The sequence below is a fragment of the Borostomias antarcticus genome (genome assembly GCF_949987555.1).
Source record: "Borostomias antarcticus genome assembly, chromosome: 11".
Lineage (NCBI taxonomy): Eukaryota > Metazoa > Chordata > Actinopteri > Stomiiformes > Stomiidae > Borostomias > Borostomias antarcticus.
The window spans coordinates 8203453-8347631 of NC_140244.1; the positions used below are offsets into that span (position 1 = coordinate 8203453).

General features: G+C 46.7%; 7 protein-coding genes across 12 annotated transcripts; 3 read left to right on the forward strand and 4 right to left on the reverse strand.

The window, feature by feature from the left end:
• Positions 1–9249: 9249 nt before the first annotated feature.
• ccdc66 (coiled-coil domain containing 66) lies at positions 9250–17733 on the forward strand (the record flags this gene model as incomplete). Its single annotated transcript, XM_084445775.1, has 19 exons — positions 9250–9260; positions 9595–9653; positions 9772–9794; positions 10029–10434; positions 10695–10818; positions 10937–11031; positions 11253–11296; positions 11488–11610; positions 11909–12040; positions 12782–13011; positions 13874–13958; positions 14312–14473; positions 15091–15256; positions 15376–15468; positions 15571–16088; positions 16223–16275; positions 16426–16631; positions 16802–16923; positions 17629–17733. 19 exons carry the CDS (start codon positions 9250–9252, stop codon positions 17731–17733), a joined length of 2757 nt encoding a protein of 918 aa, XP_084301901.1.
• An 8080-nt stretch (positions 17734–25813) lies between these two features.
• Positions 25814–73577, reverse strand: tasora (transcription activation suppressor a; the record flags this gene model as incomplete). The annotated part of the gene is made up of 26 exons (XM_084445776.1): positions 73379–73577; positions 52580–52725; positions 52000–52092; positions 51769–51841; positions 49751–49842; positions 49432–49566; positions 48102–48232; positions 47841–47872; positions 47448–47553; positions 47149–47252; positions 46824–46927; positions 46597–46669; positions 46424–46498; positions 46008–46183; positions 45621–45890; positions 44383–44542; positions 38989–39251; positions 38445–38580; positions 38138–38359; positions 34275–35770; positions 34053–34175; positions 28667–28826; positions 28297–28405; positions 27378–27556; positions 27124–27273; positions 25814–26982 (listed from the first exon to the last, which is right to left on the reverse strand). Exons 1-26 carry the CDS (start codon positions 73428–73430, stop codon positions 25814–25816), a joined length of 5829 nt encoding a protein of 1942 aa, XP_084301902.1. The 5' UTR covers positions 73431–73577.
• A 994-nt stretch (positions 73578–74571) lies between these two features.
• Positions 74572–83162, reverse strand: tbc1d20 (TBC1 domain family, member 20). Its single transcript, XM_084446339.1, has 8 exons — positions 82481–83162; positions 81417–81602; positions 80900–80980; positions 79228–79414; positions 78848–78949; positions 77129–77270; positions 76799–76974; positions 74572–75869 (listed from the first exon to the last, which is right to left on the reverse strand). Exons 1-8 carry the CDS (start codon positions 82536–82538, stop codon positions 75599–75601), a joined length of 1203 nt encoding a protein of 400 aa, XP_084302465.1. The 5' UTR covers positions 82539–83162; the 3' UTR covers positions 74572–75598.
• A 116-nt stretch (positions 83163–83278) lies between these two features.
• rbck1 (RanBP-type and C3HC4-type zinc finger containing 1) lies at positions 83279–102167 on the reverse strand. Of its 6 annotated transcripts, none has more exons than XM_084446334.1 (14): positions 101965–102167; positions 99448–99486; positions 99032–99176; positions 98756–98852; positions 98548–98586; positions 95517–95715; positions 94998–95119; positions 94680–94853; positions 92046–92206; positions 91038–91149; positions 90747–90926; positions 85936–86034; positions 84222–84365; positions 83279–83994 (listed from the first exon to the last, which is right to left on the reverse strand). In XM_084446334.1, the coding sequence occupies exons 2-14, from the start codon at positions 99476–99478 to the stop codon at positions 83914–83916; spliced, it is 1584 nt and encodes a 527-aa protein (XP_084302460.1). In that variant the 5' UTR covers positions 99479–99486; positions 101965–102167; the 3' UTR covers positions 83279–83913. The 6 variants fall into 6 exon arrangements, with proteins under 6 accessions (XP_084302460.1, XP_084302457.1, XP_084302456.1 ...); XM_084446331.1 differs by lacking the exon at positions 101965–102167 and adding an exon at positions 101726–101879 and having other exon boundaries at positions 94680–94850; XM_084446330.1 differs by lacking the exon at positions 101965–102167 and adding an exon at positions 101726–101878.
• A 253-nt stretch (positions 102168–102420) lies between these two features.
• maf1a (MAF1 homolog, negative regulator of RNA polymerase III a) lies at positions 102421–107412 on the forward strand. Its single transcript, XM_084446346.1, has 7 exons — positions 102421–103207; positions 103379–103507; positions 103675–103843; positions 104341–104462; positions 104667–104786; positions 105162–105245; positions 106145–107412. The coding sequence occupies exons 1-7, from the start codon at positions 103125–103127 to the stop codon at positions 106167–106169; spliced, it is 732 nt and encodes a 243-aa protein (XP_084302472.1). The 5' UTR covers positions 102421–103124; the 3' UTR covers positions 106170–107412.
• Positions 107413–107551: 139 nt separating this feature from the next.
• On the reverse strand, positions 107552–110953 carry trib3 (tribbles pseudokinase 3). The gene is made up of 4 exons (XM_084446340.1): positions 110411–110953; positions 109388–109684; positions 108938–109230; positions 107552–108683 (listed from the first exon to the last, which is right to left on the reverse strand). Exons 2-4 carry the CDS (start codon positions 109682–109684, stop codon positions 108188–108190), a joined length of 1086 nt encoding a protein of 361 aa, XP_084302466.1. The 5' UTR covers positions 110411–110953; the 3' UTR covers positions 107552–108187.
• A 26046-nt stretch (positions 110954–136999) lies between these two features.
• Positions 137000–142306, forward strand: pnp4a (purine nucleoside phosphorylase 4a; the record flags this gene model as incomplete). The annotated part of the gene is made up of 6 exons (XM_084446344.1): positions 137000–137022; positions 138395–138558; positions 138948–139051; positions 141356–141531; positions 141667–141857; positions 142089–142306. 6 exons carry the CDS (start codon positions 137000–137002, stop codon positions 142304–142306), a joined length of 876 nt encoding a protein of 291 aa, XP_084302470.1.
• Between the last annotated feature and the right edge of the window lie 1873 nt (positions 142307–144179).

Here is a 144179-nt window from a genome sequence, read left to right on the forward strand (position 1 = left end):
CATCCATCTGTGTGTGTGTGTGTGTGTGTGTGTGTGTGTGTGTGTGTGTGCACTAAGTGAACAAACATGGCCCTCCTTTGCCAGAGGCCTCAGATGCTGCTCCCACAGTCATCAGTGTAAACACAGTCTCTGGAGGACGAGAGACTAGAGAGGAGACTAGACTGAGACAGACCACGACGCATCTGACTCCAATATCACTTCACATACAGCGGCCATGTTTCTACTACTGCAGCCTCTCTCCCAGGACAATAGTTGCTCCGTGCAACAATATAAAATCTCCTGGACTCTGGCTCATGACCTGGCTAAGGTCGTCAAAAGTATCGATACTTCGGTAGGATACTGGGTTGGCCTTCTCACCTGTCGTAGTATGTGTGTACTATGATCGCAATAAAATAAAATAAAATTGTATCAAATATTTGTGCATTTCTGGCTCAAGCTGTGCATCTGAGCGTGTGCCTCTGGCTTCATATGCAGTCCAAAGCCATGAAGACTGATGCAGGACAACCTATGCTGGCTTTCCTGTCAAAGAACCTTGCGATCGCAAAAAAGCTAAAGTTGCCCAAACACGTACACACCATATTTATACACCACACACACACACACACGCAAAAAAAACTTTGGACATTTCATTCATGCCTAAACATCCACAGCTTTGTACAGTTATTAAAGTTTCTGTTCATAATTTTCTTGTTTTATTGTATTTATACTTTATTTATACAGGGAAACCCACTGTACTGTGTTTACAGGAGAAGCAACATTACAGAAAAATACTAGCCTAGATCAATAATAACTACATAAATAATGTGTAGGCCTACAAGGTAGGGAAAAGATTTAAGAATAGTAGACTAGTAACAATGTTAATCTTGTTCCGTGTCCGTGTTCAGTGACTTCTTCTGTACCAGCACTGTGTGCAGGTTGGTAATAAAAACAAATTATGATATTTTGTGTGCCTTTTTTTATTTTTGCCATGGTATTGGAATGGGTATCGAGGATAATTAATATAATTTTTATACTAGTATTGTATCAATGTTTAAAATTGAGGGATTGTGACAACCCTAGACCTGGTCTGGTCCTTATTAGCCTAGCCTAGGCCTGCTCGGTTCTGGTCTCACTTGGCTTGTCCTGGCCTAGTCTGGCCTGGTTTGGTCTGACTTGGCTTGGCCTGAGTCTGACTTCACCAAGGCTAGGAGACGTTTGGCCTTAATAGTATTACATGCCAACACAGTCAGCCAGGCATACCACCGCTAGGCTGCGTGTGTTGACTGCTCTGTGATCAATGTCATTGCCAAGGTCATTCCCTCCACTTCTCCCCCGGCTCTGCTCACCTGGCTGCTACATAGGGGAAAGAATGCCAGACGTCCAGATCATCAGCGAGATGGTATTCTTCCGACTCGGGCGTCCAGTTACTGCCGGTCAGTCAGTCGGTCAGACAGACACACTGCGCTTGTAAAAGGCTCAGGCTAGCAGCAGAGCTCTGCAGCCTGCATGAGATGTATTGCATCAACGTAGGCTATTTTTTTTGTCATGTCCAATCATGCATTCTATTCTGCTCTAATTCTATTCTGTCACACATATATAACAACAAACACTTCAATTAACTTCACCCGTGTCTTTGATTACTGTAACTGACCACTTGTGTATACAGAAGGCCTACAGTAGCTTGCAGACCAATACAAGGAAGAAACCCTCCTGAACTCAATCTGCCACTTCAACAGTCTTTGAAGCTGCTGTCCTAGTTTTCCAAGCCTCACCTGCCATCTTCCCCTGTGGCAATTACCACCAGCAGCTCTGACAAGACAAGGTTTTTTTGGGACAACAACACCAACTACTAAAGACAGTCTTCTCTTAATGTACTGCCTGACTGTGGTAGTGGACAGTGCTCAGCGATTCAGTCTCAAAACGGCTGTCCTGTCCTGTCCTGTCCTGTCCTGTCCTGTCCTGTCCTGTCCTGTCCTGTCCTGTCCTGTCCTGTCCTGTCCTGTCCTGTCCTGTCCTGTCCTGTCCTGTCCTGTCCTGTCCTGTCCTGTCCTGTCCTGTCCTGTCCTGTCCTGTCCTGTCCTGTCCTGTCCTGTCCTGTCCTGTCCTGTCCTGTCCTGTCCTGTCCTGTCCTGTCCTGTCCTGTCCTGTCCTGTCCTGTCCTGTCCTGTCCTGTCCTGTCCTGTCCTTCTTTAAGATGTTTCCCAGTGAGCTCAAATGAGATTTGGGAAGCTTTAAGCAGCATTGACATCATCAGCGGGCGGGAGAGCGGTTATCAAGCTAGCCTCAGACCGGAGAGCACAGCAGGGCCAGACCATCAGAGTCCTGCTCCGCTAAGAACACCCAGAAAGACAGACCGCTTCTACCGCTAAGAAGACCCAGAAAGACAGAGCACTTCTAGGAAAGCACAAGCCCTGAGGAATACACACAGGTTACTTAGCTACTTTTTTTTGTACATTGTTCTTTTCTTTAGCTTCAACTTTTTTTTTTGCACTCGTTTTTTGTACTCGCCCTTTGCACTGTCCTCTCTTTGCACTGTCCTGTCTCGTTCCTGCACCCTGTCCAATGTTGTCTGAATGTTCTGCACCTCACCCGAAAGCAAACTCCCAGTACGTTGTAAAACTTCACGGCAATAAACGGATTCTGATTCTAAACTTGCTTTTTGTGCAGGGGTAAGTCTCCCAGTCAATGGGAGGAACACACTCTGTCACTCGCACCACTGCTGCTGCTGATTAGGCTGAACAAACACCTTGAGCAGGTTACAACTTTATAATCTGTGTCCAACAGTACTACAGGAGAACACACCTCACATTTCCACACTTCTCGTGATTCTACAGTTCACACCCCCCAAACACCTCACACCCCCCCAAACACCTCACACACCCCAAACACCTAACACCCCCCCCAAACACCTCACACCCCAAACACCTAACACACCCCAAACACCCCCCCCCCCCCCCCCCCCCACACACACACACACACACACACACACACACACACACACACACACACACACACACACACACACACACACACACACACACACACACCAAATACCTTACAAACCCCATACACCAATACTACTTAAGAGAAGTGACTAGTTGCTATGGGGATGTCCGCTACTGTAGGGTTAAGGTTAGGGTTAGGGTTCAAACCCAGGAGGTACGGCTATCAGCTGGAGTCATATCATTCAAATCATGGCTATCAGCTGGAGTCATATCATTCAAATCATGGCTATCAGCTGGAGTCATATCATTCAAATCATGGCTATCAGCTGGAGTCATATCATTCAAATCATGGCTGATCGGACTGGGAAGCTAGAAGCCTGTTTCTCTAGTCACATGATGGAATAATAGATTTAATAGTAGTATTTCACAGGTGTTGAGAAGGGCAGTGATGCAACCTTCCCACTAAAAATAATCCTGGCTGAATGAAGGCAGAGAAAGTAGAGCCCGGCACAGCTGTCTACCCCTCTGCCCTTTCAGAACAGCTAGCCCAAGACCCCAGACATAGCCCAAAAGCCCAGACCTCCTACTACAACCAAGCCTAAGTATGAGCTAGCCTGCACAGCTAAAGGTTTAATACAAAACAGACCTACAATGGATAGCCCTGCGCGGTGGCTAGCCTACTACCGCCTGGGCTCGCCTGCCACTGGCTAACAGCAGAACAAACCTGCTGACACTTGAAGCCTGCGCCTCCTCTCTCCGTTACCTGCTTCTACCTCCTGATCCAGGTCCTTGCTCAGGCCAGCGATGAGAGAGGAGGGCAGAGAGCTGCTCGTTCACCGTTCGTCCACGCCTCTATTCGGGCAGGCAGGGAGCCACGCTGCAGAGGACCATGTTATTCCCAGAGCAGCACAGCGACACTGACTCAGGCACGTTCCAACCCCCCCCCCCCCCCCCCCCCCACGCACGCACACCCAGGCGCGCCACGCACGCACGCGCGCACACACACACACACACTGAGTGCTGGGTTACAAAAACAGCAGCAGCAGCAGGGTCGGCCACCAGGGAGGTTCTATAGACACACACTGGCCAGACCACCCCTCAGGACTCACAGGGTGAAGCTCACAAGCTGGGAAATGGAGGGAGAGAGAGGGAAGGAGGGAGGGAAGGAGGGAGGGAGAGAGAGGGAAGGAGGGAGGGAAGGAGGGAGGGCGAGAGAGGGAAGGAGGGAGGGAGGAGAGGGAAGGAGGGAGGGAGGAGAGGGAAGGAGGGAGGGAGGAGAGGGAGAGGTGACCTCACTAAGCCTCTTTCCTGTTGAACCGTGACAGTACAGTTTGTTTATTAGTTTGCAGGATGAGGTGAGACTAAAATGGTCATAATACTGGCACGGAGGGAGGTTGATTAAGAGTTCTACACCTACGAATGCCACCCTGTGGCTGCCTGGCTGGCTGGCCAGCTGAATGACCGGCTGACTGTCTGGCTGTTAGAATGACAGGCTGGCTATGTCGGCAGCATTGTGGAGCTAATTTTAACTGACGTCCATCTAGGATTGAGATGCCTGGGATGAATCGGGAGGCAATTACACTAGCAGGGATGTGGGGTGAGTAAATAAGTCAGGACACGCCTCCAAGCCCTGGGTCTTTGTCTAAGCCTGTCACGTAGCGGTAAATATTACAGCAGGTGAGAAGGCCAACCCGGACGCCTCTGGACAAGGTGACAGCCTCACAACAAGCAAATCTTCATCACCCTAGATCTAAATGCTATGTCAACACAGTGGAAATCTTTTGGCCACTGAGACCAGGTGATTGAGATACCCAGTAGCTAGGCCATCTACTGAATATTGAGCTTAAAGATCTTCTTGTTCATATATCTCATACGGCACATGTACATGTATGACCGTGTTATAACATTATAATAACTTGTGTCCTGATCGCTCCTGTCCATTCTGTGAGGTCTATGGAGGCTGGGGTGGTTAAAGGCTGGACCTGCTTCTGTCTGTCCCCCAGGTGGGTAAGGTAATGGAGCCATGCATCACTGTGTCAGGAGCTTGCTGGTGCTATGCCCTGCACTGCTCAGCCACACACACACACACACACACACACACACACACACACACACACACACACACACACACACACACACACACACACACACACACACACACACACACACACACACACACACACACACACACACACACACACACACACACACACACACACACACACACACACACACGGCAGACAAGCACAGCTCACCAACACACACGCACATACAAAGACTATACAGGACTTGGGGCTGATAAATATGATAGATGCCACCCTTGACCTTGGACACGGCACTGTGGCATCAACAAACAGCATCTCCTTATCTCCTGGGCGATTTGAACACACAGGTCGATGATTATTGGCATAGATGCACATAACCAACACATCATATGGACCATGTTGGAAATAAGTGTTTACACTTTCACATGTCATCCCATGGATTACTGTTTTTACTCAATCCATAAATAAAATCAATCAATCATATACAAAAACAGCGATCATCAATCCTCCAAGATGATTATTCCACATTGGAGCGCCTGTATTCAAGCAGGCAAGAATAATTTTGCACAGCATCAACCGAGAGACTGGGATAGGCCAACACAGAGTGGAGGGGAAGAGAGAGATAAGTCCCAGGCTGCTTAAGACAGACATTTTGTGAGAGAACAGAGTGAGAAAGCCCAGCTGACCGTGCCAGACTGGCGAGACGGGACAGATCCCAGTCGCAGGAAGGAAGAGAGAAAGAATGAGACAGACAGGTAGCCAAACACCATGGAAAATATGACCCTGCTGGAGCGGCTGCACCTGACATTCTCCTGGCTCCGTACGCTGCCAGCTCAGGGATGAAGTCAAATATTTAGACTGGAGGATCGTCGGGCTGTTGAGTGGGTAGCCTGACGATGTGTACTTGCGGGACAGGCTCGGAGGTAATAGCCAATAATTGAGGCTCTCCTTTTTTGCCCTTTTTTGTGGAGGGACGAATGAAGGTCGCATCCCGATCTTCCATCACGCATTTTACAATGTCAGCAGCTTCGGCTTATCATTGCTGAACAAGACCTTTCATTGAATTTCTTGCATAGAAGGGAGTAAATACGGGACAGCGTCACATGGCGTTCAACTGAGGCAGCTGTGCTGACACAGACAACAGTCCCATCAAAGTTAACAACACTCTCACGCCCTACTTCCTTTACTCCTCTGATGCACCCCTATCTCAACACTGAGTATGCTGGGGAGGTCACCGACCAACACAATGTGTGTGTGTGTGTGTGTGTGTGTGTGTGTGTGTGTGTGTGTGTGTGTGTGTGTGTGTGTGTGTGTGTTATGCATGCGGCGTGCAAGTATGGCATGTAGGCTACCTGTGTGTGTGGTGCATGAGTGTGCCGTTGCGATCTTACGTTTGGATTTGTATACGTACGTGTATGCGTGTGTGTGTGTGTGTGCGCACGCGTGTGTGAAATGGGTGACCTCCAGAGGGACAGCATCAGGCCTAGAAGGGGGGGTGGGGGGGGGGCTCTGTAATGGAAAAAAAGGATCTTATCTGGGACAGAGCCACATTGAGCACACAGATGTTAACTGACGAGGGCGGCAGCAGTGCCTCTGGGGGGGGAATGACACACCTCAAGCTGGTGAAAGAGAGAGAGAGTGGTCTGGTGGCGGTGATGACACAGGCCAGGGTTAGGGACATTCTCAACATTGTTGGCCACCCTGACAAGGGTTCACCACTAACAATTAAACCCCCGAACTGGACTGGTGTGGTGGGGTGTGGTGGGGTGTGGTGTGGTGTGGTGTGGGGTGGGGTGGTGTGGTGTGGGGTGGGGTGGTGTGGGGTGGGGTGGGGTGGGGTGGGGTGGGGTGGTGTGGGGTGGGGTGGGGTGGGGTGGGGTGGGGTGGGGTGGGGTGGGGTGGGGTGGGGTGGGGTGGGGTGGGGTGGGGTGGTGTGGGGTGGTGTGGGGTGGGGTGGGGTGGGGTGGTGTGGTGTGGTGTGGTGTGGTGTGGTGTGGTGTGGTGTGGTGTGGTCTGGTCTGGCGTCGGCCCTCATCATGTCAACCGGACCAGGGTCATGGTGTTAACGTCACAGGCTGCTGTTGTTGTTGTTGACGTTTTTAACGCTGCAACCCATTTTGTGGGAAAATATTGAGGGAGGGAGATTTTAATCCATTTAGGTCTCGCCAGTCAATCCAACAACTTTGTAGCCTAGTTACAGTGCATTATCCTGGAGATACGCTGCTAGAATAGCACAGAGGGAGTATAGAGGGTAGACCACCAGTCCATCAGAGAGAGGCTTCACACAGTCTACAGCTGGACACACCACCACACTGATGTCCCCTGGCCATTTGCTGTGTGGTGTTATACAGCTGCTGCCCTGTGTCTGATCTTAATCTGAAAATCATCAAAGAGAAAACAGAATTGTCTAGCTGGACTGTCTGTGACTTGAGACACCCCTGCAGATCCCAGAGAACAACACACAGCTGCTGTGGTCCTCTGACAAAGACTTTAAAAAATAAAAATAAAATAAAAATAAACAAACATGGACATAGATCCAACCATCAAGCCTCTAGCAGAGAGGGAAGCCTACAGCTGGCTAGCTCTGAATGGCAAGGCTATACCAAAAAATTCTAACCATGCTGTCCCTGCATATGGTGGCTGATAGGAGATGGTTACACTTCTACAGGCGAAAGAACGGAGAAAAGGGCAGTAAATCAAAGCACTACGAAGAACTAGTCGGGCTAAGTCACATTTGATCTCCCGTGCGTATTACGTAATCACATTGGTCCACATCTCGGATGGCGATGGAAGACGTTTCCCCATGTAATCATCTCTTTGACATAAACACACCGTGTACATAATCCATAATCTGATAAAACGTAGTTGTAAACTTTTTTTTCTTTTTTATCGCGGTGCTATAATACAACTGACCTTAGTAGCTAAGCTTTAAATGTGGCGACACGGATGCCAGTCTACCGTAACTGACAGTTAAATGACATACATCAACAGTCATACATCATGGGAGGAGGATGCTTGACATCTTGTTTTCCATGGTAGGGCTTAGCAATGCAATACATTTCGAGTCATGATTTTTCAGCTGTTGCCATCTAGCTAGCTGCAGACAACTTGTATCCCCTTGTCAAATAAACAAGCAAGCAGTAGCGTTGACTAACGTTACTCTAACTGTAATATTATATTAGCCAGCGATAGCTACCCCCGTTTTTAAAAAAAAATCCCAAGTGATGCCCAAGTTGCCAGCTAGCTAGCACGTAGACTAGTTAGAGAGCACATCATCACAAACATTACCCACCTAGCTATGTAACATTACCTGTTATGGAGAATCTCGCAGTAACGGGTGGCAGCAAGTGGAAATCATCGACGGGAGGACGACTAGGACAAGCTCTCTGGTGTAGCTAGCTAGCTAGCTAACGTTAGCTATCCAAGTAGCTAGTTAGCTACTCTGCCCGGGCAAAACAGCCGTCCGATTCAATTTAGCTTTGGTCAAGCTTTTATGTATGCTTATTACTAGCTAGTTCGATTTCTGTAACGTGAGCTAGCTATATATTCTCCGTTAGGAATCGCTAACATTGGGCCGTGACTCAGATCATAATGGCAGCCCAGCTACCGTTTCCAAACTAGGCTAGCTGGCAAGCTAAGGTTAGTGCTAACTTCCCCGTCCTCCCCCTGGCTGCATGTGTGCGTCTCGAATCTACTGACGATGCGGGTTCATCACCGTCCCGCGAATCCAAAAGACGGTCTAGCTTTCTGTCTGACTCCAAACTTGTAACTACTTTCCAAGTATTAGGCTACCTGGTTAATTAACCACCGCTAAAGGCAACCAGATTGAAATCGGGCTCATTTTATCAAAAAAGTACGGCTTATTAACTTGACCATAACTGGCCGCTGACACTTTCGTGAGACATTGTTGCCATCTACTGGACAAAGTACGGTAGATCGGTGTGATGGGGTAATTCGTTTAGGGTGTCCGGGTCACCCATCTGCGGGACCAGCAAGCTCCTATAGGGGGAGGCTACAATGATTCAAAACGAGGTGACATTTTTAAAATGACTTGTGATTCGCTGGTGAATGCACACGGATGACCGAGTTAACCAATCAATGAAGTTGTTGTTGGTCGTTGCCAGCAACCAACGTACACAATCAACATATCAGGAAGTGCTATTACAGCAATGATTTACTCAGTGGTTTTTGGCTTTATATAATCATCAAAATATGTTTCTCATCAAATAGTAACCAAGATTTCTGTAAACCGCGCAAGTCAATGACCACTATCAGCTAATATGAATCTCGGGTGAGTCTATCTTGCTTGCACTTAGCTAGATAACGTAACGTTAACCCTAAAATCAGCAAGGTTAGATAGCTAGTTGGCTAGCTAACGTTAGCAAACACAGCAGCAGTAACATTTACCACGAGTTTGAATGTAACTTTATCTAGCTACACGCTCACAACTAAAAGACACAAGAATAAATACACCCAAATGACGCCCCCACTTAGTCCTGTTGAAGTCAACGTTTGTTTCCTTTCTCTTGTAAACACGACACTTTGACAAGCTTAGATGTGCCATAGCTACAGTAGCTAGCTGTAGTATAGCTAATGTAAATGTCTGTATGTTCTGTGATGGATAGGGATGGCCTTATGTTTGAACTTGAAAATGGAAAGCCCCGGCTGATATTAACCAGTCATGGTAAGTTAAGCTCACACATAAGCTTCAAATGATGACACGTATATTGAAGTCATTATCACTGAATCAGGATCAGCATTTTATTTTAATATGAATGTGGTTTTCTTGAATGTCATTGCAGGTGTTGAGAAGAATCCAAATAAGGTAAGGCACGTTCTAGCACCACTAGACAGCCTACTTTTCAGATCAGCTTGTTGCCATGTACTGTATATGGTTTCCACATACTAGGAATTAGTGTGGGCCAAGGTGCATACACTGATGACACTATCAATACATTGTACATTAATACTGTTCTTTTCATAATGTATGACACGTTTATTCAGTAATTAAGTACATTGACGATGAAATCGTACTTTATTCTTCTCCTGTCAACATCAGATACTCTCCAGGCACAGACCGCAGAATGTCCTCAACTCAAAGCATCACATCTCTAATGAGCCGGTGTCAGAAGAGCCAGCGAGAATGCAGGGGAAGCGTCGAGAGGCCAGGAGGAAGGCTGCTGTCCCCAGCACTGAGGATGAGATGCCGCTGGTCGCATGCAACCCCCCAAGAACCAGGGTCAGGGATACCATAGAGAACAGTACCAAAGCAGTGTCCAGAGGGCAGCCATCAGATAGACCCAGACACAACATCACAGATAGGTCCTCCAAGGCAGCCAAGGAGACGGCGAAGGAAAGCATGGTGTGTCTGACCAACTCCCAGCTCCAACAGATCCTCACCTCCATCAACAAAGGCTCCTCGGTCAGCACAGAGACACAGGACACGGACAGCCAGACCAAAATAGGTGAGATGACGGAGAATAGCCCCTCAAATGCTGCCGCTGCCTCTTAGCAAGGCTAGGCTATCTAGGCCTATATAATAATATAATTCTGAATTGTTTGGTGGTTAATGTTATGATCTCCTGTCCATCATCACTCTATAGGACATGGGTCTAACTGTGGCTGTCAGTTCTACGAATTCTAGTTCTGTACCTAGTAGCTACAGAATAGACTTACTTGCAGTACCGAGATACCTTGAACCTGGTTTTGTGTGAATGTCCCCCAGGGATTGGTGAGGACTCAAGTGAGGTCGCTCTAAACAACGGGACAGGAGCAGGGGGCCATGGAGAGACTTTGGAAAGTAAACTGGCTGCTAACAATGGAAGTTCACAGGATAAACAGGAAGAAAAGTAAGATTCTGACCTGAGCGTGTCTACTGTACTCCCAAGAATGATCATTTGATTCCACATTACACATTAATCTATACAGTGTGAAATGTAAGCTGTTGTCTCCCCTTTTGTGGCGAAGAAGGAAGTTAAACGGTCTGTTCACTTCACTGGGAGAAAGAGAGAAGGACAAAGAAGCACTGGAGGCCCAGAAGGTACAATGGAGGAGAGAGCTAGGTAAAGGACCAGCACAGCCAGTGTCTGATTTCATTCTCATTGGAGCCCGTTATGGGCAGACAGTCATTATATCTATAATAGATGAGAGGCTTTATGCTAGGTTAGAGTTGGCTATGCTTGGTTAGGATCATTAGCATCATTCTGCTATTTATTTTGCTATGCTATACAGCTTGTCTGCCATGCAATGTAAAGCTATCTTATCTTCTTCGTTTGTCAACAAGATGAACAGATGGCCATGAAGAGACAGCAGCAGATGACTCCAGAGGTGAGGACAGAGTTTTGAGATATTTTACTCTGTTGAGGTTGATTGACATTTCTTTTACAGGTAGAATTTGCATGTTTCGGACTTCCATCGGGTCCGCTATGCTTGACAAACTAATCGAAGTGCACCGTTTAAACATGTTGTAGCTCATTCCTGCGGTCAGTGTTGAGAGACGGTTGTTGGTGTGTGGACAGGTGGTGGAGGGTGTGAGGAGGACGAGGTCGGGCACGGACGACACACACACACTGCATCCGGTCCAGAGCTACAACAGTCAGAGAGACCTGCCCGCTGCCATCCGATCGGCCTTCGTACTGGGGGTACTACAAGACATGACATCAGATACATATCGATACTCATTGGATAGTCTCACAGTGCAGTGAGATCAAATGAACTGAAGTAGGGCCTGCACACTTGTTTGCTCCAACGCATAGTCACATAATATGACCTTGAAGGGAACGAAACGTCCCCCCCAAAAAATGTTGGAGCAAAGTGTTGGAGCAAATGAGTGTGCTATTTGAGTTACGTTATATAGGCCAAGCACCCTAGCTAGTGATGTGTGTATGACTGTGTGTGTGTGTGTGTGTGTGTGCGTGTGTGTGTGTGTGTGCTGGGCAGGAGGCGAGTCCGATGGAGCATGCCTTCAGTGCCCAGAAGAGGGAGCAGCAGCGCGTGTGGCTGCAGGAGCTGAACCAGCAGAGAGAGGAGGACAAGCTCCGGCGCAGGCATGAGAGAAAACTGCACAGCCAGGTACAGTAAACCTAATGGACCACTCACAGTCTGGTACAGTAAACCTAATGTACCCCTCACAGTCTGGTACAGTAAACCTAACTAACCCCTCACAGCCAGGTACAGTAAACCTAACAGACCCCTCACAGCCAGGTACAGTAAACCTGTCTAACCCCTCACAGCCAGGTACAGTAAACCTAACTGACCCCTCACAGTCTGGTACAGTAAACCTAACAGACCCCTCACAGCCAGGTACAGTAAACCTGTCTAACCCCTCACAGCCAGGTACAGTAAACCTAACTGACCCCTCACAGCCAGGTACAGTAAACCTAACTGACCTCTCACAGCCAGGTACAGTAAACCTAACTGACCTCTCACAGCCAGGTACAGTAAACTTAACTGACCCCTCACAGCCAGGTACAGTTAACCTAACTGACCCCTCACAGTCTGGTACAGTAAACCTAACTGACCTCTCACAGCCAGGTACAGTAAACCTAACTGACCTCTCACAGCCAGGTACAGTAAACCTAACTGACCCCTCACAGCCAGGTACAGTAAACCTAACTGACCCCTCACAGCCAGGTACAGTAAACCTAACTGACCTCTCACAGCCAGGTACAGTAAACCTAACTGACCCCTCACAGTCTGGTACAGTAAACCTAACTGACCTCTCACAGCCAGGTACAGTAAACCTAACTGACCCCTCACAGCCAGGTGCAGGGAACTTAACTAACCCTCTCCCTCCCTCCGTCCCTCTCCCAGGCGGAGGACCATGAGCGCTGGACCATGCATTTTGACTCCCTCCAGAAAAGGCCGCCCCCTCCTCCCCCAGCTACAGAGAGGGGGGAGTCTGAGGCGCTGAGCTCTCTGAGCAGCCAGAGGTCACCGTCGGGGGCCTTGTCCCTGGCCTGGGAGGCATCCAGCACCTGTGGAGGGGACAGCCTGGGACGGGCTAGTGTGGACACCACTGGAGGACTCACACAGAGGGCCAGGTCAGACCCGATAGCCACGGCTTTGTCATGCCAAATAGTGTACGGGCTGCTAAAATGTTTCCGGGGTAAGAAGTCCGACTATTTTTTTGTTGCTAGCTCGCTAGCTAGCTTGTCTGGTGTCAGTAAACATATAATATCAACATTTCTAATTCATTTGAATAAAAAATATGTTTATAGAATTGAAAAACCCTGTCCACAAATGTTAGCTATCAGTCTTGTCCACGAGCATTAGCCAGCTAGGTAGCTCCCAACGTTGGCTACCAGCTCCTAAGTAGCTAACATTCATGGATGAGATTTTTCAATTCTATACATGTATTTCTTATTCAAATGGCATTAGAAACGTTGATAATATGTTTACTGACACCAGACAAGCTAGCTTGCGAGCTAGCAACAACAAAAAAATAGTCACAAAATGTTATTAGACAATCAGACTTCTTACCCCAGGCACATTTTGGCAGCCCAGACACTATTTGGCATGACAGCTTCTCATCACTTCAGCTTGTCCCCAACGGGAAATGAGTGTTTTTATGCAGGTCCATAAAATAGTACACACAAACAAGACAGAAACACACAGGCCTATGTAGGAGATTGATATTCATACTGAAGGCTAAGTGTGTAGTATGTTGGTCATATAGATGAGTACATAGATGTATTAACATTCCATATGTGAGTAAAGTTGTACAAGTAAGCATGTCAGGTACGCTGGGCCCATACGCTGTGCATAATAAACAAATAACAAATAAATCTACTTCAACTTGAATGCCCTGCATACCTCTGCCTGCGTCTGTGTCGCATATGTTCACTACGCAAGCAGAGCCAGGTTGTTTTATACATGACGCTGTGCTCCTGTGTTGCTTGGTAGTTACCTGCGCACCATGACGGCCCTATTGGACCCGGCGCAGAGAGAGGAGAGGGAGAGGAAGCGCTTCAAACAGCTGGAGCACCAGGTAGGCTGACCCAGGGGGACATGCTTCAGACCCTCGTCCCATTCGCTAATCTAATGTCCCGTCCTGTTCAAAACCCTGATGAAATACACAAGGATAGTGGGTTTCTGTGGATAGTGAAATCGACCGATTTCTTGATTTATCATGTTCACCAGAAGTCTAACAAGTGTTTACCCTTCTTCTCACACTCCTTCTGTTCGTGTGTGTGTGTGTGTGTGTGTGTGTGTGTCCATCCGTCCGTCCGTCTGTATGTGTCTATGTGTGTCCGTATGTGTGTCCGTGTGTGTGTGTGTGTGTGTGTGTGTGTGTGTCCGTCCGTCCGTCCGTGTGTGTGTGTGTGTGTGTGCGTGCGCCAGCGTGCTATCGAGGCGCAGGTGGAGGAGCGGCGGCGGCAGCGGGAGCAGGAGGAGGCGGCCAGGCAGGAGCAGGAGGAGGAGGAGGAGAGGAGGGTGGAGCTGGAGAGACGGCTACTGCAGCAGCAGTACCAGCAAGACACACAGAGACAGAGACACAAAGAGGTGAGGCACGGCCCTGACTACACACACACACACACACACTCTCCAACACTATAGCCTGAGACAGAAACCCAAGGAGGATATTTAATGCAGGACGTTTGACCATAGAGAATACTGACCACGTATCGTCATGTGGCGCAATCGATTCAGGAAGCCTCACGTGTTTATAGGATAGAACGACAAACTATTTCCACAAGGGACACCTTGATAGTCCTATTACAAAGGATCACTACGAAGACCCCTGCATCCAGTTGCAATCACACTAAACTCCCATCTCATCCATCCATGCATCCACCCACCCATTCATTCATTCATTCATTCATTCATCCATCCATCCATCCATCCATCCATCCATCCATCCATTCATTCATTCATTCATTCATTCATTCATTCATTCATTCATTCATTCATCCATTCATTCATTCATTCATTCATTCATCCATTCATTCATTCATTCATTCATTCATTCATTCATCCACCCATGCATCCACCCATGCATCCACCCATCCATCCACGCATCCATCCATCCATCCACACATCCATCCACCCATCCATCCCTCCCTCCCTCCCTCCCTCCCTCCCTCCCTCCCTCCCTCCCTCCCTCCCTCCCTCCTGTGTAGGAGCTGCTGGAGCGCCAGACGGAGCAGTTGCACCAGAGCGTGCAGCGGGCCCAGATGGAGGCCCTGAGGGACAAGCAGCAGATGAGGATCAGGGATCTGACCCGCAAGGGCCACGACGTCTCCCAGCTGCGCCGCTCGCTGGAGGGGGCCCCCGTCGCATCACACGGTAGGAAAACAAATGCACCCTAAACCCGGCTCCTCACGGGCGTGGGAACAAACGCACCTCTCTCACCTCGCAGGGCAGAAAAACATCCGAGGGGTTTTTGTTTTGTTTCGCGCTTCCAGTTCCAACCCTGAGGGACCAGGAGCTGACCGCCGGCCCGGGAGAGGGGGCCTCCAAAATGGCCTCTCCTAGGAAGGACACCGCCGTGCAGACCGGTAAGAAGAACACCTCAAACTCCACAACTCGAATTCTCTTCAAACGCTTCATTCAACCAAAGCATGACTTGACATCGTGTGCGTTTGCGTGTGTACGTCCAGATGTCTCAGACCGAGGGCAGGTCGCCCCGACCCCCAACCCCCCCGCGGAGCACTGCCCCCCACCCCTCCTCAACGCCAAGAGGTCGAGGCGAGACGCCCGGCAAGCTCAGCAGCGCCACCAAGGGGCCGGGAAGGAGAACGTCTGCCTGAACCCCCGAGGGGCCGGGAGAGGGGGAGCGGCGGGGGGCGTCGACCCGTACGAGGCCTTCGCCCGGGCGGACGGCGGCGTTGGCGGCGGAGCGCGGGGGGCGGCGCCCGGGGGGGACGGGCGGAGGCCCGACTGGAACACCCAGCGCCCCAGCCGTCGGTTCGTCCCCGCGTCGGAACGCTACCCCGCGGGGCTGCAGAGGACCAGGCAGGAGAGCCGGCTCCGCAGGCAGATGGAGCTGATGACCCTGGTGGAGAGGAACGCGGCGTCGAAGACCCCCCAGCCCGACCACGGACCCCCGCACTCCGGCCACCAGGACGGCCAGCTGAACCCCGCTAAGGGCCGGACCAGGGCCGGCTCACCCAGGAGGGTAGGCAGGGGGAACGGTGTCCTTGTTGGGGAATGTAACACAAGAACACATGAATGTGAAGCGCTTTTGCTGTTTCTGTTCTTGTTTGATACTCATTTAATTGTTTTGATGACTGGAACCTTATTGTCTTCCAGGGAGAGAGCTCTCACAAGGGTGCGTCCACTTCCACAGGCATCCACATCGAGAGGTGAGCCGGCACTGGACTGGACAGCTAGCTGCTACTATCAGCGTACCTAATATTAAAAAAATGAATCCTCTAACATCTTATCATTGAGTTGCTGGATGGTGTTATTTCGAAAGTCCCAGTTGTGATGACAGCGCTGACTTGTCCCACCAGGGGGCGCTCTCCCCCAGTCCCTGCTGTGAAGCACCGCCTCCAGACCCAAACCCAGCAGCTCCCCCGCCCCCCCACCCAGGAGGCCCACGGCGTCCCGCCCCTGTCAGAGTTTGTGCCCTACATGAGGACGGATGAGGTGTACCACCTGGACCCCCTGGCCCCCCTCTCCAGACCCCCAACTCAGCCCCAACATCAGACACACTCAGGTCAGTCCACAGCAAACACTATCCTACATATCTCAATCAACTCATCTCTACTTTCCTGGACATAGATTCAGACTTAGTCCCCTGATTCAAGTAAGTGTGTGTGTGTGTGTGTGTGTGTGTGTGTGTGTGTGTGTGTGTGTGTGTACATCCCTGTGTTGTCCCCGTCTCAGACGTTCCCCAGAGTGGAGCAGGGACCCCGGTGTCCCAGCGAGACCCCCTGCTGCACCCCGAGCTGCTGAAGAACCGGGAGAGACAGCAGGCCATCCTCAAGGGCCTGTCAGAGCTACGTCAGGTGGGGGCTGCGACCCGAAGACCTTATGTCGTTAACACACACTCCCTGGATCCCAAACCAACGTCCTAAGCCCCCTTTCTAAAGCCTGATTTTCTAGTCTATGCACGATGTTGTTTTGGGCTGACACAGACTGCCTACCAGAAGGAAAGATGCAGCAGCGTTCAGTGCGGTGCTTCGGCGTCGCCCCTAACATGTCCCTGCTGATGTGTGTGTGTTTGTGTTTCCAGGTGCTGACAGTGTGTGTGTTTGTGTGTTTCCAGGGCTTGACAGTGTGTGTGTTTGTGTGTTTCCAGGTGCTGACGTGTTTGTGTGTTTGCAGGGCCTGACAGTGTGTGTGTTTGTGTGTTTCCAGGTGCTGACGTGTTTGTGTGTTTGCAGGGCCTGACAGTGTGTGTGTTTGTGTGTTTCCAGGGCTTGACAGTGTGTGTGTTTGTGTGTTTCCAGGTGCTGAGGTGTTTGTGTGTGTTGCAGGGCCTGACAGTGTGTGTGTTTGTGTGTTTCCAGGTGCTGAGGTGTTTGTGTGTTTGCAGGGCCTGACAGTGTGTGTGTTTGTGTGTTTCCAGGTGCTGACGTGTTTGTGTGTTTGCAGGGCCTGACAGTGTGTGTGTTTGTGTGTTTCCAGGTGCTGAGGTGTTTGTGTGTTTGCAGGGCCTGACAGTGTGTGTTTGTGTGTTTCCAGGTGCTGACGTGTTTGTGTGTTTGCAGGGCTTGCTGCAGAAGCAGAGGGAGCTGGAGACGGGGCTCAATCCTCTCCTGAAGATCAATGGGGGGAACCACCCACATTTCCAACATGTGACCCACAACCCATAACCACCATTCACCAACTTCACACCCCATTCCCCAGTCTCTAGTCCCATCTCCAGACCCAGTTCAGTATCCCAGTCCCCACTCCCCATCTCCAGGCTCAGACCCCAAGCCTGATTCCCAGGTCCGGTCCCCAGATCAGCTCCAGGCACATAGCGGACTGGAACAGCACTTTACTTGGTGAGGTACATTATCTGACAGCTTTGTTTAAGTATTGGAAAATTGGCTGATTGGTAGAGGTGGTGGGAAAAATGATTCATCATGCAGTTCTATTCTCTACAGTTATTGATCGATTCACAAATTCCCAAAAATCGATTCTGTTATTTGCACTAATGTTGCAGTTTTGTTTTCAAAATGTTATATGTTTGCTGTTTTTTAATCATGGTGCAATAATTTTGCACGTGGGCTGTATTTAATGGGTTACTGTAGTCAAGCTGTGGAAGTCATTGAAAATTATAATCTATAACATCGAAAATCATCAATCATCGAAAATAATTTTGAAACCGATAAAGTATCGAGTCGAGTCGGGAGATCACTACCGATTCCCACCCCTACTGATTGATTTACAGTTACCAAACTGGACTGAAAGGCCTCTTAGAAAATACTCGGAAGGCATTGCACTTTTCCTTCATAAGTATTTTTGTACATGCTTTAGAATGTAATGACCTGTGTTGGAGTGGCTATGAATGTAGTTTTGTGATGGCCTGATTATTTGTGATAACTGGATTATTTAATGTGAAGTGTATAGCAGGTTACTTGGGTGGCCATAGGATGTACGTACGTGTGTGTTTTCAAAGATTCTAATCGGCCAAGTGTTATTGTGTCTGTGTTAATGTGTGTTAATGTGAATTAAAGTATTTCTTTTAAATTTTATTCTCAATTCTTGGGAAACTGGTGGCAATGTATATTTTCGACAAACAATTTATTTCACTATCCAAGTAACCAAAATACATAGTTAAACACCATCTCAGTCAATGACAGTCACGGTGAAGGTTGTAGGGATGATAGCCGTTGACATAATATACAGGAGGTTAGGGTTTAGGCTAGGCTGGGGGGTTTTGGAGATCAGCATGTTCTAGCACATATATGTGGAGAGGAATGGGGGGGTATTTTTATTGGGTTATGACTGTTTTATAGATCTTTTATTGAATCAATTTAACTTTTGTCACCTGCTCTGAGATTACAGGGTGTCCCATGGATGTAGTGTCTCTTTGCTCTCTACAGACACCTGGTCAGAAAAGCCCAACTCCATTCTGGCCGACCCATGTTTTACAGGGTCCCTATAGACTCCTTCATTCCTAAGGCAATTGCTGCCATCAACCATTAACTAATACTAAATCTTATTGTTGCACTTTGTATAGTCTACTACTTGCACCTTCTTTTACTCATTGGACTTGTTTCTTCAGATATTTCTTATGCTGCACCAGAATAGACCTTTCCTATTCAGGCGGCAAGTTCTGCCATCCCTAGTTCCTGTTGCTATGCCCCACAAGCTAAGTTAATAAAATGTCAACTGAACAGCACATACCTGATTATTCTCTCAAGGATTTCTGACAATATAGCTTATGCTATTTGCCAAATGCCACTACTTTGTCAAAGAGAATTCTACAGAAAGGCCTGAACTATTTTACACAAGGATACATCCATGAAATTTGGATTTTGGACGGAGCAGGTGACAACATACGAGTTGATGCTAGGTGCGGAAGGCACAGACGCCTCACAAACTCCAGATAAACTTAGCAGGACAAAATTGTTGAGTCTTACTGCATATGTAAAGCAGGGTGAGTAAGTTAGTGGCATCCATTCGTAGAAAATAAGCCTGTGAGAATTACCTCTATGGTACGGTGTTGCCTCTAGATAACATACCCATACCCATTTTTGGCCTTTTACACTCACACAATACATTCTCAGTTATGATGCAATACTTCCAAAAATTATTGCATGGGCCATAAGGAAATATGGCAGTGTTCTCATTTGTCTCATGACTCTCTGGAGGCCCTTTTGAATCCCTTTTCTGCAATCTTCCTCACACGGATCAGCTCCACCATTTCACTCCACAAGGTCTGAAAATGTCTTTTTCTCACATTTTTCAATCTGGAAAAAAGCTGATTCTCAATAACAGGTGAATAAAGTTTATTTTGTAATAGTTTAATGTACTTTATTTGATAATTAAGTAATGGAAAATTGTTAAAATGCAAATGTTGCCTTGTGGCAACACCATACCATTATGGTAAAATGCAAATGTTGCCTTGTGTCAACACTGTACTATTATGGATTCCCACCATGATGTTTATGGCATTGTGTTGCCTATTTAGATAGGCTATATACACTGTTCAAAAGCATACCGTAAAGCTTATGAAATCAGGCTCCTGGTTGTGGAATCATTTCATTAATTCTTCAGATCCAACAATTGGACATTTTACAACAGTGGATAAGTTTGCTCTGTAGCTAGCTACTGTATGGACTAGCTAGTCCAGCAGCTTCTTCCAACTAACTCTACGCCTTTCCTATACTTCACAGCTGAGAGAAAAGAGGCAGCAATGAAAAGATGGCAGCAACACAACAAATTTAGCCTACAGACGAATAACCATAAGTCACATTTACATTTACAGGTGTGTTACTGTTTTGTAATCTGCGTTTTCTGACTTTTCAGAAGAGGGTTAAATGCATATCATTACATATAAGACATTGTGTACTTGCAAGTGATGTACTGTATATCATTCACACAAAATATGATTAGGATGGTCTGAACATCTGCTACTGATCAGGCTCTCCCCAAAAAATCCAAACAGTGAAACAGACATATATGGTTATTTGTCTATAGGCCTCAAATGGTGTCAAGACATGTCAGGAAAGACAAGGGACTGACAGACAAGCACAAATAGCACAAATAGGAAAACACTGAAATGTGACTCACTATCTTGTTTTGAAAAGGGTTATGATAGTTTGTTTGGTTAGATTGTTGATGTATCGTTTGCTGAAATAATGCTTACACTCTTTAACACATTCATGACAATAGGCTGTTCCACAATGGTACAATGTTGCCTGAGGGCAACGTTCAGACAAACTATGAAAACATTTTTTCAACTTTTTTCAATTTCAAATGGTATGAATTTTGAACTGTTGAGACTATTGAGTATTTTCCATGAGTTTTGAAATACATTTTGTTCAAATTTGAAAAAAGAAGTACTAAAAAGTAGGCTACCCCCCACCCCCCCAAAAAAAAAATGATTTATTGAAAATGTCTTTAAATTATACTTGGTATATTTTATGACAAAAAAATGTTTTCCCCAACTGGCATCATAATGCGTACCATAGAGGGTTAACTACTACTACTACTACTACTACTAGTACTACTACTACTACTACTGCTAAACTGGTCATTGTTCACCCAAACATCCTTTCCATGGTCCATTTGGTTCTGTAGGTACAGAGTTGTAGGGAGGGAGTTTTTAAGTAGACAGGCCATCTTTTAGATCCTCTCTCCAACCAGTTATCCATTATTATATGTTGATTTGGTAAAAATATTGCATGAATCTACCTCCCCTCTGAGTCATTTAAAATGGGACACCATGAGACGCTGACGTCATGGAGCAGCATGTATGTAGAGCACAAAAACAAGTACAAGCTGTCATGGTAACTGCTAAGTGGCGGACTGAAAGGATCACCGTCCAAGTGATAGGCGGAGAGGACTCTGCTCTGTCAGCAGCGAAGGGAAGGGGTGATCTCACATAACTGGTTCAAGTTCTGAACAGAGGATTGGAGACCAGTTGAATCTGAGCAAAAAGCCTCAAGGATAAAGTTACACAAGCACACATCTATGGCTGCGAGTGAGAAGTATTCCTCAGCGAAATAGAATTCCTTGGTAAATAGTCCACACAGAATCGAGTATTTCACCTCTCCAACGAGGGGTTTCCTATTTTCCCCCTCCAACCACGAGAAGAGGAAGTCACGTCCACTCGGAATCAGGGCGTTGGCTCACCAGTCAAAGCTGGTCATTGGTCACCCAAACATCCTTTCCATGGTCCATTTGGTTGTGGGTACGTGGTTGTAAAGGGAGTTTTTAAGTAGGCTACTCTTTGAAACCTTCTCTTCACTAGGCCTATTCAAGCCCCCACCTCCTACTCCCAACTCCTCCCTTCTCCCTGACGATTTCGCCAACTTCTTTGACAAGAAAGTTAACGATATCAGATCCTCTTTCCACCATCCCTTGGTCAACGCTCCATGCACCAACCTCACCTCCTCACCCCCACCCTCTCCACGTCCCACCTAATCCCACATTTCTCCCCTCTCCCCCAACGAGGTCCTCAACTTTGTAACATCTAACCGCCCCACCACGTGCTCCCTAGACCCTGTTCCTTCGACTCTCCTTCAGTCTGTTGCACTCAAACTCCTTCCCTTCCTAACCCACCTCATCAACACATCTTTTGTATCAGGATGCTTTCCCTCTGCTTTCAAGACTGCCAGTCACCCCTCTCCTGAAGAAACCATCTCTCGACCCCTCTGATGTCAAAAACTAAAGACCAGTTTTCCCTCTATCCTTTCTAAAACTCTTGAAAACGCTATCTTTAACCAATTATCTTCGTACCTCCACCGGAACGACCTTCTAAACCCCCACTCGACAGAGACCACCCTCCTTGCAGTGACAGAGTCACTCTCTGCCGCGAGAGCGAACTCTCTCTCTTCTGTCCTGATACTCCTAGACCTGTCAGCAGCATTTGATACAGTAGACCACCAGATCCTCTTTCCCACCCTCGAGTAGAAAGGCGTCACTGGCTCTGCAAGCTCCCTGTTTGCATCCTACCTGACGGGCTGCTCCTACCAGGTGACATGGAGAGGGTCGATGTCCGAACCGCGTAGTCTGACTACTGGGGTTCCACAAGGGTCTGTCCTGGGTCCTCTCCTGTTTTCCCTCTACACTACATCTCTGGACTCTGTCATTCGCTTGCATGGCTTTGTAGTATATTTTTATACTGTATTACATTAATCACATCTGTATTACTCTCATGTAGTAATCATTTTATTAGAATAATGAATAAACTTCACTTTAGTTGGAACTGTGTTAATTTAAGGAGTTTAACATGTGAGTTACAACAGATGGCCTTTGTCTCTGAGTCAGCATGATCCTTTGTCTATAGAAAATGGTCGCCTCCAAAGTGAGTAGTCTTGTAACATGATCCTAGGAGGACACAGGAAGCACCCTGTCCGAAGAAAGGGGGCAAAGATCAAGCTGATACATTGACCATTCAGAAGACTAGTTGACCGTTTGTGACCATATCTGTTAATGAACATTCCTTGTATGCAAATTTGCTTGTCATGTGATTCCTGGCTTGAAGCCAGTTTAAAAACTGCGGCCCTTCTAAGAGAATGCAGTATTGCCTAGAGATTCGGCCCATGTGTTAGGCATGCTCAATACATTGTTGATTCGACCGTTTTTGCCTCCTTGAAGTTCTGTTCCACACGAAGTTTATGCATTTGAAATACACTGCAGCTTCTCCTATCACTGCTATACCGATGACACCTAACTGTCATTTCCCGCTTCTGATACACAAGTGGAGACACGCATAGCTGGGTGCTTGGCTGACATCTCGGAGTGGATGACAACACATCACCTCAAGCTCAATCTGGACAAGACTGAGCTGCTGTTCCTCCCGGGGAAGGGTTGCCCGCACCGGGACCTGGCCATCACCATTGAAGACACAGTGGTGATGAAGACTCGGATACACACTCCTGCAGATTCATGCTATGCAACATCAGAAGGATTCACGCTTTCCTCACTGATGAAACGGCGCAGGTGCTCATCCAGGCCCTGGTCATCTCCCGCTTGGACTACTGCAACTCCCTTCTTGCTGGGGCCCCGGCGTCAGCCATTAAACCCCTGGAACTTGTCCAGAAAGCTGCTGCTCGCCTGGTGTTCAATCACCCCAAGTTCTCCAACACAACTTCCCTTCTCTGTTCTCTACACTGGCTCCCTGTAGCGGCTCGCATCCAGTTCAAAACTCTGGCACTAGCCTACAGAGCAATGAAAGAAACAGCCCCCTCCTACCTCCAGGCCATGGTCAAACGCTATACCCCATCCCGACCACTACGCTCTGTTACCTGGTTGCCCCGTCACTCCGAGGCCCCTGTGGTCGATCGACACAGTCACAGCTCTTCTCTGTCCTGGCCCGATAGTGGTGGAACGAACTGCCCACTGACGTCAGGACAGCAGTCGCTGCCCATCTTTCGTCGCAGGCTCAAAACTCATCTCTTCAAGAAGTACTACAACGATCCTGCCTCTTAAGCACCTATTGCATTTTAGATTGCTATTCTTGCACTTTGCCTTCAGCAGACTATGCTCTTAGTCACTTGTTTTAGAAAGGAGACGCACTTGTGAGTTCTGGCAAGTAGTAGTACATTGGCTTTTCCTACGTTAAATGCAATTATTGTTAGTCGCTTTGGATAAAAGCGTTAAATTACTGTAATGTAATGTAATGCTCTCTGGGGACAAAACCACATCTAAATGGGGTCTTTGACGCCGTTGGCCTGACAGCATTCATATTTGGCACGGGTACGTGCAGGGGTCCCAGACAAACCGTGACAGGGTCGGATTTTTAATAAATTTACGGTTTGGCTAATTTTACCATAAAATACTGCCAGCCAATAGAAATACTGTTCTGAATAGAGCCCCGCCCTCAGTGTTCAGCTGCCTACTATAGAATTATCTTGCCTGCTCATCTGCTGCAAGGAGCTGCAGCTTTACCCAAAATTAGTGCAGATGCCCTAATACAAACACTAAACTATTACCTCACCCCAGCATACTCAATAATTACTTTTACATTGCTCAGCTTTGCCCAATATTAGTGTGTTCTATTTTCCACCGAATAGTAGTAGCTAGCTAGCTTGCAAACAATAGCCAAACCAAGCTATCAATCACAGGACTTGCCAAACACAACATGCTATGTTCTGGGGGGAAGATGGGCATATAATGGACTAAATTACCAATTACTGATTGCTCCAAAATGTATAAAGGCATAAGTTAACTGGATGAGCTATGCTTGATGATACAGTATTTAGTTAGTGCCCATATAGTGCTCCAACAGGTATCAGAACTAATTGAATTGAGAACCTCTTTCTTAAGGTATCAGTCACCATTACTCTGGAAGGAATTTCAGGTGGTGCAAATTACCACTCATTCATCTCGAATTTGATCACGGCACCTAGGGGGTCGTAAAATAGACTAGTTACAAAGGAACCAAACACTGAAAAAAACTAAAACAGAAAATGTCGATCCCAGACTGTCTGAAGATTTGATGATTGGCAGGTTGGCACCCGTATAACTTTATTTATTAACTTTATTTCTCCTCACATAAGCATATGCTGACATCCCCTAAACCCCAAGCCTAGCACATCTAGAAACTTCCCTGGCCTACATTGAAGTTGTTTACATGTACCTGCCAATTTCACGGTGACCTGGGACCCCATGACTTTTGAGTTCAAGGTCATAATCATACCCACATTCTCAACACAAGTGAGAAGTAACTTGTGGCCAACTGTCCTTTAACTACTAGCAGCTTTGGCAAAAGGCTAATTGTGTATAGGCGTTATATACATATGCCTATTATTTGATATACAACGTGCAGTTTCACCAAAGGTTGCATTTTTACTGTATCAAAATAAGATTCATATCCTAGCCTACTCTGAACTGCAGACTGGGCAGTGTGGTTCTAATGGGTTCATTCCTTTATCCTCAGGCTCATCATTAATAATCAATTCATGAGGATTGGCTAACCAGCACAAGAATTTGCGTTAGTAGGTGGGATAATGTATTTTGAGTAAACTATCCCTTTAATTCAATATCTTGATATTTCCTCATAAAATGGCAGCCTCAGTTTTGACAGGTGTTTTAATAGAAACAACAATTCGAACAATTAGATGTATAAAAAATAAACGAACTTTAATTTAAAAACCAGCCCATTAACACACAAACGCAGCTTTGAGGTTACAAAAACTTAGTACAAAATGTAAAAAAAAAAGAAAAAGAAAAGAATAATTACAAACTATTGTTTAGAAGGTTATTTTGTAGTGCCAGACTTGACTTGTGCTCTCACAGACCGTTGAAGCCACCTCTCTGAGGCCGAAATCGGCTCCCTTGGGTGCTGTAGTTTCCCATCAGGCTTGGGCGGGGCGGTTGCCCCAGTCCTCTGGGCTGGAAGCCCCAGACGCAGGGGGGCACAGTCTGCCCCAGCCCAGGCCAGTTTTGGGGCAGGTTGTTGGGAAGGAGGCCCCTGATCATAGACGCAGGGTTGAGTAAGGGCAGGGTATGGCTGTTGATGAGGCTCAGGTGGGCTGCCAGGGGTGAGGGCAGTAGAGCACTGTGCTGCATGGCCAGTCTGTTCATGGCTGCAGACGGACTCGACGCGCCGCGGTACGCTGCTGGGAGGGCCGGGTGGGGCAGCGCGCTCCCCTGGCTGCTGCTGGGGTTTTCCTGCACCTCCTTGCCTGGCGTCAGCCCTCCCTGGAGCCCCGTGTCCTCCTCTGTGGGGCCGGGGTTGCCAGTGCTGCTGCACTGCTTGGGGCTCTGGGGGGTGTCTGGTATGTTGCCGTTGGCGTCGATAAACGTGTCCCGCTCCCCATGGCCCTCTGAGTCCTGCTCCCCATGGCTGACGGGGGCTCTAGGGAGGGCCCTGAGGCGGGGGGAGCTGAAGACGGAGCTGTCCTTGGAGCCACAGATCGACATGTCACTGTCAGACTCCGACCCTCCACCCATACCTAGCTTAGAGTGGAGGCAGGCCAGGGAGGTGAGGGTGGCAGCCACGGCCTGCTGCATGGGGTTGGGCTCGTTCAGCCTGACGGCGGGGGAGTGGCCGGAGAGCATGGTGGGGGTCAGTGAGCCAGACTCAGCCCTGGATGACGAGCTCTGGTGGGGCCTGCTGTTGAATCTCTCTGGGGCGTCTCTCTCCCCCGCCTGCGGGTCCAAGGCCGCCAGGGCGCGGGCCTTCCTCTCAGCCTTGAACTGGGAGATGGCCTGCCTGAGGGCCTCAAAGTCAGGCTCCGCTGGGGCCCCCTCCGAGGAGGTGGAGGGCAGGGAGGACGCAGGGGTCTCTCCGCTGGGGACCAACTGGTCCCTAAGGGGTAGGCGAAAGTCCTGTGCCTGGGAGGGAGAGGCGGTCTGATGGTTTGTATAGGGGAGGGACCTCTCAGTCACCGAGGAGTGTTCCACAGAGGGCAGGGGGACGTCATCATGACAGGCGAGCGCATGACCGACCTCCGGATCTGGAAGAGGAGGAAGACCGCAAAGGAAAGCTGTGAGTGAATGTTCTCTATGAGGGGAAAAAAATAAAGATCTATCGACTTTCAGATGGCCGTTGGGTTCAAACTCAACATTCTCTAGAGACGTGACCAATCAGCACTGACCTTGCACAGTCACAGGATTGTCGGTGGTTGTCATCTTGTCCCGCATGTCCTTGAAACCGAAGAGGTCGTGGAAACGGTGCATGAAGTCATCGATGTTAGCGATGACGATTCCACTGCTGGAGTAGTTTGGGAACATCTCGAACCGTCGCTCTGGCAGACAGAGAAAGGCGTGTTAAGAGTTAGACATTACTGACAAATTGACGAATCACAATGACGCTGAACGTGTGCGTGTGTGTGTGCGCAAGCATGTCTACCTGTAAGAAAGATGATGTGTCTGTGCTGGACGTGCTGGGCCTGGAGCTTGATGAGACAGTCCAGGTCAGGGGTTTGGCGTGAGGCCATGTCACAGTCATGGTAGGGCAAGAACTCAACAATCTGCCTCTTCTGGTAGGTGGTCAGAACGCTCAGGATGTTCCTTGCATCCTTCTTAAACCTAAAGACAGGCAACATAAGACAGAGATGGTTAGAGAACAGGCAATGTTGCACGGTTAAAGGACATTCCATGCTAACATGATTGACAATATTACAGGAAAGACTTTGTAACAATATAACCGGACCACATCTCTCCAGTTCTGGCATCTCTTCACAGGCTCACAGTCAGGTTGAGTGAAATTCAAGACTCTCATGTTTGTCTTTAAAGCCCTAAATGGCCTCGCCCCACTTTACATCACAGAACTGTTGGACTACTCCTCCAGCGTGAGATCGCTCAGATCTGACAACAAGAGACTCTTGAAGGTCCCCCGGTCAAGAGCTGGTAACAAGGGGAGATGGAGCCTTCGCAGTGGCAGCTCCACGACTGTGGAACGACTTCCCACTGACCTCCAGACTTTCAAGACTCTGCTTAAAACCCACTAGTGTCGTGAACTAGGCTAGAGATGTTTCTGTTGTGTTTTTATGTAGTATGAATGTTTGTCTTAAATGTGTGCAGTTAGGAATGTAGTTGGTTTCCCCCCATGTTTATTATGTTGTCCTTTCTCGTCGTCACCTTTATGTGTTTCTGTTCTTTAGAGTCCGCGTCCAGGGCAGCCTAAACCGGTGTAATTTGGTGCGTGTTTAAATAAAAGTGACACCAGAAGAAGAGCCATTGGAGAGGATGCACATTCATGATATGTAATTTCAGACATTATCTGAGGCCAGTGCCAGTTGAAAGCCAAGTATCTGGTAAGACCTGACCTGGCCTGCTCCTTCAGCTTCTTCTGGGTCTTACAGTGGACCTTCCACCTCCAGAGGCTCTCATTGGAGCTCTGCTGCTCCAGGAACATCAGCAACGCAAGCAGACGCTCTACACACAACAGCAACAACAACGCCGTCAAACTCCATGTCAACAACAACCAAGTTAGTCAGACTTCATTCTTCGTTCTACATTTAACATTTTCTTTTCTCTTTTCGCAGCCTTGGAATAGAGTACATTATTACATTTGACTTAGATGTGTTTTTTGACACATACAAACTGTTGTTATCATTGTTATGTTAACAGGAGTGAAATTGTTGGCTTGTTGCAGTAACATGTTCATGTCAGGAGATCTGGATGCGTCTGACCCACCCTGAGTAATGAAGTCAGGGTTGAGGATGAACTCGTCCGACACGATGAAGCCTCCGGAGACGAACAGCTCGTTGTAGGTGTGGTTACTGACGTCGTCCAGACTGTCCACGCCAGCGAACACCACCGAGGGGAGCCGCTTCAGCGAGACCAGGGATGGGATCTGAGGAGAGACTGACGGTTACGCCTCCCTGCTGGTGGCTCTCTCGGAGCACTGGAAACAAGGACTCTTATTTAGGTAGTTTGATCATGTTGGATAGATCAGAGAGTATGGCTAGGTCATATGTGATAACTAGCTGAGAATTTGCTTTTAACATTTAATTCAACAACTGTACTGTACATTATATACAGCATGCATTATGGGTAGGGGATGACAGATTTACTGTGCACTTGTTTTTTCATTGTTATTATTTCATGTCTGATGCAGGTCAAAGGACTGAATGTTGCAATAAAGTGTAAGCTAAGACGGTGTGTGGAATTTTTGTTTTGTTTTCTCCTACGCAACTGTCAAGACTGTCAAAACAACCCTGGCATACAAAAGACTTTCATTTTCACAAAATTCCATTTAGTTTCTTCTCATTGTTTTTTGTTTTTTTTCCAGGATTCTGATTTTTACACCTTTGACCCATTTTTCCCATATTTTTTCAAGCGGCTTTAAAAACTTGCTTTAGCGTTACATTTACAGTAAGCAATGCACCCTTAAAACAATGCTAGGCAAGGAGTTCAGACAACAGCGGCCAGGCCAAACAGGGATCTGCTGTTCATGTTTATGTCATATTGACATATTTGTTTGTCATTTACAAATTGTTCAAAATCCTCATATATATGGCACTTTAAAAAAATTCTCTGAGTGTCTGAACTTCATTTTGATGTTTGGATTCTGCGATTTCGTCCGTGTCATCTACAACGCGGAAATCATAGGGCCCCAGGTTCTCCCAGAATCCTGGCTCAGTAGCTTCCAGAAAACTCTGATATACACACGCCCCCCAACAACACATACGTGCACTCAGTGACAATTCTATTCATGCCATGTCCGAAATCCAGAAAGCCACAGTATTGTCTGAAAGTGCGATAGGGTCTAGCTTAGCTGCTGCTGTCTCCCATAATTATGGAGCACATTTCCTTGGCAGCTGGCAGCACGAAGGTTTCTCCAATATTATGTGGTTTACCTGCTTTGGCGATGCGTAATGCGACATCCGATATGAAGCCTCAGTTTTGAGGTTCACCTGACAACTTCAACCTTCAACTCGCTTTTGTCCTCGTAACTGTTGAAGAGTAGGCTCCTGACAGTGATCTCAAGGTAATGGCTTATTTGTGAAGTCCTTACCACAGCTTATAGAACCTCACCACCAGCTCCACTCACCACCAGGTTTTATTGTTATCCGTGGCTCATGAATCTAATGTTCTTGCTTAAACTACCATCACATGAGTCAGATGGTAATCAGTCACAACCTCTCTTAAATGCTTCTTTCAATTCTCTCTCCCAAATGGGTGTGTGCTCCCCAAGCGCTCTCTCAGAGCGGTGCCACTTGATTTAGACCTCTGCTTGTGCTCAAAGCTCAGAGGTCAACTCCTCAGTGTCAACTCACACACGCCTCCCCTTTCAACCTCCCTCTCTGGAGGAAAGGCCCAGGCCAGACCCTCTTTAGTCAGCCTGGGCTGGCGGGCCCAATTGCCCTGCTGTAAAACCTTTTAGCTAAATCTCAATCTTTAATTCAATGACCCAAGCAAGATATATCAATACTCACCAAACCAATAAAGGCGAGGAGAAAATATCTGATGCAAGAGTAAAAAATCTTTATTAAAAATTTGGTGAAGTTATACAGATAATCCAGTTACATGAAAAATACAGGTTACAAGAAAACATAAGAGAATAGCTTCTAGGTCTTCAGCCGCTGACTTCTTCCACTCCTCTGTTGATGGAAACAAGTCCCGTCTCCCTCCTCACAAGCTCTTTTTGAATCTCCTTTCAGGAGGGCAGGGTGTTGTCTCTTCGGATGAACTATCCTCCCTGGCAGATTAACAATCCCTACATTCAACAGCTTCTCTCTCTCTCACCCAAAGCAGGACATCAAAGAATAAATGTCTAATTAACAGCTTATCAAGTATCCTACTTTAAGCATTGCCTATATACTCAAGCAATTGATACATGGATACATTCTCCAATCGTTAGTCATTACTGTCTCACAAGCATACAAGGTTACATAATTGATCTTGACTAAGAACAGACATTACTTATAAATGTCTACTTCTGCTTTAAGTGATTACATTTCCAATAAATTATATTCAACTCTAAGCAGTGTTACTAATTGATTACATCTTCTACTTTTAACGCCTGTTATTCGCATCATCACCCGATTACTAAAGGTTGTTGTTGTCGCAGGCAGCCCTCCCAACATTGCTCCTTTTGTGTTAATCCACTTTTTCATTTCTGATAAGCACCAGACCTTGGCCGGGTGGGGGGGGTGGGGGACATAGAGGTCTCTTCTCACTCTCCCAGAGCTAGCCGGGCCCTTGTCAGTTCCATGTGTGTGGAGCATTCATTAATCATCAATCCATCCTTGAATTATAGGGGTCTGCCTATAATATTTATGACCACGTTCCTCTGGTATGCGGGGGGGGCTCCGCCATGGAGGATCTCTCTCTCTTCCTGCATTGCGCAGCATCTCATGAGCCGATGCTCTGGCCGTCTTGCCTCCGCCTCGTGTTCCTCCGTGCCATCTTTCTGGCCCCCCCCGATCCCATCTGGAGGGGGCATATGCTCTCTCATGTTCTCTTGATTTGTGTCCGTAAAACCCCCCTCTCCACCTTCTAGGCCTGTACCAGGTGCTTGGGCCGGGTCTGCCCCCGTAGGCCTCTCGCCTCTCACGGCTGATACTTGGTGCTCTCGAGGGGTCACTCCTCGTTATAGAAGGGGCCCTTTGTGCACTGGACAGTCCACCTCGTTCCTGACTGGTGGTCGGGATTACTACCCCTGAACTGTTGAGTGTGTTGTCCTGGGGGACTCGTCCGGGCTTGGGGGGTAGGGTATACAACTTACTTCGGCCTCCACCGACCTCTTTGTATCCAACATATAACACAGCTGGCAACTTGGCTCCTGGAGACCCTAGGAAAGCCACTGTTGAAAGGTCAACACCTTCCTCTTTGCCAACTATCGAAATAGTCGCCCACATTGCAGATTCCAGGTATTGATAAACCTGAATCAACACTTCCTCTTTGGATTCTAGTTGATTATTCAAGCATTCTGCTGCCCCCATACGGGTGAATGAAAACCCCACCCTCTCAGAAAAGTGGTTATATTTGAGCCATCTAGTTAAGTCCCAGTGTATAAAGGGGGGGGGCAGTGGAACGAACCCCATTTTCACTGTAGCAATTTTCTGCCATTCTCCGGGGTCCGCCAGCTGCTTGTCGTCCATCAACTCATTGTGGTCCGTGAAGAACTGAATTCTCCCTGGAATCCCTGGTTCAGAGGTGATCATGGTCAGGGTGTAACCCGGACACCCGGGTTCATCAAATGCACTTGGCTTCCCATCAGCATGAGGTGACACTGGTTCTGTTTTTATTGGATATTTCGTTTTACAATTAAAAGATGACACTGGTTCTGTTCCGTTTTCCCCCCCTTCATTGTACACCACGTCAGGAGAGCTGGGCACCTCCCTCACCAAGGGAGGTGGTGCAGAGCTAGCCTTCTCCTCATCATAACATCCAATGTCCGGTGGACCTAACGGTGTCCCCACAGACGCGTCAACAATGTCATTTTCCTGACAAAATTCCATGACCCCCATTGGGGCTTCCCTCAGACGTTTAGGCGAACATGAGGTTTTTCTTCCCTTTGTCTTTCTTCCCCTGCAGTGAGAACATATACAGTACATAAATCACATTATAAGAAGACATTCAATATTTACGTACCATTTTCTCCTTCACAATCACATCTTTTTCCCATCCTCTTCATAGTGTGTCACATGATTCCTCGCTCACCTTGCTGGTTTTCTCCTTCTTCGTTTTAGAAAGCGCAGGAAAGTTTGTTTCATTCGAGTCCTGACGTAGCTCCATATGCTCCTCTGTACCTCCGAATCACACCGTCTCTGGTAATCTCCTTTCCGTAATTTTTATGACCTCTGTGTCGTTTTTACGACAACTATTTATGTCGCAAATGAGCTCCCTTTAGCTCTTTAGCCTTGGTGAAGAGGCATCCCTCTTAAGGATTTTTTCCAAGTCTAGGGCTCTTTCCCTTGGACAAGGTGCCTTACGCACGTTTAAGGCACTTAATTCATAAGTGTGGATCTGGTTCTCCGTTGCAACACACTTTGTCTTCAGGCTCCTTTTTGTTTTGAGAGGAATGTCACTTCCAGACTGTCCTCCGTGTCCTCGTTTTCCACGAAGGGTCAAGCCCCTTTTTCCAGTGGTTCCTCCAGTGTACTGACGTCAAATCACTCCCGTAGTGTTTAGCGTTCCTCTTCGGGCACCAAGTTGAAGAGCAGGTTCACACACGCATCCCCTTTCAACCTCTCTCTTCGGAGGAAAAGCCCAGTCTGACTAAAGAGGGTCTGGCCTGGAATTTTCCTCCGAAGAGGGAGGTTGAAAGGGGAGGCATGTGTGAGTTGACACTGAGGAGTTGACCTCTGAGCACGAACAGAGGTCTAAATCAAGTGGCACCGCTCTAACAGAGAGAGTGCTTGGGGAGCACACACCCATTTGGGAGAGAGAATTGGGAGAAGCATTTAAGAGAGGTTGTGACTGATTGACTTGTGATGGTAGTTTAAGCAAGAACATATTAGATTCATGAGCCACGGATAAAAATGAAACCTGGTGGTGAGTGGAGCTGGTGGTGAGGTTCTATAAGCCGTGGTAGGGACTTAAATAAGTCATCACCTTGATCACTCGGTCAGTAGCCTGCTCTTCAACAGTTACGTGTCGAGTTTCCTTTCGAAAAAATCTGGTGGCTTTGATGCTAGCTTGTTGTGCTTAGTTTCTAGATGTCGGCGAAATTTTACAGGTCTAATGCCATCATTAGCCAGCACCTCTTCGCAAACGACACATTGCAGTCGTGGGCTATCGCTAGATCCTATCCATGTAAATCGCAATATGGCACACCTAACTAGAAAGGTGGGGAGGCTAGATTGATTGAATTTACAGCCTGCAATGTCCTCAAATTTAACATACACTTCTCTCAATATTTTTTTGATGTTTGTCTTCACATCACATAACATAAAACCAATATTCTGGCGCGTCATGTTAGAGTTTCTCTGTGCCTCCCCTGAAAGACTCTGGCGCCCCCCAGGGGAGGCGCGCCTCACACTTTAAAAGCCACTGAGTTAGGGTAATGGTTACCAACTCCCTGTCAGCCAACCAATTACGTTTTGGGGCCATAGATGTGTGTTTTGCATACCTTGTGTATCTGGGTGGCGATGTCCTTGTTCTGGATTATAATAAGCAGCTTGTCCATGTTGTTCTCTCTGTCCAGGAAGTTGAGTGGACTCAGCTCCACGTTCCCCAGCCTCTGGAGGTACTCCTGGACACAGAGAGGGGACAAGTACAGGGTGAAGGTGCGCAGAAGAAGAGAGGGATTGAGAGAGGGAGACTGAGTATGTCTAATGTTATAGCTAGCTACCTTGATGTCATCGTGGACCTGGTTCTCCTCCTCCACAGTGTGGATGTAGAACTGAACGGAGTTCTTCTGCACGTCCTTCATGATTTCCTCCAGATTACTGAACACCTCGGGCCTCAGCTGGCTGATCAGGCTGCTGATGGACGGCCTGATCAGCCCGGGCCCAGGAAGAGGCTCCGAGGTCGGGTCACAGTCGGGCCCAGACGGAGCCTCCAGACTTGGACATCTGCCCCCCAGCCCTGGTATAGCAGGCTCGCCCTCCACAGAGCTCACAGAGCATAGACTGTCACATGGTGGCTCACCATCCATGTTTATCTTAGAGTCAGACACAGATCCAGCCTCCAGCCCTCCTGGTACCCTGCTGGCTGAGTCCATGCCCTGGTTGGAGGCTGCTACAATGGAGCTGAACTGAGGTAGATATAGCCGTGGTGGGTCAGGGATGGGAGGGTGGGAGGGGAACTGGGACCCCACTAGAGAGGTAGGGGGGTTGGAGAAGGAGTCAAGGACTGGGTTGGAGAAATGGGAGGGGCCAGGGACAGACAGGTGGACATGGGAGGGGCCAGAGACAGAGTCTCGGTTGTGTGTAGTGGTAGAGCCATGTGTAGTGATTCCAGTATTAGTGTTAGGGTTGTCAGTGCCAGTCCAAGCCTGGTGACTGGGGGCTAGAACTAGATTCCTGTGGAATTCTAGAACGTTCTGAGAGTCTAGAATGCTGGCGAGGTCCTCCCTCAGCGAGCTGACGCATCCGTGCAGAGGCAGGGGGAAGTGGTAGAAAGTGATGTACTCGGAAAGGGGCGTGAGTGGGTAAGGGGCGAGGTGGTGCTGGGGCCGGAGGGAGAGAGAGGAGTGGTAGTCTATGTTTTCAGCCTGCAGGAGATGCTGGATCTCGGAGGTCAAGACACCCAGCTGCTCCTCCACAATGCTGTCCAGGCCTCCTGAGACAACAGCTCTGGGGGGAGGAGTCACGCTGGAGGAGGAGAGAGGAGGCGGCAGAAGAGGACTCTCCCCTCCCTCTACTTCCAACACCTCCCCCTCTTCCTCCTTCTGCTGCTGCTGCTGTACCTCCACAGGGCTCTCCTGCTCCTCCTCCTCCTCCTGCTGTTGGACATCCACAGTGCTCTCCTCCTCTTGCTGCTGTACCTCCACGTGGCTCTCCTCCTGCTGCTGCTGTACCTCCACGGGGCTCTCCTCCTCCTCCTCCTGCTGCTGCTGCTGGACCTCCATGGGGTTCTCCTCCTCCTCCTCCTCCTGCTGCTGTACCTCCACGGGGCTCTCCTCCTCCTCCTCCTCCTCCTGCTGCTGCTGCTGGACCTCCATGGGGCTCTCCTCCTCCTCCTGCTGGTCCTCCATGGGGCTGTCCTCTTCAGGCTGGAGCGTTGAGGGAGTCCTGCTCCTCTCTGGTGGGGGAGAGCTCTCGGAGGCCAAGGGGGACTGAGGGGGAGGGCTGGGCTCCTCCCGTCTCTCCTCTTTTTTCAGCCAGTCAGTCTCTACCCCGGGACCTGTAGATGGGGAACAGAGGTTAGTTTCTCAGGTGGCCACCTGGTCTTTGTACACCGCTTGGGTCGCGTCATGTTGTGAGACCCCGTAGGGGAGGGTTAGATCGTCCGCTTTTAGGTCGGTGAGACACCAGCTGGGAGGCTCGTTTATGAACTTTGGTTATCATCTCACGTGTGAGCTTTCTGTAACGTTTCCCGGCTATTTCGGCCAGATGACAATGTGTCCCTCTAAGGGGTTGGGGTGTCCGGAGTCTCGGACACCCCTCGCTCCTCGAGCGGTTTTCCCAGGTCAAGGTCCTGTCAGAATATAGAGGAACCTTACTCTGATTCTTCCAGTATCCCTTTCACCACAGGTAGTACCCTTCTCAAGGTTCATGATGTATTTTACAAATATAACACTCATCTGGATGGTTTAAAGCAAGACAGTACTACAAGCATCAGGCGAGGCAAAAATGGTTTGTATTTTTAAGAAAGCAAGTATTTCTTCTTTACTTAAAGGCTTTTGGTACAGAATCAAAAGAGCTCCTTAAGCTAAGATGCAATGGATTTTTTGAGAGAAGCTAAGGCTCTTGATCTCAAACCCATAACAGCACAGTTACCTAATTTATACAGTTTCACTCAAAGTTGCAATATCACGCAGGAGGAGTCTTGGACATGCAAAGCTTTCTTTCCACCGTAGGTGGATCTGTGGCTCGTCTCACATGGCTGCTTACGCCCACCCGCCACCCATCTGGTGCAAACTTCCTGTTTTCTCGCAGTTGCCTGGAGCTGCAAGTGGCTGTTGCTGCATGTTCTGCCCATGTTAAATTTGGGGAGGAAACTGTTGTTGAGGCAGGGAATATGTGTGCTGGATAGAGGGCCTCCCCAATGGTTACTGGGTTGCTGGGGCATCTGATGGCGTCTTCCATCAAAGCCCCCGGTCTGGTAATGGTGTCTGTAGTCCGGATCCCAAACTCCTACTGCGTACTGTCCCCCACCATAAAGGGCCCGCTCCTCTTGCCTCCCTGCACTTTCTGTTCCTGCTTCTGTTTCTTTTTTGTTTAGTACCTGAAACTGGAGCTGGCTCCAAGTTTACTGGCCTACTTGGCTCAGGGAGACATGGTTCTGCAGCGAGTCCAGTCTGTCTAACTTTGTGTAATTGAGGTGTTTCACATGATTTCAGAATAAACACACCTGTCATTGGGTGATTCTGCAGTTGGTTATTGCAAACTAAGACTACACCAAGGAACCTACACCAGACCAAGGAACATTCCAAACGGATCCGGAAGAAGGTTCTTAAAAGCACCAATCAGAGAGAGGACATTAAAAAAAATAGAATATGTCCTGAAGCAGTTAAGTCTATCATAAGGGACAAAATGGAAGAGAAATTCTGAAAGATGGAGGGCAAAGTACAGAGAAGCTCTGAAGGAAAACCTGCTGCTACCAATGCGGCCCATCCAAATATTACATCACACATCACACTACCCCAAAAAAGATTGCAAATGCGACCATTTGGTCGCAGTTTTGAACCCTGCGTAGATGAGGAGAAACATAACAGGAGTCCGCTAGAAAGAAGCAATGAGCAGTAACGTTAATGTTAGAAGAATAAATACAGCAAGTGCAGTTATTGCAGAAATAGACTAAGTTTGATCTATGTTTTGTTACGCTGGTTGGCTGAAGGAGTTTGTCTGTAAAGGCAAGTACTCCCACCCACTCAAATCGTTCTGGGTGGCTGGAAGTCCAGACTCTATCGTGAAAACTACTATTTTTTGCCGATCATTCTGGCTTCCAGGCTAGGACTTCACCCCATTCCGGTAGGGCTTACATGTTTGAGGTGCTTAATTTCAGCCGTCATCTGTGGTCTGTGTGTGTGGTGCATTTTCAAACAGATTTTACAGGAAAGTGACTGTCATATGCAGAATTGAGTGTGTTGTAGAAGCACTGGTCTTGGTTGTTACATCAGGGGTGTCAGACACCTCTTGCCAGGGATAGGAAGTGATCCAAAACCTGGACATGTTGGGTGGTTTAATTGGATGGTGCTCTGGTAGGACAAGACCACAGGATACTCTGCTTAGTTATTGTATTTAGTACGGACTCAACACAAAGCTTTTGCTATGTATCACATCATTTTGTGCGGATGCTGCAGCTATCTAGAAAGTACAGCAACATCATTACTTGTGGACAGAAAGCTAGCTGGCTAACTAAGTAGGCTAAAATGGGGGTTCTGTTTCTAGTATAATAATAATAACAATAATAATAAAAAATTACCAGTTACACATTTTAGATACAAAGCCCCTTTTTCACATGTTGACATGTTTCCTTTAACCTCTTTTAGACTTGTACAGCAGCTATACTGAGTCTTTGCTGAATTTGACTGGATTATTTAATCACCTGAGAGGTGGGTCTGGGCGTTGGTGTGCTGGGAGTCCTCTGGGACGGGGGCTAATTGCTCCTGGTGCGAGGGGCTGAGCTCTGCTGCCCAGGGGGGAGAGGCGGAGCTGGGCCGGGGGACGGTGGGGTAGCCGGTTGCCACGGCGACCTGTAGGAAGCGCAGGAAGCGCGGGTCCTGGGGGTTGTCCTTCTCCCTCTGGCAGTACTTCTCCGTCCTCAGACCTGCAGCGGGCGGCGGAGGGGGGGAGGTGAGAACAACCATACTAGGACGGCAAGGGCGTGTCTGTGTGTGTAGAGCCAGGCGCACCTGTGATGGGGATGAGGACCCAGGGGATCTCTGAGGCCTCGTCTTCTCTCCCTGAGGACGTGGCCCCCCTGGACATCTCGCCGTGAGAGCTGGGGCTGAAGCCCTCCAGGCTGCTCATACTGCCTGCCGTCTGTTCCTGCACGAGGGCCAGAGAACAAAGGCAGGAGAATTAGGAAAAAGACACTTAAAACCAGACAAGCCACTTCACAACATTTTCAGGGTGAGACTTAACAATCAATAGTGATGATTTGAGGTTGTTTCTAACCAACTAAATATGCACATAAAAGTACAAGTACAAGGCAGAAATTAGTCTTGTCACAGAGTAGGGGCGTTAATAGGTACCCTCTCAAGCGGGGGTGTTAATAGATCCCCCTAGGATTGTAAGTATTTGAGGTGTATTTGACTACTCAGAGTTTGCATGTTTGGCACAGTTCCATTGTGCTGGGTCTAAACTAACCATACTTCCAAGTATTTTACATTAGTACTTGCAAACAATATTTGACTTAGGTTTAGAGGCAGCCAACCAATCAGTTCAGTTCCCTACTTCCAGGTAGTCCTGTTTCTTCTGTGGCTCCTGCTCCACCTTAGAGAGGCGATTCCCTGAGTCTGTGTCGCAGTCAAACAGCGAGGTGTCCGTCGGCTCCTCAACGGATCCGCCGTCCGACCTCCTGGCGCTGGTGATTATCGCAGTGTTCTTGAGGCTGGTGAGCATGGCGAGCAGCTTGACTGCACCCGTGGACCCCCTCAGATCCACATCCTTCAGACCCACGCAGCCCACCGCTCTGGACGGGCTCTGGCCCCCCTCTGCTACCAGGGCGGAGGTGGTGGAGGGAGGGAAGAGGGAGGCAGGGGGAGGGAGCGGTGGACGGTGAGGAAGAGATGGAGGAAGGAGAGATGGAGGGACAGAGAGACATGAGGCTGGGTATTACCTCATGATACGATACATATCACAATACATGGGTCACTATATGATTGTATCACAATATATTGTGATACCATACAATACATATTATGCTACAATAAATATACTACTACCTCAGCACAGGGGCCTTGTGGTTAGAGTGTCGTGTCCTGAGATTGGGAGAACCCTGAGGGTTCAATCCCTGGCCGAGTCATACCAAAGACGATAAAAAATGCTACCCAATGCCTCCCTGCTTGGCACTCGGCATCAAGAGTTGGATTGGGGTCATGTCCCTGCGACATACTAGCATACTAGGTCCAGGGGGTGTACTTGTACACCAAGCTGCCTCACGCTAAGGAATCAGAAGATAGGCTCCTACCTAGTCTCAACGCCAGACCCATGAGAGTCTATGTGAGCGTAAAGCGTTTTATAAGGATTTTTACTCCACGTGTTCTTGTTGCTTTGCGGAGTTTCAAATTGTTTATGTTTTTATTTATTTATATTTTTCTCTCTTTAGTTTTGGTGTACTGCTGATTTGTTTGTAAAGCACTTTGTAACATTTGTTTAGAAAGGTGCTGTATACAGTTTTTTTTTTTTTTTGTACTGTATCGATACTATACTGTGGAAAATAGATACCGTAAAATATTGCCATGTATTGCTGCATTGATTAGGGCTGTCCTGAATACCAATTTACAGGCTTCGAGAACTCAGTGGGAATGAGCGAATAGTGAATAGTATTCGTTCTCAACTCCTAGGTTGAGAACGAATCATTGCAGTCTATATCTACCAGTGACAAGCGGAGCAATGCACCAGTCATATTCCCTTGTTATTCAACTTTTGCTTCCTGTTACTTGTAGCTAATTGTTGCTAGATTGTTTAGCTCGCTAGCTGAGTATTTGTTCATGATTTGTTTGTTTTAATCTGTTTTTATTATGTTTGAAATAAACTTTCATTCATTCATTCATTCATTTAATCATGTGTGGGTTGTTTTATGATGGCTTGTGACTGTCAGGTTGCCCAAGTTGAGGTTTCACTTTTACGTTTTGACAAGTAGGTTTCATTCTCGTCATGGCTACATCCATTAACTCTTGAAAATCAGTTCCAATTGTGTTTGATAAAAATCTATTTTGTACCACAATAAACTAGAAGCTGATAGTAGCGTACCAAAATCAATCAAAAACCATTTTGGGCTGTGGGATGGTCCACAGCCACACAACTGGTCTGGTAACCCTCTGACAGCACATTACATTTACTCACATTATATTCAGTCATTTAGTTATTGAGAAGTTTCCTTTGTTGCAGGCACACCACGTAGTCAAACAAACAAATCACATGACACAGGTTTTGTTCATACATTACACTATCTTTATTTAGCAGGTTTGACAATCAATCCAGCCAAATGTGTCTTCGCCAAGGGAAACACTGAGTACCTGGGCTTCTCCATTGGAGGTGGGGTAATCAAGCCACAGATTAATAAGGTTCATGCTATTGAGACCTGCCCCCTCCCACAGACCAGGAAGCAGCTCAGATCTTTTTTTAGGGATGGCTGGCTTCTACCACCGGTTCATATAGAACTTCTCAGCCAGGGCGGTGCTTCTGACTGATAGAACCGGCTCAAGATGCTCAAGATGCCCCAACCGGATCCTGTGGACAGCGGAGGCGGTGGCAGCCTTCCGTGACATCCAGCAGTCCCTCAGTAAGAACCCAGTCCTGCACAGTCCAGATTTTGAGAATGACTTTGTTTTGCAGACGGATGCGTCCGAGAGGGGTGTTGGAGCTGTGCTTTTGCAGGGGCCTGTGGAAGACCGGCACCCTGTTGCCTACATCAGTCGCAAGTTGTTGCCCAGGGAGGTCTGCTATTCTACAGTGGAGCAGGAAGCTCTGGCGGTCAAGTGGGCCATGGACTCTTTCAAGTACTATCTCCTGGGGCAGGAGTTTGTTATAGAGACTCACCATAGAGCACTGCAGTGGCTGGAGAGGATGAAGGACACTAATGGGCGGATAACCCGGTGGTACCTTGCCATGCAGCCATTCCGGTTCTCCGTGTACCACATTCCTGGCAAGGAGAACGTCATTGCTGACTATCTTTCCTGCTGTCATGACGACGCCTCAGAAGGGGGGGGAGTGTGTGATGGCCGCATCCACGGCCACACAACTGGTCTGGTAACCCTCTGACAGCACATTGTACTCACACTATATTCAGTCATTTAGTTATTGAGAAGTTTCCTTTGTTGCAGGCACACCACATGGTCAAACAAACAAATCACATGACAGGTTTTGGTCATACATTACACTATCTTTATTTAGCAGTTTGACAGTACATTACTTGTATTTGTAGCGCACATTTAGTTACTTTTGTACAGTTCAATAGGCTTTATTAAGATCTTAGGTATGGTGTCTAATTTGTGTTTGTTTGGAGTTACCAGTGCTGTGGAGGGACGACATGCCAGGCGGGAACAAAAGGTACACGCCCCGCCAGTCTCCGCCTTAAATAGAGGAGGCGGCCAATTTGGCCTTGTCCAAATGTCGCTGCATTGTGCGGGGAATGTTATGTTTTGTTCGAGTATTTTAGTTATTTCTTTAGATCTTTGTATTGGGATCTTTTGTTATGATTTATAGTATATTGTAATTATGTTAATCCTTTTCATAGTTGCCTTATTTTGGTTATTTGTGGGTTAGGCTGTATGTTTGTATATAAGTATATAAGTATACAAGTTCCCCTTTGTCTTCAGTTTGGGATGTCTGTTATATTCTGTTTGTGGCAACCCTTTGATTAATTTGACCTCTTTTATGGGCCCAGCACTGTCTCATTTTTGTGATGTTTTTTGGGTAAATAAAAACCCTAGTTTTCTAAACTTTGCCTATGACTCCTCTTGCCTTCCGGTTTGGTCCCTGACAGGCTGTTTGCTACCAAACGTAGGCTACGTCATCCTAGTCCAGCTTTGCTCGCTCCAACTCTCGCCCTACCAACATGCTTGTGTCGCGTTTACAAAGGATATAAATAGATATAGATATAATATATGCTTGCTAGTAGCAAGCTAGTAGCTGGGTTAGGACTGTCAATTTAAGAAGCATTTAGCCTGTCTCTTCCCCACTCCCCTGCTGCCATACACACGCGTGCATGTGTGTGTGTGGTTGTGTGGCAACTGTAGCACAGGAGCGGAGGAGAGACAGGCAAAAATGCTTCTTAAGTTGACAACCCTAACCAGAGACACGCAGAGTGTTTTGAGGGAGAAAACACGAGCATGAAATCCACTTCTGTTCAGTTGCGCTTTCGCGAATCACTCAGGTGTAACGTTATGACGACGTTGGTATTGGTTTGGAGTATTGGGACAAAAAACGTGTACACCAAATACTAAATTGAGTTCCGAATACCAACGTACCGAATGAATAGTGGAATACTCGAGTTACTCATGCCAGCCCTAGTATGGATTTTATTGCACAGCCCTACACAACGTCACAAACACGTGCTCTGTCACGTGGAACTCACGTTCCAGTAAACATAACCCTTGACACACAAGGGGCCCACCTCCACTCAGGTTCAACCCTCCTGTCAATGACCCCCCCACTTACATTCTTTAACAAGGGAGCACCGGGGGCGATACTTCCGGTCAATGACCTATTTGGTCAACTGTCAACTTCGCAAGAGGCCCAGATTTATGCTCAATGAACCCCACTTAGCCAACTCTACTGCACCGTACCACCCCCTGCCGACTGCGACCCGGGGGGGGGGTGGGGGGAGGCATCACAGAGCAGCCCAAACACGGCTGCTGTGAGGGAAATTGTGTTCAGGACATTATGTTTTATACTTAATACTTTATTCCTATTAACAGTGTTCTAACTTCATAATTCATGCTAAAGGATGTTCTGTGGAGTTTTCAGTAGCCCCCTGCGTCGAGCCTGATGAAAGAGTATTGTGTGATAGGCAGTTCCCTCTTCAAGGACATAGCTGGGTGCAGGACAGATAACATTCATTGGGTATTGGGGAGTGAGAGACACAGAGGCACAAACTTCACCACGTTTGATTTTAAGCGGAAAAGCCCATATAAGGTACCATTTTCCTGTTGTTGTGGATGGGCATTTATCATCTGAGCAAAGACACCTGCATGCTTGCTTTTCAAACGTCATGTGAAATACTGTATAGAAGGCCATCATTGACTACTGTTCTCCTCAGATATAATCTGGTGTCTGTTCTGAATTGCCTTCTGGGCCCTGAAGCACTGTTAATAAAGTTCTCTTTTTACTCCGAAGTTCACCGGTGTGTTTTTGAATTTCTTACCCTTTTTAAAAAGAATCCACTACACCGCCCAAACACAGCCACCCATTCACCTCCATTCATTTTTTGGACCTGGGAACCTGCCCCGCCATCATCTTGGCCATAGCAGAGCCAAGAATAGATAGACGAAGCCATAGCCGTCGACTGAGCCCCCAACACACAGTCCTTCTCAGAGAGAAGAACCATGATCCTATCCAGGGTCGAAGGGAGCTGTGCCTTCTTGGTAGTGGACCAAGACACAGCACCGGGAACCAGGTAGGATGCGAGAGAGGGCTCAAGAGGCGGTGCACCTGTGAAATAGCGTTGGCCTGCGTGGCCGGGATAAAGGCCTTCACGCACGGGCGCCCTCACGTTCAGCGATTCACTCTATGCTCCCTTGGTCAATGCCTCAAGATGAGGCATCGCAGGGAGTTTGTCGCTGAGTTTTCTTCGCCTGCTTGGCGAAGCAAGAATGGCTCCACGCCGGCATTCCCTATGGGGCGGGGCTCCATGAAATAGAACCATATAAACTGGGAACCTAATATATCTGCACAGGGCAGGGAGAGTGTACTGATTAACTGCTTCAGTTAAGCCAGGCCCAGCCCCTGAATCCTTCAATTACAACAGGGTAGCTCCTGAGGTCTATAAACACAGCTGATATGGTGTGGTAAAGACGCTAAGAAGGTGTAGTGTAGGTGACCCCCTTGTGCCTATTAGACTCCTAGGAGACTAGGTGCACTGGTCAGTTGCCCAGTGACCACAGGTCGACGGTGTTTACGTACCTCTCTCCATGGAGGCTTTCCTCAGGTACTTTAGAGTCCTCTCTGCAGTCTCCTGCTCCTCCGAGCTCCTCTTCAGCCCGCCGCCTCCCTCCCTCCTCCCCTGTATCTCCTTCTCTGCGTTCCTCTTGCACATCAGTGCCAGGTTGATCAGCTCCTGAACCTGGGAATCGAGTAGGAATACAGGTTTATCTAGACCGGTCATCTGAAACCGGTAGAATTCATGTCAGTGAATACTGAGTATCTGGTTTAGAAGGATCATAGAGGGGGTCGCAGGTGAAGGATGAGTAATGTTAGGGCCGTAATATGAAAACAGATTTCAGACATGAACCTGGAAAAGCACAGAATTGAAAGACTTTGGGGAAAGTGCACAAACGTTTTAGGAATTGAAGCAATTTCTAACATAATATGACAAAGACATGTTTAAAGCTACATGAGATAACTCGGCACTTTGGCAGCCCCTCTGGTCGTGATAAAATCGGCACTGCGTTTTAAGAACCACACTTCCCACAATCCCCCACTCACTCACTGTAATGATGGGGAAAAAACAATAACAAACGCGCGTGGAGCAGACTGGATTGGAAGAGTGTTGCTACTTTCTAGAAGGATGGCTTCAATGCAGGTAAATACCGGTCTTCTTTCTTTTATGTGCATGTAGATTTCGTTTCGCGGGGCGAAGTGTTTGTTGTCTTCCTGATATTGTGACACGCAAAACGTGTCACTTCCGTTTCCACCACAATATTTCCCGCCAGTGTACTAGCCAGTACATCAAAATTCTAAAATAATAAATTCACAGGGTCTCATGCAGTCTCATGTCACGAAAATGATTTTTGGGGTCTTGCTAAGGCCAATTCATAAACTAATAGCAAGTAAAGGTGAATATTGAACCATAAAAAAGTTATCTCATTGCGCTTTAAACACCATATCCCTCTGTCTTGTTGTAGCTGCAGGTGTAACCTCTTTGGTCAACATTGTTTTTGGGCAGAGTGTTGCTTAATTATGCCGGAGGGAAATGCTAAAATGACTTTTTATGATAAATTTAAGTACCATAAAATAGTTAACATCTGAATCCTGAAACGGTAAAACTTTTAAAAAACAACACAGATTTCATAGGACCCTAAATGAGCGTGGAGCAGAGGTCAGGAGTAGGTTACCAGGATCTGATCCCTCAATGTTCTGAGAGGACATCACCATTGGCACCAACACATAGTCCAAACACCCGCACCCGGTCTGATCCCTACCTTCTGCGGGTCGGTGTGTGCGGCCTCCAATGCCCCATTTGCACTCAGCTCAGCGGCTGGCCTATCAGAGCCGGCGCTGGCATTGGGCCAATTGCAGTGGGCCTCCACCATCTGGTGGGCCTTGGCCACAGCCAGCAGGTAGAGCGCAGGGCTGTAGACGTAGGAGCGCAGGTAGCCCTCCATGTTAAGCTTGTGGTGTTTGGGAGCAGGGAACAGCTTTCCCCGGTCGTCCAATTTGGAGTCATACTCTGCCATGGGATGAGGGCGCACCTGTGTGGGCGGAGGCAAAAACATTTGATGTTCGAGGGGTGATTTGGGGGGTTGATGAGGTTGCAGGAGAGCACCGTTGTTGTTGCTGTTGTTGTTTTCCAGAATGTTCTGTCTGACCTTGCCATTTTTGCATCCGCTGAGGTACTCTTTGGCCTGTAGCTCCACCCCTGCCGAGATGTCCGGCGGCGGGTTGCAGCTGACCTTGACCAGTGCATAGTGCAGCGCCGGGATGAGGCTGTCCAGACGAGGCACCACCGCAGGCACAGGACCCTGGCTAGCTGGACACTTGGAAGCTTGGAGAAGAAGAGTTGGAGAAAGTGAGTTATTGGTCCAACGTTTGGGGGAAATTAGCCAGCTGTTTCTGCTGCACAGAAGAGGCTCAGTCCATTATAATAGCATACTGTATTCCTCAATGTCAACTTGCCAATTCATGAGCATTACTTCATGGAATCAAAGAATAGGTAGGAATTGACTTGCAACGTATCTACATCCTCAAAGTCCCAGTCCTCTTTTCCATGAGTGTGAATACTCACAGTGTCTGGCCACATCCCTGGACTCCAGGTAGATGAACAGAGCTTGGATGCATTTCTTACACCCTTGTTCACTTTCTGGAATGCAATACAATGCCATTCATAGGAAGAACCTTAATGGGACAAGGGTAGTATTGAGAGCAACATTCATTTGTGCTCATTAAGACTTCCCGTACCTGCAGGCTTGGCCATCTGAACTGAGGAGAGCAGGATGAGGATGCCTTGGTCAGGCAACGTGTTGATGAATACCTGCACAGTGAAAAGAATGTAGTTAGCATAGCTTGTGGAATAGGTCTGCATAGATTGTGGACTACTTTTAGCATCATTTGTGGACAAGGTTAGCATAGCTTGTAAAATTCAGTCTAAATGCATTAAGTCTAATGTAGCTCATTAGTGTACCTACCACTTTCTTGGTTTCCAGACAGTGCCGCAGTCTGGCAAGGCTGTCACCAGACCTGCTCTTATCCACCACCTCTAACAGACTGCCATACATGTTTTTCTTCACTACTGAAACACAAATATATCATGATGATATCACAGACACGTTTGTGGGTTTGATTGTCAGCATATGTATGACAATACATCATCACATTACAGATTGCAAATGTACAAACAGGGTTGGCCGTCACCGTCAGTTTAGTTCCAACATAGTAGCTTAGTTGTGAGAGTCCTGAATTTAATAAATGGACATGGCCTTGTGTGAGGTCTGTCAGGGTTTGTGACCTCACCTTCATGGCTTCCTGCATAAAGGTTCCTGGAGAAGAGCGCTGAGGGGATCAGCTGACACACCCGCTCCAGGCTCATGGCCTTCCCAAGCTCCAGCCTCTCTGGCCTGACACGGTCACATATTATTATTATTATTATGACTATTATTATTATGACTATTATTATTATTGTTATTATTATTATTATTACTACTACTACTACTACTACTACTACATTGATCAAATTCATTGGCTATGACAACTCAAATCAAGGATAATATAAAATGACTATGAATTGTTAAATCAAGGCTAAGAACTCTCACAGTTCAAAGGGCAAGAAGGGAGGAGAGTAGGAGCGCAAGCACACGTGGGAGAGAACTCTATCTCCATTCACCAGCTGTCCACTCCACACCGTGTAGCTACTCCTCTCTGTGGCAGAAACACATGCAGGGGAGACGACCACGTTAAGTAATCAAACGCCTTTGATAGGCCAGTGCGCACACGTGTGATTTTACAGCTTTCCACTTTCGTTTAATGCATAGGTCAATGGGGACATGCTAGCACCAGAGACGCTGGAAATTGAAATTCGCCAAAAGATCACTTCCTGATTTGCCCATGTGTAACATACTAAGCAGAGCAAAGAGGAAGTGTTTGAACAGTTATTTACAGAAGTCATCGCTAGCAGTCTCGAGAAAGTCACTAGAATAGGACCTTACCTTTAGTCCCCTCTGACAATTGGCTGTTCGACCTGAAAGACATCATAAAAACACAGTTAATCGATTGGTTTGCATAGTGATGAGCTTCATGTGCTCATCCTTTCTTAATGTGTGTCTTTGACCCGGATGTAGTTGAGTAGATCTAAGAAGGCAGGATAGGTTTAAACTGTATGCTAAAACCTTATCCTCACCAAATACTGTTCACTAATCAAATACCAAATATCTCTCCTATCCACACAGTATCCAGAATTGGGACCTTACCTTAGAGGGGCCATAGGCTTGGTCTGAAGCGGAGCATCTTTTGCTTTGAACTGGAAGGAGACGACAGCGAAGGGACACACCTGCCTGGGCCTGGATTTCAGCTCGTCAAAGTTGTACTCATAGAAGTATTGCTGTGGGAGAACGCACAGGCGGAATACTAAGTGATACTCACACTCACAAAAGCACGACTGAAGAGACAGGATGGTGCTGTGACGACCCGTGACATATTGCAGGTAAGATACTTCCTGTGTCTCACTTTATTAAAACCCCTCGCTTGATCAACCACGCCCAATTGGCCTGTGGGCCTAGACACTACATCAGGCCTTTATGCACTTGGCCTATCTTGACCTACATACGTCATGATGAATGTATCCTTACGTATCTTGCCTCTATTCTGCAACCATGAGTCCGGGGACATGAACATAATGGCCCTAGGGTCGCTAAAAATTCAGATACGGGTTATGTTGATAACTCCCTGCCATGTACTCTTACTGTATACGACTGTACTCTCAGTTGTTCTGGAAGACTTGAAGAATCTGGAAGATTCTTGGTTGTGCACCGTGCAAATTCATTCATTCATTCTTTTGATTTACTTTTCCTAATCATGGGTGTGTGTCTTTATTCCAGAGGGTTGTTAATTCTGTTTAGCCCCAAGAGTACGCCGCCAAAAAGATCTCTCTTTATGGGTAATGAATCAAAAAATCTGTAGCGACATGTAAGCGTGTATAAATGTGTTTTCACTTTGTCATCATGAGAAACTATAGATGTGCTGATACTTGGGTGGCCATGTGTTACAGAGCTGTCGTTCCCACACACAGACTTGGCTGTGGCGGCCCAGCACAGTTTATGGATCTCTCTCGCCACAGTTTCATAATGAAACCTTCCTCTGTACTTAAGCGCAATCCCGATACCGCTTTGCAGCGCACCCTGTCATTTCAACCTGTCCCCTCTCACTCTAGTACTAGCAGCCTCGAGAGCCCCACTTGCTACGCACACAGAATACACACACGGGCACAACTCCCATCTCTGGTCTGGCTAGCTAGTTAGCGTAGTGCTGCAATTATTATACAGTAGCTAAACTGTCTCACATCAACAAAATCTCAACTGTCAACACTTGTACAATCTGTCTACTACACTAGGTGCTTGGACGGTAGCTAGTGAACATTAGCCTAACAGTGTGATGTAAGCAAGATGGATCATACACTTCTGGATTTATCAACCCACCTCTAGACCTCCCTCCCCCCCCCCCCCCCCCCCGACACGACTACAATCCAGTCCTGTGGGGAACCCTTCAGTGCCCATCATCCTTTCTCAGGAGTGTGTTATTCACCTGAGTGAGCTCGTAGGCTCTGTACGACGTCAGAGACGTCGCTTTGCTGGCATTCTTGGAGACATGGCTGTCAAACTTGGGCGTGGGATCAAGAAGGTTCTTGCTCATGTTCTCATAGATACCTTTGACTTTACCCTGGGGAAAAAAGACAAATGAGTTTGAATAAAAAAAGTCAATGCGAATCATTCAGCAGGCAATATAAAAGAGCTATACAAAAAGCTGAGTATCCATGCGGTCCTTGATTAAACCGTTGTGTTTTTGTAATTTAGTATTCTTTTGTGAAAGTGTTTAGAAATTACAGGTGAGATCATTTGTGTACCTTCATAACCTTGAAGATAACAATCTCTCCATTGACTCCAGGGTTGAAAGGGTTAATTTGCAACAGATCTGAGTATTTAGACAAATAAACACCTGAAAAACACAAAGCTCAAACATTACACACCACCTTGTCACTGTTGTGTAATTAAAAGTTGAAGTAGCTTTCATATTAGCATAATTACATTGATTACCTTATGATAAACTATAAACAAGACAGTAAACAAGACAGTATCTGTATGAAAACTGTTTACCACAATGTATGTGTAACAATAGTGTATTTTCACTATGGCAAGGCAAAAGCAGGCCTTTGTGTCTGTAAGAGTCATGCACTAGTAAGTACAGGGGTCAGAGAAAGGGCATAGACTAGAGCAAAAGATTAGGGCAGAGGAGAGATGCAAGAGTATAGAGTGAGGATAGGAGACGAGATAGAAGACTAACAGTGAAGTCAACAAGCAGGGCTATATAAATTAGTTGACAAGGGGCCCACAGAACTGATCAAAAGGTTAAAGGTCACCTATTGGGCTATAGGAAATGAGAAGATGTGTGTGAGATTATGTCGAGAGAATGAATTTGGGATTAAGTTTTACTGTAATTAGCAGGCAACATAAATTAATAAAACACCTAGAAATGAGGCTTAATGCGATTGTGGGAGTTACTCGGTGTTTGAGCCTCCAGTTGTGTATTCACCAAATCACACTTTCCCTCGGCCCCAACGTTGTTTCCCAACCCCACCGTCGTTTGACTGATTTAGTTAATTTTCATCAGCACCCTTTCATCACAAAAAAAACTCATACTTGTAAAATAAGATAAGCGCGTTATCAATACTTAGTCTGAGTAATCACCCTTACTATGAAACAAGTGTCTTTCTGCCCCTCTGAGTGCACACCCACCCAGAGGTCACAGGCAGCACAGGACAGTTGCTGTGAGTCAAGAGCGAGCTGCCAGCCTACTCCGTTTAGACAGTGAGGGGAGAGGGTGGTTGTTTGTTTGTTAAACTAGAAGGACTTGTATGTATAATGTCACTTTTAAAGTGACTCCAAATTACTGACTAGCATTTGTGTAAGCCTATTATGTTTATTATTATATATTATTATTAGGCTAGACGTAGCCAGCTCGGGTGTCTATGCAAGCAGTCATCCAGCTTAGTCCTAACCTAGCCACAGAGAAGTGTCTGTTACCATAAACTACCTGGCTACCTTATTCTAGCAGACTAGCAGCTTTCCGTTCCTAGAGAGATGAAATAAATGTAGGATATTGGAATTGACAGTGAAGAGAAACAGGCTTAAAAGAAGTGAGTTCATACAAGTGTAAATTAAACTAATTAGGAGGAGAGAGAAGAAACTGACAAGTATGCTTGTTGGAGATATGGAAAGAGAAAAGTAAATTGCTGGAAAGGACAAGAAGGTCCAACTACATGGACCATTATAGCGCTATGGTTACCCATATGGTAAATGGTAGACTGGACTTATATAGCACTTTTATCCCCTCGTTCACCCATTCACACACACTTCACACACCAATGCTGCTGGCATGCAGGGTGCCAGCCTAATCAGTGGGAGCAGGGCTGAAAATTAACACCTGCCACCGGCTAAATGCAGGTAAAATTTCCAATTGGCGACTAGATTTCGGAAGGCTATCTGGAAAAAAAAAACAGTAGATTTTTTCATCTACAGTCCCCTTGGCAGGTGACTCACCGTGAGCCAAAAAGTTCATTTTCACCCCTGAGTGGGAGCAATTTGGGGTTCAGTCTTTCCCATGGACACTTGGACATATGGGCAGGAGGAGCTGAGATTCAAACTGCTGACCCTACACTCATTGAATGACCCGCTCTACCTCCTGAACCACAGCCACCCCACATGTGAAGGTACTAGGCTTCAAACACAGGTCTCACACAAAAGAAACATACTCTAACCACTAAGCCAAAGCTGTGGCTTGAGAGAGCCTTAGCCAGTCTTAAGGTGTCAAGCAGAGATACCCATGACATAAGCGCCGTCACTGAACCAACCCCATTACACTTACCCTTGGCAGGGTTTCCCAGGATGGTTATCCAGCTTTGACCCACAACCAAGCCTTTCTCACCGATCCAAGGGAGCTGAAACCAGGTGACACAACACATGAGTAAGATCTATAACATGCTCGCTTACATGTCATCTGACAATAACAGATGAGCCCAGGGTTGTTGGTCCCTTATCAGTGTTATAATATACATCAAACTCCCTAGTCTCCTGTAGTGCTTTATCATACACTCACCTTGGTAGTGTCACACAGCATGAAACAGTGACTCTCCTCCAGCTCTTTGTCTGTCCTTCCATCCAGTTTCAGCTCCCTTCTTTTTTCCACAAACTGATATACAAAATATTGATGTTGATCAGAACATTAGGATAACCCAAGAAAGATATTAGGCCTAATCCTACACTAGAAATCAAGGGGAATCTCCATTGAAATTCTGGGCTTCAGAGCTCAGACCTAAACTAGGCCTTATCTGTGTCTAGGAAACTGGCCCCTGAAGGAAATATGATAGGTGGTAAATGGACTGCACTTGTATAGCGCTTTTATCCAAAGCGCTTTACAATGAAGGCCTCTCATTCACCCATTCACACATATTCACACACCAATGGTGGCAGCTGCCATGCAAGGCGCTAACCTGCTCATTGGGAGCAATTTGGGGTTCAGTGTCTTGCCCAAGGACACTTCGAAAGGTAGTCAGGAGGAGCTGGGATTCGAACCACCGACCCTACGATCATTGGACAACCCGCTCTACCTCCTGAGCTATACAGCTGCCCCATAAGATAAGGTAAGATAAGATAGGTGATAAGAGGTAAAGACTTACATCTTTCTCTAATAGCTCACTGTGGATGAGTCTTGGCTTGGAGTATATAAAAGTCCCATTGGAGGCAGCCTCCAGATAGTTGGAGGACAGGATGTTTAAAATGTCCTCAAACTCCCTGGACTCTGTGGACACATGCTGGAACAACGCTGTGAGAAGAGGGGAGAAGAGTTAGGTTAGGTCTGTTCAAGATGGTTGTGTACTGTACATGGCTCTTTGTGTGAATGAGTGGCCCTTCACTACATTCTCATTTTGACCTTATTATCTACGCCCAGGAAGATGTGTTTCTTTGTCTGTTAGTTGTCTGTTAGTCAAGTTGAGACGACACCAGATACCATATGATAGGCCTTATCTCCCCCAATGACTCATCTGAATCAGCCTTCCTCCAGGAGGTGTCAGACCTAGGTCTGTGTCAAGACAACCTGAACACTAGCAAGACAAAGGAGATGATTGTAGACTTCGGGGGAGGAGCAACCCCCCCCCTTCCCCAATCATAATCAAAGGGGACAACATGGAGAGTGAGCCACTTCAAATTCCTAGGGATGCTGATCTCTAATGACCTGACCTGGACACACAACATAGTGACTAGGGATCAGGGTGGGAATTACACGATGGCCATGACAGTAATGGCTGTCGATGCCCGCCCCTCTGGCCGTGATGCCCCCAAAGTAATTGTACCCCCTGCGGCCACCGTGGCTTTTGTGCCCCTGCTGCCCTCTCCTGTCGATATTCTGAAATGAATTCAATTGAGGCTACATTGATATCAGTAAAATGTTACAACGGTAGTATACAATTGTATCCTGCTAGTGGCTTTGATGCGATGGGAAACTGGCACGCGCAACCAGCTGCAAGGACTGCTGCGTTGTGGTTCGTTAAGAGCGCAAACAAGGTCTGAATTGACTATATCGATAGCTAATAAACTATGACACGGTTCAAAATGCCTTAGCTATCTAGCCATTGCCCAACTATTCTCCTTTTTCTACAAAATAATTTCCAGAGCAGAGAAAGTCTCTCTTTGTGCCGAGTGTGCGTTAACAGGTGAAAAACTTGTCCATGCGTTTATCTTCAGTAGACTCGACTACTGTAACGGCATGTATACAGGTCTCTCTAAAAAATCAATCAGACAGCTGCAGCCGATTCCGAACGCTGCTGCTCGAGTCCTCACTAAGACTAAGAAAGTAGAGCATATCACACCAGTTCTAAGGTCTTTACACTGGCTTCCTGTTTATCAAAGAATTGACTTTAAAATACTGCTGTTGGTTTATAAAGCACTGAATGGTCTAGGGCCAAAATATATTTCTGATCTGCTCATATGCTATGAACCATCCAGACCCCTCAGGTCGTCTGGCACAGGTCTGCCTTCTGTCCCCAGAGTTAAAACAAAACATGGAGAAGCAGCGTTCAGTTTTTATGCCCCACATATCTGGAACAAACTTCCAGAAAACTGCAGGTCTGCTGCAACTCTTGGTTCTTTTAAAACAAGCCTGAAGACTTTTCTTTTTGCCACTGCTTTCTAAGAGGAGTTATGTTTATCAGTATACTGCACTGTAACTTTTATTCATGTATTCTATGTGTCCTGCTTTTTGTTTCAAATGTCTATAATGACTTGCTTTTTGTTTTAATGCTTTTAATTTGTCCTGCCTTTTGTTTTAAATGTCTATAATGTCTTGCTTTTTGTTTTAATGCTTTTAATGTCTCATGTAAAGCACCTTGAATTGCCCTGTGGCTGAAATGTGCTATATAAATAAACTTGCCTTGCCTTGCCTTGTACAAGTATGTATACTTGCTTAACACTTAAAACAACCGCATGCGTACACGAGGGTTTGGTTACCTTGGTTACCTAGCAACCGTAGAAGGGGCATGCAATACGACTATTGCCACTCTTGCTGTTGTGGTCTTTGGCCTCCTATTTATTTATTTATTTATTTGTATTGAGCTTTTAGGGACTTCATTTGATGACACTGCAGCCACGAGCGTTTAAAACCTTGCTCTGGCATCGTGGCTGAAATTTCCTCATAAACGGCTTTGTTTCGGTACCAGTAATTGACTTGCACTGTCTTTGCCCCAAAGGCTCAAAAGACAGGTTACCTCGGCAGGTGTCCATTATCTTTTTAAGCGGGATAGTTGTGACAGGTGTTGATGGATGTGGTTGCGTTGTGCGGGTGAAAGTAACGTTTTACGTCATTAAAACCTGAAAATGTCACATTTTCAATGACGTGCAAATCGCAATGACAGGGAATATCGGTTCTGTCCGCTTAGCATTAGCCGATGTCTGATTCACATTGATTTATTTCCACAAATACTTGAGGCCTGAAACGGATCTGAGAATATCCATGAGCTTTTTTCCTGCTTACACGTGCATAATACATATCTGCCATAATACATATCTTTTGTGCCACATGTGAGCAAAAAAACGGAATGGGTCACTTCAACCAGGCAGTGTAAATGCGGCCTTATTGAGTGCTTAACTGAATCAAACCATCCGTTTTTAATACCTGTGTAAGTTGACAGCCCTACTAGCTTGCTAGTTAGCTAGCTAGCATAGCTAGATAGAATCCGATTACACTGGCTATTGATAACTAAATAACGTTACCGTAATTACAGTATGTTGCACTATATTGCCTTTCTAGAATAATGCCGTGACTAAAGAGACTACATCACGGAGACTGAAACGGATTGTGCTGCTAAGTGCAGTGCTCTCTCTCACTCACTCTCTCTTTCTATCATTCACTCACTCACTCTCTCTCTCTCACAGTCCTCACTCACTCAAATGATTGGCCTTTGTTGAAGTGTTAAAAAAACACATCAGTAGCAAGAATAGGCCTACTGTAGTTCCCCTGTATGTTTTTAACATATAAAACGCCACAGCTCAAGAACCCTTCTGGTACCTAGAAACCTCCCACCAGGACATGCTTTGCAAGTGCACCCCTCTAAAAAAAAAGAAGAAAAATCATTAAAAGTCTCACAGGTGCATTAGGTCCTCCACTCAACGTACAAATAAAAAAATCCAATTTTTTGTCAATTATGTCATTAATCGCCATTATTTCGGAGACAATTAATCGTCTAGCAAAATTTGTAATCGTGACAGCCTTATCGGTTGTTTGGCTATACTATAGTGCTACATAGCATTTCCAGTGAAGGGGCATAATGCTTCAACCAAGCATAATGCTTCAACCGACTCCGTATGATTCAACCAAGATTGCATGACTTATGACAACATTATGGAGGCATCATTTGATACAAAAAAATTAATAAAGTAGGATATTTATGTTTTTCATGTCATCCATGTTTCTCATTTATTGGGCATAGGGAAACAGTTATTGTACCTTATTTGGGTGGTAAAAATTCAGCAGACCATTCAGATATCACTGAACTACTGCTTTAAAGTAATTTATTCATAGGCTCCAAATCCTCTTATTTCACTCATTGGCCATTGTGCCCTAAAAAATTACTGAAGGCCAAATGGCCTACCCTGCTAGGGATGGGTATCGGGAACTGGTATTTTTTGGTACCGGTATGTCATTGGGTCAGTACCGAAATATCAATAAGCTGATGGTCAAACGGTGCTGCTATCGTTATTTAACATGCTCGTTTCATAAATACATTGAGCCGCGTTTGTTTCATAAAATCACCCAACGCAGCTGGCATGCGTCCCCTAATCATGACGAAGCTGCTGGTGACAGGCAATGACGTCACAATGTTATTGTTTGCCTCTCTAATAGACAACTTGAGGAAGTAGGCATGGTGACGGACAGGGCAAAACAGTACTTCACCAAATCTACTGACGGTGCTAAATGTAAAAAGTTATTATGTAAAAAGGTGTGTCCAAAGGGGGTAACACCAGCAACCTCGTGAAACAAGTTTCATATTCGGTAAATGTGAATCATTGTAACGTGTTTGACGTGTTTCATCAGACGTGTTTCAATTTTAACTTCAAGATTCAATTCAATTTTTTATTTTATTTATTATAAAAGGAAGAAAAAATGAATAAACAGCGCTGACGTTCATGCCATTGTTAGGCTATCTTGATTTGTAAAGACGTTACAACAAAGGTCTCCATTCCAGGTCAAAAGAATCGTTAGCTTTCACTAGGGATGCACAATATATTGTCAATCATATCGGTATTGGCCGATGTAAGTAATTTTTTAAAATATATTGGTACCGGTCCAATCTGCTTTCCATGTAGGGCTGATGTGAACAGCTGATAATTATTTCTGTTATTAATTTCTGTTATATTATTTCTACTGTGTTGTTGTTGAGAGGAAACAATGTGGTAAATCTATGATTTATGGGCTTTTCCAAATGTTTTGGAAATAGTGTTTCCATGTGTTTTTCCGAACGTATAAGATTTGATTATCATAGAACCTTGTTTTAATGCAGATCCTATCAACATCGGTGAATATCGGTTAACAGCCATGACTGCAATGTTAATATCTGTTATCGGTTGTGAGGGAATTGTGTTCATGACAGAGAGATAGGGAGGTCGCATTCTGTCAAAGGTATGACGTCATATAAATGTAATAGTGGAAAATAATCATGGAAAATTATGTAGGTCAGTTATATAAATTGGGGGTTGGCCTCCGTCAGGGCTGCGCTTTGTCACCAATCCTGTTTGTGATTTTCATGGACAGGATATCGAGGCGTAGCCGCGCGGAGGTGGGGTTGCAGTTCGGTGAGCTGGGGATCATGTCGCTGCTATTTGCAGATGATGTGGTCCTGATGGCATCATCTGCCTGCGACCTCCAGCACTCTCTGGATAGGTTTGCAATTGAGTGTGAAGCGGCTGGGATGAGAATCAGCACTTCTAAGTCTGAGGCCATGGTTCTCAGCAGGAAACTGGTGGTCTGTCCGCTCCGAGTAGAAAATGAGTCCTTACCCCAAGTGAAGGAGTTCAAGTATCTGGGGGTCTTGTTCACGAGGGAGGAGAGGGAGCTTGGCTGGAGAATCGGAGCAGCTGGTGCAGTTCTGCAGTCACTTTACCGCACTGTTGTGACGAAAAGAGAGCTGAGCCAAAAGGCAAAGCTCTCGATCTACCGGTCTATCTTCGTCCCCTCCCTCACCTATGGTCATGAAGGATGGGTCATGACCGAAAGAACGAGATCACGGATACAAGCGGCTGAAATGAGTTTTCTCCGGAGGGTGGCTGGGGTCTCCCTGAGAGATCGGGTGAGAAGTTCAGTCATCTGGGAGAGACTCGGAGTAGAGCCGCTGCTCCTTTGCGTCGAAAGGAGCCAGTTGAGGTGGTTCCGGCATCTAGTGAGGATGCCTCCTGGGCGCCTCCCTAGGGAGGTGTTCCAGGCGTGTCCAGCTGGGAGGAGGCCGCGGGGTAGACCCAGGACTAGGTGGCAGGATTACATCTCCGCACTGGCCTAGGAGTGGCTAAAGATTCCCCAGGCAGAGCTGGTTGATGCTACCAGGGAAAGGGATGTCTGGGGCACCCTGCTGGAACTGCTGCCTCCGCGACCCGACCCCAGATAAGCGGATGAAGATGGATGGATGGAGTTATGTAAATTGATGAGCGGAAGTGCAGTCCATATGTTTTTTTCCGGGAGTGGTTGTGTAATTAACTGTTTCCAGATGTGGAGACCATCGGAAGAGGGGGGAGGAGAGTACTGAGGAGCATTATCAGAATAGTCCACTAGTTGCACTAAGTCCGTAGCGTCTAATAGAGATCCGAGCTCGGGAGGTGAAGCCGGAGGGGAGGGAGGAGACGAGTATCGCCTAGGATCCGGAAAAAGGCACGATGCCTCGTCAAATGTTGTGCAGAAGCAGGGTGAATATTCTCCAGAAAAGTACTCTTCAGATGAAGTCTCCTCGTCAGCTTGTATTTTAGAGTAGACATCTGTCTCAAGGAAGAAGTCTGGAACATTGTCCACGATACTCAATTGAAGTGTCTCGGTAACGGAATGACGTCTCTCTGTGTATTGGACTGAACTGCAAGTCTCTTTTTATATCCACATCAGGCAATAGAGGACGGTTAGGGTGTGGTCTGACAGCCCGTCATAGCGCGAGGCGGGCCGAGCCTCCGCAGAAGAGACCTGCTCCACCGTTTTCAATCAACCGTCTGCTTCCAGGCCCAATGTCACCATAATTGTCTTAAGATCTTCACCTCTTAGCCTCTTTACCTCTGCGTAATCCCCAATCGCAAACGGCTGAGTGAAACGCTTCTCCAACAGACGGATCCTTCGCATTTGACCAGTTTGGAATGAGTTCACTCTGTTGAAAAAATATCCCACTTCTTTCAACCAGGGCTTGAATTTTTTTTTAGAGAGCGGGAGGGGGGGTCTAAATGCATCAATCTGGTGCACTTTGACAGTATCAATCAAGTTTTAAATCAACAAGCTAGAATAACGCTTTCAACATTTTTAATGATGAACTATGAATTAAAAACAAAATCATGTCTAAGTGCATAGAAAAGAAGCAAATACTGGAGTAACTTCAAGTGCTTCCTTCTAAAGGTAACAATACAAAATAAATTATTTTGAACTATTTAGGCCATACATGTCTGTTTAACAAACCTGGGCCCCGTACTACGAAGCTCGTTCAACATATCCAGGATAACTTTTCGCTAGCTCGCTCGACAGGCAGTGGACGCTTAAATAAAGCAAATGTCGGCTATAGTTTTTAAGTTTCAGGTTGGAGTAGCCTAGACAATGTGATGTCTCTATACAAGAGGAACTAAAACAGGCTATTAAAGGATTAACATGGTAATTTTCACTTTTTTTGAGTTTGAACGTGCTATTTGCACAATAGGACATTGAAGAAACACAATAAAAACATTAAATATATCCGTTTTGTCGTTTTTGAGAAACTGGAAGCGTAACATTTTCAGTCCAATTTGACTCGGGGTAAAAATACTCCGAATTCGTGACGTTTTTCCCTTTGTTGACGTCACCCTAAAGTTTGAAAATCCCGCCTCCACTCCCCTGCACCGCCTCCAACAGAAATCTGTCTGCCTCCCGCACCTGCTGTCTTTGCGCCGTTTCACCATCTATCCAACATGGTAAGGCAGCTCTGAACCCTTTCTCATCTTGAGAATAATTGAATAGTTGCAGTCTCTTAATTTTATATAATTTGTACGTTTTATAGGCCTAATTGTATTTGTGGTTGTCATACATATTGGGATGTTTTTACCATGATCTCCGTGTCTGAGTAGCCAACCTAGCTAATGTTAGATAAACGAACCATAACGTTAGCTGTAATTGGCAACAGTTTTTAAAAAGCTGTCTGATCCAGCTAGCTATTTGTCTTTATCCAGCATGTTGACGTTAGCTAGCCTAATGTTTGGAATGTCAGCTAGCTGTGTTAATTATCCTAGCATGCTAACGTTAGCTCTCAATGCATTTGCTTTTGGTAACGTTAGCCCTCCAGTGCAATGGCAGAAACACAGCGCACCATACTGTACTCTTCCCTGGCAGAAACACAGCGCACCATACTGTACTCTTCCCTGGTATAAACACAGCGCACCATACTGTACTCTTCCCTGGTATAAACACAGCGCACCATACTGTACTCTTCCCTGGCATCAAATCTACTTGCACCAGGTGCAAACTGTGCTGTAAGGTTTCCGAAGCGATATCCTACCATAACTGTTGTGAGCGTGCTTTGTTGTATAGGCCAATACAATAGGCAACGTTACGAAGTCAAAGTTGGATATAAGTCAGTTTGTCTCCACAAGAATCTCCCGATTATCTCTCGCTCAAACTTCATTCGATATAATGTAGACTTACTGATAAATAGCCTATTGTTGTAATTTATGCTGTTTTGTATGCAAAATAACGATGCTATTACTAATCGCTTTTATAATTTGCCCTCTTTTCTTGTAGCCAGATCACTACATTTCCAATCCTGGGACTTGAGGTCCAGGTCCCGCGCTTCAGGGCTCTGGGGGTGTGCAGGTCCTGGAGGACAGGTTGCAGCCAATGTAACCTAATGATATTATAAATGTTACAACACCGCCCTGTTTTATGAGAAAGTAGCCTGTCTTAATTTAATGTCATGTTGTATGCGCAACAATTACCTCGGAAAATAAAGACGTAGTCCTACCCGTGCGGGTTTTTGTCATTTATTTATTCTCACATTGAGATCTTAACTTGATCAAACACACCTGTGTACTGAATCGTTTGTCCTAAGGTCTTGTATTGCAGCGTTGTGATGCGCATATAGAGGCTACTGTGCTAAAATTATGACTACATTTCAGGGTGGGTGGAGGTGAAGATATTAAGTCAAGTTATGTTCCTTTCATAATTTACAACTCCAAATAATTGTAATTCTGCAAAACATTCTGAAAGTTGTGTAAGGCTTATCATCACTGTGGCATCTGCTCCACATAATGTTGATCATCCCAGCACCTCGATCCGACCCAACTTCAGGAAGCATTGCGCATTTTGGGATTAAACAGCTCCAGTAGCGATATTCTATTATAACCAGAGGGCATTACAATAACATTCAAAACGAGATCTATTGACTGCATGACCTGTTAGTCTCCAGACTCCGGAGTAGGCTATACCCCTTGACCGCTGCGCTCACGGAGTCGTAGTGCACGGCCCTCTGTCTCCAAACTCATCCATTATGTTGAATCGCTGCGCTACGCATGCAGTCTGCCACATATTAGTAGGATCAGTAGGCTAGCCTATATGTAGGCTACATCCCCAGCCCCTTTCTGCAAAATGTATTGTGTTGCCTTTGTATGTGAAATGAGCTATAATGATTTAATTGATCTGACCAATAATCAGTTATTGCAGTGGTATTCCGCTCGATTCCTTACATCACCACAACTGACAGATGTTGAACCCAGAACAGTACCGTTTCAGTGTTCAACAGGCTTTGTTGGACACCTACTAAGATAAATAACGTTAGACTGGTGAACAATGCGGATGTTATGTCGGTTTCACAGCGCAAATGATCTGTCTTCTGGCAAGACCCACAATTGCAATTATTTGACTAAATAGGTACTGTTCGTAGCTGGCTGAAAGCTATAGCGTTAGTCTAATAGCCCAAGCCTCCAAGCTTGCGTGGCCGGCTGCAGGGTGCTTTTTCCTCTGTGTCGTGGGGGAGACGTGTCGTCGTTATACTTTTATCGTACTTTTCCCAAATAGGCCTAATGCAAATTCGAGGATACGGCCTGTTAGGTAGCGTGTATCTTTATAATGTTTGGGGGTTAATATAATATTAAGGACTTTGTAAATGCCCCTGGTTGGCAGCTAGAAAAATGGCTATTGATCTGGCTGTTGTGCGATCTAGCTCTTGTTGTCTAGCTCGGAGCGGTGGTAGCTATGGTAACGGGGCACACGCCTGTCAATCATAATGATTCCAGTTGGTCATTTGCTCAGAGAACTGTCAATCAGTTGTAATGAATCACGCCCAGTTTTGAGTGAGTGAACTTTTTGAGTGGCAGATTCAGACCTATAAAAACATATTTTAAAATAATTTTTATGGATGAATTCTGAAATAGTTACACACATTTGTTTTGTTGTTGCCTAAAGATATCTGGAAAGTGTTATATTGAATTACCATGTTAATCCTTTAAGATGGAAAAAGTGGCATTGGTGCTATCACAATTCACAAGACAAGACTTTTTTAAATGAGGGTTTTTACTTGGTTCTCCGCATCACCCACAACCTACACGAAACTGCAGATAGGCTAAACGCAAGCCAGCGCATAGCCTACAGTCTACGACTGTAAATGCACAAGGCAAAATATGGCTCAAGTAGCTGTCATTCTGCATTTTTTCATATATCGGGGAAAGCCAAAAAGGGTTTGTTGGTTTGTAAAAAGTGTTCTTAAGAAGCTCTCTGTTCGCGCACTGCAGATTATTTTTTAATTCGCACACTGAAGTTCGATATAGAATCTTAACGTCCATATGCCTTTTTGATCGGTCAGTGGGCAGTGCTTCATACGTTTTGATCCATAATCTGGAACTTAACCTGCCCCGGAGCAGGTTTGCTCGGCAGCATAAATTACCGTGGCGATATAGCACGGTGAAAAGTGAATCACCTTCGTGGTACGGATAAACCAGGCTTGAACCTGAGGTTATCGCGCTAACCCCGTAATCCTGTTTCGTAGTACAGGGCCCTGGCATCCATCCTCCTGAGCTAGCTGCTAGCTAACATCAGAGATTTTATATAGAGAATATTTGCTAATGTCAACTCGGAGCTTCCTCGAGTGTACCGCACGTTGTGTAACCTGACTGAATGAGAGACTACGAAAACTTGTTTAGGCCCGCCCTACTCTGCCTCTGATTGGATAGAACTCCTTGATTGGATAGAACTCCTTGGTTACCTTGAGTATTGCGATTACACCATTGGTAGTTGGAACTATCCCTTCGCTCTGCTTTAAAACGACTGGTTAAATGACTGTTGCTCCGGAAATATTCCTGCACCAGAATATTCCCGCGCCGGAATTCCGGCACCGTGCCGGAGAACTTTAAGCCCTGTTCAACACTTCGCGTAGCAGAGGGAGATCTTCCTCTCTCAGTCTTTGTTGGTGAAGGATGCTTAACAGCTTTCTATTTAAAGGAAACCTATTTAAACCACACCTGCTGACGTGTACGAGCCCTCCCCATGCCCAAAAATAAACAAAAAACTCCGGCAGAAAAAGCCAGGGAAATTCAAGTTTCACTCATTTGAATAAATGTGACAACCCACAACTCCATTACGAAATCCCATATGGAAAATCACTCAACTTTACCGAGAACAGTACCACACTGTTATCTCCCTATAATTCCTTTGGGAGATCCGCTGTGCGAAAGCAAACATCTTCTGACGGTCTCCACATCTGGAAACAGTTAACTTACACAACCACTCCCGGAAAAAAAACATATGGACTGCACTTCTGCTCCTCAATTTACATAACTGACCTACATAATTTTCCATGATTATTTTCCACTATTAAATTTATATGACATCATACCTTTTTGACAGAATGGGACCTCCCTATCTCTCTCATGACTAGGGCTGAAGGATTGTATCGATACAACGATGCATCGCGGTACGTAGTCTCGCGATACTGTATCGATCTTTCAGCCCGGAGTATCGATACAGCCGGGCGCTGTAATTTTTTATTTATTTTTTTATTTACATTTTTAAATCCAGTTTAAAAAGCATATTCTACAATATTAAGTTAAAAAAGCATACATATAAATAATTTTGAAAAACCATAAATACTACAATGTTGACAGTTTAAAAAGCATGGATATCAAATGTAAAATATTTATTAGCTAGCTCTCTGTCCAGTCATTGAGTTTGAGTTATCTATAGTGCATTTGAGCCATTCAGTTTTCAGTCTTGAACACTTAAAATCTTTCAGTAAATGATGTGTGTATCGCAATACGTATCGTATCGTATCGTATTGTATCGTGACCTCTGTATCGTGATACGTATCGAATCGTGACCTGTGTATCGTGATGCGTATCGTATCGCGAAATCCAAGATGATATACAGCCCTACTCATGACATTGTTTTATACTTTATAATACTTCATTCATACTTCTGTACCAAGGGATGTTATATGGGATTTTCAGTTGTCCCCTGTTCCCAGGCTGATGAAAGAATGTTTTAGACAGTTCCTTCTTCAAGGACACAGCTGGGTGCAAGACAGATAACATTAATTGAGTATCGGGGAGTGAGAGACACCATGTTTAATTTGGGGGGCTGCTGAGCAAAGACACCTGCACGATCACCCACTCAACACTTTTGCTTTCCGAACGTCATGTGAAATACTGTATAAAAGGCCATCATTGACAACTGGTCATCGCACTTCTCCTCAGATACAATCTGGTGTCTGTTCTGAATTGCCCTCTGGGCCCTGAAGCGATGTTATTAAAGTTCTCTTCTTACTCTGAAGTCCACCGGTGTGTTTCTGAAGTTCTTACCCTTTAGAGAATCCACAACACAGTACAGGACATTTTCATATCTGTGCAACCCTAGCTTTCACTTCACATGCCATCTCTAGTTGTAACCAAGTCTAATATTGTCTAGGCTAGCTAATGTTTAGCAAGTACTAAAACTTTAGAATTATACCATTAGTGTATCATTTGATACAAAAATAATAATACAAATTAGGCTATATACTGTACAGTAGGACCCCACTCATCCGAACTTCAGAGATCCGAACCTCCCGGTCTACCGGACAGGCTTAAATTTTTTTTATTTTTTTTTAGCCTGCTATCTGGTTACTGGTGGGATTTTCATTACAGTACTGTATCCTACTATGAATAAAAACAGAACTATATGTAGACCTACATGTTGCCTGTAGGCTGTAGCCTACTGTCACGTATAATTTCTTTGTTACTTTAATGTCGAGCATAAAACGTAAACGAGTCTGCTGCGCGAGAGCTGCATTCCTTGGTAGCCAGAAAGCGCGTCAGCAACCTGAAGCAGCATCGAGTCATTTTTCGTTCCCAGTTAATGGACTTCAGGAACACAGACGTGTTGTGAGCATGTAGATTAGCCTACTAAACCTACTGTATTTGTTAAATAATAGCCTACAGCCTAGGCCACGTTAGCCTACATCGGTTGTTTTAGAGACTTTCTTTTAGGCTACAATAGCCTAAGACACGACAACTTGTCTGTCATTTCATTTATTTATTTATTGATTATAATTTGCTCTAATTGTTCTAATGTTGGGTTGTTTTTAGGCTAGACCAATTTGTTCTACAAATACAGTAGCCTATCGATGCAGCGTACGCCTCATTTGAGAATAAAGTACAGTATTTGATCAAAGCACGCACTCAAAGTGGAAATTCGATTATTTTATTATAGGCTACTGTAGGTCTATTATAGGCTAGGCTATATGAGTTTAGTTGGCTATTTGATTGCAATTTTGATGCATTTTCACAAGTAATTAAGGTTATTTATCGGTCTATTATGAGTCTATATGGAACAAGTATACCACTTATTGAATTTGGTGCATTTTAACATAAGTTTCAGTCATCCGGTCATTTCAGAGATACGAACGACCTTCGGTCCCGTTGTGGACTCATACAGCGTAGAGCTAGATAATGTTCCAGTAAGAAGTGCCGACAGCTCCTGCCCATCTCTAGCCTATTTGGTCTTATCATTCGCTGATGACAACTGGCGGATCCTAAAGCGTACATTTTCCAGATGGACATCTGACAATATTTGAAGAGGAACAGAAAGTAGAATGATGTTGAGAGCAGTCAGGTAGGTTAGCCCAGGGGTTCCCTACCTTTCTGCGCCAGAGCCCCCCTAACCTACACCTGATGGAATTCCCCCCAAAAAATCTCTGTGAACGTCCAGTCTGTGTGTGCTCATATGTGCGCAAATTCCATCAGTTGTAGGTAAGGGTACAATGAAGGGCTTCGCTAGTGTAGCAGTAATATTAATGACACGATTCATAGTCTCAGATTAATTTGTTGAATTTATATGGTATTGTAGTGCTGTAAATACAAGGCTTTTTGGCCCTTCATCAGATATAATCATGTATTTTGTTAAATTTGCTGTGTGACATGTCAATAACATGATTCTTTGATAAATATTTGTCTAGCTAATATTAAGGCCTCATATTTTCTGGGGCCTGGCGCCCACCCTGCCATCATTGGCGCCCCCCTAAGGGGGGCCCGGACCCCAGGTTGGGAAACCCTGGTCTAGCCTATTGCTTCCCCTGGACCAGTAAACTCTGTTCGGGCAAGTGCCTCATGCAGTTGTCTGATCAGCCAAGTAAAAAATATAGTTGAAGTGTGATAAATATGTAACGTTATCTAAAAAATACAGTGAAGAAACACGACGTGGAGCTACACATACACCCAGTAGCCTAGCCTGTTTGAGCTGAAGTGGAGCCTCCATCTACGTAGCTTACACGCTGCTGTTTGTCAGTCAGCAAGCATAACTTGTCAATGAGACGGCCCACATCACAAGCGCAAGTACAATGTGAATCAAAGGAGCTGCCCTGACTGACTAATTGATTGAGCAACTGTCTTTTTGGCTGGATAACCGAAAGTTTAACGACGCTAGCTTGTTCCTCCAGCAACCTAAAAAGTGCCAGTCAAAGCAACAGTAAATGCAACAAAATATCAGTTAAGCATAGCCTAATCTAGCCTATTATTTTTGTAAGCTATGTAAAAAAGGCAGTGATTGTGGTAGGAGAAGACAGGACCAGCACAGAGTGGAGGGACAGATGAGAGAGGAGTGCCTAGAGGTTGTTGAGAGGAGAGCAGGAGAAGAGAGAGGAGAAGGAAGGGGACAGGAGAGAGTGAAGATGAGACATTAGAAAGAGTCTAATGATTTAGAGTCTAAATCATCAGACTTCTACATTTTAGACGGTATGAGTATGCAGTTAAGCATCAATGGGCATCAGACATTAATTTTTATTAAATAAAACGTTCTATCATTCTGACCCCATAACTCCAAATTAAAGAAAGCATATTTAATGTAGGCTAGACATGCTGTTCAGTGGTGGCTGGTGACTCAAAAAACTGAGGAGGACAGGAGGAAGAGAGGTGAACCGCCCATGGGCGCCGGGGGGCACTTTCCCTCAGTCAGTTATTATTTGAAATATCAGCTTTGATGTGGATTTACAGTCAATTGTAGCATATGAAAAACTGAATAACACTAACTACATGCAGCATTTATTTATCATATTCATGATAAAATATTACAAAACAACAATAAAACATTGTAAGCAATAGTTGTTGTAATGGATTGTACTATTCTCTAAAGAGAGAAAAGAATTGATATTGGTGAAGTGCTGGAGAGGTTTGGTGATATATGAAAAATGTTTTTGATTAGGGGACACTGAGGTGTGCTGGCTCTCAAACAGTTTGTTGGCAAATAGATTTGACAACTGGACAATGGAATACGTTACACAGCAAATGCAGTATCCAACAGTTCGCTCATGGCTAGCTAGCAATGGTACAGCTATGGGATTAGCTCAGTTGGGTTGCTGTCAATGCTGCCACTCTTATGTTGCTATAGCCTACAATTATCAGAACAATATGAACAACAAGTCCCACGACTGCAACCTGCAACGCGCAGAACTCTCGTGATGACAGCTCAGCTGCCCTCACTCAAAAACGACTGTGCAGACGCCGAATGCCCCTGCCAGTAACGTTAACAAAATGAATCCCATTCAATCGTATTTTACCAGGCAAAGTGGAACCAAGGAGAGAGAGGAATTCGGTGAGGCCCGGGGGGAGTCGAATCAACTGTCACTCAAAAATCTATTGATTGGATTAGATTCAACATTGCACCGTAGCCTACCAGTAACTTACTGGATCCACATCAAAACGCAATGAAATATAATACAAACTGACCCTGAATAGACAGGCCTTGCATAGACAAGCCTGAATAAGGAGATGGTCTGGAGTGGTCCGAACGCTCCTCTAAAACTTTGCTGCTGTTGTCTGTGTTGCTCTGACCACGTGGTAGGGCAAAGTATTGAAGTTTGGCTGACTAATTTAACCAGTGTTTCCCCCATCATGGCCCGCCCCCCCAAAGGGACCTCCCGCCCCTCCTGAAAACGCCCTCCCCACCACCCAAAAAAAAGAATGCCAAAAATAGCTGACTTTTAGATCACTAACGTTTTTAGCATAGGTCAATGTAGTTTAACATAACGAAAATTAGCATCAATCAATGATCAATTTATGCATTTCCAGCAATGCTTTTGCGATTTCTTTTCAGCTGTTCAGCATTTACACACATTTTCTGCAGGAAATGTAGTTTTAGTAGTACCGTAATGTTTTTGTCTTGTAAATATTGTTTATATTTTAGAAACACTTATGTTATGTGTAGAGAAATGCCCCGACACTAACAAACGCCTTGTCTATAGCCTTATTTCCACTGTCGTGCCGAACCGATACCGTGCTCAAACCGCGCCGCTCCAGACCCGTGGGAACGGTTACAGTGTCTGTTTCCACCTCTCTGGCTGTTGCGTTCCACAGAATGTTGTTTGTGGAACTAACGTTGACATTTCTACTAAAGAACGGTTCTGCTTCACTCAGTACGGTTAGACAACCGTGCCATGTGAACGGTTCTGCGAACGGTTCTGGGCCCAACCGGTCCCATGTGGAAACACCGTTGGAACGGTTACCCTGCGTGCTCAGAACGGTTCGGCACGACAGTGGAAATAAGGCTTATGACAACACTGTTGACACCATGCATATGACATGCATGGACAAGCGTATTTCGACCAAGCAATTCCAGCCGAATGCTCGAGTCCTACAATCACATTCTGGGCTATGTTATAATTGACCTGTACATTAGCCGAATGTGCGTCATCATTATCAAAACGTGACCGCCTTCGCCAGCTCACACAAGGGCAGAATCCAGGAAAACGAGAACAAAATCACCCGAATGTTCACAGGTTATGACAACAAGGCCATTTTCCAATACGCGTACTTGTGTCCTTGTGAAACGTCATCAGTCGGAGCCCAAGTACTGTTCCAATTCAAAAGGACGCAAGTCCCAAGTCCGCATCAAATGCCAGGATGTGTTCTTTCTCCACCCATTTTATCGAGGGTGCATCGGAGCAGACTTGTGTGGACTTGAGACAGCCAGATATCCCAGAAATCATTTCGCATCAAGCGGCTGTGCTAACGGTTGTTAGGGCAACACCATTGAAAATGCCTATCTAAATAATATATCTAAACTAGTAGAAACAGATGTTATTTGGATAAAATGTTCACATAATTGGCTTCAATGGTGGTAATTATCCACCTGAAAAGCTATGAAAACGTAACAATATTTACTTTAAAACTGTTTAAAACGCTTTTCAAAATCCTAGCAATGGCTGCTGCCGGTGTCCACACAAAACAGCTGAGATGGCTGAACTTACGTCCTCCCGTCCTCAGGAGTTACTCTGATGTGAACTTCCAAAGTCCGGACTAGCAAGGACGCAACTTGGAATTGGAAAAGGGCCAAACGCTGGAGTCGTGTGAATGCAAGGTGCAAATGAGACCCAAAGAACCAGGGAACAGGGGGAACCAACGCTGTGTAACCCAGGCTGAAGTGTGGAGAAAGGTCTGGCTATGTGAGACTAGGGCTGTTGTGACTTTGATCGCATGGGAAGCAACCTGCTTTTGCCTCTTTCTCCAGAGTCGCTCTCAAGTCTGTGGGTGTTTCCATTGAGGATCAGACTATTTTGGTGTTTTGGGGTGGAAAGGCCCCTCAGGCTCAAATCTGTTCCTCTGCATGCCCCCTCGACCACCCGATGGATGGGAATACCATTATTATCGGTTCTCTCACTACTGTCTGTTTAAACTCATAGTCTCCAATAGGTTAAGAGGGGCTGGTACTCCAAGCACTATTGGTATTGTAGTAACTTATAACACTGTTAACATCCTATTACGAAGTACAAGGGAAATTCTCTCTTTCTCCTCAGGGGACCTCATTCTTTTGAACATTAAAGGAGTAGTAAAGGGAAAATGCATGTTTAGCCCTGTTTTAAGGTTACTTATGATCATATACAATGGTTCAGATCAAAACGTTGACAAAACTAGCACTTTTGAGAATGTCTGATAATTGCTCTACCACCGTTTTGGTCATATAATGGATGTGGATGGGCACTAGGGATGTGCACGGTTAACCGAGTACTCGAGTACCCGAGTAGGCGATCTGCTAGTCGGAAAATAAACACTACTCGGTTAATCTAAAGGCTATACAATATGGCATGTTTGGCCGTGAAAGCGCGCATTTCTGAGCGCCTGTGCCCTTTTTCAATTGTTACCAAAGAGGATAGAGCGTTGGCGGCTGCCTGGAGAAAAGCGCTGTATATACGGAGTCTTTTTTCGAGCGCTCCGGCGTTTTGAAAACATTGCCATCTCAACTTTTCAGAAAGGCGCTGCCAACATCACTGCGGCTCTTTCAGGCAACCAATGATCAGAATCAGATATTAGATAGGGCATGACTCGTCAGCTGTCTGGGGATCCCGGGGGAACCCCTGCCTGGCTATTAAACGGAATATCTGAAAGTGCACCAATCGTAAAAATAATAAAAGCAGCCAGCTGTCAGGGGTAGTGATGACTGATTACTTGTTGACTACTGTCTAGCCAGCTAACTGGTTACGTTTTAAAAGCTATATTTATTTACATGGACACAGTTCTTGGGTGCAAAGTTCATGGACACGAAAACGAGCAATAATTAGCCCATGGGCTTGCTAATGCTAGCTGTCCATGGTTCGGTTTTCCATACTGTTAAGCATTTTCGGATCAAACTACACCGTGGTTTTGCATAGTGTTAAAGCATTTTATGGATCGAGCCTCGGACTTTCAAACCTGTTACAGCGTAGGTAGCCTAGAGAACTAGTGAGTATAGCCTAAATATATGCCACTTTGTACTCTGGCTCCACGCAGCACTCCCATCATTTTGCGGTAGGCTAATCATGTTGGTAATGAGGTGGTGCTGAAAAAGACAGCGAGTACCAGCACAGGTCCATGCGCGTGTAGCCTACTCCTATAGTTTTCCAGCCTGCTATAAATAAATATTGAATGAATAGGCCTATTGTTCAATAAATCTATTTAGTTTTGCATGGACATTTCTCTAATGAAGGCTCGACACCGAAACATCCATTATTGTCCAATAAATTGGAAATAGGCAGTGAGTGCTGCGGTTCTTCTGCTTTTTATATAACGCTAAAAATTCATTCACTTGTTATCCAGCATCAGCAGTAAAGGCTTGGTTTAATACTTAATTTTGAGTAGTAAATTAGAGGTCTGGTTGCATATTGTAGGCTTAGAGTTTTCAGAGTAGCCTAACGATAGGCTTAATAGGCTATGAGCTGGGCAGTGCATCCACATTAAAAGGCTGCGTTTTTCGATTCCGATAGCTTAATGAAAACCTGGTTGTGGGTTATTCAATCTGATGATAAGTAATGCATCCAACCACACATCAGCTTTTAAATGTTTATTTGCAAGGACATGGAAGAGACATGAAAGCACCACCACGGTAATGACGGCAGAAAAAATGTTTTCCCCTCCGAGGGGGCCGGGGTTAAATGCGCTCTGTCTGGACGGTATCTTTTTTTGAGTAATCTTTTTTTTTAGTAATCGGCTACTCGAGTAGGATCAGGTTAGGTTACTCGGTTTTAAAATTAGTCGAAATTCCCATCCCTAATGGGCACCATGAAAAATCATTCAAAAAACATGTTAAACACTCAATTTCAAAGACAAGAAACTCACCGAGGTGTTAGTTGGCGTTTTGACATATAATTCGCCATAAAGTAAGATTGTAGTTCATCTGGAAAGGCTTTTTGAAATATTTGGCATAGAACTATTTAGTCGCAGCACATACGTGTGTAAACTTCCACAAACTAGGTAGCCTAGCAACATAAACAATAACAATAGCTACTGTAAGTAGTTCTGCTTCCTGAATCCCCTCTGCGGATTGATGTACACATCTACAACGGTCGCTTCAATACAAGTCAATGGATTTCATAAAATGATCAATAAAACCCTACAGGATTCATACTTTGTGGCGAATTTGATGTCAGAACACCAACGGACACCAATTACCCCCTCGGTGAGCTTTTTGTCTTTGAAATCGAGAGTTTAACATGTTTTTGAATAATTTTTCAAGGTGCCCACCCACATCCATTGTATGACCAAAATGGTGGTAGAGCAATTATCAGACTTTCTCAAAAGTGCTAGTTTTGTCAACGTTTTGATCTGAACCATTGTATATGATCACAAGTAACCTTAAAACAGGGCTAAACATGCCTTTTCCCTTTACTACTCCTTTAAAACAAAAATGTACTGTACAATCATAAAGACATGCAACGTATGAATGTGAATGAATGTTGGTGGTGGTCGGAAGGGCCGTTGGCGCTGATTGGCAGCCACGCTTCTGTCAGTCTGCCCCAGGGCAGCTGTGGCTACAGATCTGTAGCAGATCATCTATGTAGCTTACCACCACCGGTATGACTGTGTCTGAATGAATACTGGACTCTGTAAAGCGCTCTGGGTATCATGAAGGGCGCTATATAAATACAACTTGACAATCACCCCTGCACATGTGTAAGGCACTCTCTTCCAAGACATTGATGACAGTGATGCATAGCCTGCCATGCAAACTACTACAGCTGACTACTAACCTTTATACATACATTAATGACACTCTCAAATCAACAGGAAGCATGTGTACTACTACGGGAAGTTCCCTTTGCATACACCAGTGTGATGATGCCTTCTTTGCACCCAAAAACCACATTGTGTCAGCTGTCAAACAATCAATCAAGCTTTATATGTATAGCGCATTTCATACCCAGAGGCAACACAATGCGCGTTATAGAGAACAAGGGAGGTGAGCATACGACCCACCCAGACAGCTGTCACAGCACCACAACATTACAGAACTACCTAACTTGTTTGATTTTAAAAGTCTTTGTAAAGCAGAAGTCCTCTTGGTCCATATTCATATGCCAATACCAACAGACCAGCGAGGCGCAAGTAGAAATGGCTAGAACTTTTTGGAATGGAATTTTACTGCTTACTACCTAGTTACCTATCAAGTGCGGTTAGGCTAGCTAGCATATAGCTTTTTCTTGTGCTAGTACCGTAACTGGCCCACCCATGGCAAACGTCCTAGCATTAAGGAGATTCGTCCGTCACCCCCGCCCCCAAAATATAAAAGAACTCTTCGGATCTGGACGATTTACACAAGTCACCCAAATTGACGTGAAAAAATATTTGCTGAAAAGAGAGTTGTCTGCATCCCTGAACGTTAACATAATAGTGAGCATGCAGTGGTGTGGAAGGCTAACATTCTCTCTATGATTCCCAACAACATTCGCCTTGGCCAGATAGCGAAATCACTAGCTACATCAAATGGCTAACGTTAGCATCAAACGAACCTCTCTTTTCCCAGTTCTTCCTTGGTATCTGGAACCGTGGCCGTTCATCCATCGCTCGGGGATTCGTCTGCCTTCTGAAAGACAGTCCACCTCTCTGCTTCTCTGCAGAATCTTGCACAAATCCTGCCTGCATTTCCCTTCCAGATTGCTCGCCATCTTTACTGGACGGGGGCTCGGTTGGCAATACATGCCTCATTGTTTTGCTTTTCGCTGCAGGAATGTCATCGCCGTAGCGACTTTCCATCGCGAAGTTAAACTGCGCTATTCAAAAACAAACAAACAAATATAAACAACACGTATCGATCCAGTTAGCTAACTAATACTTCAGGCCATGAAACCGAACATGTACATGAAGCACACAGCCCAGCGCACTCCCCGCCATGCTCCCTGACGTTTACCTCAGCTGCACCACTGAACAAATGACGTAGGACGGGAGGACTGGTTCTCCTGCGCGGCTTGCCGCCACACGAGCTTGTTTTGGACTATATTCTTTATTCCCGAGGGTTTAGCGCAATACATCCATGGTTTAGCGCCACCTACCAAGAGACGAACGGTCTGCAGGCAGCACCTATTGGGACTGAGTGACATTGACGCCTATTTTGGGCATTCTCACCATTATTCTGAAGAACTTGGCTACTGTATTTAATTTGATGTCAACAACAAGCTTAGTACAAACACAATTTGGCAGTTGGTCTGAGTAGTAGATATATTGCTGATCGCTGAATGGGGGTTGAGAGGGGCAAAACACAACCAGACAAAGAAACATGTCTGTGTGCCCCCTAGGAATCCTGGGAACTACCCGGAATTCTTCCCTTTGGTCTTATCGACTATTGCATCATCATCCATGGGTTTTACCAACACGTTACAGGCCAAGACCCTACTAAGTAGGCCCATGAGATGACGCTGTGTGGAGAGACCAGCATTAGACACGACTATCCATGTTATGGACAGTAAACTGTATTGTATTTAAGAAATGAGGGATTAAAATCGATTTAAAAATGGTACCCTAACCTAGGGAACTCTGTACCTGTAACAAACCCAAACCCTACTGTGGCATTCAAACACCACACAGTAGACAAGTCAGTCATCCTAAATTGTTTATTATAGTTGTACATTTACACATTATTCTCTTGACATTCACAGAAATTAACATGAAAGGCTGATTTAGTGCAATGATACAAAATGAAGGCATTTAAGTGCAAAAGCGGAAAACAAACATCTACAGTAAATAATACAGAATAAGTTGTTTTATTGATTGATTGACTCCGAAACTAGTGAGGCACCTCAAAATATCCTTCATGATCCAAGCTGCCCTCAACAGCATTCACGTTTGTAGTTCTGTAGCTAGCAGGACCCACAGATCACTATGGGTGAACATTGCAATAGGAAGTCGACCGCAAGACCAGGCAGTGGACTACAAGACCAGAAGACGACCAGGCCATTCAATGAGTCCAGGTGAAGTATGAGAAGATTGGGTGGAGAGAGTGGAGTGGAACTTCCTCATCAACAGCAGTCTATCATGTAGTTGAGCTTCATAATGAACATTCTACCATCTGCATATCATCGGAATCCCCTCTGATAAACAGGGACTCAAATCCCGTGGGAAAGAGGGAGAGAGCTCGTCTTCAGTCATATCAGAACCTTCATTTTTATTTGACAGTTGTAAAATCAAAATACCCATTTAACCAATAACTTACTTATCATGATGAAATGGATTTCGACAGTAGTGTGTATTTGGTCTCAGTACAGTGATCACAGAGAGATGAGGGATAGAGAAGGGGCTTCTGGGACAGGAATAAACTATGTCCATCCCTACCCTGGCCAAAATATAAACATGCACTCATTCATTCATTCATTCATTCGCTGACTCACTCACAGGCAGAGACACACAATTACACATAGGCCCTGGAACACACAGTCACAACAACACACATACTCAGATACACACAAAACACACGGACGGGTAGTCGCAACACACCCGCTAACACACTCACTCACTCTCTTTACAGGCAGTTCATTTGAGCCGTGTCCACTCCTTTTCCTCTTTGTCACTGCCTCACTAGCATTCTACATTCTAAACCTAGAACCCCATAACCCCCATCACCCTGTGTGCACCTATATAACTCTAATGACAAAGCAAAGTGTGAGTACTATGGTGTCTGTCAGAGGACAATACTTTAGCCATGGGGTGCATTGAGGGTGAGAAGGTGAAAATAAGGGTCAGGGGAAGAGATGCAGGTCCAGTTTGGGGGCCCACTCCAGGGCAGAGTTGACCACAGCGATGGCTGCAGCCCCCAGGGCCACAGTCAGTCCCATGACGGCCAATCGCACAAAGCGTCTGGCTGTGGTGGGCTGGGCTACCGCCACCATCGCTCCCGCCCCCGAGGCCTCCAGGGCGGCCTGTTTTTCCCGTCGGCGGCGGCGTAGCACGGAGTCTGGCCGCTGCTGCTCAGATGCCAGAGCAAAGTCCTTAAAGGTTGAGGCTGCCGTCCTGAAGAGAGGGAAGCAACCACAGGTTAAGGGACGAGGAACAGCATTAGGAAGAGAGAGAGATCAGGACTGAGGGAGTAGGAAGATGGAGAGAATGCAGTGATAGGGTGGAGGCTGGCTCTGTCATTCAGGAATCCATATGCAAAGCACATAAAGGAGTATCAAATGTAATCATTCTTTATCAGTTAATTAATTAGGCTATAATCGGCACTATCTGAGTTATAATTTTTCATGATTATAAGAACAAGATTCAGTTGATATTCTCATTTACTGTGCTTTAATGCTAAGAACAAGATGAATTTATTATTCTAATTAAATACTGTACAATCATAAATGATGTTAGAATAATCAAACTTGCCAACCATCTATTATTTTCACTGATTAAATAGTGCAAATTATTTGCCGATTTGCAGACAATAAGAAGACTCTTGACATGGTTGAACTAAGGACAGTGTTCATTGCTGAGATGCTTCCCCTACAGAAGTGTTAGTAAGAGGAAGTTACATGTGGACAGGAGACATTGTGAAATACTTTTAAAGAAAAAAGAAAAGAGGAAAGAAAATCAACTGAAAATATACCACATTATGAAACATCGTAATGTTGAACTCCTGATCACACGGTCTTAACAACAAATGCACTGCCTTCTTAGGACAGAATGAGGTCTTTGTTAGAGGTGGAGGGACATGCACATCTCCCACCCATGAATACCTTACATGTTTAACTGGAAGTAATCCATGAAAACCTGCTCGCAGCTTTTTGGTTGACAATACCTAATCTGTATTGTGAACTACTTCCCTTTGGGAAAGACACTCCAGCTCCTACAGTAATACTAGAGAAAGAGAGAGAGAAAAGGAGAGAGAGAGGGGGAGAGAGAGAAAGGTGGAGAGGAAGTAGTAAAGAGAAAGAGAGAACGCAAGGAGAGAGTCTTACTGTTGGCTGGCAGCCTCCCTGGCGAGCTCAGAGGGAGGGAACTGGACGAAGAGGTCTCCCGCTCTGCTGATGAGCGTCTCGTAGGGGAGGTCCTGGGGGATCTGGGACAGCAGGTGGTGAACGGACGCCATGTCACACTCACAGTCCATCACCTCCTCCTCCCGGTACAACACAATCTGAAACACACACCCACACCAACATGAATATACACACACACTCGTGTTTGATTACATACGTTTGATTGAGCACACTATCCTGATCCATGATCTCTTCCTACTATGTCTGACATATATCTCTCCTTGTACATCAGAACCATCCGGAGAGACTCACCACAGCAGCAAAGTAGATGGGCATGAGGGGGTGGCAGGCCAGGAAGAAGTCGTACAACCGCACCACGTGTCGGAAGTCTGACAGAACATGTCCGAACCAGGTGATCAGCCAGCTGAGGGCAAAGATAGTTCCCACTTCCGCCCTGGGACACACAAAACAACAGGGATGAGGTTGATGCTGTAACACACATACTGTAGCACCATCTGCCAAGGACACACAATCTTCCAGGGATGAGGACTATCCAGTACACCACTAGACCAAGGACAAACATATACAGTAGGACCCCACTCATCTGAACTTCAGAGATCCGAACCTCCCGGTCTACCGGACAGGCTTAAAAACTTCTTTTTTTTAGCCTGCTATCTGGTTACTGGTGGGATTTTCATTACAGTACTGTATCCTACTGTGAATAAAAACAGAACCGTATGTAGACCTACATGTTGCCTGTAGGCTGTAGCCTACTGTCACGTTTAATTTCTTTGTTACTCTAAGGTCGAGCGCAAAACGCAAACGGGTCTGCTGCGCGAGAGCTGCATTCCTTGGTAGCCAGAAAGCGCGTCAGCAACCTGAAGCAGATTTTTCGTTCCCAGTTAATAGACTTCAGGAACACAGACGTGTTGTGAACATGTAGATTAGCCTATACTAGGCCTACTGTATTTGTTAAATAATAGCCTACAGCCTAGGCCACGTTAGCCTACATCAGTTGTTTTAGAGACTTTCTTTTAGGCTACAATAGCCTAAGACACTACAACTTGTCTGTTATTTCATTTATTTATTTATTGATTATCATTTGCTCTAATTGTTCTAATGTTGGGTTGTTTTTAGGCTAGACCATTTTGTTCTGCGAATACAGTAGCCTATCGATGCAGCGCAGGCCTCATTTGAGAATAAAGTAGGCTACTGTATTTGATCAAAGCACGCACTCAAGTGGAAATTCGTCCTATTATAGGCTAGGCTATATGAGTTTAGTTGGCTATTTGATTGCAATTAAGTAATTAAGGGTATTTATCGGTCTATTATGAGCCTAACAAGTATACCACTTATTGAATTTGGTGCATTTTAGCATAAGTTTCAGTCATCCGGACATTTCAGAGATATGAACGACCTTTGGTCCCATTGGGTTCGGATAAGTGGGGTACTACTGTATTAGGGAGGGAACAGACCGAGAACTCAATATACCAATATGAGGTTTACACCGTAAAGGGGGTGCATTTTTCAAACCGCTTCACCTTCTTGCAACTGGCTGGCATTAATGGAGAACAAGGCAAAACAAATCTGCTTTGTGCATGTTGTGTGGAGCGCTATCAAGAAAGAGAATAGGGTTAAGGAAGACGTGGCAGTCAGGAGGTAATGTTTGACGTGGGAATCGGAGTATAGCAGATAAGTTTAATGAGCAGAAAGGCAAAGTTGGTAGTATGCCCAGAAATATGTGAATGGGATGCTTATTCACTAAGATGAGGCATAAGCTCACAACTTGTTTATTGGCTGGTATAAAGGAAACCGTCTCTGAATGCATCTTTGTATTTTGATGCTGAATTTTCTGGGGATTAAACTACCTGCAAGCTTGCATTAAAATCCCTAAAAAATGTGTTGGTCTCTGGGAGGTTTTTGTCACAGACTAGACTTCTCGCCCACCAAACTCTAGAGGGATATCTTGAAGTCCAGAACTGATCTTCTTCAACCACTAGCATGGGACTGGGACTCTGCTATGCTTCTTACTGCTGCATGAAATCGTGCACTTCAGGGTTGACCCTCTCGATGATGGGCATCAGGTAGTTCAGGATGTGTTTGGTGTTGTCCATCGTTGGGTCCATGAAGTCCCTGCAACCCAGTACCAGGAAAGGGGGAATGTTATTCTTAACAGTAATGTGTAGATTGTAGTGTCTTTTGTGTGGTGTTTTGTACCAGGGGAAGTGTAAACACACAGATATAGTCGGTAGTAGAGTTTAAAGTGCTTAGTTTAAAGTGCACAGAGGCAAGGATGTTGTCACGTGTGTAACATGCAGACCCAAGGGCTAGTCAGAGGGTGTAGTGTGGAGGGGTTAGTGTACTAGTGTAGTGTTTCATGTGTTAAGTGTGGAGTTTAGTGCCCAGGGTACCTGAGGTGATGCGTGGAGAGCTTCTCGACCAGTGCTGTTGCTAGGCGTTCTTCCAGGACCAACAGGAAGGTGACCACAATGTCATGGTAGCCCTGGTAGTAGTGCAGCTGAGGGTTCCTCTTCAGGACTCTCAGGATGATGTCAATCAGCTCCTCCTGCAGACCTTCGCGCTGCTCATCAGGCATGCCTGCACACAGGGTCAAAAATCCAGTGGTCAGTCCTGGCTATCACTAACACTAGTACAGGTTAACACAGGTTGACCCTGAACATGGCTCAACCACATAGCACCACTCTACATAATGGCTCAGAATTTGGTCACACAAAGAGTCAAAGGCTTTCGGCAATAGTGAAAACGCAATTAGGCAAAATTTGGGAATTTGTTTGCGCAAAGTATACGGAAGTCAGTGGAGGTGCGCCCAGTGAAGAGGTGGAATAGCTGAATAGAGGTGCAGGTGTGCCTCTCTCAAACCAATCAGGTCTGCCATAGTAAAAAACAGACATCTGCCAAAAACTGCCTAGGTGTGAGAAAGGACGAATGAACATAGAGTTGGAGGGGGAAAGAAGCACTTTAGGGTACACCGGAGATCGATATTCTTGTGCGTAAAGTACAAGAGCACAAATTACAGAGCCAAATAATTATATGAAATGTTAAAGTTGCTTGGGAGGAGATAGGTGGCTGTCAGTTCTTGATGACCTTCATTTATAGAACTACAGACAGATGTAGTGGTATGCTAGGCATACGTTTTCTAAGTACTACTGTATCTGAATTGTCATTTCATGTCAATGGCCATCATGCATCGGCTCCCACACATTCACACGCATTTGCTCGCAGAAAAGATAGGACAGACGCTGAAACTATTGCTGCAGTGTACGAGCATGGCTAGAGAGTGTCATTGGTTTTCCCGCAGTTTGGAGGAGTGGTTTGGAGGGAGTGGTGGGGATTTTGTCAGTTGCATTTTTCAAAATCTTTCAACATTCTAACAGGAAATCACAAACTACGTACTGCGGCGCAGAAACGAAACTGGCTGCGCTTCGCGGCGCATTCGAATCCAGTCTGAACCCGGCGTTAGCCTTGGACGATGCCCACTGCCTTAGCCGCCAGTGGCTTCATGTGACCACATGCGGGCCCAATAACTGAGTTAGGGTTCAGGGGTGAGGACAGTACACAGAGGTTGGACATTCACCAGTAGGGGACCTTCATAGGGAACATTACTAAGATTTAAGTTATGGTCAGGACACTCAAAAACCAACGGGACAACTCTCATTGACTCCCTTCCAGAAAAGCTCCTTCTCGGTATGCTTTGAAGCAAACAACTTGGAATGTCCCCATCACTACTCAGTAACTTCTACAGGTGCACGGTGGAGAGCTTGCTAACGGGGCGTCTCACAGCATGGTACGGCAACCGTTTCAACCATGACCACAAAGCCCTACAGAGGGTGGTGAAATCGGTCCAATCCATCACAGGAGGCTGGCTCCCACTCCTACAGGACATTTGCATGCGGCATCATCATGGACAACAGCCTCCACCCTCAAAGACAGTTTCTTCCCATAAGCCGTGAGGTTCCTAAATTCTTGAGGTCAGGGTTAGGACACTCAACAGGAGAGAACCTTCATAGGGATTGTCTCTATGGTTAGTGATTAGCGGGGTCAGGAGTCGGGGGTGGAACTTACCAGGAGGGAACCTTCGTAGGGAACGCTGGACGTCCAGTAGGACCTGGTTGTAGTCCTTGTTATTCTCCCGCTCAACCACCTCTGAGGAGGAAGAGAGATCATACTGTTAGATATCAATGAGTTCACATAGTCAATTTCCTATTTCTCTCTCTGTATCTGCCTCCATAGCAAGCCTGTCATCCCAGTGTCTCGCATGATCCCTATGAACTTGAATTCTTGAACCCAGGGGTGTATTTCAGTAAAACAGGTTTAGTGAAAACTCTGAGTTTGTTAACTCTGAGATGAGGAAAACAACTCAAACTCTGGGTCAGTTACCATAGCAACTGACAACCTACAGTAGCTAACTGGGAAAACATATGGATGCCATTAAATTCTAATTCTACACGCAGAATGAACCTGGCATGTATCTAATCTCTCTGGCCTGTATCTCTGATGTCTATGGCCTGTATGTCTAGTCTCTCTGGCCTGTATATCTTGTTTTTATCTTGTATCTCCGAGATGTGAGAGTGAGTCTCACCTGGTTTCTCTGGCAGGTTATGGGTGGGGATGTTGAGCAGGCGTGGCCAGACCTGACAGCGGAGGTGATCACAGAGCAGGCCCCCCTCGCTGATTGCCATCCTTCTCAGGGCCGCCACGTCCACAGGCGTCCCACTCAGAGCCTGCCAGATGTCTGCCTCTTTCCTCCTCCTCCGCGACTCCCCATCTACCACAGGACAAACACACAGCAGATCAACACACAAAAGATCAAACTAACCATGACTAACCAACACTGACACCAGCCATGACTAGCCCCGAGCCCAAACCTGTCCACATGACTAGCAAACTGTGGCCCAACACACGGCAGAAACAAACTCAACCCTCCACCCTCACCCATCCGAGCGGTAAACGCCACAAGTCCTGACTGGCGCCCAACTGGACCAACATTGTGTTCTGTTCTGATTAGCTAGGTTATCCAATCTTCAGATTTAGGGAGCCTGGTGTAATGCACAATGTGCATTACATCAGGCTATGATCTCCCCACACTTATCTTCGAAAATGCTGCAGCAGTTTGTCATTGCTATGGCGGATATGAAGCTGAATTGTATACATTTTCATGAGAATATTCAAGATACCCTCCTGGGATGTGATCGAAGTTACTGTCAGCTCACCTGTCCTGACCAGCTAGAAATACAAAACTCTTCCCAGCCCTGTATTCTAATAGCTACCATATCCCAATCCCAGCTGTCAGTTATGTTGTATCAAAGATGGCAGGGATCTATGGATCAAACTGTGTCAAATAGCAGGGAATCCACGTCACCAGCCGATATACATCTCAATACAATCCATCGATGCCTTAGCTACCTAGATCCTAAATATGGATTCAATGAATCCATAGAATTAATTACGGTAACGTCAGCTTGCTATGCAAGTTAGCTAGCTAGCTCGAAACTCTTCATCCTGGTGAATACCCCTTTCTCGAATAGCATACATAACAAACAGGGAGTAAGTTAACCGAGGCAATTAGGCTGGGCTAGCTAGCTTCGGGGAACAAGCTGTCTAATAACATTATTAGCTGGATTAGCATTAGCTACCTAACGTTACCTTGTTTTCCGATTCCATTCAGAGGCGAAGATGCACCAACACTTCTAGATTTCTTCATGTTTTTTCTGCTAGTGCAATCTCTTTGCCATTGTAGCTTCTTGGTGGGTTGATGGCTGGCCAAGTATTCGCTCCTCTTTGCTGAAGAAGTAGCGTTAGCTCAACGTCAAACCCAAAGTCTAAAAGCAGCGCTCACCTAATGCTACAAGCTAACGTTAGTACTAGCAAGGCCACACTGTGCGGTGGGTTGAAGGCAGGCAAGTTGTGAAGCGATGTCATCCAGAAATTGATGTTGATTGATTGAATTAAATTGATTTTTAATATAACTTGCCATCACACCTGTCACCAACAAAATATAAATTCAGACAGCGAGCTATATAACAAAACCTAGCTAGCCAACTACATATTCTCAATGCTGTATGTTAGCTAACGTTAGCTAGCCGGGTAGCTAGTGACTGCTTGCTGTCTGCTGACTGGCTGACGCTGTTCTAGCTGAAGATGCTGTGCTGATGATGATGAGGACGTTAGAGGGGCTGATTGAACTCATCCTTGGAAAGGTGATGCTGACGTGTTGTTAAGCCGTTGGTGTAAACCATGGATGTGTAAACCGGTTTAATAAAATACAAAATTAACACACAATTCTGCAATTCAATACTATGCTTCTTAAAGTCAATTCATAAGCTTCACTAGTTGTAAATGTGTATGGCTTTGTCCAAAAGAAGACAGGCATTTAAAGTATAGGCTATATTGATGGGATGAAAAGTAGAACGAATAGATTACAATCATAGGCTAGACACAACGTCATAAACCAAACAAGTGTATTTCAAACACCACAGCAAAGGATCAACATTTATTCTACACACTGAATCTATTAAAAATGTAATATGCCACAGAGTAAGAGTGGCTAGTGTTTGGACAGTAATCATTCACCAAAACAATTATTATTATTGGAAATGCCACAAAATGCTCTGAACCACCAAGCCCTTGGGGGAGCAGAGAAAGACAATCAACCTGGGTTTTAAGGTTCCAAATGAATCAAACATTGCTTAAGATAAGTTATAAAGTGCTACAGTATGGAGGTACCAACAAGGGTATTAACTGGTGATGGTTTGATGGGCATTCCCAGTCTAACTGGAGTGTTTGCACAATGCTGTGATATTCACAGATAGTTATTTGGCCCTCATTCAATGCTTTATTTCAAAATGAAATATAAAAACAACATTTTCCATATTTAGGCTACATTATATCTGCAACATACAGAACCCATAGTGGTAAGACATAAGAGAACAAATATAACTTGATTAGTCAATATCCCTGATATGTGCATAAACACACTTCTTTATGAGCTGGGCCACATAGGGGCACCGTGGGGGGAAGTAAGGGGTAGGTAGGGGCAGGTAGGGAAAGAGAAGGTGATTAATATAGAAGTGTGTGCCTCAGTGGCAGTTATGGCAATTGGGGTGACAGATAACCCCGTTGACTTGACATCTACAGCCCCCGGAGGTGTCACCCGAGCCCTGTAAGACATACAGATATATTACATAACACTCAGCAATACACTCAGCAATACACACCCTGTGCGAGTTACAGTCGATGGGGATCAGGGTAACAGGTCTTACATTGAGTCTGTGTAAAGGCCAGGGTCAATCTTACATTGGGCAGTATAAAGAGTCAGCGGTCAAGGTTTGCCTTATATTGAGTAAGTGTAAAGGACAGGGTTCAGGGGTTAAGGGTCAGTCCTTACCTGGGGTCCCCAGCGAGCTTGTTTGGTAGCCCAGCAGATCTCTGTTTTACACATCAGGCAGCAGACCCAATCACAGCCATCCTTCTTCTGAACTATGACCTTACACTTGGGACAGTTCATGGCCTCTCCACTCTGCAACAAGCCCTGCAAACCAGAAAGTAGCAACAATAATTATGATACACTAGAACACAACAGATTATAAGGACAGGACTGCATGACATATTGATACTATAAAACAACAATATCTATCCATCCATCCATCCATCCATCGTCATCTGCTTATCCAGGGTCGGGTCGCGGAGGCAGCAGTTCCAGCAGGGAGCCCCAGACATCCCTTTCCCTAGCAGCATCAACCAGCTCTGCCTGGGGAATCTTTAGCCGCTCACAGGCCAGTGCGGAGATGTAATCCCGCCACCTGGTCCTGGGTCTACCCCGCGGCCTCCTCCCAGCCGGACACGCCTGGAACACCTCCCTAGGGAGGCGCCCAGGAGGCATCCTCACTAGATGCCCGAACCACCTCAACTGGCTCCTTTCGACGCAAAGGAGCAGCGGCTATACTCCGTGTCTCTCCCGGATGACTGAACTTCTCACCCGATCTCTCAGGGAGACACCTGCCACCCTCCGGAGAAAACTCATTTCGGCCGCTTGTATCCGTGATCTCGTTCTTTCGGTCATGACCCATCCTTCATGACCATAGGTGAGGGTGGGGACGAAGATAGACCGGTAGATCGAGAACTTTGCCTTTTGGCTCTTTTCGTCACAACAGTGCGGTAAAGCGACTGCAGAACAACAACAATATAATATAGTAAAAAAAGCAATGCTATATTATAGATCAATATAATACACTATAATAGGGCTGCCACCTGAAAGTCGACGAGTCAAATCATCAGTCGGAGGCCCTTAAGTTGACTGAAATTGAAGTCGAGCAGTTGTTTTTTTGCTCCACTGTCAAAATATGCTGGTGGGCTAAGACCAATCACCTGCCTTGTGATTTATATAGGACAGGCCAATCATTCGTTTTAGACCTAGGCTATTACTGTAGCTATTTGTTGTGCAGTAAAAGGAGACTTAAGACTGATATAGTGGAGGAAAGAAGGCAGGGAACCCCTCTCCCCTCCGCTGTGCGCCTAGCCTACTGTGCGCCAGCAATGCATTTCCTAAATAGTATATCACAACACAAAACTGCTTTCCTAGATCAATCTTCTTGAGAAATCCGCTGGAAAAAATCGTTTTTCCCATAGACAGAGCTCTTACGTTTGTGAAAATGCTTTAGTGACAGCCAAAACATTTCCTTGTTCACTGCTCCCCAACAGTCTATTCACGCACGCTTTGAAATGCGCAGTTGAGGAGATTATCATCAAATCGCCCAACCCTACGCTATGTGAAACACTGCATAAAAATAAGGGGGCATCCGAAGTAGAGGACAATGTGGGCTCATCATCTAGATGCATGTTTAGCAAGAAAAATAGGCGTATTTTATTGTGCTGCCTGCGCGTTTGAGTTTAAAGTTTGACCGCTGTCCCGACTCCCGCGGTCTCCCCTCAGCCTAGGCATACTGTAGGAGGGGGGAAAAAGGAACAAATCGTCTCATCTCTGGTTTGAACAGATGAATCTGATTCGACTCACAAAATTACGAGTCGGGTACAGCCCTACAATAGGATATAATAAAACGCAATACTACAAGGGAAGAGTTTAGGGGTCAGGATTCTCATACCGCCAGCATCTGGGTGGTCTGCTTAGCTGCCTGGTCGTTCTCTGCTCGGATGCGGAGGTCATCCTGGTATTCCTTACAGTTCATGTCTCTGTGGATCGCCTTCAAAAGGAGGGTGACAGGGTCTCACACACCATATCATGTTTATTAGGACTATCAGTAATCAAGGATAATACACACACACACACACACACACACACACACACACACACACACACACACACACACACACACACACACACACACCCCTTTAGGGATGGGTATCGTTAGGATTTTATCAATACCGATATTGCTTATTGATACCGATACTTATCGATACTACTCTACCACTTTGGGACTCATACACAGCCTGGGTCGATGTTTCTGTCGCAGTTGGCCTTCATTTACATAGCGGACTGTCACTGCAATATAGTGATCCTGTGTGAGAGGTTGCTGGTTATGGCTACTTTTTACACATTGGCAAGCTCAGCTATGATGTTTCTCTTCTGTGTTTCCTTCAGCAACACCTGCAGCAGTGAGAGAATCTGTCAAAAATCCTCAGAATCCTTAGTATTTTGTCCTCCAAAACGTTATAAAAAAGGCGACTTGATGACGCGCGTTGAAGTTGCGAGTGCAGAGGCAAGCAGTCATGTCACCTCTTTTGTTGTCCAAATGAGCAACTTTTTCCTCCTGCTACTTTGTAGATTACATGTCTGACCTGCAGTTTAGCTGAGCGTTTTAATGATTTAATCATGTGTGGGATAGGTTCATCATTGTTTAGGCTTGTATGTGTAGCTGATAGCTGATAGTAGCCTAGCAAAATCAATCAGAAACTCAAAAATGTCAGAATTACGCAACCCTGGCTGGTCCATTCAGTGCAAGTCATGTTGTACAATACATGAGTGTATTGTGCTGTGTGATTGAGTAATTTAAAGGGGTCCTATTAATCACCACAAATAACCACAAAGTACCACAAAGTACCTCAAAGTATACCCCAAAATACCACAAAGTACCCCAGAAATACCCCTAAGTACCACAAAATACCCCAAAGTGCCTGGAAATGTACCCCAAAGTACCTCAAAATAACCTTAAGTACCCCAAAATACCCCAGATAGCCCCAAAATACCCCAAAGTGCCCCATAATACCCCAAAGAGCCCCAAAGTATACCCCAAAATACCATAAAATACCCCAAAGTGCCTGGAAATATTCCCCAAAGTACCCCAAAATACCCCAAAGTACCCCCAACTATACCCTCAAATACCATTAAGTACCACGAAGACCCACAAAGTACCTCAAAGTATATCCCAAAATACCCCAAAGTGCCCCGAAATATCACCAAAGAGCCCCAAAGTATACCCCAAAATACCTTAAAATACCCCAAAGTGCCTGGAAATATAACACAAAGTACCCCAAAATACCCCAAAGTGCCCTCAAGTATACCCTAAAATATCCCAAAGTACCACAAAGTACCACCAAGTACTCCAAAGTATACCCCAAAATACCCCAAAGTACCACAACATACCCCTAAGTGCCTCAAAATGCCCCAAGGTATACCCCAAAATACCCCAAAGTACCATAAACTACCCCAAAGTGCCTCAAAATGCCCCAAGGTATACCCCAAAATACCCCAAAGTACCATAAATTACCCCAAAGTGCCTCAAAATGCCCCAAGGTATACCTCCAAAATACCCCAAAGTACCATAAAATATCCCAAAGTACCTGGAAATATACCACAAAGTACCTCGAAATACCCCATAGTACCCCCAAATACCCCAAAGTGTCCCAAAGTATACCAAAAAATACCCCAAAGTACCATAAAATACCCCAAAGTGCCTGGGAATATACCCCAAAGTACCATAAAATATACCCTAAAATGCCACAAAGTATCACAAAATACCCCCCCAAAAACTCAAAGTTCCCCAAAGTATACCTCAATGTACCACAAAATACTGGCTGATGGAAGAAACAACAGTAGGCTATACATGACAACATAACAGGACATTCTAACTGCGTCATTACATTACATTCAGTGTCATCTTATTTATTTATTTTTTATTATAGAATGGTGTGCTTTCGGGTAAATGTTGGTGAGCATCCATGAGCATCCATGCTGGTATGATTAACAGAATAAGAAATATACGCTTCTGTACACTGTACAACTGAAAAAATCTTAGATCGGGGATCCCTTCCCACTGTATGACCGGGACTCCGTCTCAAGACCATACGACATGTATATTCACACTATGCGATTCAGCCCCGCCCACGATTCATCTTGGCTGCAGCGTGAACTTCTATTTACACCTGCGATCTACGACGAAAATATCTGACCCCGTTTACACCTTGCATTAAAATGCGTCTCGTATCGAGATTGGATCTAGATAATCATTTAGCCTGATTACATTTACACCTGGCATTAATATGCGTTTCGATTATCTGCAACCCGATCTGTTTGAGATCCGATCGATTCTGTCCAGCTGACAATCGAATGTCACATTCTGTTTGTGTGCTTGAATTTTTTCGTCTGACCAAATTGAGAGTAGACACTTTTGTCTCGTCTGGACTCCAACCTTGACCAGGATCCATTTTAATGCCTTCTTGCTAGCTGCCATGGAAGCCTGCTCCTTGCTGGTCTGGAACCGGCGCGTTCCAACGGCTACGTATTTCCGCCCACGTTGTTGATATGTGGATAAAAACACATTTCCATTTACACTTATATTAAATGTGGTCGAAATGCGTCCCTGACCACCTCCGGAGGTGGTTTGGCCGATCAGATCGCAATCCGTCCTTAAAACGTTTTGGGCGCATTTACACCTTTATTTCCATGTGGTTTAGCACGATCAGATCTGCAATCTGATCACCAAAAATGCATTTTAATGCAAGGTGTAAACGGGGTCTCTGACATGGCAGATATTTTATCGGGAGGTCGTAACCTCGTGGTAGAAAGTTGTAGCAATTAATCGCAGATCGTACACCTTCTCACACTGTGCAACTTGCAAGTCCCGATATTGCATACGTCTGCGACAACCCACGACCACTTTACGACCTCAGAATCGTGGGTTTTATCGCACAGTGTACATTCGTCTTAAGGTATTTTTGTGGTACTTTGGTATTTTAGGGTATACTTGGGGGCACTTTGGGCATTTTGGGGTACTTTGGGGTATTTTGTAGTACTTTGTGGTATTTGAGGGTATACTTAGGTGCACTTTGGGTATTTTGGGATATTATGGGGTACTTTGTGGTATATTTCCAGGCACTTTAGGGTATTTTATGGTATTTTGGGATACTTTGGTATATTTCCAGGCACTCTGGGGTATTATGTGGTACTTTGTGGTATTTTGTGGTACTGTGTGGTATACCTTGAGGTACTTTGTAGTACTTTGTGGTTATTTGTGGTACTTTGTGGTATTTTGGGGTATACGTTGGGTAGTATTTTGGGATATTATGGGGTACTTTGTGGTATATTCCCAGGCACTTAAGGGTATTTTATGGTATTTTGGGGTACTTTGGTATATTTCCAGGCTCTTTGGGGTATTATGTGGTACTTTGTGGTATTTTGTGGTACTTTGTGGTATTTTGGGGTATACTTTGGGGTAGTTTGTGGTACTTTGTGGTACAGTACTTTATGGTGATTAGTAGGACCCATTTAAAGTAGGCTAAAGACACACTGTTGTGACCACTAAGCTGACTTTTACCTGTTAAGATTGTTGTATATTTGCCTTGCACAAAGTTAACGTTCCACTTCCAGTGTGATTGGAAGCTTGATTAATAATTAATAATAATTGATTTTGAAACAGTAGCTGTATATTATTTTGGTTGTATGTTGTTATTTTTCATGGGTTTCAGCAATGGGATTCTTTTTGAAATATGACTTAAATGACACATGAATTAAAACCTAGCCAATATTAAGAAAAAGTGACAGAAGGGTGGGGGTTCCAGGGGCGTGAGGTGGGGGCCTGCGAGGTTTGGGTGGTAGATCTTGTTGAGCTGGTCATTTTAAAAGTAGCTCACAAGCCCAAAAAGTGTTGGCACCCTGCCCTACAGTAACAACAGTTAACAGTAACTGTTAATAGTAAGTTACCAACATCAGAAGACAGACTAAACTGTGGTTACATTACTTATAGCAACCAAATATTTTCCTTTCATCATCTCTCACCTGCTAATCGCGATACTAATTTACGCAATGTTAAACTCCATTGACTTATGCTAAAAACGTTAGCGATCTAAAAATCTGTGATTGTTGGCATACTTTTTTGGGGGGGAGGGAGGGGGGGTTCTTTCAGGAGGTCCCGTTGGGGGAGCGCCCCTCCAAGGCAATAATAGGGGAAACACTGTACAGATTTATTTATAATAATTATTAATGAGTGTCATCTTTAGCCTGGCTCATCTGCTTCTATCAGCGTTAGCATTAACCGCTTCGCTAAAGCAGTCAAACATGCTGCACTGCTTCACATTTACCGAAGTAAAGTGTTTCGTGAGGTTGCTGGTGTTACCCCCTTTGGACACAACTAACCTTTTACATAAATTGCATTTAACACCGTCGGTAGATTTGGTGAAGTACCATTTTGCCCTGTCCACCACTATGCCTACTTCCTCAAGAGACAACAATAATCAATGAGACATCATCGCCTGTCACCAGCAGCTTGGTCATGATTAGGGGACGGATGCCAGCTGTTGGCTGATTTATGAAACAAATGCAGCTCCATGGATTTATTAACGAACGTGTTAAATACCGATAGCAGCACCGCTTGTCCATGAGCTTATCAATATTTCGGTAATGACCCAATGATGTACTGGTACCAAAAAATACCAGTTCCCAATACCCATCCCTACTCACCTTGCAGAGAAGACAGTTGATCTCATGGCAGAGATCACAGTTAAACTGGTTCACTTCATCCTCATAGATACACCAGCCAGGGCAGTCTGGCGTCTTGCAGTGGAAGCTGTTCTCACTCAGAGTCTCTGCAATGCTCAGCCTCAAACCCAGAAACCTCTGGTGCTCTTCTGGGGAGAGAAGCTGCATAACCATGAAGGAACACATACAAAAGTCTCACTGATACAATACTGACCAGTGTTAGGGTCAGTTTCGGGTTTATAAACTCAGGGTCAGAGTTAGGGTAAGACTTACAGCTTTGATTTCTCGGTCCAGCAGCTTGCTGTCACAACTGTAGTCGTCGTCACAATAGGGACAGGTAACCTCAGCATCCATGCTGTTCAAAATGGTTCCCGTCAGACACTCCCTGTTAATAATATTATTAATAATAATAATGGTAATAACAATACATTTTATTTATGTAGTACACTTTCACATCACAAGACATCTTAAGGTGCTTCACAACGAGAAAGAAGAAAAAAGAAAAACAGTTAAAAACACAGAGCAGCAAGTACTTAAACAAACAATACATACACCATCTACAAATAATACTAAACAACTAATAAGGTAAGAAAAACACAATGCAGCTAAAAACAGGGCACTAGTGAAAGGCAGACAAAGAAATAAGTCTTCAGGCTGGTTTTAAACACAGGGGTTCCGAGGCCATGGTGGATTTCGGTAGCCGATTCCACAGGCATGGCCCCACCGAAGAAAAGGCACGATCCCCCGTGGTTGACAGCCTGCCGCGTGGGATGGTAAGGAGGTTTGAACTGCCAGACCTAAGGGACCTAGACGAGGATTGAGGGGAGAGGAGGTCCTGGAGGTAGGTCGGGCCGGAACCGTTGATGGCTTTGTAGACCATCAGGAGAACCTTGTAGGTTATCCGCTGCTTTATTGGCACGGGCGGCACTGTTCTGGACGTACTGTAACCTCTGGATGGTTTTGGAGGGGAGGCCAGCCAGAAGAGTTACAGTAGTCGATACAGGAACTAACAAAGGCTTTAACCAGTCTTTCGGCATCGGATTGGGAGAGTGAGGGTCTGAGTTTGGCAATGTGCCTCAGGTGGAAGAAGGAGGTTTGACAGACTGCTTTTATGTGGGCATCAAAGGACAGTGTTGAATCAAACTTGACACTCAGGCTGGTGACAAGTGAAGACAGAGGGATGAAGTGATTATCAATGGTGATATGGGTGATATCGGATATCGGCTTATCGGTGATATCGGCGATGTTGTGTGTGTGTGTGTGTGTGTGTGTATGACACACCTGCAGAAGCTGTGCAGACATTCTCTGAGTGTGGCACCCTCCCCTGGTGGAACGGGATTATAGCAGATGGGGCAGTCCAACTCATTACGGTTGGTGACCAGACTATGGGAGTCGGTCTCCAGAAGGTTCTCGAAGTTCCTCTGACGCTCATCCTGCAGAGCCTACAGAGATACACACACACACACTCACATTAACATTAACACGTCCACACGCATGTAGCCTACAGTATGGGGCGGTTGTAGCTGAGGAGGTAGAGCGGGTCATCCAATGGTCGTAGGTCCGGCGGTTGAGAAGGCTAACTATGGCGTCACATTTATGTCAAAAGTCAAGAGCGCGTAAAACACACTCACGGGCAGATTGTTATTTCACACGCGCAGATATTAACTGCGCACGATATAATGCTGTTCCTGAGGAACACGGCTTTCTCCCAACTCGCTGTGCTCCCAATGCGCGCTGCTGGCGGCGAGGGCGGACCTCCAGATGATGAGCCTCGGGATGCCGGTGGGGCCAAGCCGCTTGTATTCTGGAGGTTGTTCCCCGGTATACTTGAGCGGTCTCCATCGGTATCCCCCTCCCATCAGAGCCTGAGGCGAAATGCACCAATCTCTGGGGCATTTCCTGCTTCGAGCTCTCGACACGGAGGGTCAAGCGGCACCTCCCTGTCATGGCACATATCGACAGGTTTGTCGAGAGTACCTGGGTGGTGCCTCTCGAGCAGGCTAAGGCCCGGTTCGTGCCTGGACTGATGCCACGCGTGTGTCCGGCTACGAGAGTGACATCTTCGGTGGCATCCTGGCGCTTGAGCTGTCTTTTGTGGCCCACTTCGCTCCTGGCGCGGCTGCGTGGAGCAATACCAAGAAGCCCCACCTTCCCGGGGCTCGAGAGCGACAAGCGGCTACCCTCTCTGACCGCATGCATGTCCTCGCTGCCCAGGCCACGGCCGCTGTTTCCTCCATCTCCATCCTGGTCACTACTTTGGCATCGGAGTTGAGCAGCGTTGCCTCGCCACTGCCCGAACGGGTTCCCGACCTCCAAGCTGCGGCTGGAGCGGCCATGCAGCTCTGCCAGGCTGCCGCGATCTGCCCTGGCCGTGTCATGGCTAACGTGGTGGTGCACCATCTCCTCTGTGAACGACTCAGCTCGCACGGCCCTGCTGAAACGCCCCCATCTACCGGTCCGGGCTGTTGGGTTCTGCTGCCGGGGAAACCTTGGAACGCCTCGGCAAAGTAGAAGAGCAATCCAATCTGGTGGCCAGGCATCTCGGGTCAGGAGAACCCCGTCACCTGTGTCCTCGTGAAAAGGAGGAAGAGGAAGGCGAGGTCCGCCGCTCCGACGGCTGCCCCCGGTCCCCCTCCCTCGAACCAGCGATCTGCTCAGGCTTCCCACGCTCCGTCCACCACTCGCCAGAGTTCTGCAGCGCAGTGGAAGAGAAAGAAGCCTGGCACAGGGAAGGTGCTCAAGGTCCAGGAGGGACCAGGGGGCACAGGAGCTCAGGGTCAGGAATCCAGGCTGGGAACAGGGGTTGAGCAGGGCAAACCAGGGGTCCGGGGCAGGGGCAAGAGTCTGGACTGGGAGCAGGGGGCCAGCAGAATGAACCCGGGGTCCGGGGCAGGGGTGAGGGTCTGGACCGGGAGCGAGCAGAGTGGACCAGTGGTCCGGGGCAGGGTCGAAGGTCTGGACCGGGAGCAGGGGGCCAGCAGAATGAACCAGGGGTCCGGGGCAGGGGCGAGGGTCTTGACTGGGAGCGAGCAGAGTGGACCAGAGGTCCGGGGCAGGGGTGGGCAGGGGCAAGGGTCCAGACTGGGAGCAGGGGGTGAGCTGGGGCGGATCCGGCCCGAATCATAACAACTCTGTGTAATATGTATACCACCAACGTCAACTACAGCTACAATGTAGGCTATAGCTAACAGTATTATTATGAATAGTACTTAAAATCACTCATCTTAATATAACAATTATACAATAATAATAACTAACCACAACTAAAATAATCATCATCATCATCATAATCATAATCATAATAGGCCAAAGGAGAATTGGCAAACAACGTTATGCGCATTACCGCCACCATCTGGCCAAACTGTCTGCCTGCCTGTTGTTCAGTTAAATGAAGCTGTCAATCAAGGTACAAGGAGAATCGTGTGGGTGTGACCATGTTGAAATTGACCAATCACAAGAGGGCAGTCCCGCCCTTGGTATCCGTCCCAAATTGTCAAACAGATTTTCATCGAGCTCACAGAATTTAACTTCGAGCAAGAGGCCGAGTCCCACGCGCAGAGCTGCACTGCGAGCGCGCAGAAATCAAGTGCATGGAGCAGAACTGAACTGAGCGCGAGGAGAAAGTGCTCGACTAGCAGATATTCTCTCGAACGTGGTGGCGCCAATCTGCGCGTGTGAAATAACATAATTTGCCCGTGAGTGTGTTTTACGCGCTCGTCTTCTGACATAAATGTGACGCCATAGCTAACGCCTTGCATGGCAGCTGCCACCAATGGTGTGTGAATGGGTGAATGAAACGCCATTGTAGAGCGCTTTGGATAAAAACGCTATAAGTGCAGTCCATTTACCATGCACACGCATACACATACACACACACACAAACACACACACACACACACACACACACACACAAACCTGCTGGTACAGTCGGTTGGCCGTCTCCTCTTGCATCAGTCTATGTTTCTCCTGCTCGTCTGGCTGGTAGATGTCAGGGGGCCGGTACCCATCAGGCCTCTCACTGCAACATATCTCACAGCCCGGCCGTGTGGGCTTGTTCACATACGTACACTGCAGACAGGACCAGCCCTTCTGCGTGCGCGCGTACACAGACACACACACACACACACACACACACACACACACACACACACACATTCAAACTGCTGCTGACCAAGGCCAAGGTCCATAAGACAGCTCAGTAATGTAGAACAACGATGTCAGGGAGAATCGTACCGGCAGTTCGGGGGGTACAGGAGGAGGATGTTTCTGTGTGGGTTTAGGTAGCAGGGCTGGCTTCTCTCTGGCTCCTCCCCCCAGCCCTCGGGGCTCCAGTGAGTACACAGACTTAATTATACCTGAAGGAAGCATATCAAACCTAATGATTCATGTCGGCGGACAATCGAACTCAATGATCTGATTTGATGGTATTTCAACTGACTTTTTACTTTTACATTTTACCGAGAAGTGAGTTTAAAATAGATTCAACCTTCAAGAGCGTGTCAATACTTAATTGATCTTCAGCATCAAAGAGCTATATTTAGTAACACAATCTCACATAGCTAGTCAGGGCCTTGCTAAGTGAGTCACACAGGACTAAGTAATTGTTTCTGTTAGGTTACGGTTAGTTGCTGCAAGCCAGTACACTTGATTGCTACGACATTGCAGGGGCTTGTGGGAGTCTGTAGCACTACATGTTTAGTTAGGTAGGTAGATTGTGCTTCATATCTATAGGACTAACAAGCTATCTCTCACCGTCTAGACTGCGGTGCTGTTGGTCCAGTAGGTGGTTCTGGCGGGTGAGGTTGACAGCCTGGGCAGATTGGATGTACAGGTAGGCCTGGTCTCCGTTCTGACGGATGCCGTAGCAATACAGCCTCTCCTGGTCCCGCGCCAGACTCTTCCCGATTACCCAGCGTTGCAGGGAGGGGTCGAACCCATAGTCATCACTGATCTGGAAGGGATAAAAAAAAAAAAGCTCATCCACCCGTAGTCACCAATATTAACCCACTGATCTGTGAGAATATTAACCCACTGATCTGTGAGAATATTAACCCACTGATCTGTGAGAATATTAACCCACTGATCTGTGAGAATATTAACCCACTGATCTGTGAGAATATTAACCCACTGATCTGTGAGAATATTAACCCACTGATCTGTGGGAATATTAACCCACTGATCTGTGAGAATATTAACCCACTGATCTGTGAGAATATTAACCCACTGATCTGTGGGAATATTAACCCACTGTCATCACTGATCTGGAAGGGATATGAACCTATAGTCATCGTTTATAGTTTATATTTTGGTATGATAACCCAGACTATCTGGTAGCTTAATGCTGGATCAAAATACATTTTCTCAGCACCCCCACACCCCAGTACCCCACTTGCAGTACATAGGCACTAGCAGTAAATGTTAACAAACCTCAACTCCATCCATATGTTAAAAACGTACTTTATGAAAGCTGAGGTTTCTCTCATTTACAGTGATGATGAGTTCACACAGAGACACAAATATCAACAGAACAAATGCAGTAAACAACAAGTACTGTACACATGTAAACGTCCCCCACCCATTAGGCATGTTCCCTTGTGATCAAGCCCCCTGCTTCTCACTAGGTGTTTTTATACAGAGATCCCACCATATTGCCCTATAGAAGACCCCTCAATTTTCTGGCGTTGTTTTTTTATAATGAACCAAAGAAAGATGGCATAATGTGTGATTTTATAGAGCATGCTGGCAATCTGGAATCGAGAGGCGTGACCCTTGGACGCAACATTTACTAGTTGTTAAACAAGTCCATGCACCTGTATGGTCAAAAGTCCTATAATGAATGTTGAAATACAGACATATCACCTTCGGCTGTCACAGGGTGGGGGACAATAATCAATGTGAACTACAGAAGCCAAAAACACACTAACAGAAGCCCTATGAGGAATGTAACAAACTGGACCAACTGGTCAAAGCAGCAGGGGGAAGAGTTGAGGTTAGATATGATCATTAGATGAGTAATAATGTAGAGAGCAAAACAAATGCGGTGCCTCATACCTAAAATGTCCTTATACCTAAAATATGTCATTAGACATTCCTAAACCCAAAGGAATGAAGCAGAGTCGATTATGGTCACAACAGGTGATCATCAGATCAAAAAGGACAAAGAGAGGCTGGTATCTGGTTTCCATCTTCAGAAGTGTTTGTTTGAAAGTGAACCCACAGATAGACACAGTTTATCCAGCATAATAAAGAGAGCAGGGGAATGGAGTTCAAATGATTAATCCTTCTTTTTATTGACACAGAAAGACTGATAGACACAGACAGACCGACAGAGAGGCACACATCAGTGCTTTGATACTCTCACCTGTCATCTGGACAAAATCGGCACAAAACAACGGCACAATTGGTCAATTTAGTTTAGGATAAACAAAAGGCACTCCGCCTCTGGGCCACAAATTCAGGTGTGTGGTTTCGGAGTCAGATTGTTGCATGGGCCAATTTAGGATCCATTCAATTTTGGAGCGGATCTGAATTACGCGGCGGATCGAATTAAAACAAAACTTTGAGCAAAGCCAGCTCCCCATGTGGTGGCTGTAGAGACGCAGGGTTTGGACTGGGGGGTGCGGGGGGAGAGCCCGGAGTGAACCAAACTGACCCCCGCCGGCTATGACCTGAGGCAGGAGCCAAAGAGCAGCCCACTCACCTCCATTCATAGCTGCCCATTCACCTCCATTCATTTGGACTTGTTTAATCATGGTGAAGATCAACTGCTTTGAATTAGCTAGTATACTCGTAGCTAGCTACTGCTGTTGGTTCTGTCATATTTAGCTAGCTAGGTAGCTCAGAGAGTACAGCTGAAGAGCACCCGTTCAGCTGACCCCAGCCGTGTCAAACCCAGCTGCTCATCAACTGCAACGGTGAAAACACATTGGAGACATATTCACTGTTTGTAAGACCATGGGTTTCCAAAAATTGTCTAGTTAAAAAAAGATACAGTAATCAGGGTTTTGTCATTTTATGTGGGGATATGTCTGCTTATAGTGATTACTATCACTAAGCTACTAGATATGCATGGTTATTTAGTTTGTTTTTCAGAGAAATGTTGGTTTAATCTGATCCTGTTAGCTGTTTCTAATTATAATGATTGACCCCTGAGTATGGCTGTCGGCCGGAGTTTTCTGTAAGAAACTGTCTCCCTTCCATAGACTTATGAGATAAAGATGACATTCTTAGGGCTGATACATTCTGTGCCGAACAGCAATTGTTGTGGTTAGAGAGAGACCTGGGCGCCGAGGCTATTGGCGTAGGCTTGGCTGCAAGACCATAAACAACGACCAGTCCAGACCAGTCTTATCGGTGGAGAGGGGGGAGAGTCACTCAAACCACTTAAGAGCGTTGTAACGAAACCAATGCTTTGATTTGAGTCTGGACAGCATACAGATAGGTCAGCTGTACATTAAACTATATGCCATCGTCTTTTGTATGTTAAACCTTCTGTAATTAAACAGCTTTTGATTGTCGCTCAAATCCCGTGTTGGAGAGATTCATTTGGAATACACCTGGAAACTCAGAGCTTAAGAAGGACAATGATAAAAGACAACGAAAGTCAACAGATATCATGATGCCTTGTAAAATCATGACTATAATTGTGAAAAGTAATTGGAAATGATACATATATTATTGTATTTCAATCCTATAATGTGTGTAGAATTTAAGTAAACGCAATCACCAATGATTTTCGTACAAATTAATCTCTTGAATATGGCCACACTCCAATGTAGCCTACCTTCAACTGCTTTTCAGCATTCATAAATTCTGTTCTTGGCTACGAACAAAATTCCAGATAAGAAAATATTGGTGAATGCCAGGATTTTCACAGGAACTTTGTAAGTGGGTTTAAGAAGAAATTTGTTAACTTTTTCTTAACTGTGTTTGTTTATATAGCAGAGATATCATAGTGAACTGGGTCTGCCCAAACATGAGGGGATAGTTACCTTCTCTTTCAGCTCAGAGACGGTCATGTCAGGTGACACCAGCACCGTCACAGGAATATAGATGTCAGTCTGAGCATCTCCAACCCCCACCTTCAACCTGCACATAGAGACAAGAGTTAGGAAGAACTGATTGATTCCAATATTAATTGTTTTCACACACACACAAGACACAAACACACACACATATACTGTATACATTGTGTGTTTAAAGCCAAGGCTAGGGATAGTGTCAGATTAGGGGTGGACGTTAGAAGTAAAAGGTTAAGGAGGACCTACTGGATGGCGTCCTGGGGGAATGCCTGACTGGAAACTCTGACGCTGACTGGAACCCCCAGTTCAGACAGCCGCTCTGAACACAGGCAGGCCTCCTCTCTGTCTCCACTACTGAGGGCCTCACCAAGCTGCTGGGCAAGATCCTCCGCTGAACCACACACACACACGCGCGCGCACACACACACACACACACACACACACACACAAACACACACGCGCGCACACACACACACACACACACACTTAACTGGCAAATACACAAGCGTCCACAATCCAACACTACTATGTGGAGACAATTGTTGTCTAAATTTGCCATTCAGCCCACAGACATTTACAGTGAATGACATTTGACCCCCTTCAGCCTCTTTGCTTTACCGTTTTATGATTATAAACTTCAGATAATACTGTGCCTTGCTTACCCTCTTTTAAGGTGACGTCAGAAGCTGTCATTACTGGGCCTAAATCAAACGGGATGGATGGAAGTCAGGAACTCTACTGAAGCCAATAGCATTCAAAGATTCACTTACATTACATACACAACAGATGCTCGAGTTGATGTCTTCTAGTATTCTAGAAACTATTTATTCATAATCCATAACTACCAACACGCTTGTGAAATCGTTTTGACAAGAACACAGACGAGGGGGTGAGCACGGTAGACACGAGAAGGATCGAAGGTTACTGTCATAACCACGGTTCTATGAACTAAGGGACTAGCCCAGACTCTAAAGGGATATCTTCCGCCTGCCGGCGGATCGCCGAGATGATGAATTTCAAAGAATTTGCAACACGAGGGGGTGATGTGGCCATGCCCCCCTTATATAGCCGCGCAGGATCACCCCCACTTCCTCAAAACACTTCCCCAGGTCACAAGGGAACTGTCAAGGAAGGGCTAGTATAATCCCTTAGTTCATAGAACCGTGGTTACGACAGTAACCTTCGTTCTATTTCACTATAGGGACTATACCAGCCCAGACTCTAATGGAATGACAATACCAGAGAACGTCAGTTCCCGCAGTCTCCAAGAACCACACAGTTGAACGAGCCAGCCGCGCTGACCACATCAAGGGTAACAGACTACAGTCTGCTCACCAGATCCACCGCGGTCAACGGGAACCAAGCCACCAGGCTAACCGCTGGAGAAGAGCTAGACTTGAGAATAGCAAGGGGGAAGGAAGCACCTTCTCCACCGGGCACCCTGACACCAGGCTAACCGCCGGACAGACTTATTGCTGAATCGGAATAAGGATGTAACAAACCGGTCTTACTGCCGGAACAAAGGAAGGCGTCAGCCCTCTGTCTCACGGCTGGGATAGGACAGTCATCCCAGAGCCAGACTTACAGCCTGAAAAGAGGCACAAGCCAATCTATACCACGGTCTTACGGCCGGTCAGTGCAGCGTACTAGTGCCGGGCTTAACAGCCGGAATGGAAACGAAATGGAGACTTATAGAGCTGGGATAGGACCGCCGAACAGACCCTGCGAGGGGCGGCCACATTGAGTCGGTAAAACCTGGCAAACGTCCCGGGAGACATCCAACTGGCCACAGAGCAGACCTCAGCCAGGGAGACTCCCCTCAGCAGCGCCCAGGAAGCTGCCACGCCCCTAGTAGAGTGTGCCACTGTGCAGGGCGGTTGGCGACCTGCAAGGACATAAGCACTGGAAATCGCCTCGACAATCCAGTGCGACAGTCTCTGCTTAGAGAGGGGTTTCCCCCTCACACTCTCAGCATAACACATAAACCGCACAGACAGAGTTCGGCTGACATAAGTGTCCAGAGCTCTTACCGGACAACAAACATGCCTCTCAACACCTTCAACCTCAGAGGAAGGGAGGAGGGCCGCCAGCACCATACCTTCGTTAACGTAGGTCCAATGATGAGTTACTCAGGAGGCTACAAATGGTCCAAAACGCAGCTGCGAGGCTGTTGACTGAGTCCAAGAAGTCATGTCACATCACCCCAATCCTGGTTTCATTACACTGGCTCCCCATCAAGTTCAGGATTCATTTTAAGGTCCTTGTGATCACTTTTAGAGCTCTGCATACATCTGTGACCTGCTCCATCTCTACATCACGAGCAGGTCATGCAGGTTGTCTGAAGGTGATCGAGCCTTTGGAGCAGTGGCTCCCAAGCTGTGGAATGCTCTTCCACTCGACTTAAGAACCGTGGTCTCTGTTGACACCTTCAAAAGGCAGCTAAAGACTCACCTGTTCAGACAGGCTTTTACTTAGCTCTATGTTTATGTCCTCTGTTTGTTTTGTTGTTGTTGTATTTTTTTTATTGCTTTTATTACGTTGTAAAGCACTTTGTGACCCTGGTCTGTGAAAGGTGCTATAGAAATAAAATGTACTTACAAGGATATTCTCGAGAGAAAACTCACGAGGAATTCCGAGGTGGTTCCCTACGACCAGGCACAGTAATTGGGAGAGAATCCCTACAAAATATTCCAGGGAATATCGAGGCGATTCTCTACAACCAAAACGACGGGAGTAATGTAGCCAGCTCACGCAGCCAACAGTTGAGAAGAGTCCCTTCAAAGATAAGATCAAGCTCTTTCCAAGGTAGACTACAACCGAGGCACGTCGCTAAAGTAATCTGTAAGAAAAGACAACACGACAACACCGCGGCACTCTACGGGAGGAGGAAAATTAGCTTCGCCCTAACAGAGTATACCGCACGGTCAACATGAAACTCACCCAACCTTGGCGAAGGCCGGGGGAAGAAAGAGGAAGCGGGGGTGATCCTGGGCGGGGGGCATGGCCGCATCACCCCCTCGCGTTGCGAATTCTTTGAAATTCATAATCTCGGCGATCCGCCGGTAGGCGGAAGATATCCCTTTAGAGTCTGGGATAGTATAGTCCCTATAGTGAAATAGAACCAACTGACAGGTAGTCATTCAAAACAACCATGCTAACAATGTTCACAATAAACGTACCTTTTGTACTTTCCCTCCAAAACGACCCATTTAAACGTTGAAAGACCCTATCGTATCTACACTTGTCTCTCTCTTTCACGCAGTCATCCCAGGCAGAAGGAAAATGAAAAGTGAAACGAAACGAATTTACGCTATATTCAGGAAGTCAGTCTTAATTGAGGATCAATACTTTTTACTTCCATAAAAAGTAGCACTAATTGCTTCAAGCTTAAGTGGATTGTTTTGTAGAGCTAGTTGTAAGTATCCTAAAAATGCATTTCAACCTTAGTATCCGAAAAACTGCGTAAATCAACCATGCCAATCCAGGCATTGGTCACTACAATGTTGCTGAAGTCCCTTCCAGAAGAAAGTGTGGAAACTGGCGCCACCTCGTGGCTTGAATGTGGAAATTGATCAGCCGAACGGGGCTTGAGAGGAACAGGAAATAGCTAGCTAGCTTTAGTTCCAGGGACCAAAACAACATAACTGGGTTACTGCTGCGCTGCTTATAAACATACATTTGGGTAAAGACAAAGGCTCTGAGAAGCCTTGGATTTCTCTTTTACTTCTGACACTAAAGCTGGGATGAAGAATATTGTATCTAATTTCAGTCTTTTTAATGGCAGGTATTGGAAATTTCACAGTAAAAATGAGGACATTTTTATCAGACATATAAGTGCTTTAAGCCCTCGACAAAGATCTTTACAGCATCCGTAAATCGTAAAATTATTATTTTTCGTGCAATATTAAGTGCTTTTTAAAAATAGTGATCGTGTTGAATTGAGCGATAGCAGCAACAGCGCGAGATAGTAAGATTTAAAGTGTTTGTGCGCGAACGGCCCGTCGTCTCTGGATCTGATGCAGCTGTTTCTGCCAGATTAGCCAGCTAGCTTCCTGTTCAAACACACCCAAGCCTCTAACGGTGTCTTCTTTTTTATAATCCATAATTACTTTAAGGTTAGGAATAAGCAATAATAACAAGTGACAACCAGATAATAAAAAAGAAACAAGACAAGGGGAAAATTGTCGCTGGAGTGAAGTGAAGCCAACTATCTCCGCCAGCCACAAAAAAGCTGTCAATTTGTAGTGACTGCTATCGGTAGCTGAATACTCGCTCCAAGTGGCTAGATAGTGTGTCTGCTTTAAACAAATAAACATTTTTAACATAAGATCGCGGCAACATGAAGCTCCTGGAAAACTCCAGTTTTGAGGCCATGAACACCCGACTCACCATTGAAACCGGAGACTGCCAGATAATTGGAAGGTATGGTTACACCACGCAAATAAACAGACTTGGACTTCTTTAAATTCAAGATGCATTTGCTTAGAAGTAACTAGACCTAAACTATGAATGATGTGTGACACAGGACCCCCCTTCCCCGTGCTCAACCCTCTTATTCCCTTTCTGTTTCTTTCTCTCTCCCTCTCTATACAGGATTGAGAGCTACTCTTGCAAAATGGCAGGAGAGGACAAGCAGATGTTTAAGCAGTTCTGTCAGGAGGGACTCCCTCATGTACTGGAAGCTCTATCTCCCCCCCAATCCTCTGGCATCAGCCCCAACAAGTAAGAACATTACAGACACTTTTTCTCTCATATTTCTTTCTCTCTCAAATACATAGGCACACACATACTCAAATTCTGTATGTGTCTAGCCTATACTACCATTGCAGTGTACTTGGTGAAGCACGCTAATCCATTACTGACTGTACTGTACTTGTCTGGTGTTGCAGGTTGAGCCAGGGCCAGAGTGGGGACGAGGGGGAGGGGCCTCTGTCTGACAAATGCAGCAGGAAGACTCTGTTCTACCTGATCGCCACGCTCAATGAGTCCTTCAGACCCGACTACGACTTCAGCCGCACCAAGAGCCACGACTTCAGCAGAGAGCCCAGCCTCAACTGGGTGAGCTGCTAGTGCACTGACACATGGATGGATGTTATATATGGACATATACTCATCTTTAATACAGAGAGAGCTCCAACGCCAGTCTCAACTGGATGAGCAGCTAGTGTAAATCATCACTAATATGCAGTAGCACATTAACTAGCTAGTGTTGCTGTTCTACAGCACCAATAGGTCTGTCATAAACATGAAACAGTCCCTGTTTCTCGGCTGTCTGGAGCTGTGGGCAGAAAACGAGACACCCCGGGGAGGATAGGGGCCTTTCTGTGACGCCCCAGCGTGACCTCTTGACCCACGGCCCCAGCACAGCACAACTGTCTCCTTTCATCCCTACCACTGCACATTTACACCGTCCACGTGAGAGGAGAAACACACAATCAGCTTTACATTGACTTTAAGACTCTGTAGATGTTTCCAGACATTTTTACCTAGATTCTTCAGTAGTGTACTAGTACTTACTCAGTAGTGTACTAGCGCTAACGCAGTGGTGTGTGCAGGTGTTGAACGCGGTGAATAGCAGTCTGTCGTCAGCGGCGGGGGAGGAGTACAGCCGTCTGCAGCCTCAGCTGTGGGAGGCCATCGACATGGAGATCTGTCTCTCTGAATGTGACATCTACAGGTGAGGCCTGACTGCCTTTTCATTTGCCTGTCTGTCTGAGTGTGACATCCAGGCTACGACTGACTGTCTGTCGGTCTGGCTGGGTTGGTCTTTGGTCAGTCTGTCTGCCATCTGATTTATGGTATGATGTAATGAGCTGCGAATTAGAGGGGAGACCCATGTTGCTGAGTTAATCTTAATGAAACAGTTGTGATGGGGTTGCAGCTACAACCCGGACCTGGACTCCGACCCGTACGGAGAGGAGGGGAACCTCTGGTCTTTAAACTACTTTTTCTACAACAAGAGACTGAAGCGGATCGTCTTCTTAACCTGTCGCTCTGTCAGGTCAGACACATCCACATCCACACCTCCAGACCCCCACCACACACACACACACACATACATATACACATGCAGTCCACCACCACACACACACACACACACACACACACACACACACACACACACACACGTACCTCCAGACTACCTCCACACACACACACACACACACACACACACACACACACACACAAACACACCTCCAGACGACCTCCACACACACACACACACACACACACACACACACAGTACACCTCTAGACCACCTCCACACACACGTACTGTACTACACACCCACCTGTACTCCTCTATTGAAAGCATGCATACACGCACACACACACAGCCTGGTGAATTCACATTGCTCTTCATCTTTGTGCAACAGTTTGTTCATGGCCCCTCGAGACTCTGGCATCGGGAACGAGGACCTGGACCTGGACCTGGAGGAGGAGGACGTGGATGATGAGCGGTGAGCAGAGCTGGTGCACACACACACACATTGGCGATTTTATAGGGGGGGCAGGGGGGGCAAGTGCCCCCCCTGATTGGACAGCCCAACTCTGCTCAGATTCTTAAAAAATAAAAAATAAAAACTTTTTATTTTATTTTATTTTTACTAATTAACACAATTATTAAATACATAATTGTGGTTTGTACCAGTTTGTGTTAGATCAGCATTCATTTTAAAAGTGTATTTATTACTTAAACTAGGCTACCTTTAAAAATATATATATATTCATAATCCACTAATGGCACAACTCGTCCGTCGAAAAAAATTAGATCTGACTGTACTGCTCAGTGCTCAACAAGCTACAACTAGCCAACCTGCTCATAATGGCAAAAAGAGCTATAAAACAATATACCACTTCTTCATAAAATAAAATCTGGCAATGCTAATGAAGAAGCTACCACTCGAAATGACAGCGCAGCAGGTGCAATCGAATGCAGAAGTGCTCCAGAGGCTATCGGAGCTAGCACTAGCACTAGCAACATCACCATCGGCGAGGAAGCTAGCACCAGCAGGCAGTTGCAGTTTGATGTTGTGATGTTGGGTATGGCCTAGTGCTCGGTCATAAAGTCATATTGACATGCTCGTGGTGTCTAGATGAAGTTTGATGCGTTGTACATATTGAATTGTCATACAGATTTCTTATTAGCATACTGTTCACAACTGGTATTCTTCGTAAATAGATGGGAAGAGACGGCAGAACTGTTTTTTTTTTTTTTCCTCACGTCAAAATGTTGCCCCCCCTACTCTCAGAGGGTAAAATCGCCTATGCACACACACACACACACACACACACACACACCACACACTATAACTCTACTGTATGGTTGTATTTTACCATTCATCTGCTCTCTCTGCAGGTATGGAGCCCTGTGTGCCCAGTGAGACCCGTCCTCCCAGTACCAGACAGCAGCACCACTTCAGATCCACTGAGCTTTTTTGGGGGGGAAGAAGAGTATGCAGTACACCCTCCGAACTATTACTTCCTCTCTATTTAGACAGACAGGGTAAAAGAAGAGAAGAAGCAATTTCCCCTCTGGGATAAATACAAGTACCCATCTATACAACGGGGAGCACAGAATTATTTGGGTCCGGGATTCAAACTCTGGTCTCTATGGGGGAATGTGCCTGTGCTAGAATCGGCTGTTTTATGGCTTCACCTACAGGTCCAGAACCACACTACTGCATACTCTCACTCACAAGTGTACTGGGTAGTGTGCAGGGTTTGAGGTCAGTTCAGAATTTAAAATGAAGAGAGAAAAAATCCCTTATTTAATTTCGTTCAGTTTAGGCTAGTTAGGGTTCTGGGTTCATCATCATAGAAACCTTTTGTTTTTACATTTTCTAATTCACTCTCCATTCCTGGAAGTGTGCTACTCTTCCCAGCAGGCTCTATTCCTTCGCCAACTCCCCTGCATTATTGATTGGCTCGTGAGGCTCCCATCAGGCAGGATGTGAGGTCATAAATCTGTTACACGTGTTTAGATGAGGTCCATCCTGTCTGTTTGAGTTTTACATGCGTATCATTTACGTATCGCTTAATCTCCCATTTCAGCATTTATTCCTTTGCTGTCTAACCGAATATCAGAGGCAGAAGTTTTGATCGTCTTGTATTGTGTGGGGCTGTTTTGGGCATGTGCATATAAGCAGCGTTTTATTTTGTTTGATAAATATGTATTGTTTTCTCCAGCTTACACCATTCCACAATAGCCTGGTGCACCAGCCCACATTCCGTTTCACTCATCACCCATCAGGCTACTTCCACAGTGTTACAGCATCAGGTTCAAGTGACCCCTCTATATATATATCCTAGTTTAGGGGTTTGTGTTCGCATTGTGGTGTGTGTCTGGAGTGCAAGTTAGGACCAGCACTAGGGGGGTAAGGGCTATGACCATATTAGGTCAGGGTTGTCTATTATTAGTTTCTTGTTAGAATGACCAGCAGACCCTGTTGTTTTACCACCGAGACACATTAATATTTAAATTCATACTCCAGAATAATAGCGATCTGGTTTTTATCCTCTGATAGCTTACAATACATCACACTAGCATTTCAGAGTTCCATTGATCTGAATTGTATTGATAGTTTGGATGGTTCATGTAATGCGTGTGTGTAAGCTCTTGTACAATAAAACGTGTTCTCATCTTAGTTGACCACTGATGAACTAGATCGATCTCAAACAGTCTCATGAGAACTCAGTCATTCCTGTGTCTTAGTCATTGAATACATTTGTATGGTTGGGTCAGTAAGCACAACTACCAGCCCAGTAGCTTGTCAAACAATTTATTTTTCACTGTCAAAATACAATATACTACCACTCATTCTTGAAAGTGAGAAATTAAGTAGATAAGGAAGTGTAGTGTGGTGTGCCTTAGTGCAAAGGGGTGTTTCTAACACAGGAACTGCATGCAGTTGTCAACATCAACAACCAGTCTTTTTTAACTAAGGCAAGGATCACTGTATTACACAAAGGAACCTGCAATCACGACTGTTAGGATCCACTGGGATCTAGGTTGATGATTGGAGTTTTTTTTTGATGTGGGAGGTCTTTGGTGAGGATGAGCTTTGCAGTCAACCAATCAGCAAACAGGAGGGAAAAACAAGGCACTTTTTGGGGGTTGAGTCCAGAATGATATCGCACAGTAAAAAGGTAGAATGTAGGTAGAAAGGTAGAAAACAATAGTGCATCAAAGGCACAAGTGTGCGTCAAGTATTCCAGGATTCCTTTTCATTCAGTTGGAGGTATCTGATGTATAAGTCTTGTCGTAGGGGAAAAAAACGCTCCTCGCAAACACAGGTTTACTGTTTTCACGAGGGGGATTCCCGCTAGATGGTATTAGTGTGCATGTATGTTAGGAGGAGTGTGCCTGTGAGTTAGGAGGAGGGTGTGTGTGTGTGGGGTCTTAGGAAGACGGTGTGTAAGTAGGGACCACCTGATCAGTGCACGCCGCAGCGCAGAGGTGTGCGTGCGTGCCGAGAGGTAAATGTGCGTGCGCGCCGGGAGGTGTCGCGTGCGTTGGAGGGCGCTGGTGCGTGGTGGTCAGCCAGGGGTGCAGCAGCAGTTCGGAGGCCTTCAGTCTCTCCGCGGGGGATTTACGCAGCATGCAGACGACCAGAGACCTGGCCTGAGCAGACAGCCAGCTGGGGAGGGTGAAGACCCCTCGCTGGATCTTGGTGAAGAGCGCGGCGGGCCGCGTGTCCTGGAAGGGGTAGCGGCCCACCACCATGGTGAACACGCACACCCCCAGGCTCCACACGTCCGCCGCACGCCCAGAGTACAGCCCGCCAATCAGGATCTCAGGACCCACGTAGGCGGGGCAGCCGTGCTTGTCCGTCAGGGAGTCGTTGTCGCCGTGGAAAAGGCTGGAGTCTTCCAGGTTAACCAGGAGTAGCTTTGTCCTGTGGGAGAACATTATTATTATTATTATTATGATTGTATAATGATTATGTATGTAATGATCATCATCACATACAGCATCACCACCACAACAGCTTTTATAATCATCAACACCATCATCACACACAACTGCCTTCATCATCAACATCCTCACCATCACAAAAATACATGTCATCACATAAACCACACACACACACACACAATCCTGCAGCCTGTACTATACGGCTGACCCAAAGCTGATGGAATACACACGCACCTCTCGGGGTCAGAGAAGACAAACTTGCGTAGTTTGAGGTCTCGGAGCACCAGGCCGTGGGCGTGACAGTGAGCCACCGCTGCCACCATCTGGCCGAACAGACACACTGCCTCGTCCTCCGGCAGCCGTTTGCGCGTGCGCACGTAGGAGTGCATGTCGCCGTAGGTCCTCTGGAAGAACAGGTAGGCCTGGTCCTCGCCAATCAGCACCTCCGAGACGCGGGCGACGTTGTCGTGAGGCGGGAGGCAGGCGTACGGGGTCACGACCTCGCGGTACCGACGCAGAGGGAACACCTGGAGAACGGCACAGGCAGGAGATGGTTACCTGGCAACCAGTACTGGCTAGACTTGGTAGAAAGACAAACAGGCAGACCGACCGACTGACAGACAGTCAAACACAGACAAGCAGAGAAAGAGTCAAGCAGACAGGTCCCTGTCGGGTCCTCTGTACCTTGCAGGTGTACTGCTGTTGTGTCACCCTGTGGACGGCCCGGTAAGTCTCCGCGCCTTCACCGGGCTCCAGCAGGACGTAGGGGCCGATGGTGGACACACATTGGCTGTGGGAGTCTGGAGGGGCGGGCCTGTGGCTGCGGGGCCTGAGGCAGGGTGACAGGCCGGGACAGGGGGAGGGCAGCAGGCGGGGACGCTTGCATTTCAACACTTCTTGGTCAGGTTCGTCAAACCCCGCCCTCTTTAGACTGGGGGGAGGGGCTGAAGGTGCAGGCGTGGCGGACAGTTTCGCACTCATCTGCTGGAGCGGCAAGAACAATAACATGTTAGAATGTTCGCAAACACACACACACACCCACAGTGGTAGTATATTAGATTTGATCACACAGACGTGTATTGTTGTATGTGGTTATATAGTAAGCCTATGTATAATAGCTGTCCTGTGTTGTCATTAGAGACATTGCTTCATAGGCCTGCAGGAGAGACTGATGTTGAAAGTTGAGTCAACAACGTCGAATGATGGCCTAAATCTGGATGTGTGACTCAATATGAATAATGATGAGCAGTCTGCTACATTAGTAAATGCAGGCAGTCATTTTGGAAATGCGTCTCCGTGTGAGTCATTCATAGCTGAAATGAAAATAGCACTTCCACTAACTGCAGGCTATGACGCAATGCTGCCTCACAGGCGCAAGAACGGTGGAGATTGCGACATCTCCTTCTGTGTTGCCAACTGTTGCCCTAACTACTGCGATATTTCCCAATACATTTTTACCCAATGCAAAAAACGAAGACCTCAATCAATACAACTCAATCGTGGTAACCTAGTCATGGCCTTTTGAGCCTGTAGTAAACTTGATTATAACCAATAGGGGGAGTACTTTGCAGTGATAGCCTACACAGAGACTACAAAGACTACAAGGAGGCAATATTCTGCGTAAAACACATGATAGCAAATGTTAACTCCGTGTGCAAAATAAAAGAGAAATCTTAATCCAGAGATAAATAAAGACAGAAAGCCTACCTTGTCAATGAGTAAGATGATCCCAACCGGAAAAGAGAGAGAAGTCCAAGCTGGATGTTGCAATATTGTATCACTTTTGGTTACAGTTTCACTACACTAGTTTGAAACTCACCTAACAAGGACAGCCTGTGTGTGGACTTCTAGTTTATCCACAAGCGGGGGTCTATTCCTTCATACAAAACCCGAGGTAGTCTACCCTTAAGTCCTGACAACGGTGATATGACAATAATAACGGCGGCTACACCGACTCTGATGATCTCCTTTGTTCCCCTCTTCCCGCTGTGATAAACCGGACCTCAAGTTTCTCCTGCGACGTGCTGGCCCTGAAACCTTGAAACCGCCTTTCGCTGCGATCCCTCTCGCTCAAATAGGCTAAACTACAAAAGTTAATCCAGATAAATTGTGGCTTTAACTCGTGGTCTAGTCCGAGTAAACAATTAGGCTAGATTATCTGACGTTCCTCTTTTGACTTTGGAAATGGTCCTATTATCAGGAGTTTTCTTATTGGAAAAAGTTGTGAAAATGTTTCATTCTGACTTAACACTAGCCTATTCGTTTACAGCACCAGCGAGGTGACTTTAAATGGTCTGCCTGCCCCTGTCCCTGTCCCCGTGGCTCCGGTAGAGTGTAGAAAACCCCGGGATGTTGCGCGGCTCAGTTTGATTGCAACACTGTAGCTCCACCCCCGAGTCTGACGACATCGGCGGATGAACCTCGCAATAGCGTGTCGCCCGGGCACGGCAGGCAGGCGTTGGAACAAAAGAAAGAGCAGCCCTTGCCAGTATTGTGTGCAACAAGGTGTTGCAAATAGACTATTTGGTCACTCGGTCATATCACTGACACAATCGGAAAGGGAGCTTCTATACATCTCCGCCGCCAAACGAATGGCATGCACACCCCTGGGACAGCAAACCCTGGTCGGTTTTGTACACCACATGGGGAAGTCAACATTTGTGGTCCAAGGGTGACATTTGGGTTTAAGCCAGAGCCGCTTCATTAACATAAACCACCTCTGCTGCACATGCTCACATTGCCTTTCCCAATGCGTTAGGGTTGTAGTGTTTACATAATCCAACAGTTAAACCACTAGGCCTATAAAGACATACTGTCTCTAATCCACCCATTATGTTGGATAAGGCAGTGTATGAGCCCATGAGGAGCTATTGCAGTAGTCTGTATACACACACACCACACACATATAGCAATGGTCAGGTATGACCATGACATCTTGCGTAATATGGTTGTGAACACTAACAGTTCTGTTTCAACTTCTGTTGAAACAGAACTGTTCAACTTCTGTTTCAACAGACAAAGTATCGCTTGACTTCTTATCACCAGAGATGTAAAATAATGTACAGATAGATTTGGGGTGTATGGTGGAGGTGCTGAAGGTTTGTGGTGTATGCTGGAGGTCATGAAGGTTTGTGGTGTACGTGTAACAAAGTGAACGTTGATATAATTACACCACATCTTTCCCTTATCCACATTGCACCCACACCCATACACACAGGATGCACCTTATTTGGACATGGGACTGGGTCATAGTGTAGTGGACATGGCTATTTATTTAGATTAATTACATATACAGTATTACTTTCTGATGTTTCCCTTTTAATACGTCTCTGCATCGTTGTTTTGAGATATGCAGTGATTTTATTGTTCGGATTTTATTGTGTAGCTTCTAAGATATTGTACAAAAACACCCATATACTGTAGTCCATCCCAGAGAAACTGTTGTCACCGCGGTTACTAGTCCTCTCTTTCGAAAGCCCGCGAACAACAAGGCGATAACCAGCTAGATGAGAAACTGACTGAGAGTCTGCTTGTTTCTTTTTGTGTTCAGAATAAAGCAGCGTTCGCCAAACATCGTGTTTGAGTCCTGGCGGTTTATCCCAGCAACACAACGCAGAACTATATTGCACCAGCTACATACGCTGGAGGTGATGAAGGTTTGTGGTGTACGCGGGAGGTGAAGGTTTGTGGTGTACGCTGGTGATGAAGGTTTGTGGTGTACGCTGGAGGTGATGAAGGTTTGTGGTGTATGCTGGAGGTGATGAAGGTTTGTGGTGTACGCGGGAGGTGAAGGTTTGTGGTGTACGCTGGAGGTGATGAAGGTTTGTGGTGTACGCGGGAGGTGAAGGTTTGTGGTGTACGCTGGAGGTGATGAAGGTTTGTGGTGTACGCTGTAGGTGATGAAGGTTTGTGGTGTACGCTGGTGATGAAGGTTTGTGGTGTACGCTGGTGATGAAGGTTTGTGGTGTACGCTGGTGATGAAGGTTTGTGGTGTACGCTGTAGGTGATGAAGGTTTGTGGTGTACGCTGGTGATGAAGGTTTGTGGTGTACGCTGGAGGTGATGAAGGTTTGTGGTGTACGCTGGTGATGAAGGTTTGTGGTGTACGCTGGAGGTGATGAAGGTTTGTGTATGCCGGAGGTGAAGATTTGAATGCTGAATTTTAAATGATTCAGTCGATTCATCTGCCCCTGGTGTTGTGAGTAATGCTGTCTATAGCCTACATGTGCAGCCCCACATAGTTTGCTGTGTGGGTCATGGATTTAATCAGACAGACAGACAGACAGACACAGACTGACTGACTGACTGACTGACTGATTGATTGATTGATTGATAGATTGATAGATTTATGGATAGATGGGTAGATAGAACGCACAGAACACCCAGGACGAGCATACAATCAGATATGTCATAGTTGAAAAGGCAGGTGCACTTTGAACGGCCATAAATCCTAAAGGTAAATCTTATCTACAGTATCTTGATGTCAAGCTGGCTAGCATGGAACTGTTTTCAGAGCCTAAGCTAATTATTTTGCACAATGTAACCCAACTCAGGTATCCTAAGTGTAGGCTTGTTTGTGTGCCTTGCTTGTAAGTCTGTGTGTGTCTGTATGACTCTGGCTGTGGTATTTCTGGAGGGGGTGCCGTGGGGGCATGTTACGGGCACACAGGCTCTTTGCACTAGTGTAGAGAATAAGCAAATCATCTCTAAGAGTATAATAGATATTTCTCCGAATCATGGAGGTGCAGGGGCCCTTTGATGGCATGCGATGGCCGGTTTGAAGACAGAGTTGTCCAGCCGTGACTGAGCCTCCTGGGCTTGTCTCTGTATCACATGGTTGATGGAGTTCGCATGCCTTTATGGCTTTCAGCCTCTCATAACAAAAGTGATGAAATCAGAGGCCAAGTGTTATGACTCAACCATGCCCTACCGTTTACACAGGGCTGTGCCCATAGTCTACACACACACACAAATAGATGCACACAGACATACTCTCATGCACACAGGCACACACACACACATACTCTCATGCTTGTGTGTGTGTGTTTGTATGCTGCTAGGCCACAGTTGTATCAGAGCCACAGATTCTATTTCAGGTTAGCAGGACTGTACACACACACACACACACACACACACACACACACACACACACACACACACACACACACACACACACACACACACACACACACACACAGAGCACGCAAGTTTGAGTGTACAGGAATGGAGCTGTGATGAAACAAGCTGTAATGCAGGATGTACGCATTACGACTCGACCTAGCGTGGTACCCCAGGGTGAGCGATATTATCTTCTTCTGGCATCACCAGCGCCGTCCGTCACATGAAGAGGAGCCTGAAAGTTGAGTTCTGTTGGGAGCTCTCACCGGGGAGACGGAGAACAACCGGCATGATGCAACTCCGACTTAATCACACCACGCAACACAGGCAGGGCTGGATGGAAACCTGAAAAGCAGGATGGATGAGAGGACTGGGGGGTCGGAGAGAGAGAGAGGGAGGGGGGGCTGATGGAGGGAGGTGGAGAGATAAGGAAGGGGGAGGAGGGAGGTGGAGGAGGAAGGAGGAGACAGGAGGTCTAGAGGAGGAGACAAAAGGAAGAGGAAAGAGGGAAGAAGATCTGGAGGAAGAGAGGAGGAGGTAGGAGTTCTACGGGAGCTAGGAGTGGAGGAGGAGAGAGGAAAGTGGAGAAGAGAAACTAGAATTCAGTCCTTTGCTAGTCCTGGATTGAACGACGTGTCAGGTGAAGAGATAAGGCCATGTAAATAAGGACAGACTCGCTATTAATACAAAGCTCCAGGATCCCAGCTTTTAGTCCGTAGATATACAGCTGCTTGCCCCATCATGCTATCACATGCCCCTAAACCTCAGAGCCGGAGAAAGACAACACAGTTGGACAGTAGAAAGAGAGAAAGGGAGTGAGAGACAATGATGGAGATCATCTCCAGGAGCTCCAGGTAGGAGGTGGTGTGAAATAATGGGATGGGCAGAGGAAGTCAGAGTGCTATCAATCAAGCACTGTCCCTGTCCCTCCAGGATCCCCCTACCCCCGCTACCTTGGTTACAAGGAAGATGACACAACAGTCAGACAGAGACCCACCCCCCCGCTCCACAACTCCCCACCTCTCCTCCCTCTCATCTCCTCCCCTCTACCCCTCCCTTCCCCTCTCCTCCTCTACCCTCTCTCTACTGTACTCCATCAGATGCAATGCCCGGCAATAGCTGTGTCTCCATCTGCAACATAGGCGGACGCGAGCTGACTGCAATCATGGCGTAACGAGCTGCAATCAGCGTGCAACGATGACCAAAACTTAGACTCTCCTCACACGTAGCGCTGCCTGCTGGCCTCAAACCGCGCACATCAACTCATGGTCCCAGATTGCGGTGTTGCAGGATGCCAGTGTATGTACAGGTGGTTGGCGAGCAGGCTGGTGTAATGGAACCCTGTGTGACCTGCAGACGTGCTCTCTGGCTCCCATAGATGGTGCTGTTGCCAACCTAGTGTGTGGCAACAGCACTGAGGGTGCTGCTGCCCCCCGGTGGTAAGAGCATGCTACTACAGCCGGTGACCTCTGTGTGACTGTTCTAATATATAACCTCCTGGCTTGGCTCCTAGCCGGGAACACATTAGTCTTGGCTACTATAAACATACATATCTGTAGGCGTTTGTGTCTATCTGACAACTGTACTGTGTTAATGAACATATGAACATATGAACACCGAAGTCTGACATCTAGACCTGGGGAAAATATGATTCTGAATAAACATGAGTAAAAAATATTATAAATAATGATATAATTGCTGGAAAAAAGGGGTGAAGAGTGTGCATCAACCTGCTGTATAGGAAAGGGGTGCAGAGCACAAAAACACAGTAGGATCTCAAAAAGAGATATGAGCGGCACAACCCAGTTAATGTGAAAGATGGATCACTTACATTTCCACTCCTTACTTAATATTTGGCACTCATATAAAGAACCACTAATGCGTTTTGGCTAAACAGCCTTTTTCAGAGCATAATGTTTTACAATGAAAAGCAAGGTCAATTTCTACTCAAGACACATAATTACAGTACGCAGAGCTGGGATTGATAATCATTAGGCTACATGGAGCCCATCCTTGATTGTGGGCTAAACAGAGTAGCCTACACTCAAAATCCCGTTTGCTTAAACATATGTTAAAAAAAAGAGAGAAAAAAAGAGTCATTTCAAGTCAAGTCATGATTTCAAAGTGCTTTGGGCTACTCAAATCTGTAGTAATGTTATTTTCTAACACTTTCACATTGCCGTAGGCTAGCCTACTTAAATACATGTTTTACAAAAAGCATTTCAAACTAGAATCACTGTTAAGCCCACTTGTTGCCATTGTACTGAGTGCATAAATCCAGTACCTTTCCCTTTGAGCCAGTCTTTGGATCATATTGCCCCCTCTTTGACGGGATGATACGTTCTATTCAAAGCGTAGGATTGAACGGGACCCATGATTGGCTTCTAGATAGTGCTTTTTTGTGTTGCCTGTTATGATGGCTCTTTTGTGTTCTGATATCCATGTTTTCAGACTGCGCTTGGTCTGGCCTACGAGATCCCACACGGGATAGTTAGCATATAAACAACATGGGTGGTTTTGTAAACTGGTGGGGATGCTGCGTCCTGTTGAGGGATGTGTGAACCGTTTTCGTGTTCATGGTTTTGTTGCAGCAAGCGTAACTTCGGCAGCAGTACATACCAGTGATAGATATCCAGGTAGATACCAGTGATAGATATCCAGGTAGATACCAGTGATAGATATCCAGGTAGATACCAGTGATAGATATCCAGGTAGATACCAGTGATAGATATCCAGGTAGATACCAGTGATAGATATCCAGGTAGATACACGTGATAGAGAGCCAGGTAGATACCAGTGATAGATATCCAGGTAGATACCAGTGATAGATATCCAGGTAGATACCAGTGATAGGTATCCAGGTAGATACCGGTGATAGAGAGCCAGGTAGATACCGGTGATAGAGAGCCAGGTAGATACCAGTGATAGATATCCAGGTAGATAACAGTGATAGATATCCAGGTAGATACCAGTGATAGATATCCAGGTAGATACCAGTGATAGAGAGCCAGGTAGATACCAGTGATAGAGAGTCAGGTAGATACCAGTGATAGAGAGCCAGGTAGATACCAGTGATAGAGAGCCAGGTAGATACCAGTGATAGATAGCCAGGTAGATACCAGTGATAGAGAGCCAGGTAGATACCAGTGATAGATATCCAGGTAGATACCAGTGATAGATATCCAGGTAGATACCAGTGATAGATATCCAGGTAGATACCAGTGATAGATATCCAGGTAGATACCAGTGATAGATATCCAGGTAGATACCAGTGATAGAGAGCCAGGTAGATACCAGTGATAGAGAGCCAGGTAGATACCAGTGATAGATATCCAGGTAGATACCAGTGATAGATATCCAGGTAGATACCAGTGATAGAGAGCCAGGTAGATACCAGTGATAGATATCCAGGTAGATACCAGTGATAGATAGCCAGGTAGATACCAGTGATAGAGAGCCAGGTAGATACCGGTGATAGATAGCCAGGTAGATACCAGTGATAGAGAGCCAGGTAGATACCAGTGATAGATATCCAGGTAGATACCAGTGATAGAGAGCCAGGTAGATACCAGTGATAGATATCCAGGTAGAAACCAGTGATAGAGAGCCAGGTAGATACCAGTGATAGATATCCAGGTAGATACCAGTGATAGATATCCAGGTAGATAACAGTGATAGATATCCAGGTAGATTGTTAGAGTTCGGTTTTGGGACCCAGGCGCAACAGGAAAGGAGGAGGCAAGGAACGGTAAAGCCCGGAGGGGCGATTTAATAAGATCACAAAGGGGGATGTGGTAGTCGTACAGCCGATGGTCAGGCAGGAGCGTGGTAGTCGTACAGGCGATGGTCAGGCAGGAGCGGGGTTGTCATACAGGCGATGGTCAGGCAGGAGCGGGGTTGTCGTACAGGCGATGTTCAGGCAGGAGCGGGGTTGTCGTACAGGCGATGGTCAGGCAGGAGCGTTGTCGTACAGGCGATGGTCAGGCAGGAGCGGGGTAATCGTACAGGCGTGGGTCAGGCAGGAACTGGAGAGATGAGGAGGGGAGGCAGGGTGAGTGAGAGTAATCACAAACGGGGAACGGGAAAAAACACTACAAAATACGGGTAAGGAGATTGTAGGCTAGGCTATACTTTACCACAAGAGTTTATGGTAAGATCTGGCGATGAGTGGAGTGTAGACCAGGTTCTTGTAGAGGTTGAAGGTGATTGCAGAACGAGGGACAGGTGTGGTGATGATAATTGGAAACCGGTGAGTAGAGCCGCGCCCGCGTAATCGTCGGAGACGAGCGCGCCGTTCTTGTCTTTGCGCACGGGCCGATGTGCTGGGCATGTCGGGATCCGACTCTTCGTCACCGGAGAGGGAGGAGACTGCCGAGTCCGCGGAGCTGGCCGGAGACGGGGAACGCCCGGCAGTGGGGGGAAACTCCGGAGAGTCAGAGCGTTGTATGCCCGGGCTGATGCGACGTGCGGTAGAGCGCGTAGGACGCCCCGAGCGCGCAGCGGGCCCAGAGGGGAGAGAGGGAGGCGGTTGTGGAGGCGAGGGCATGCGAGCCGTAACATAGATACCAGTGATAGATATCCAGGTAGATACCAGTGATAGATATCCAGGTAGATACCAGTGATAGAGAGCCAGGTAGATACCAGTGATAGAGAGCCAGGTAGATACCAGTGATAGATAGCCAGGTAGATACCAGTGATAGATAGCCAGGTAGATACTAGTGATAGAGAGCCAGGTAGATACCAGTGATAGATATCCAGGTAGATACCAGTGATAGAGAGCCAGGTAGATACCAGTGATAGATATCCAGGTAGATACCAGTGATAGATATCCAGGTAGATACCGGTGATAGAGAGCCAGGTAGATACCAGTGATAGAGAGCCAGGTAGATACCAGTGATAGAGAGCCAGGTAGATACCAGTGATAGATATCCAGGTAGATACTGGTGATAGAGAGCCAGGTAGATACCAGTGATAGAGAGCCAGGTAGATACCAGTGATAGAGAGCCAGGTAGATACCAGTGATAGATAGCCAGGTAGATACCAGTGATAGATAGCCAGGTAGATACTAGTGATAGAGAGCCAGGTAGATACCAGTGATAGATATCCAGGTAGATACCAGTGATAGAGAGCCAGGTAGATACCAGTGATAGATATCCAGGTAGATACCAGTGATAGATATCCAGGTAGATACCGGTGATAGAGAGCCAGGTAGATACCAGTGATAGAGAGCCAGGTAGATACCAGTGATAGAGAGCCAGGTAGATACCAGTGATAGATAGCCAGGTAGATACCAGTGATAGATATCCAGGTAGATACTGGTGATAGAGAGCCAGGTAGATACCGGTGATAGAGAGCCAGGTAGATACCAGTGATAGAGAGCCAGGTAGATACCGGTGATAGAGAGCCAGGTAGATACCAGTGATAGAGAGCCAGGTAGATACCGGTGATAGAGAGCCAGGTAGATACCAGTGATAGAGAGCCAGGTAGATACTGGTGATAGAGAGCCAGGTAGATACCAGTGATAGATAGCCAGGTAGATACTGGTGATAGAGAGCCAGGTAGATACCAGTGATAGATAGCCAGGTAGATACTGGTGATAGAGAGCCAGGTAGATTTGTCTGGTGATGTACAGGATGTGTTTTCATCACCATGTCTCTGATGGTACGGGCTGTACGGAGTTTCCTGGGTTCTACTTGTAGAATGTGCCAATGTTTGCTCATTATCTTTCTGATGTCATTAGAACAGTGGTTATATTCAGTTACAAAACAGATTCTTTGTGGCCGATCTGTCGTTTTTGGTTTGTCAGTAAGTAGCTCAGATCTAGGGGTACATTCAGCATGTTGTGTTGTGGTCCTGGTCTGCTCAGAGTGACACTCTGCCCAAGCACCTCTGAGCACGCCGACCGCAGTGAGGGAGCTTACGGCATGGCTCCGCCCCACACCTGACCCCGGTACCCGCGGAGACGTGCTCGCTGAATCCCTCCTACCCTTTTCATTCTGCCCCCCCCCCCCCCCCCCCCAAGACTTTGTGTACCGTCACCATGTATGTTTGGCTGCACTTAGTCACCTTTGTGTTATTATTTTGCCTCCTAGTGTGTATTTGTCCTGTGTTCGTTGTCCTGTCTTCCCTGTGTTTAGGGTGTGTCCCAGCCCAGCGCTAGCCACTGTTCTCACTCCATCCTTGCTTTACATTGTAACACATTACGCTCTGAAGAAGGCTGTTTAGCCGAAACACATCAGCGTTTCTTTATATGCCTGACAAATATTAAATAATGAGTGGAAATGGAAGTAATCCGTCTTTCGCATTTATTTGTGGGTTGTGCCCATATCTCTTTTTGAGATCCTACTATTATATTATTGCTATTGTATATAAATATATGTATATATATTGTATATGTTATAATCCAGCTCTCCTGGTCATCTCCAATTCAAGTAGTTTCAGGTCAGGGTTGGAGGTTGTCTCACTAGAGACACAACAGGAGAGACTACCTGATACAAAAGAGTAGAAACACACAAGGTGTTACGGCTCGCATGCCCTCGCCTCCACAACCGCCTCCCTCTCTCCCCTCTGGGCCCGCTGCGCGCTCGGGGCGTCCTACGCGCTCTACCGCACGTCGCATCGGCCCGGGCATACAACGTTCTGACTCTCCGGAGTTTCCCCCCACTGCCGGGCGTTCCCCGTCTCCGGCCAGCTCCGCGGACTCGGCAGTCTCCTCCCACTCCGGTGACGTCGAGTCGGATCCCGACATGCCCAGCACATCAGCCCGTGCGCAAAGACAAGAACGGCGCGCTCGTCTCCGACGATGACGCGGGCGCGGCTCTACTCACCGGTTTCCAATTATCATCACCACACCTGTCCCTCGTTCTGCAATCACCTTCAACCTCTACAAGAACCTGGTCTACACTCCACTCATCGCCAGATCTTACCATAATACTCTTGTGGTAAAGTATAGCCTAGCCTACAATCTCCTTACCCGTATTTTGTAGTGTTTTTTCCCGTTCCCCGTTTGTGATTACTCTCACTCACCCTGCCTCCCCTCCTCATCTCTCCAGTTCCTGCCTGACCCACGTCTGTACGATTACCCTGCTCCTGCCTGACCATCGCCTGTACGACCCCGCTCCTGCCTGACCATCGCCTGTACGACAACCCCGCTCCTGCCTGACCATCGCCTGTACGACCCCGCTCCTGCCTGACCATCGCCTGTACGACAACCCCGCTCCTGCCTGAACATCGCCTGTACGACAACCCCGCTCCTGCCTGACCATCGCCTGTACGACAACCCCGCTCCTGCCTGACCATCGCCTGTACGACAACCCCGCTCCTGCCTGACCATCGCCTGTACGACTACCACGCTCCTGCCTGACCATCGGCTGTACGACTACCACATCCCCCTTTGTGATCTTATTAAATCGCCCCTCCGGGCTTTACCGTTCCTTGCCTCCTCCTTTCCTGTTGCGCCTGGGTCCCAAAACCGAACTCTAACAGTAAGATCTGGCCAGTTTTGACCCAGCCAACATGGAGGAGAGACCTACACCTCCTGGACCACTCCAAGCCCTCCAACAGACCCAAGCTGAGCAACTGCAGCAGGTATCCGACCTGGTCACCGCGCTCAGTGCCCGCCTGGCTCCGTTCCTGAACCCCACCGCTCCACCAAACCGGGAGCCCCATCTCGCCTCCCCGGCCCCCTACGACGGGACATTCACCCTCTGCCGGGAGTTCCTCATGCAGTGTGAGTACGTGTTTGAGCTCCAGCCAAGCATGTACTCCACTGCGTCAGCTCGCATAGCCTACATCGCTAACCTAACCACGGGACGGGCTCGCCGCTGGGTCATGGCGGGTCGCGAAGGCGCAGCTGCCTACATGCAGGACTACACAGCCTTCGTGGCAGAATTCAGGACTGTGTTCGACCACGACGTCCACGGACAGGACGCGGACGCTGCTCTCTCCGCCCTCACCCAGGGTTCCAGCTCAGTAGCGGACTACGCCACGGAGTTCCGCATCCTCGCTGCCCGTTGCTCCTGGAACGAGTCTGCCCTGTACAGCGCCTTCCGACGGGGCCTGGGGGACGCCATGAAGGACAGCCTGGCTGGAGGAGACAGACCAGCGACCCTGAGCCAACTCGTCTCCCTCTCCATAGCCATAGACGAGCGCCACCGGGAACGCAGGCGCGAGCGGGCGCACCAACATCACAGCGCACCCAGACCGTCTCCGCCTCCCTCTGCCGGACTCTCTCGGCCTGCCCCGGCCTCCCTCGCCCCCCCAAACACCGCTGGAGAGGAACCCATGCAACTGGGTTGGACCCGACTGACCCCTGCAGAGCGTGAGCACCGGGAACAGAACGGACTGTGCATTTACTGCGCTAGCCCAGCGCACGCCGTCGACTCCTGTTCCTCTGCACCTCCCAGGGCGGCAAAAAGAGTAGGCTCACTCGCCAGGGGGTACCGAGTAAGCCGGCTCATCCATCCCCAATCCCGGACCCGTGCCGCCAGGTTCACTGTCACCCTCGCCTGGCAGGGGCACACGCTCTCCGTCCCTGCTCTCATCGACTCCGGTGCTGACGAGAGCTTCGTGGACGTCCAGTTCGCCCACAAAGCGGCGCTCCCTATCTCCCCTCTGGAGAGGCCCCTCTCGGCCTTCGCTCTGGATGGCCATCCCATGGGTCCCATTACTCACCGGACCCTGCCCCTCACCCTCACAGCCTCGGGAAACCACGTGGAGAACATCCGCCCCTTCGTCATCCACTCTCCCGACGCTCCGTTCATCCTAGGAAGGCCCTGGCTGGAACTCCATACCCCTCATGTCTGCTGGAGCTCGGGGCACATCCTCAGCTGGAGCACCGCCTGCCACGCCCGCTGCCTCCGAGCTGCTCAGACCTCCACTCGGGTTGACCGACCCCGTCCCGCTCCTCCGGACCTCTCCACGGTCCCTTCGATGTACCACGACCTCGGGGAGGCCTTCAGTAAGGAGCGCGCCCGCACACTCCCCCCTCATCGACCCTACGACTGCGCCATCGAGCTCCACCCTGGCGCCCCTCTCCCAGCCAGTCGTCTCTACAACCTCTCCCTCCCGGAGAAAGCAGCCATGGATACCTACATCTCCGAGTGCTTGGCCGAGGGTCTCATCCGACCATCTCGATCCCAGGTGGCAGCGGGGTTCTTCTTCGTCAAGAAGAAGGGAGGAGATCTGAGGCCGTGCATCGACTACAGGCTGCTCAATAACATCACGGTTAAGAATAAATATCCACTCCCCCTCATGAGCTCCAACTTCGAACCCCTCATCGGTGCCACCATCTTCACCAAGCTGGATCTCAGGAACGCTTATCACCTGGTGCGTATCCGTGAGGGGGACGAATGGAAGACCGCCTTCAAGACCTCCCGTGGCCACTACGAGTACCTCGTCATGCCCTTCGGCCTCACCAACGCCCCCGCCGTCTTCCAGGCGCTGATGAACGACGTGCTCAGGGACATGCTGGACGTCTTTGTGGTCCTTTACCTGGACGACATCCTGGTATTCTCCAGGAGCGCTGAGGAGCACGTCCAGCATGTCCGCATGGTCATCCAGCGTCTCCGGGAGAACCGCCTATATATCAAGGCGGAGAAGTGCACTTTTCACTCCTCGTCAGTGGAGTTCCTGGGGCTCATTGTGGAGGGAGGCCTGACGCGACCCGACCCCCGCAAGATCAAGACCGTGGTCGAATGGCCTCAACCCACGACCCGGAGGCAACTTCAGAGCTTCCTTGGCTTCGCCAACTTTTACCGCCGTTTCATACGGGACTACAGCCGGGTAGCAGCTCCCCTCACCCACCTCACCTCATCCCTGCGTCCGTTCGTCTGGACACCGGCTGCCAGCGCTGCCTTCTCCGCGCTCAAGAAGTGCTTCACCACCGCCCCGGTCCTTCTCCATCCTGACCCCTCCAGGCAGTTCGTGGTCGAGGTGGACGCATCGGACACAGGCATCGGTGCTGTTCTGTCCCAGCGGTCAGGGGAGGACCAGAAGTTGCACCCCTGTGCCTTCCTCTCCCGCCGGTTCTCCCCAGCGGAGGTGAATTACGACATCGGGAACAGAGAGTTGTTGGCGGTGGTGGGGGCCTTGGAGGAGTGGCGCCACTGGCTTGAGGGCGCCGAACACACCACCCTCGTCTGGTCAGACCACAAGAACCTGACCTTCATCCGGGCGGCCAAGCGCCTCAACTCCCGCCAGGCGCGGTGGTCCCAGTTCCTCGGGAGGTTTGATTTCACCCTCACCTTCCGGCCCGGCTCCCGCAACGCCAAGGCCGACGCGCTGTCCCGCCTCCACGCGCCCGAGGCGCCCCCCGCGGAGCCTGAGTCCATCCTGCCGGTCTCGCGTGTCATAGGGGTGGTCACAATGAACATCGAGGCAGTGGTGAGGCAGGCCCAACGCGCCCAACCCAGTCCGGCCAACGTTCCTCCTCGCAGGCTCTTCGTGCCTGACTCGGTCCGGTCCCGGGTGCTCCAGTGGGGCCATGCCAGCCGGTTTGCGTGCCATCCCGGGGTTCACCACACCTTCTCCTTCCTGAGCCGACGGTTCTGGTGGCCCTCCATGAGGTCCGACGTCCGGGAGTTTGTGGTCGCCTGTCCCGTCTGCTCCCGCAGCAAGGCGTCCCACCAGCCCCCGGCTGGCCTCCTGCGTCCTCTCCCGGTCCCCAGCCGCCCCTGGTCCCACATCGCCCTGGACTTCATCACCGGTCTTCCCCCCTCCAGGGGCAACACGGTCATCCTCACCGTGGTGGACCGGTTCTCCAAGGCGGTCCATCTGGTGGCGCTCCCCAAGCTCCCGTCCTCTGCGGAGACAGCTGAACTCCTCGTCCAACATGTCTACCGGCTCCACGGTCTCCCCGGAGACATTGTCTCGGACCGTGGGCCTCAATTCACCTCCCAGGTCTGGAGGGCCTTCTGCAAGGAGATCGGCGCCACCATCAGCCTCTCCTCTGGCTACCACCCGCAGACCAACGGCCAGGCCGAACGGGCCAACCAGAGCCTGGAGTCCGCTCTCCGCTGTGTGTCGGCTCTCCACCCCACCTCCTGGAGCAAGGACCTACCCTGGGTCGAATACTCCCTCAATGCCCTGACCAGCGCTGCCACTGGCAGGTCTCCGTTCGAGTCATCCCTCGGGTACCAGCCCCCGCTGTTCTCTCTCCAGGAGTCGGAGGCCTCCGTCCCCTCCGTCCAGGCCCACCTCAGCCGCTGTCGCCGTGTCTGGAGGGAGGTCCGCAGGGCCCTGCTCCGCTCCAACGAGCGCTCCTGCCGCGGGGCCAACCGCCGCCGCACTCCTGCTCCGGCGTATCGGCCCGGTCAACGTGTCTACCTCTCCACTGCTGATCTTCCACTCCAGGTCCCCTCCAGGAAGCTGGCTCCGCGCTTCGTTGGGCCCTTCGAGATCGACCGTGTCCTGAACCCGGCTGCGGTACGTCTTAAGCTCCCTGCTTCCATGCGGGTACACCCTGTATTCCATGTGTCCAAGATCAAACCTGTCTCCTCGAGTCCTCTCATGCCTTCTGCCCCAGCTCCTCCGCCTCCCCAGATGGTCGACGGGCATCCCCAGTGGACGGTTCGGCGGCTGCTGAAGGTGCGCCGCCGGGGTCGGGGGTTCCAATACCTGGCGGATTGGGAGGGGTACGGCCCCGAGGAGTGCAGCTGGATCTCCAGGCAGCTCATTATGGACCCGTCTCTCCTCCGGGACTTCTACCGGGCCCATCCTGACGCCCCCGGTCGGTCGCCAGGTGGCTCCCCTCGGGGGGGGGGTCCTGTTACGGCTCGCATGCCCTCGCCTCCACAACCGCCTCCCTCTCTCCCCTCTGGGCCCGCTGCGCGCTCGGGGCGTCCTACGCGCTCTACCGCACGTCGCATCGGCCCGGGCATACAACGTTCTGACTCTCCGGAGTTTCCCCCCACTGCCGGGCGTTCCCCGTCTCCGGCCAGCTCCGCGGACTCGGCAGTCTCCTCCCACTCCGGTGACGTCGAGTCGGATCCCGACATGCCCAGCACATCAGCCCGTGCGCAAAGACAAGAACGGCGCGCTCGTCTCCGACGATGACGCGGGCGCGGCTCTACTCACCGGTTTCCAATTATCATCACCACACCTGTCCCTCGTTCTGCAATCACCTTCAACCTCTACAAGAACCTGGTCTACACTCCACTCATCGCCAGATCTTACCATAATACTCTTGTGGTAAAGTATAGCCTAGCCTACAATCTCCTTACCCGTATTTTGTAGTGTTTTTTCCCGTTCCCCGTTTGTGATTACTCTCACTCACCCTGCCTCCCCTCCTCATCTCTCCAGTTCCTGCCTGACCCACGTCTGTACGATTACCCTGCTCCTGCCTGACCATCGCCTGTACGACCCCGCTCCTGCCTGACCATCGCCTGTACGACAACCCCGCTCCTGCCTGACCATCGCCTGTACGACCCCGCTCCTGCCTGACCATCGCCTGTACGACAACCCCGCTCCTGCCTGAACATCGCCTGTACGACAACCCCGCTCCTGCCTGACCATCGCCTGTACGACAACCCCGCTCCTGCCTGACCATCGCCTGTACGACAACCCCGCTCCTGCCTGACCATCGCCTGTACGACTACCACGCTCCTGCCTGACCATCGGCTGTACGACTACCACATCCCCCTTTGTGATCTTATTAAATCGCCCCTCCGGGCTTTACCGTTCCTTGCCTCCTCCTTTCCTGTTGCGCCTGGGTCCCAAAACCGAACTCTAACACAAGGTTCGAGGTTCAAGGTGGTTTGTGGTCATATGCATATGATTAAGAACAATGAAATTCTTACAGAAAAAAATTATTGGGCACACACACACACACACTCTCTCTTGCTCGTGCTCTCCCCCACACACACTCACTCACTCACTCACTCACTCACTCACTCACTCTACTTCACTCTCTCTCGCTCATTCTCTCTCTCTCTCTCTCTTTGTCTCCCCCCCACACATACACACAAATACACACTCATTTTCTCTCTTTCTCTTTCCTTCTCCCACACTCTCACACACACACACACACCACTGTTAGAGCAGTCAGTCACACGCTACTCAGCACATGCACTGTGCATCATGTCCCCAATTAGCAGCGGCGTTCTCATTCCACATGACCAATCACAGACCGCATAGAGGCTGGGCACGAGAAACACCTCACCTCTCAACCATCCCTCACACACACACACGCACACACACACACACACACACACACACACGCACACACACACATGCACACACACACACACACACACAAACACACTTTTACTCAATTTGCCGAAAAAGGAATGCAGATAAGTGACGTTAGGAATTCTTTTTTGATAATGTGACCTTCCGGATCCCTGCCTCCTCCCTCCTCCTAGTCTCTCCTCACCCAAGACCCCCACTTCCACTCCTCGGCCCCCCCCCCCCCCCTCCCGCCTCCCCACTCCTACCAGCCTCTCCCTGCCTCCCTAACCCCAGCCTCCCAGCCTCTCCCAGCAGACCCCCCATCCTCCCCCCAGCCTCCCAGCCTCTCCCACCAGACCGCCCGTCCTCCCCCCAGCCTCCCAGCCTCTCCCAGCAGACCCCCCGTCCTCCCCCCAGCCTCCCAGACGCCCCCCCGGTCACATGTGTCTCATATGCAGCTGATTAGCCGTGCCCGTGCAGGCAGGTAGAGGAACTGCTGTTTCATAACATTATTAAAGCCCTCAAGTAGCAGCGTGCCCTGCTCATTAGCCTGCTAGCCTAGCCTTACTTCACATGATCCTGGTTATGCTTACACACACACACACACACACACACACACACACACACACACACACACACACGCACACACACATACACATTCACACATAAACACATCCATGACACACACACACACACACACACAATCATACATAAATGCATGTACACACACACACTCTCTCTCTCTCTCTCTCTCTCTCTCACACACACTCTCACACACACTCTCACACACACTCTCACACACACACACACACACACACACATACACACACACACACACACCTAATTATGCAAACATTCTCCTATGAGGACAAGGAACCAGACAAGTGATGAGAATTGTGTCAACCCAATCATAACACATACCAATGTTTAGTCTGGAGAGAGGTTGGGGGGGTGGAGAGAGTGGATGAAAGAGAGAGAGAGAGAGAGAGAGAGAGAGAGAGAGAGAGAGAGAGAGGAGTAATGGAGATGGAAAAAGTGAGCGGAAGAGAGACATGAGAGAATAGATAATGTTTATCTGTCTACATCCTACCTCCCTACCTGCCTAGCTACCTACCTGCCTGTCCTGTCTGTCTGCCTGCCTGCCTGTCTGCCTGCCTGCCTGTCACCCCCAAGGGACCATCCATGAGTCATGCTGCTTCATTATCTGCTTCATTTCCAATAGTTGGAATGATTGGTCCTGCTGCAATGGACTCATGCCCTCTCTGTCATGATTCATGACCACTGTAGCTCAGCACAGAGAACAATGAGGGAGATCCAAGGTTGTTCCAGGACACATTTCTGAACCAACCTGCTGATTGACCTCACAGCTTTGTTGGCCAAGCACATTGTTTTCTATCTATGGGCTGTAGTGTATTGTTTTCTAGCTATGGGTGGAGCTAGACTGATGTGAACTGGAATGGTGTCCAATGCAGAGCAGACTCCGCCCCCTCTGACAGACTCCGCCCCCTCTGGCAGACTCCTCCCCCTCTGACAGACTCCTCCCCCTCTGGCAGTCCACGGTGTTGAGATGTGGATAAAGTAAATACATGTTATTTTGCATTGCATGGATGGGACAAGAGGACACAGGCTGGGCTGCTGATAGTCGGGGAGCCATAGCCCCATTTATAGGTGAACCTTGTTTTGTTGGGTGGAGTTTTTTTCTTTGCCGTTTCTTGTAGCTTGGGGGTACCTCTTCAAAATACAAGAGGGTGCTCGGTGATGTCCCTTGAGCATTTTCACATATTAACCTGATGACAGAGCCTTTTCCCAAACCATAGTACGACGCTACAGTGTCACATCCTGATATGGCATGGGCTGGTAAAAGGTGTTCGACAATTTGTCTCCTCTCTCCCTGCGGGGGGATTCCATGATGAGTGGGACATCCTGTCCTGCCTGATGGTAATGGTGAAGAAGCAGGATAAACACATCTGTATCATCAGAAACCACTGTGATTTGATGGGCTTCTCCAGCACACCTCAGGACTTGTTGGACAATGATGGTGTCAGCTTCTTCCTGCTGATTTTCTAGATCATATCTGGTCCGTCTCTCTTCCATCTTGATCTCGATGGGACATGGGTCCTCACCTGTCAACACCAACTTGTGTGTGTTTGTGCTCCGTAGATGGAGTAGACGTCTTTGCTCAGTTCCTCACACAGTCATTTGTTCAGCTGTTTCTTGTTGTCGATGGATGACAGGACAACTTTCTGGGCTGGTAGCTTGGTTGATAGGAGGAGGTGATGCTTTTTGTTGATCACTGTCTCCCTGACATCTCTGGTCACAGACTAGAAACACACTAGAAAATACCATCAGGCAGGACTGGATGTCCCACTCATCATGAATCCCCCCACAAGGAGAGAGTAATAGTGGACATCAAGTCAACACTGGCCAAGCAGACACACATTTTCGAACACCTTTTACCAGCCCATGCCATATCAAGATGTGACACCGTAGCGTCGTACTATGGTTTGGGAAAATGCTCTGTCATCAAAGCCCTGAAAGCTGGTTACGATCTATCAGCTATTGGCAATGTGGATGCACCATTCCAGCAAGTCCTTGACCAAGACACTGCCTTCATCTCAGCCTGTTATGGCATAACGGAGAGCATGGACATGACACACACAAGGCTACTTGTCTGGGACATATGTCTTCACCAAATCTAGCTGCTATACCTCCAACAAAGGAAGCGTTCACTGAAAATGTAAAGAGGGCCCACTTCCAAGCGTACCTGTGGCGAAATCTCAATAACAATCTGCCACCTGCAATGAACCCAGAGGAATTTGGATGGAAAAAGGACACCAGTAACAGGGCACTAATCCTAATCCACCTACCAGAAGATGTCAAACTTGTTCCAGACTACATCCTGAAGATGATCCGGTGTGGCTGCAAGAGTGAAACTCCTTGTAGCTCCAAGAAATGCAGCTGTAAAGTGCATGGTTTTCCATGCACAATGTTCTGTACACGTGTAGCCTGTGGAATTTAGGGACACACCGGGCACAACTGCTTCTAGGGGAGTTATTTATTTTTGTTAGTGATGTCACTCATAGAAAAATCAAGAGTGACAACAAGTTCCTCAAATTGGCAGGAAGAACAAAATTCAGTTTTCCCAAAACAATACGGCAGTGGGCTTCTGGTGAACACAATAAAAGAAACGCAGCAAACACACAATGCATAAGCATACAGTAACTTACAGTAGTACATTAATATCACTCTGGAAATGTCAACATGTATAGAGTCTGAGAAAGAAATCAAACATCACTAACGAAGGCGGCCTTGCTTAGTTACCTCACGTTCTGTCTCCCGCATGGAGCCAACAATGTCAAATCCACCTAACAAAACATGCCATCGGGTCAAAATATCACATACTTAACTATAAACTTGTATAAACAAGATATTAACACCACACGTACAATCTGTGCTTTTTACACAGCGATAAGTGCTTCTCACCAAAAGACTCTCTTACTGCACAGGAAACTATCTCACTGCGCGTGATACTGGAACATGCGACATCGCCCTCTAGTGGCGGCGGCCCAAATACCCACTCAATTACACGTAAAAACTAAAAGAAAATACATTTGCTACACAGCGTTACACCTGGGGAACACAGAACTATTATTTACCACCCGGTTACACATGTTTCAGGATAGGATGCTCAAGACCCTAATACGTAATATTATTACCATATCTTGGGGCATAAATTGTGCTTCGTTACCCACCCATTTCTTTTGCCTCCACCCACCCACCAGGTGATTTCTGGCTACGCCTCTGCAGTATTCATTTAGAATACATGACCTCCTTTATTAATAGTCATTGTAGATGATCCATTTAATCCTATAATGCATCATGCAATATCATAAGTCTCTATTTTTGTGTGATTTTGGCATTTTCGCTCATGAAGGGGTTAATATCTGAAAATGCTCAAGGGATATCACCGAGCACCCTCTTGTATTTTGAAGAGGTACCCCCAAGCTACAAGAAACAGCAAAGAAAAAAACTCCACCCGACAAAACAAGGTTCAACCCCATGGCTCCCGGACTATGATATTGACAGAGATAAAGTTTGGTTGTAAAAATCGAAATTTTGATTTACGGTAGATATGCTTGTTCTAACTACTGGTCTTATTGATCAATCCAGGTTACCAAGGTAACCTGCCTGAAGGACTAGTCCCTGTTGCTCTGACTCTCACTGTCAGCAGTTGCTTTGAGAGGTTAATCGAGGTCTACACCTGCTCTGAGCTACCTGCCTCCCTCGACCCACTGCAATTTGCCTACTGAAGTGACCGGTCCACACAATTCCATAGCCCACTCGCTACACACTGCCATCTCCCACCTAGACGAAAAGAACACGTATGTGAGGATATTGTTTATGGACTACAGCTCAGCATTCAACACCATTCACCAGCCAGGCTCGTCATGAAAGCCCACTCTCTAAAACTGAACAGCCCTCTGTGCAGCTGAATACGTCATGTAGTCAAAATGGGCAACGTCACCTCCTCCCCGCTAACCCTCAACACTGGAGTCCCACAGGGCTGTGTTCTCTGCCCCCTCCTGTACTCCCTGTACGCCTATGGCTGCATGGCCACACACAGCTCCAATATCATCATCATGTTTGCTGATGATACAATGGTGGTCGGCCTGATCCCCAACAACGATGAGTCAGCCTACAGAGAAGAGATGAACTCCTTGACACGATGGTTCTGGGAAAACGACCTCTCACTCAATGCCAGAGAGCCCCAGGGGGAATACACATCCTTGACGCCATCAATGCAACACCAGTGGAGAGTGTGAACAGCTTCGAGTGCCTCGGCGTCCACATCACCGAGGACCCCCCATGGACAGACCGCACAGAGGCCAAAAAAGAAGGCACGACAGCGCCTCTTCTTCCTCACGCGGCTGAGGGAATTCAAGATGAACCCCAGGAGGTTCCACACGTCCACTGCGGAGAGCATCATGATGGTGGGCGGGAACGGCCCAACACATCATCGGAGGTGGGCTTCCCTCCCTCCGGGACGTCTACACCAGGTGATGTGTGAGGAAAGTGAGGAGAATCCTTAAAGACCTCAGTCACCCCGACCACAGTCTTTTCACAGCAACGCCATCAGGGAGACTTTACATCGTTAGGGCACACGCCAACCAGCTGTGAGACAGCTTTCCCCACGCCATCAGACTATTGAGCTCCTCAGTTGTGTGCTCGTGTGCTTGTGTTATATGAATGTACCATACATCGATCCACAATGTGTCGTGTTTAGGAAAACTTAAGTTTGTAGGATACCAAGAATAAACCACACCGTCCTCGGATAGAAGTTGAAGATTGAATTCGTCTGAGCTCAGAGGGTGAATTCACATACAGAGAAACAAGCAGACAAGTCACTCAGTAAGAATGCACAAACACCAAGGTCACACACTCCTCTTTATACTCAGTGAAGTCCAGACCCTGACTCGACAGGAGAATGATACAAAAGTGAATTTATGTCACTATGACAGAGGAACAGGCAGACTTGGTGGCTCCTGGTCAGGGGAAGAGGTCCTCCCCTCTTGACTTTGGCATCTGTGTTGTCTATCTCAGAACCTTTCCACAGTTATCTTAAAACAGGCCTAAGGATTCCATACATACCAGTCCAGACCATATGGGGATTTAAAAATTCTATTACAGTCGTCATGTTGTATGTACAGTATATATGCCACCTGATTATATATAGTAGTGTATTAATATGCCATATGTCTATTATGTCCATATTACGTGGATATGTCCATAGTGTACAGTTACATAGGCCATCTGTATCTGCATCTGAAGACTCCCCCTGGTCAGACACCCCCTGGTAACCCCCCCGCTCCCCCAACTGGTCTGTTCTGACGGACCAGTCTCTCAATCCCACTCCCTTGCTGACACTTTGCACCTTGTCTATACAAGAGACAACCATGGACTCTGTGCTACTGTCGACTTTAACACTTGAACCAACACCTGACAACACTTGAATAAAATTGAACTCTATGCATGACTGTTTACTTGAACGTTATTTGCACTGCCTACATCATGGACACAAACATAGTCATCCATGATCGGATGGGATAAATAGATGAGGATGATACTGATGGACTGATAGACGTAGGATAGTATAGTAGATTGACAGTTTGGGAACCTTTAAATGTCTAGCTGAGTGTCTAGGACTGGAATGAGGAACTGATTATCTGATTACTGAACTGATTAAGAATTACAATGTACCTGTATCCGTACTTGTTACACATGGCAAATAAATGTTCTATTCTATTCTATTCTATTCTATTCTATTCTATAGTGTATTAATAAACCATGTCTATTATGTATTATGTCGATATGTCCATAGTGTTCACATTGCGTGTCTACATAGTGTATTATATGTAAATGTCTACATAGTGTATTATATGTATTTCCATTTGCTGTTTGATATGCTGCTTTTTTATTATTACTTTTCAACTCAATGTATAACGTTACTGTTTCTACTCGGTTCATAGTGTACAGTAACTGCACGTTGAAGGTTAACAGACATGAGAATTTCACTCAGTGGTACAATTGTGTACAGTGATGTGAAAATAAAGAGACTTGATCTAATCTGATCCTTCAAGGACACAGCTGTTACTAAAAGGGGAAGAGGAGGTGTAGTGAATGTTCTGACCTTGTGAGGTGGTCAGATTGAAGAGCGTGGGCCGGTCCCGTGTTTTGGATTTCGGGAGTTCTGGACTGATGGGCTGGCGTCTGGGGCTCATTACTTCTGGGATCAAAAGTTCCTCTGGATCCACCTAGGAAAAGGAATGAGAGCAGTCCAGACAAGGGACACACACAGACACACACACACACACACACACACACACACACACACACACACACACACACACACACACACACACACACACTCACACACTCATACACACACTCATACACATTCACGCACACACATACAAGCAAGTAGGTAGGCAGGCAGGCAGACATGTACGCAGAGGGTTACAACTTTATGAAGATAAGGTTTTTAAGGGGTGTACAACCTCTATACCCTGACATTTCAGGGAGCAGACGTCGTGACCAGCTAAATTAAAATGTCTGGCCACAGGGGATTTCTCATCTTTGTTCCTTATACAGCTTTTGTGTTCAGAGATCCTAGTTTTTAACTCTCTAGTTGTTTTGCCTATATAGGCTAGACTACATGGGCATTTGAGGAGGTAGATCACATATTTGGTTCTGCAGCTGATTCTATACCTGATACTATATTTTTTGCCTTATGTGGATGGAGAAAAGAATCATCCCTAATCATGGCTTTACATTGGGCACAGTTAGAACAAGGGAAGTTACCACCTGGCAGACTGGAGAGAAAATTCGGAGGGGGAACAAAGCAGTCAGCTCTGACCAGAGAGTCCTTTAGGTTGCCGGCACGTTTCTGTGCAAAAATGGGCACATTTGTAAAAGAATGGCCTACTAAGGGGTCACTAGATACAATATGCCAGTGTTTGGTGACACATTTCTTGATTTCTTGAGATATATACATATAATTCTAGAATCTCTCTTAGGGCGGGGTTTTGAGGCCAACAGACTGTGTCTCTCAATATGTAGTGCCTTATCTAACCCATTCAAAACAATATGATCCTCATAGCCTCTTTCTCTGAAACGATTACACATATCATGAGCTTGTACATTAAAAGTGCTGTCATCACTGCAGATTCTTTTAGCTCTTAGGAGTTGGCTATAAGGAAGAGCCTTCTTCAAATTCATGGGCTGATGGCTACTAAAAGAGACAGAGGGGCGAATTCACTAAAGGATTGCGCAGCTTTTACTGACGCAAAGCCTGTGCAAATAAGTCAAAAAGAATCTTTGCTATTCACAAAGCCCTCGCAAAGGGTGAAATACGGTGTTAACTGCGTTGCCTTCCTCATAGCGTTTCTCTGCGCCGGTGTTATTAGCGGATATTTAAATTAGGTAATATGGGCGGAGAATGTTCCCCTTTCTATGCAAATTAACATTATTGCAAAATCCGCCCAATTCACAAAGATCAGCGCCAATTGCTTCACGCAGTTAAAGTGAAATTAATTGCGTTTTCAGAGACGTGGTGGTATTTAAGCGCAAGGGGTGTGTCATGGCCAGCCTTTCCGCTGATCATGGCAGCAGTGATTGTTGCGAGGCGAATTCGGCATCGCAATGCCAGGCATGTTGTTCGTGAGAGAATATTTAGAAGAAGGTCACTTTTTGATTTAACACTAGAACCACCGCGGTAGCTGTTTGGACGCCAGAGCGCGCAGCTCTTCAGCCAACTGGAGGATGAAGTCGCGTCTGGGGAGGCTCAGTTGACTATGCGTCTCTCCACCCGTCCCCAGCGAGTCCAAGCTCCCCCAATGAATAATACTTATTTATAATAGCCTACATAGCGCGAAACTGTGCGTATAATAGTCTATACGCGAAACTGCGCATTCCCTATAGCTGTTCATTGAACGGCTGGGGGCCGATATAGGTATAAATAAATAAAAACATAGCCTACACAATATTTCTTTTATTTGAATGGTCTTGAAAATATTTTGCTTTTGTATCATAGGTGACGGCAGGTATCATCTTCAGCCATGGATGATGACTCCCGTGCGTAATCCTTCCAACGTTGGAGAGGCGGCGTACAACTGGGCTCACATCAGGACGCGCGGTGTGATTGAGTGCACATTTGGAATCCTGAAAAGCCGTTTAGATGCCTAGATCGTACCGGTGGGGCAATGTTATACACTCCCCCTCAAATCATTCCACCTCCGTTTGCAGTCTTCCGCGTTTACACACACAAATGGCACTGACTGATTGGGAAATTAAACCCCAAATATGATTTTTTGCTGCAGTCGTGATATTTTTTGCGGAAAGCTGTGAGACATGTTTTTGAACCTTGCCCGTGAGGCCTTCAAGTTCGCTGTCTGAAAATCGTATCTTTCTTTTTCTGTCTGCCATCGTCCAATGATATGCATACGAGTTGTATGCGCTGTATGCGCAGTATTTATAGTCATTTCCTATATCAGCAGCAAATTGCACTCAGCCGCAAACACCGACTGGGCGTGTTTGCGCTGGGATATTATTAGCGCAATGTCTTTAGTGAATAGGTTTTTAAAACGGAGCACATAGCTGGAGCAACTGACGCGCAATGTAATGGTGCAATTAACGGCCGCAATTCCGCTTTAGTGAATTCGCCCCAGAGTGTTTCTATCAGTCTGTTTACTGTAGACACTGGTACTGAGGCGATCTGTTTTGTTCACAAGTACATCAAGAAATGACACAGAATCTCTGCTATGCGTCAAGGAAAACTTGATAGTAGGCAATTTAGAATTCAAATGGCTGCAGAAAGACGCTTAAATTTTAATCAATATACCGAAACCAGCATTTGATCATAGTCAAGAAAGGGTTGTTATGGTATATAAACTCCTTTTCAAACTTTGCCATGAAAAGATTTGCATAATTAGGGGAACATGTGCTGCCCATGTTGACACCCTGGCTCTGTAAGTAGTGGTCTGGTCTGGTCTTTCCTTCATTTATTATAGCACTTGACCTGGCACCCGTGACTGCTCCAGATTAATTTTGAGTTGTGCGCACTCGTATGCTTTTTTGGCTCTGGTCTGGCCCCAAAGGCCTGTGGGTAGTAGGACAAGAATGGGAGGTTCACCTAGAAGCAGACTAGATTTGGCTCCCTCCTCCCAGCCATGGCCACACCTTTACAAGAGCACAGCCTACTGGTTAATGCCATTCAATGGAGGGGTTGTGACCAATCAGTGGGCATGTGATTGCACTCAAGCTGCTGAGAGGCTATTTAACTGCTGGGAAAGAACATACACACACACATGTAACCCAGAGACAACATACACACACACTCACTCACTCTAGGAGTGGACAAGTGGATCAGAACACATCAGCCTTACTGGACTCTATTCCATCTTTCTCATCCTCATCCGTTCCTCCCTACTGGTCCATACCAGACCACAGCCTCGCCATGCATAGCAAAGACCAGATCAGGTGAGTCCTACCTTCTTTTCTCCTTCCCTCCTCTTCATCCAACCTCCTCTTCCTCTCCTCTTCCTCCTCCAGGCTATTTTCTCCTGCTGCCAAAAGACACAAACACATTCATGTTTATCTCTACCGCATCTTGTGACTTTGTGGCTTTTTCCAAACCAAGACTTGTCTTCCAAATAGTTGTTAGTATACTGGTTCTTGGTTGGCTAGCAGTATGTACACTAGCTGTTAGTTGGTCCTCATAGTGGGTGTTTGCATTCTTTGTGTTCTGACTGGTTTTTATGTCTGACTGATTGTCTGTTATGACTGGTAAAAAAAAACAACAACACACAATACAAATCTAAATATATATACTGTATAATAAAGCATCAGAAAACAGTCCCTGGTCCGTCCTTTGAATTGCCCTAATGACGCTAGTGTGTCCAACTTGAAGGAATTGTTCCATAGAAATGGTGCAAAACAACTAAAAACAGATGTTCACAATTCTAATGTGAACAAAGAGACCTCAAACGTTATCTGATCCTGAGACCTGCTGTGATGCCTGGTACAGTGTGTCTAACATTTATCAAATAGATTAGATGTTGAGGGCATACAAACACAAAAAGAGAGCAATGAATCAACCAGTATGACGAGTGAGGGTCTATACTATACAGTGTAGTCATATACCACTGACCGATATGTTGGCCAGTAGTTAAGTGCAGTGCACTGTGATAGACTGCATCGAGTGGTTTCTGAACAGTGTTAGCAGCATTCATATAGATTATGTTTCCTTAATCAAGAACCAGCATGAAAGTGGATAGGACAATTTGTTTTGTACTGCTCAAAGACAGGCATGACCTATTTTTATATATAAAAAGCCCATTTTGTGTTCTGACTGGATGGGAACCTCCTGGTGGGAACCGGAATGTTGTCCTTCTACCCGCTATTCCACACTTGAACTATCACAAGATTACAGTCAAGGTTATCATGGACGGAGGGAGTGAGAAATGGAGAGAGAGCGAGAAGGAAAGAAAAAGAGAGATGGAGAGAGATGACTGAGGGGGAGAGAGAGGAAGAAAGAGAAATATATGAGAGAGAAAGAAACAGATCCCTGACAACACACAGGAGAATTTTACTGTTTACTCACACATCCATAACAGGGTTTGATCTCTATCTCTATCTATTAGAGAGGTTGATTAGAACAACGCTGGCGTGATCAGCAGCTTTGCCTGTTTCCTCAAACTTACCAACACCTTTGGTCTAATGATAGATTGTTGGTTGTTTAGGCCCATGTAAGAGGCGGCTGGTTCAAGTCCCACCCATGATCAACCACCAACCAGCAGACCATCCCAGAGTGACATCAGTCTGACCTGCGTTCTCTCTCCCTGTTTGGCAGCCATGAGGATTACCAGAAGACGGCTGATTGGCTGCTCTCCCAGACGCAGCACCGGCCCAAGGTAGCCATCATCTGTGGGTCTGGACTGGGCATGCTCGCTGACGCGCTCAAGTGCCAGGACTCCTTCTCCTACTCAGACATCCCCGGGTTCCCCCAGAGCACTGGTGAGCAGGACGGTGGGGGGAGGAGGACGGGGGGAGGTGAGTGGGTGATGAGCAACGGAGGGAGGGGTGTACGAGGAGGAATGGAGGGATGCAGGAATGGAGAAAGGAGGGGTATACTGTAGGTAGGGAATAACTGGTTGATTGGAGAGAGGGAAGGAGGGAGTAGAGAGGGAGGTATGCTGGGAGGGGCGAATGGAGGGAGATAGGGATGGAGAAAGAAAGAAAGAAAGAAAGAAAGAAAGACAGAAAGAAAGAAAGACAGAAAGTAGGGTTAGAGAGAAGGATGAAGTTGGGCTAGTAGGAGTACTGAGCAAAAGTAATATCAGTAATCAGAAATTGTTCTAGCCATTTGTTGTTTTTTATATTTGTGTGTGTGTGTGTCTGTGTAGTGCAGGGTCATGCAGGCAGGCTGGTGTTCGGAGATCTGAAAGGGAAGACGTGTGTGTGCATGCAGGGCCGTTTCCACATGTACGAGGGACACTCCCTCTGCAAGGTCAGTACTGATTCACACAAATACACTCCTGGACACACACACACAAACAGACAAACACAAATGTTTTCCTTTTCTTTTGGCAAAAACACACAAACCTGGACACAAACACACATTTTGACAAACATACACACACTCCTGAATGTACCAGGGTCTTTGCGTTGGAAGCAGTGGTGTGCTGACCAGAGAAGCCAACATACTTCCTATTCTGTTTGTGTCCAGATGTGTCTGTTTACAATGGTGTCATTGTAATTAAGAATCTGTTCTTATGTAATTGACCTGCCTGGTAAAGAAAAGAAAAAAGAAGGTGTGTCTGTGTGTGTGTGTGTAACTAGCCGCATAGGAAGCAGTGTGTCGTCCCGGTCACGTTGGCTCCGGTCACATGCAGGCTGTAATGCACATGCTGATAGATCAATGCTGCTATTGTTACTCTGCTCTTGACACACAACACTGCTGACCGTTCAGACTGCCTGCTCACACTGCTACAACCAGTAGCTGTACTCTTACTACACACCTTGGTACCAACTAAGTAGCAACACACTTTTTATACACCTACACAGGGGCGTTCCACAAAATGATGGGTCCTATACATTAACAATCTCTGTGGGCCCCCTTCCTCTTTTGATCCATGACTCTCACACATCTTTTGATAAAGAACATTTATTATTAAATATGAGCCCACAACTGTACACAAATACACACAATAAAAGGGGAAAAAACAATGACTGGTGAGAAAAAAAAGTCTGGAGCAGCTTTTCTCTCAAAAAGGAGGAATTCTGCCTGATGACTTCTCACTAGTCACAAAGCCTCCATGTGTTGTTTTTGACAAACATTTAACAAACATGAACTGAGAGGATGAAGAATTGAACTGAGGATCAAATACTGTATGTATTGCTTTAGGAATGAGAATATACAGTAGAATTGAGTAAGAAGGTAGGTAGTAGTGCTTAATTTAAAAAAAATCTAATACAATTAACTGCAGCCATAGCTGGTTGGAACTGTATTTTGCAGCCCAAAAGAGAACACAGACCAAAAAGACATTTCAAGAAAAGATACCAATGGAAACCATTTAAAGGTTGTGACAGGTTTCTGCTTTTCACACCAAAATAGAACCTGCAATAGAACAAACTGTCTACTGTCAAAAAAAAAATCCAGCCCTGCTGACACGTGACGCTGGGACTAATGTGAATTGTGTCCCAGTAAATGCCCACTGACTGGTCTTTTTGTTTGCAAAATCACTGATAATATCTCTAAAGTCCAATTCTTTGGCTAATTGTCTTTCAATTGACAGAAGGGCAAGGCTGTTCAGTCTATCCTGGGACATTGTTGATCTCAGGTAGACAGATATAGAGCTAGCTAATATAATAGCTGGCTAGCCATTTCTCCATCATCTTTACTAGTAACAGCAAGCAGCCTGGTTGGCAAGCTAGCTAAGCTAAAGTTACAACCATCAGCAACTGACAAACTGCACTTGCTTGCTGGACTATAGGATAACTAGGGATACCCTATGACTAGCAAGATAACATCAGAACCCAGAGCTACACTAAACAAACTCACCTTTCTTTGGAAAGAAAGCTGTCAAGAGCTGTTTCCCCTCACTCTGCTTCTTTTCTCTTCGTTTTCTCTCTTTTCTTTTCTGTTACCCTGATTTAGCTTTATTTGGGAACGGCACGGTGGCAGGATATCAGCTACCGTGTTTGATTAGCTGGCTGCGGGCCTTTAGAGATGATCTGTGAGCGGAATAAACCATGTGGCGCCTAAGAGGGATCTCACAGAACTTCCAATATTTTGGGGGAACTGTGACACAACGTTCAGCCTCTTAATTGATGTAATCAACATATATATTAAGTTATGACACTGATTAATTTGAAATAAAAACATTACAATCAAAACAAAACTTTTAATTCCAGGATTTTCAAGGGCCCTCTCCCTACTGGGGCCCTGGGTAGTCAGCCCCCCCCCCACTCCCCCCCACCCCCACCCCCCCGTGACGCCCATGCACCTACAACCAGAAGTTCACCAATTACACACTTATTGCACCCCTATGACCAATAGTTCAGCTACTACACATCTACTAATACATAACTAAACATACTCTACACACTCTACTACCACACAGGTATCATCATTAGTACATCTGCACAAACTGTTTTAGCTCTGCATCTACTACACTCCTCCACATGACCAGTAGTTCACCTACTGCGCTGCATGACAATTGTACACATACTTCTTCATATAATATATTTATAATACCCTCCCTGCCTCTCTCTCTCTCTCTCTCTCTCTCTCTCTCTCTCTCTCTGACAGACCACCTTTCCTGTGCGAGTGTTCAAGCTCTTGGGGGTGGAGACTCTGATTGTAACAAATGCGGCGGGTTCGCTGGCAGACAGCTACCATACTGGAGACATCATGATCATCAAAGACCACATCAACTTCCCCGGGCTGGCTGGACTCAACCCCCTCAATGGACCCAACGATGACAAGTAAGCCTGACCCCTGACACCTGGGCCCTGGCCGACAACTGAAACTCAAATGATGTGTAAGAAAGAGACATAGAGAGTTGACTAGAGAGTTGACAGATCGAATATGTGTGTGTGTGTGTGTGTGTGCGCGTGCAGGTTCGGGCCGCGGTTCCCCGCCATGTCGGGCGTGTATGACCGCGAGCTGCGCCGCCTGGCGCATGACATCTGTAAGAACATGGGCGTCTCCCAGTACGTCCAGGAGGGAGTGTACTGCATGGTGGGCGGGCCCAACTTCGAGACCATCGCAGAGGCACGCCTCCTACACAGGCTAGGAGTGGACGCCGTGGGTAAGACACACACACACACACACACACACACACACACACACACACACACACACACACACACACAAACACACACAGGCATATAGATACATAGATACCCACACAAAGATGGAGTTTACATAGCCCTTTCCTCTCTTCAGGTATAAGTGTAGCTCCTGTTCTAGAAGGGCACAGGTCTAGGAACCTACCGTAGCAGTAGAGTATTTGAACCCTCTCCTCTCCTCTCTCTGCCAGGTATGAGCACGGCTCCGGAGGTGGTAGTGGCCAGCCACTGTGGCATGAGGGTGTTCGGTCTGTCTCTGATCACCAACAAGGTGGTGAAGTGCTATGACGACACAGAGAGCGTGAACCACGAGGGCGTCCTGGAGATCAGCAAACTGCGCTCCCAGACACTACAGAGCCTGGTCACCGAACTGGTCAGCCAGATGGACATGAACAACAACACTACCTGAACACACACACACACACACACACACACACTAGAAGGATCTCTAAAGTCTGAACACACACGCACACACACTAGGAGGATCTTAAGTCACACTAGATCTCACAGCTAAGCAACATGGTGCTGCATAGATCTCTTAAACACAACTGTCAATGTAAATGTCTGTAAAAATGATTTGTATAACTTCATACTTACAAAATATTGTATTTTGTAGTGTTGCGGAAGTTAGGGTTATTAGCAGTAGTAGTAATAGCAGTTGTTGTACAGTTCAGGCCATCAGCAGAATATACAGGCAATTTTGAATATCTAACTATTACTTGAATTAACGTTCTATTTCTCTGCTGTTGTCACTAATGTTATTTATGCAAAATGGAGTGGTTAAACGTGGATTATAAAAGAGAGTAATAGATTTTATTGCAAAGTATCTAGATGATGCAATGAGAGGTTTATCAATTGTACATTTAATCTATGCACAATTTGGTACTTTTATACACTCGGTGCATTTCATTTCCCTGCTGTAAAGCACTTTGAACTACATTTTTTGTATGAAAGGTGCTATACAAAATAAGTTTATTATTCTTATTCTTACTTTTATAGATTAATATAATTGTGCACATTTCCTTTCTATGGTAAGACCGTAGAGTAGGCTATTTAAAATGGTGCTTAGATTCTGTGTTAAACACAAACTGTATTTCTACCTGTGGTTTTGTACATTGTAACCAAATGATTTAGTGCTCTACAGAAATATATAATCCCTTAACTTCATCACATTAAAGATGTATTGGCAAGCTGGGGAGCAATTTAATTTCTCTTTGTTTGACTTGTGCTTGGTCATTGTGGTTTTCTATCTTTGGTTATCTAATATGGTGATGAATAGGATTTTTTTTAAATCATTAAACATAAATATCAACAAAGATTCAATGTGAACAGATTTATTTCTTGCTTGAGTCAGAACAAAGGCTAATAATATAACTTCCATCCATCCATCCATCCATCCATCTTCATCCACTTATCTGGGGTCGGGTCGCGGAGGCAGCAGCTCCAGCAGGGGGCCCCAGACATCCCTTTCCCTAGTAGCATCAACCAGCTCTGCCTGGGGAATCTTTAGCCGCTCACAGGCCAGTGCGGAGATGTAGTCCTGCCACCTAGTCCTGGGTCTACCCCGCGGCCTCCTCCCAGCCGGACACGCCTGGAACACCTCCCTAGGGAGGCGCCCAGGAGGCATCCTCACTAGATGCCCGAACCACCTCAACTGGCTCCTTTCGACGCAAAGGAGCAGCGGCTCTACGCCGAGTCTCTCCCGGATGACTGAACTTCTCACCCGATCTCTCAGGGAGACCCCAGCCACCCTCCGGAGAAAACTCATTTCGGCCGCTTGTATCCGTGATCTCGTTCTTTCGGTCATGACCCATCCTTCATGACCATAGGTGAGGGTGGGGACGAAGATAGACCGGTAGATCGAGAGCTTTCCCTTTTGGCTCAGCTCTCTTTTCGTCACAACAGTGCGGTAAAGCGACTCCAGAACCGCACCAGCTGCTCCGATTCTCCGGCCAAACTCCCTCTCCATGGTTCCCTCACTCGTGAACAAAACCCTTAGATACTTAAACTCCTTCACTTGAGGTAAGGACTCATTTCCTACTCGGAGCGGACAGGCCACCGGTTTCCTGCTGAGAACCATGGCCTCAGATTTAGAAGTGCTGATTCTCATCCCAGCCGCTTCACACTCAGTTGCGAACCTATCCAGAGAGTGCTGGAGGTCGCAGGCAGATGATGCCATCAGGACCACATCATCTGCAAAAAGCAGCGAAGTGATCCCCAGCTCACCGAACTGCAAACCCACCTCCCCACGGCTACGCCTCGATATCCTGTCCATGAAAATC

Excerpts from the sequence above, each read along its gene's own strand:
- tbc1d20 (XM_084446339.1), bottom strand. The coding sequence starts at position 82,538 with ATGAAGAAATCTAGAAGTGTTGGTGCATCTTCGCCTCTGAATGGAATC. Across the intron at positions 79,415-80,899 it reads CCTACGAAGGTTCCCTCCTG|GCATGCCTGATGAGCAGCGC; the intron begins GTAAGTTCCACC and ends CCCTGTGTGCAG. Across the intron at positions 77,271-78,847 it reads GTGCACGATTTCATGCAGCA|GGCGGAAGTGGGAACTATCT; the intron begins GTAAGAAGCATA and ends TGTGTGTCCCAG.
- maf1a (XM_084446346.1), top strand. The coding sequence starts at position 103,125 with ATGAAGCTCCTGGAAAACTCCAGTTTTGAGGCCATGAACACCCGACTC. Across the intron at positions 103,208-103,378 it reads GACTGCCAGATAATTGGAAG|GATTGAGAGCTACTCTTGCA; the intron begins GTATGGTTACAC and ends CTCTCTATACAG. Across the intron at positions 104,463-104,666 it reads TCTGAATGTGACATCTACAG|CTACAACCCGGACCTGGACT; the intron begins GTGAGGCCTGAC and ends ATGGGGTTGCAG.
- rbck1 (XM_084446330.1), bottom strand. The coding sequence starts at position 101,795 with ATGCGGCCATGCCCCCCGCCCAGGATCACCCCCGCTTCCTCTTTCTTC. Across the intron at positions 98,587-98,755 it reads TCTCTGAGCTGAAAGAGAAG|CCAAGAACAGAATTTATGAA; the intron begins GTAACTATCCCC and ends TTTTGTTCGTAG. Across the intron at positions 86,035-90,746 it reads TCAACTGTCTTCTCTGCAAG|GCGATCCACAGAGACATGAA; the intron begins GTGAGTAGGGAT and ends CTCCTTTTGAAG.
- trib3 (XM_084446340.1), bottom strand. The coding sequence starts at position 109,684 with ATGAGTGCGAAACTGTCCGCCACGCCTGCACCTTCAGCCCCTCCCCCC. Across the intron at positions 109,231-109,387 it reads AACAGCAGTACACCTGCAAG|GTGTTCCCTCTGCGTCGGTA; the intron begins GTACAGAGGACC and ends GCCGTTCTCCAG. Across the intron at positions 108,684-108,937 it reads GTCTTCTCTGACCCCGAGAG|GACAAAGCTACTCCTGGTTA; the intron begins GTGCGTGTGTAT and ends GTTCTCCCACAG.